The sequence below is a fragment of the Lissotriton vulgaris genome, chromosome 3_1, assembly GCF_964263255.1.
Source record: "Lissotriton vulgaris chromosome 3_1, aLisVul1.2, whole genome shotgun sequence".
NCBI classification, from domain to species: domain Eukaryota; kingdom Metazoa; phylum Chordata; class Amphibia; order Caudata; family Salamandridae; genus Lissotriton; species Lissotriton vulgaris.
The window spans coordinates 1,626,529,632-1,626,673,810 of record NC_141689.1 but is presented as its reverse complement, the minus strand read 5'-3'; positions in this window follow the sequence as shown (position 1 = coordinate 1,626,673,810).

The window sequence follows — 144,179 nt, the reverse complement described above, 5'->3', positions numbered from 1 at the left end:
GCCTCTGTTTTCTTTTCAAGGCTTCCGATTCTAGTGTAGTCATATCGGGTTCTGTCTTTTCTTCTCTCCCCTAATCTGTGGTCCAATTTTACTACTAGATCTATCAAATCAGTACAGTTCTCCGGGGGATCTACCACATGTGCTAAGGCGTCTTTGAGCTCATCACGCAGCCCTTTGTAAAAAAGGGCACTGCGTTTCTGAGCAGGCCATTCGGCTTCTGCTACAAGTCTATTGAATGTGAAAATGTAGGTAGTAATATCTTTAGAGCCTTGTTTAAGATTTAATAACTCTGTATCTGCAGCATGGGTACATGTGTGTTTGTCAAATAATTTAAGTAATTCTCTTTTGAATGCCTCATAGTTTAACAATAGGGGATCATCCTTTTCAATGAGAGCTATAGTCCAATTTGCCGCAAATCATCCAAAATATAAAACAACAAATGCCACTTTTGCCTGGTCCGTCGGAAAACATGAGGCTTTACATAGAAAATGTAACTGACATTGAGTGAGAAAGGCAGCGCACTTAGCAGGATCTCCATAAAAGCGTTCAGGTGGAGCTAAAGGAATAGTTTGAGGAGTCACTACTTGTACTATGGCATTTGAAATACTAGCACCTGCCCTGTTGTGTTTCTATCTAGGACCCTAATTCGATATTCCCGATTCATGCCCTTATGTGGTTATAACAAATAATATCCTTATAAAGGCATAGGAATCATATCCATATTTAGTAATAGCCCATGCAGTCCAAACACGGCAAGGCTACTCCCATAGACTCCTAGAAAGCACAACACGTTCTTTAAACAAACCAAGCTTCCAGCAGCCCGGGAATACCCCCTGCTTTTGTTTTGATTTGCACAAGAACTCCTGGAGTCCAGAAAGAACTGTTAGTTCTTAGTGACGTCTTATGTCCAACCTTACGTCAAACCCGGCACCTTTCAGGTATAAATATACCAACGTTGCCTTAAGCAAACACACGGTGGTGGGAGCAGAGCGACATTCTACTTGCCTGGGAGCCCAGCTGTTGCTAGAGCTGAAGGAAACCGCCCCTCCCTTTGACGCACTGAGAGAGACGCTGTCTTTTTCTCCAGCCGAGAAAATCCAGCTCCGGTGTTCCCAAGTCACCCTCGCGGGTTGCAGGGAGATCGAGTCCTGAGAAACGAGATACAAGACCTCCTTCATTCTATAACCAAGGTACTGAGCTGATTAAAACCTTAGAGAGAATTCTTGATTCAGATTCTTGGCTAAAACTTAACTTAACTTAAAACTGCAACTTACTTACTCCTTCCCATGTATTAGGCTTAGGTCAGGTACACCGGGGTAGGCGTATCTTAGAAGCACCAGTTGAGTTTGTTAGTCAATGTTTTTATGTATGTATATATTTTATCCATTTTAAAGTATCATATGGCTAAGAAAGCATATCAATGCTTTTACAGTATTATTTCATAATACTACTTTTACTGTACGCACTTTACTTTATAATAAGTATTGTGATGGTGGCAATTCATTTCTCTTGCATGACAAAGAAGACTGCTCAATAAACACCTTTTATTGAAAACGCCCGTCTCTCTATTTCTCTGCACTCTGGTGAACTTAAGCATGCACGATTGACTGAGTGAAATAGTTGTCTATTGTTTTCACACGACTCTAGAGATATACTCTTTATTCTGAGGGAGCAAAGTTGTCATGTTTATGCGTTGTCAGAAACGAATCCCTTCTTGTCTAAATCAGGACGGTTAACCCTTTCCTGACCATTCGAGAAAGTTTCTAGTGACCTCTGAGCTAGCTGGTAAAACTAATTAAGTCTAACATAGTCAGTAGAGACCTAGATGACCTCAGTCCTACGTTTACACTGCTGTTTATCTTATTCCAATGCGCAGAGCCTATTGGGAATATAGGAACTACACTACATGGCGCCCAACGTTTGGTAAGGCGATAATCTAACGCAAGACACTAGAGTAACTCAGTCGTGCTTTTCACACAGACCCCTTTCTCCCTTGAAAACTCCAATAGACGTCTGGAGTGGGGAAAGGTTAATATCCGCCGAAACTTAGTAGGATGAGACTCCTATGTATTAGTTTTTGGTATAGTCAACGTTGAAGGATACAGTGTTCCAAAATATTGTGCACCTAATCTTTGTTTCCTTGAAATTTGCTCTGCAACAAAAACATTTATAGTCAATAAAATGACGGAAAGTGAAGAAGAAAGAGATAGAGAAGCATTAGCAACTCAACTCTTAACGGAAGACACAACTCTCCAGCAAGATGACCCGAATGCTATAATCATTCCGGTCAATATAAGAAAAACTATAACTCTTAAACTTATAGGAAATGGACTATCACCAAGAGGTGTTACGGTCATATTAGTGATAGAGGCACATGAGTATCGGCAGACAGAGGTGTTCTATTCATGGATTCATTTACCAGCAGCACACGCTGTGACTAAATATTTCCACTATTACAAAATAGAGGAACCTCTGGATGTATACACTCCTTTTGAGGACGTTGAAATCCCACTAACTTACCAAGAGCACCTGCTCTGGTTTAATGGCGCCCTAAAACATCAAAATCACATCACCAGGCACGGTCCACTAGATAGACCAGGAGCCATGTGGCCGGTTCTACCCAGCTACACACCACATCCCGACATTAAAAAAAGTCAAGCGAAGAACTCCTAGTTAAACTAAAAGAGTTAACAAAGGCACATAGCGAATTAGTTCAATTGGCGAGGGACGATATAACGTATCTGAAAAAATTGAAGGAAACAGATATAACAGACCAACCTTTTGAACTTGCCAGAATCATAGAAAAATCCTATGAAGAACTAGGAAGAGATAGTTTGGGTGGGAAACCAATAAAACCCCAACTAACTGAAAATCCTGAAAAACATTTATTAAAAATAATCTAAACACTCCAAAAAAGAGTTGGGATGGCAATAAACAATCCACTCTCAAGGAAAAAAGATTCCAGTCCAGAGGAAGGTCTCCTCAACGGAGAGAAAGATCTCCTGGCCGAGGAGGCAAGTCTCCCAAAAGGGAACCCTCTGAGAAAAGATACAACCTTAGAGATAGGGATAAATTGAGAAAACCTGACAGATATCAAGATATTGATACACGTCCCTCTCGATCTTTTCAGACTTCCTCACAGAAATCGGAAAGAAGAGGACCGTCAGAACACAAAGAAGAGCACGTCAAGTCCAAAGACCAGGAACCTGCTCAGCAAAGTAAAAAATGACATTATCCAAAGAAGAAGGTAGCCAGTATTAAAATTAAACATGCAAAGGATTCTGAGGACACAACTGAAAAACGGAGAGTGGGCCCAGACAATGCTAGACAGCGCAGCAGAAGTGACCATAGCTCGCAAGATCCTGATGAATCTTCTGGAGACAGTGGACACGAATGAATACATTCAAGTGGAAACTGCAGACACCAGAGTTAGCAAACCCCATAAATTATACGAAATAACATTACGCATAGAGTTGGACAAGACTAGGAAAGTGAGGGGTCTCTTTTGGGATAACCTTTCGAAAGGCTATGACATCTTGTTAGCTGAAAAAGACTGGCCACCAGAATTTATCAGGGAGTGCCCTCATGGCGAAGAAATGATTATGCCTGCCTTCTCAAATCATATTCCAATTCATAAAAAATACACATTTGCAAGAAAATGGGCAGTGGGCCAAGCTCCTGCTTTATATAAAAATCATGTAGGATGGGATGAGGACTCTCCTCACCACAAAATCCAGTTAAAAAATCAACCCACTGCACAATGGCAGTACCCAGTAAAACAAGAAGCTAAAAAGCAAGTCATGGAGATTTTAGATCAACTTGAATATCAGGGGGTGATTGAAACATGCACCTCACAAATGAACAATCCATTGTTTCCTGTCTCCAAGCCAGACGATTCATATTGTCTAGTTTTGGACTACAGACACCTAAACTCCTGCTGTAAAACATTTGCAGTACAAAACTCACACAGTGCAGCACTAATGAACAACATCGTGCGCAAAAAATATAAAACGACATTAGATATCTCTAATGGATTCTTCTGTCAAAACATTGCACCTGAAAGCAGGTATTTGACCGCTTTCTCAATAATGGGGTCACAAAAACAATTTTGTCGACTCCCACAGGGATTCAAGAATAGCCAAGGATTGTTCTCAGCAAGGGTAACAGAGTTACTACAAATATATGATGATGAGGCGTTATCCTATGTCGATGACATCTATCTTACAGACGATGACCTGGAGACTCACTTAAAAAGAGTGAACACCATAATACTTGGGTTCGCATCAGAGGGTTACAAATTCAACTTTAAAAAGTCAAGAATTGCCCATCTAACTGTCCTATTTCTAGGATATGAATTATCAAGTGAAGGCAAAAGCCTGGCAGACAACCTCTTAGAGAAGTGTGCAGTACTCCAAGCACCAGAAACGCTGAAAAATTTACAATCAATACTAGGCTTCCTGAATTTTGGAAGAACATACATTCTAAATTATGCAGAGAGGGTTAAACCTCTCTATGAATTAATAAAACCTGATTTCAAACCAATAAATTGGACTCAGAAACACACAGAAATTTTAAGATCATTACAAACAGACATGTTAGCTAAAACAAAATTGCAAACTCGCGAAAACGTACGCAATCTGGTAATCCGAGTCATCCCAGGAAGATGCGGATTCACATACCTGACCTCTAATGAGGGAGAAACGGTACCTATAGCTTACAAATCACATTTGTACACACAAGCTGAAATGAAATTCAGTTCTACTGAAAAAATTCTGACAGCGGTTCAAACTGCTGTAGCAAAAGAAAGAGCCCTCGCACAAGGTAAACGTATAATAATAGTTACACATGTACCTGCTTTAGAAGCAGTAACAAGAGCAAGCATCCCAAATGCTAAGGCACCACATCCAAGATGGATACAGTGGGTTAATTCTCTTGCTGCACCAGACGTAGTATACAAATTTGATCCTAATTGAAAAACACAAGAATTTCTACAATATGAATATGAATGTCCTCTGCCGACCGAAATCCTGCCTCTAGAACATTACGGCTGTATAATATATACAGACGGATCAGCACAACCCGCAGTTGGGGGTAAACAAGCATATAGTGCTGCGTGCGCGATTGTTAAAGGTCGTGGGCACGAAGGAAAATTTAGACCACTGGTCACTAAAACTCAATCTCTAGGAGATTGTACAGCTCAGCGAGGTGAACTACTGGCTTTTAATTTGGTGCTTGAAAATATGGATCGCGAATTCCCCACACCTATAGTGTGCAATTCATATTACTGCGTCCAGTTTTACAATGAATACTTTCAGAACTGGGTTCAAAATGGTTTCAAAGATGCAAAAGGTGGCACAATCAAGCATAAAACGCTTTGGGAACAAATAGTTCTTTTACAGAAAGAACTACAAAAGACTCACGTGATACATACACTGAGCCATCAACGTGATGGCGTTCACGTTGCGGGGAATTCATTGGCTGATGAAGCAGCGGAGGCAGCTGTGCAAACGGCTTCCGTAGCTGCTATCACCCGGTCAAAAACAAAAATAGACAGCGATATAATGCAAGCTGTCAGTGCTTCAGTAAAAGATGATAGAAAAACACTCCCAAAAGACTTTCCAGTAAAGTACTCATACATAACTGATGCGAATAATGTTCCATTTGCTCGAATCCCTTGAGTGGGGGATAGGGCAATTCCAAACATGGAACACAGGTTAGGACTAATTTGAGCGGCACATGAAGGACTCGCTTCTGCACACGCTAGTGTTTCCGCCACAGCATCATTATTAAAACAGAGATATTGGTGGCCACGCATGAGAAAACAAACTAGGAATTACGTTCTACAATGTGAAATATGCCAAAGAATGAAGGTATCAACAGTAAAACGACCAGCACAGACGCCCCTTCTAATCTCAGATAAACCATTAGCATGTGTTTACCTGGACCACTGTGGTCCCTTACAAAGGGATAGCAACTATAAATATATCATGGTCGCAGTGGATTCCTGTACGAGATTCATTTGGATGTGGCCCCAGCGCTCGGCTGACGCCAGAACTGTTATAAAAGATTTGCGAGGGGGCGTGGCCAAGATGGCGGGGTGAGCGGACGCTTCCTCCCGTAGCTCCTCCGGCCCGGCTCAGCTCGAGCCCCTTTTTCTACGCTTCTCTCCCCCCGCTGCTGCTCAGCGAGCGAGAGGAGTGTGCCGGAGTGCCTGGTGCGCACATTGATACCACTTTGGCTCTTATCGCCTCGGAGGAAGCACTTCGAAAGTTTGGTCAAAGATCGACGCACGGAGGAGAGCCTGGGAGGCGGAGCGAACTGCAGTGCTGTCCAGGCGCCTCGGCTGGGCCTGGTGCTGAAAGCTGATGATCCGGAGGGGATCGGACCCGCCGCGCACCGAAGGATAACGGAGCCCTACGGACGGTGTCTTGGTGACACGGGGGACTTTGGATTTGAGTTTGCGCCTTGGCCCTCCGACTAGCGACGGCGACACACTGCGCTGAGCGGGTCCCGGCCCCGTGAACGACGACCGGAGGCCTCAACACAGGGATCACCCCATATGGGCCCTTCGGTGGAACTGTGTGACATTGGCTGCGGACTTTCTTTGATCGCTGAATCCCGGGGGTCGCCAGCGGTGTTGCCAGCCCGGGCCGATCTACCTGGCCCCGCCCTGCCGCCATCTTGTCCCTGAAGAGCTGGTGTTGGTGGCCTCCGTCTGTGCCTTCGGCTGGCGGGCGCTTGCTGACGCCTCCGCTACTGGACTAACTTCCCGGGGACCGTGCTGACGAGAGACCCTTGCTTGGCTCCCGGTTGCCGCCCTGGCCGGGCGCCGCGACTGGTAGTGCCCAGGCCGGACCGCCATTTTGTCGCTTGTGATGCAGCACCCTGGCTGGCAGAGCGGTCTCCACATCTGGCGCCCGCGGGCAACTGGGCAACTCTGAAGCGGCCGGACTTGGGCCTCGTCCACTGCAGCGACCACGATGACTGGGAGAGGCGGCTCGAGGAAGGGGGACCGCACCCTGCCGGATATGCTTGGCAGGGCCCAGCAGCTGCAGGACAGAACACAGCCGTCGCCGGGATCCTCCCGGGCCTCGGCGGATGCGGCTGGGGGCGAGCCACCGGTCACGAGGTCCTTTATAGAGGAATTATTTAGTTCACTTAAGGACGACTTTCAAACGTTGAAGAGAGAGGTGGCCAGTGAAGTCCGTGAAGTACGCAGGGAGGTGGAGAGCCTTGGCGAGCGAGTTGAAACAGTAGAGACGGCGGGCCAGTGCCGAGACGAAGAGATAGTCCATCTTCAACAGGACGTTCTCCGCCTCCGGGAGCAATGTGTCGAGCTCCAGGCCCACTCTGAAGACCTTGAGAACAGGTCAAGGCGGAACAACATCCGGGTGTGGGGTGTCCCATCCGCGGACGAGGGGGCCCATTTGGTGGCTTATCTACAGGACCTGTTTCGTGAGATCTTAGGGGAAGATGCAGATTTCCCTGTCCGCATTGACAGAGCGCATAGAGTGGGTCGACAGCGCCAGCCATCGGCGCCCCCTCCGGACATTTTGGCATTCTTGCCCGACTTTCCGCTGAAAGAACGCATCATGGCGGAGGCCCGAAAGAAGCAGCCTTTAACTTTCAGGGAGCGGCCTGTAGCGCTCTACCAAGACCTGTCCGCCATCACGCTGCAGAAGCGCAGGTCCTTCAGGATTGCCACTGACTTTCTGCGCGAACACGAGACGCCCTACTCCTGGGGACACCCTTTCCGTCTGATCTTTAGTTGGAATGGGGTGCTACACCAACTGCGCTCCCTACAAGACATCTGCGGAGTACTGGGACTCACGGCCACAGAGGAGGACGGAGCTACACCGTCGTGGAGGCGCCCAGAGAGACGGAGCCGACGGAGATCGACGAGGAGACAGTCGCCGGCGACTGCAAGTCGCCCTGATTCCCCTACTATCAGGGCGGACATGGAAGATGCTTTGAGGGCGGCGGCCAGGGACTTGGCCGACTCCAATGGCGTGGCCATGACGGCCTAAATTCACTCCGGGGGGAGAGATTCTTAGCCTCTACGATGCTGGGTTTGGGGCCGGGAGTCGGAGAGGGGTGGTTGGAGGTGAGTGGCTGAACGTCCAATTTGCTGTTTTCTACGGACTTGCCCGTTTTTGGGCTTGACTGAGACAATGGGGTGTTTACATTTGTTTTTGTTTTTGGCTAGTTGCCTTGAGTGTGTTTTGGGAGGGTGTGAGGGTTGTTTTGTTGTTGAGGGGGTCCCGTCCGATGTTGTCCATGCCTACGCTTGGCCTGTCCAGGCCTTTCCCGCGCGCCTGCCCCATGCGCCCCGCCCGCTGTTCCCTTGCCTGCTGCATAGCGCTTCTTTTCCCCGGGAGGAATGCCGTCCTTGAAGGTAGTGACCCTTAATGTTAAGGGTCTGAATAACCCTGTGAAGCGTAGGGCGATCCTATCATTGCTGGAGGGGACGCAAGCGGATATATGCCTCCTGCAGGAGACCCATTTGTTGCCCAGGCATTGCCATAGGCTGCGCTCTGCCAAGTTTCCCACTCAGTTCTTCTCCTCAGCAGCGACCAAGACTGCAGGTGTAGCCATTCTTTTAGCTAGCTCCTTTAGAGGTGAGGTTCTGTATAAATATGCCGAACAAAAAGGGAGGCTCCTTGCATACCGCATGCGACTAGGGGGAATAGCTTTTACGGTTGGCTCCGTTTATAGCCCGAATGATCACAAGGATCGTTTCTTAGATTCAGTGTTGGTGGACGTCACTGCCTCGCCCGATCGCCATGTTATCCTGGGGGGAGACCTTAACATCGTTTTCGACTCCGCTATGGACAGGTCGGCGCAACGCTCCCCACAGACGGGGGAGCTTTCCCGCGCGGTGAAGGATCGGATTGTGGAGATGGATTTGCACGACCTCTGGCGCTCTATGCACCCCACTGATAGGGACTACTCCTACTTCTCCCATGCGCACCGCACTTACTCGCGGCTGGATTACCTCCTGGTGAGTGGACCGCTGCACACTGCCGCCACGGCGGCGGACATCGGGGTCCTGTCCCTATCCGACCATGCGCCAGTTTCCGGCGTTTTCAAGTGGCCGGGGGCCTCTCCCTCTCGAGGGACGTGGCGTCTTCGCGATACTCTTTTACATAAGAAGTCTGTTGTGAAACGTATAAGGGAGGTCATTCAGGATTATTTGATTCACAACGGCAACTCCGACACGTCTCAAGCAACGCAGTGGGCAGCTTTGAAAGCAGTCCTCCGAGGGGAATTTATTTCCATCTCCTCAGCCGAAAATAAGGAACGGCAGCGTAAGAGGGACGAACTGACTGCGCAGGTCAGGGAGCTTGAGCAGGTTCACCGTCGCACAGGGGCCCCGAGAGTTTGGAGGCAATTGAAAGCGGCGAGGAAGCTCCTATCAGCACTGGATCTTGATAGGGCGGAGTATGCCGCTTTGCGCCTGAAGCACGCCTTTTACTCAGGGAGGGACAAGTGTGGTAAGCTCCTGGCCCATCGGCTCCGGGTTGCACAGCAGCGTAATGTCGTGAAGGAACTGGTAGGCACGGACGGGGTCATTGTTTCCGGTGACGCGGAGGTGGCGGAATCCTTTCGCAGCTTCTACGAAGCACTGTATGCTGGGGAGCCCTCATCGCCGCGAGAAGCCGTGGACTATTTGGAGTCAGTGGCCCTCCCGGTGCTGGATCCCGCCCAAGTGGACCATCTAGAGAGGGACATCCATGTTGAGGAAGTCATCTCCGCTATAGCGCGACTGAAGCACGGTAAGGCCCCGGGCCCGGATGGCTACACAGCCTTGTTTTATAAGACCTTCTGCACCGCTGTGGCCCCAATCCTGACTCGATTGTTTAACTCCTTCTCCGAACCTGGCGCTATCCCACCGGAACTCCTCAACGCCACGGTGTCAGTCATTCCGAAACCCGGGAAGGACCGGACCTTATGTGGTTCGTACAGGCCCATCTCACTCTTAAATGTTGACCTCAAGCTATATACAGGGATTCTAGCATCCAGGCTTGGTCTACACCTACCGGGACTTGTGGAGGCGGACCAGGCTGGCTTTGTACCCGGTCGGCAGACGGTGGACAACACCAAGAGAGTAACGCATGTACTAGAAAAGGCCTCGCGTATCCCGGGGGAGCGGATGCTGCTATCAGTTGATGCGGAGAAGGCCTTTGATAGAGTTCATTGGCCGTACCTTGAACTGGTTCACGGGAAACTGGGTATCGGCGAGAAGTTCCGCACCATGGTCTTCAACTGTTATAAAAGTCCATCGGCGTCGGTGCGGGTCAATGGGTGTAGCTCCGGTAGTTTTGCCATCGAACGCGGTACGAGACAAGGTTGTCCCCTCTCGCCGCTTTTGTTCGCCCTCTACATGGAGCCGTTTGCTCAGAGGATTCGCAATAACCCGGACGCCGTTGGGGTTAAGATGGGCCAATATGTCCACACAGTCAGCCTTTATGCAGACGATGTCCTGCTGACCCTAGACGACCCCAAGAGGTCACTCCCTGCTTGCGTCCAGGAATTGGACGCCTTTGCGCGTGTGGCCGGCTTTAAAATGAATATGAGCAAGTCGGTGGCATTGGATGTGTCACTGGCCGCGGATACCAGGAGGGACCTTCAGCGTCTTTTTCCCATGCAGTGGTCCTCGTCTGCGGTGCCATACCTGGGGATCCTGCTGGCGCCCACACTGCCTGAGATGGTGACAGCCAATTACACTTCCCTCGGCAGGAAGATCAAGGAGGAACTTGGCCGGTGGAGCAAGGGCCTGCTGTCGTGGCTGGGTCGTATCGCGGCGGTTAAGATGACGGTGCTGCCCCAGATTCTGTACCTCTTCCGCGCTCTACCTTTCCAACCCCCTGTGGGTTGGATACAGCAAATGCAAGCTGACATCTCCTGCTTCGTTTGGCAAGGCCGCAAGCCGCGGATGAAGAGGGTCCTCTCCACGCTTGCTCCGGAGGCGAGGGGTCTTGGTATCCCGGACCTCCGGAAATACTTTCAGGCGGCGCAATTGCGATACTTGGTGGAGTGGAGCAGGTGGGAATCCGACAAACACTGGCTTTTTCAAGACCAGGCAGTGGCGGGCCTCACCCTCCAGGAGGTTCCGTTCCTGCGCCGCGCGCATCGCCCTGCTAATCTCTATGCCTCCTTTGTTACACGGGTCCCCCTGCGGGTGTGGGATGCGGTTTGCGAGGCTCGTGAACTGACCACCTTCCCCTCGCCGTTCACGCCCATAGTGGGTAACCCGGACTTTGCCCCAGGCCTGGAGCCGGGAGCCTTTTCCCATTGGGTGAGCGCGGGCTGTAGGGCGCTTTTCCAGATCTACGGGCCGGAAGGCGTGATTCCTTTCCAACAACTTCGACAGGAGTTCGGCCTGACGGAGATGGACAGACTGCGCTATATGCAGGTCCGACACTGGGCTCTCCAACCCCAGGTACGCGACACCGCAGCTCGCCAAATCACACCATATGAGCGGTGGTTGGTGACCCGGACCTCGGACGCCAAGCTAATTACCGATTTGTATAAATTCCTTCAACCCCCGACGTTCCACTATCATAACCCCGGGAGGGAGCGCTGGCACAGAGAATTGGGTAGGACACTTAGCCATAGGGAGTGGGACAAAATTGCATATCGGGCGAGGCACTCTGCTTACCACACTGGGCTTACGGAGACCTTCACTAAGGTGTCTACTTATTGGTATTACACCCCGGAGAGGCTATATGAAATGCATAAACACACTGACAAGGGGTGCTGGTGGGGTTGCGGACAAGAGGGTACCCTCTCACACATTCTTTGGGCTTGCCCGGTGCTGACTGCTTACTGGCAGGAGGTCTTAGATGAGGTAGATAGGCACTTTGAGATTGAGCTGCCGCGCTTCCCAGCATATGTTTTGTTAGGCCTTCCCAATGATCTAATGTACCCGTTGAAGTCCCGCAGGGGTAGACAGATTGCTATTGCGTTAGGCTCAGCGGTCCAGAATATTCTCGTCCACTGGCGCACCGCCACTGTCCCCTCTGTTACTGGTTGGTTGCATAGACTCTGGCAGGTGTTGAGTATGGAGAAGATGTCGCTTACAGTGGCTGGGGATGTAGATCAATTTGAGGAGCTATGGCAACCCTTCCTAGCACTACTGTCCACGGAATTCCGGGAACTCACCTTCCCGCGGTACCTTCGACTTCTTAGACTGACGCCCCCGGCGGCACCGGTGGATTAGAATGCACAGGGGATACGATCTTAGGGGATGGGGTGTGGGCTGTTTGGGGCGGGTTATCCTATTGCGGGGCCATTGGACGGGGGAGTTGGGGTGTTGTTTCCTTTATTTTTCCTTTATTGGGGTGGGGGGCTCGGAGGGACCGGGTTGTGCCTTGATGGATGGATGATGGTTGCTCGCGCTCGGCTTTGGGTGGGGTGTTGGGGTACACGAGAGGGTTACACAAACTGCCTAATTGCCTTACATTTGTTGTATTTTCCTTCTGGACCACCGAACTACTTTTGACCAACGCTCCTGAGATACGCTTCTTCTCGCTGTAATGTATGTAACCTTAACCTCCTATTCCCCTACCCCATGTTTCTTTTGTCTTAATAAAAAATGCTTTAAACCTAAAAGATTTGCGAGTCTTTATCGGCACATACGCAATTGGCATGCTACATTCTGACCAGGGTCCTGCGTTTAGCTCTCGAGCTTACAAAGAGGCCATGACCAGCATGGGCATTGCATCGCGGTACTCTTCTCCCTTCCATCCTGAGGGAAATGCGGTATTGGAAAGAAAAAAACGTGACATAAAGCAATCTATAACAGCGAGGATATTAGGTTCGGGTGACGGGTGGGTCAAACATCTAATAAGTGTCCAACGTAGTCTTAATAACATGCCAAGAAATTCTCTAGGAGGTATCAGTCCGTATGAACTTTTGTTTGGTACTAGAATGATTATCCAGGATTTGGATGTTTTACAGGACTTGAAATGAAACAAGAAAGAGTCTAAGTAACATAAAGTTTAAGCCAACAACCACTGAAGAACCACCTGTCCCAGCAAGACCTGTCTGGATTCCAAAGATTGGGGATCTGGTCAGACAAAAGATCGCAGTGAAGAAGGAATTTGGGCCTTCTTACAGAAAAGCAGTACCTGTCTTAGCTGTCAGCGGAACAAGATCAGTAGTACTACCGCCACTTGCTGGTAAAAAGGAAAACAGAATTGTTTCCATCGACCTGGTGAAACCACAAACATGTGGCCGATAATAAATAGCAGGCCCAGTGGACTACCAAGAAATAGCAGAAGACTGAATTTTGCTACAATCCAAGAGGTTCAAACTGAGAGACTAATCACATTTGATAAACCTGCAGTAAATAAAAAAGGACTATGCAACAAAGCCATGGAACTTGTGCCTCTTGAAACCCAAATTGCAACAGTTCGTGAAGATACACCAATCTACAACGATGTAGCCTTGGACTATACAAATGTAACAAAAGAAAATGCAAAGATCAATGGAAATCCGGAAGCAATCCCGCCAATTGACAGAACAGCATCTGGCTATTTTATCAACTTTGATGACTTTTCCGATGATCCAGGTGAACATGGAGACAAGCCAGCAACAAAAACTTTCCAAGAAAAAATGACCAAACTTATTCACCAACTAAAAGAAACATATCTGATTTAACCATGGATTGAATATTGGACTGTGTTAGGTGTACTTTCCTCCTGCTTTGGCTCATCAAGATTTTAATTTTGGGTAAATTCATTGATGGAAAATATAGTACAATGGACACAGCAAGCCAGAACATCAACTTGGTCCTAAAGTCTCACAGATCCTCTCACATCGAGAAAAGAAAACTATCATCAGTGAACATCACAGCCAATCAAATACCCGGTGGGATAGCATGGGACAGAACTGAATATGAAATCTTTGGCCCGATTGAGCTCTTGAAGTATCCACACCAGTTTAAGGTTTCCTTAAGTGACTTTGTGATACCAAGTTCTTTTTCTGATGATTGGGATTTCGAAAATATTAATAATAATAGATTTAGTAATATCAGCTAAATTCACAGAACATGATTATTTGCAGGGTTCATCAAATTATGCAGAATTATACTGTTACAACCACTATGGTCATCACTATTTGCATAAATCTGCTCAACCTAGAAATGTTTTTACTTATAATCAATGGGAACATTGTCCAACTCCACCAAAAGGAAGTTCGAAGACATTTTATGAGAAATGTCCATACTTCTCAGGGTTCAACAACAGTGATCCAGAAACGTTTTATTTTAAAATGTTAAATAAGACAGGAATGAAAACTATGCTGACAAATACTAAATTGATTTATTCTGAAACATTTTATGACAAAATGTCTACATTTGGTTTTGAATTTTTGAAAAATACCATTGAGACAAAAACCGTCTGTGGTACAAAAGAGTGGCAGGTACAAGGTTTAGAATCATTATTTAGAGCCTGCATGATCCCAGAACAAATAATGTTCCTAAATGACACCATTCAACAGACAACCTGTCTTGGCCTAGCCAAGATAAAAGATTTAAACAACCAGTCTATACCAAAGCCTATGCCTGATAAAAATACAGATGAGGGGTTAGACGTGTCCAATATTTTACAACAAAACAGAACAATTCCTGATTGGAACAAATGGTTGATCTGGCCCACAGACACAAATAACTGTCAAGATAGATTCCTGAACAAAACACAGGGGTTCGAATTGACCAGGCCAGACCCAAGATATTCCCAGAGACAACATCCAGGGATAGTTACAACATACAGTGTAGGGAAACTATGCCTTGAGTGGCTACAGAAATCCACACTGGCTGAAATTAGGCAACACTTGACTTTACTTAAAGAAGGTGCTGACTTGCGAGATTTCATAATGGGACCTCGCAAACAGCGTAAAAAACGTTTCATAGTGGCCGGTATATACGCTGCATACAACAAAGCTTGGAAAGTGATGCAAATTGAAACAGCAGAAAAGATACGAGAAATTGATCGTATAAATTTGGAAAAATCACTTTCTGTAGTGGACAATGGGTTAAGGACTCTGTCCTCCAGAATATATTCACTGGACAGAATTGTATCATCTGCCTTTGATATAATAGAGCTAGACTTGCTAATGTTACAACATGGTCAGTCCCAATTGCGTTCTATTGTACAGCTTGGCTGGACGTTGCAAAACCTAGGTTCAGGCTACGTGCCATGGCGTCTGATCAACATAACGTCATTATTTTCTATCTTTAACCTTACTGATAAACAAATCAGTTTGACACAAAAAGGAGCAGACTATACGATTCTGAGCATTGAAAAACTTGAGAGATTACCATTGACAATGTCAGAGAGACCTGCCATTGAATGGATAATACACGGAACAATTACAATTCCGATAACAACTTTCCAGTTTAAATATTGCCAAGAATATATACCAGCAGGCCATTATGAAAAGTTGGGTAAAGGATACATCAAATCAACCTGGGATTTACCTTACACACACAAATGTTATAGTGAAGGGAAAAAGGAGGTATTCCTTGGTGGTAATAATTGTAAAAAATCACTAAGCGGTACACTTCTGTGTCAAGGTATTAACTTGCATGGAGCCTGCGAAGGGTCTTCAAATAGCCTTTCATGTCACCTGCAAGGCACTCCTGCAACACAGATAGAGCCATTTTTCAGACAGCTATCCAACGGCAGCTACGTTGTAATAAATGACCACAGCTGTTGTGGAATGGTGCCAGGAGAATCCTATCTCGTAACCGTTACTACCAGGGTCATTTGCTGTATGCAAGTATTGTATCCAAACAGCAATCCAGACATGGAGGCGGCAATATGGCCTTATGTGAATATCTCTTCAATTCGAATTGATACTTTAAGCAGAATGAAGTCTATTCTTTTACAGACTACTGTGCCTTTGACCTCGTCCAAAGAAACGTATGATCTACAAGTTGCAAGGACAACGGCAGAGATACATACCCTTTTATCGACAAATTGCCCCGTGCATTTCGCAGAAATGTTAAGTCAAATTTTAAACATGTCTGATACCAGTGGCATCGCACATGTATTTAAGACAATTTTTTCGGGACTGTCAACACCATTTGAAACAGTTCTGGGCATCTTCCCGAATTTTGTCCATTCTGTCTTTGGCGGCCTACCTTTAATTTTGGGACTCGTAGCAGGAATTTTATTTTTGTTCCTTCTGCTCCGATATGGCAAGCCAAGCCACAGACAAGACTCCAGCAATGATGGAAGAAACGATCCTAGCAATTCGCTACCGAGAAAAAATCACTAAAGTCCTCGGATTAGCCCGGCTAAGAGATTTGAGTGCAACTTGGTTTCTTTCATTCAGACCAATCTGGCAAGATTGCATCTTACCTGTGCTACAATGTCTGCTATGCAGAGAAGAATGTGTGTTGGACGTCTGTCTTACACTACCATCAGCAGTACCAATGGATATCGATACTTTGCTAGGTCGGTAACGACTCATGCAACGTGTTGTCCCCAGCGGCTACCTATTCTGATGACGGCATTCGTTGAGACTTCACCATTACGAGTAGGTGGCGGTGAAGTACGAGAGGAAAGCAGCACCAAACAGGTACAACCTTCTGTGAGCATTGCTGATACAAACATCGAAGATAGCAATCACGCTCACAACTGCACAGTTACAGCATTTTCAAACTTGGTTGAACTTTCACCTGATGTTGTAGACCAAGTTTTTTGCAAGCCTGTCTGATATGATGTTCTCCCCTGAACAAGGAGAATAACTTTTAAAAACAACAAGCACACAGCGTTCCCTGAACTCTGAATTCGGCCTTCGGTTTTGATAAAACAAAGCTACTGAAAACATTTGGAACTATTTTTCCCCTGAAAGCGAAATTATTTTCTTTCACACCAAAAATATTTACCCTTTTTCTGGCACATGGTACTCTGCTTAAAGTAGAACTATTGTTAGAGAACAGAGCTTCTATTTTTAGAGACAATAGAGACAAATATTTTACCTCAGCCTCTAGCACATGTACAGTATTGTATAAATATGTGATGAAATGGTCTTGACCTTCTTTTCTGTATACAGAGCCATTTCATGTGTAATTTTCGCAATTCATTCAGCTGATATATATATATGCACCAAACTGAATGATAACCCTGCTTAAAAAGCGTACAGTACCAATACTCATTTTCGTGTATAAACCATACACCATTTCAAATGCAACTTATGTATTTTGGGGTGGGTTGGAAAACACACATGCATCGTTATATGTTTAATATTGCTTAAGTAGTAATGATGGACATTAATACATGGAGTGGGTGTTGTGTTTCTATCTAGGACCCTAATTCGATATTCCAGATTCATGCCCTTATGTGGTTATAACAAATAATATCCTTATAAAGGTATAGGAATCATATCCATATTTAGTAATAGCCCATGCAGTCCAAACACGGCAAGGCTACTCCCATAGACTCCTAGAAAGCACAACGCGTTCTTTAATCAAACCAAGCCTCCAGCAGCCTGGGAATACCCCCTGCTTTTGTTTTGATTTGCACAAGAACTCCTGGAGTCCAGAAAGAACTGTTAGTTCTTAGTGACGTCTTATGTCCAACCTTACGTCAAACCCGGCACCTTTCAGGTATAAATATACCAACGTTGCCTTAAGCAAGCCCACGGTGGTGGGAGCAGAGCGACATTCTGCTTGCCCAGGAGCCCAGCTGTTGCTAGAGCCGAAGGAAACCGCCCCTGCCTTTGACGCACTGAGAGAGACACTGTCTTTTTCTCCAGCCAAGAAAATCCAGCTACGGTGTTCCCAAGTCACCCTCGTGGGTTGCAGGGAGATCGAGTCCTGAGAAACGAGATACAAGACCACCTTCATTCTATAACCAAGGTACAGAGCTGATTAAAACCTTAGAGAGAATTCTTGATTCAGATTCTTGGCTAAAACTTAATTTAACTTAAAACTGCAACTTACTTACTCCTTCCCACGTATTAGGCTTAGGTCAGGTACACCGGGGTAGGCGTATCTTAGAAGCACCAGTTGAGTTTGTTAGTCAATGTTTTTATGTATGTATATATTTTATCCATTTTAAAGTATCATATGACTAAGAAACCATATCAATGCTTTTACAGTATTATTTCATAATACTACTTTTACTGTACGCACTTTACTTTATAATAAGTATTGCAATTGTGGCAATTCATTTCTCTTGCATGAGAAAGAAGACTGCTCAATAAAATAACACCTTTTATTGAAAACGCCGTCTCTCTATTTCTCTGCACTCTGGTGAACTTAAGCATGCACGATTGACTGAGAGAAATAGTTGTCTATTGTTTTCACACGACTCTAGAGATATACTCTTTATTCTGAGGGAGCAAAGTTGTCATGTTTATGCGGATGTCAGAAACTAATCCCTTCTTGTCTAAATCAGGACGGTTAACCCTTTCCTGACCATTCGAGAAAGTTTCTAGTGACCTCTGAGCTAGCTGGAAAAACTAATTAAGTCTAACATAGTCAGTAGAGACCTAGATGACCTCAGTCCTACGTCTACACTGCTGTTTATGTTATTCCAATGCGCAGAGACTAATGGGAATATAGGAACTACACTACAGCCCCTCCATCTCTGTCTCTCTCTCTATTTAATGCATCTACTCTATTTGAAAGAGCCTGGGGTTCTCTTTGGAGATTCCCTATCATAGCGGCTAAGTCTGTGAGCGTGAGGTCCATGACACTCAGGAGACAATATATACAAAGGGCTTTGCGTTCTGTCGTGCTCTCACCTTGTTGCCTCAGGAGTGTCACAGAGTTCGTAGTTATGTCCACAACTTCACCCAATCACCACCACATGCCAGAGTAGAAACTGATACATCTACTGGTGAATAGGGGGAAGGAGGGAAAACATAACAAGGATAGAAGGGGAAAACAAGGATTCTTTGCTCTTCACTAAGGTCAGGATACCTGCAAATCTTCGGGGGAAGGATATTGCATAAAGAGAAAACAAATAAATAATATCAGTCCCTACCTATAGCTAGTCTACAATGTGTGTTTCGCCTATTTCATATATACCTTAGTGTACTGTGTTGGTTTTCATCTTTGTCTTTCTTTAGTACTAATGTGCATACACAGTATCTTCTGGATGTGAGAGATCTCTGACTCTATAATAAATCACTTGGAATTAGTTGTTTCTTTGCAGTAAAGCATTATAAATATATCTATTGCAGATCTCGATTTCTAGCTCACCTTGTGAAAAAGGAATAATGAATACAAAAGGAATCCAAATATCAATGAGCATGAGCCAGGAATGCTTATCATCAACATTCACAAAAACGCTCTATGAGTAATTCAAGGTCGTGGTCTATTCGAAATCAAAAAGACCATAAAACAAACGCCCGTCAAAAGCACACTGAGTCCCTAACATCGGAATCACAATAAAGTACAAAGCAGCAATCCCTGCCTTGCGAATACAAACATAAGTCCAATCACGGACGTGCCAATAAACAAGAAAGCAATGCCCCAAACTAGAAGCATCTGCACAACGGAACAAACTAATGCAAAAAATAGGTGTATCAAGCAGACACCAGACAAGTTATTCACAATAACTCTGCCCGCCGAGTATCCTCGAACGCTTCACAAAACGCAGCCGCCGTATCTCCTCGGACACCACCACCGTGACCCGGATGAAGACGCAAAGCATTTCTGTGGATAAAAGGCGGGTTTAAATCTCGCTCTCTATTCCCGACGCATGCGCTGACACTTGCGCATGCGCTACAGAGGCACTGTCGGGATTTTGCCAACCCTTTCCACGGCTTTCTTGCCAACCGCGTTTGCAGGCATGACAGAACCTGCACATACAATGCTCCTTTAAAAAACAACTTATTTACAATTTTAATATATAAATTTATCAGCAAACTCATTATAATTAGTTTGAAATTAATTATTAATTCATTACAATTAATGTACTTCCCACAATATACCCCCAAAACACACCCATTTTACAGACAAGTATTTACACAATTATCAGAATTAATTATCAAATTAATAATTAATATGAATTAAACATGTATTATTCATTATTTAACATTTATTTAATACTCACCCTCACCCCTATAAACCCTACAACCCCACCTAAAAAATATAAATTAAAACAATTAACATTATCAATTATTTAATTAATATTAATTAACAAGTACAAATAATTTAAAATAAATGACTTTCCATCCTTTACCTCATAAACCCCACAACCCGTACCTAAAAAAATTAATTAGACAATTCACATAATTAATAATTAATTAATTCATTTTAATTAAAAACTAATTATAAAATAATTAAAAATAAATTACTTCCCATCCTTTACCCCAATAACCCCACAACCAGTACCTAATACTTTTTTACAAAATGATCATAAAGAATTAGTAATTAATTAATTATTGTTAACATATAGTTATTAAATAATTAAAAAGAAATTACTTCCCACCCTTTACCCCATAACCCCACAACCCATTTAAAATAATGAATTATTAATTAATTAATGTTAATTACCTAATTATTAATTAAATATCATGACATTATTATAATCAAATTACTTCTAACCCTATACCTCTATAAACCCACAACCCGCTACGGAACTAAAAATCACAAAATGTAATTCAATTAAATGTATTAACTACTGAAACATTACCAAATATATCAAATATAATAAACAATAGTTATAAAAAGAATAATATCAAATTCATTTAAAGAATATACTAAATTGTTAAACAATAATTAAAAAACAATATTTTAAACAACAATATTTATACAAATGATATTATACATATTACTTACCTCCAAATCTATATTCTTGACATTGATATTCTTGCGGACTATATTTTCATATCAGGATATCTTAAACTCGATACTTCTATAGGATGATATTTTTAACTCAATATTTTGTCTGAATACCAAAATAAACATATATTTATGACATTTTAAAAAGTTTCAAGTGTTAACAATCCAATACCACACACCCTTATGTGCAACCCTTAATATATCTACTTACATTTCAAAATTTTTCAATTACATTTAGTATCTCATTGCACTTCATTCTATTTTTATTTATGCTCCACCTGGGTTTACAGTTTGGGGTTTAAGACCACCTTCCTCAGTTCAGCTTGTGACCATTTGAGACACACCTGCAGGTAAAATGAACACTGTTTACTCCTCCTCTCAATCACCCCTTAACCCAGCTGTTACTGCTTGCAAAATATCACATAGTGTAATGCCAGTTGCTTTGTTATTTCTAGTACCATTCACTTGTCCATTTGGAGTGCTCTTGTTAGGTCTGCACTCTTTTGTTGCTCAAAGAAAACCTGTTTTGCTTGCTGAAATCTGTAAGAACACTTTACTTTCCCTCTGTGCAGCCTGTGTTTTTCAGTGTCTTCTACTCTGCACTCAGTTTCTCCTCTCACTCTGCTCATCCCTTAAGTGAGCCTGCACTTCCCCTACCCCTTACAGACTCTGCTCCCCTTGTTTTTCTGTTTTCTACTCTGCGTTTTCTGCCTCCTTGCCTCCCTTCTCACAGACAGTGTTGACTACCTGAATGTGCTCATCAGCTCAATAGCTGTGTACTCCTCTGACAACAATCAAAGGGCCTCTAAGGCATCTGCTGAGTCATAGCAGAACAGTTTTAGATCAGCTTTCTTGTGGCAAATGTTGCTTCTTTTAAGTGGTAACGTTTGTGAATTGTGTGCAATTCTGCCTGACATTTACCAAATATTGCTGCTGCAATACTCCTTTCCTCCATTCCACTCTCCCTGCTTGATCTCCCAAGCACAAGTTGTGGATGAGAAATCTGAACACAACTCTTCTCCAGAAGCCATCATTGAGTGGTTGCTGGGCAACCACTAGGCTGGGCTTTCTGGTGAGCCTAGGAGTCTGAGAGAGCATCACATGACCTCCCCACCAGACTATAGGAGCCCTCTAATTTAGGGAGCCTCAACCTGAGCACTGAGTCAAAGAGCAAAGAGGACAAGGACAATGTCCCTGCTTGGGCTGGATAGGGTCTATTCCCAGAAATGTTGCCAAGTTTTCTACCTATACACATTAATCAGTAGACATCCAGAACAACTACAATGCACACACCTACCAATCCCAGGAAACAAGGTTATTCCAAACAACCCTCTATCACAGAAAATATCCCAATTCTGCAAAACACTGCTAAATACCCTTCTACTTCTGCATCCACACTAGGGCCTCTTAATTTCCACACACACCACAACCCTGTGCTAAAACCTAATCCAAAACACCAATCGCCACTATGCCAGTACCCAAGACAGTGCATATTCATAATTCCCTGAATCTCACAAACGCACATTCCCCTTTCTCATTAAATCCTACTACTATCCTCTATCAACTTCAAATCATGTCCATGCCAGGCCTCTCAAACTTCTATTATATCTACACCTTCTATTATACCTTCTAGGAACTGGAAGGCTCTTGCCCGTGCAAGAAGTCTTGGCTCGGTGTTCAAGGTGGGAGACAGTTTTTCTGTAAACAGACAAGTCGAGGAGAATTATGACTCTATTTGTTCTGTAATTACCTCGACCTTGGATCTCCAGGCCCCACTAGAAAAACATAGTTGCAAGGGTAAGTCCTCTGCTCCTTGGTTTACTGACCTCCTAAAAACCTGAAATTAGCAATTTAACAGGCAGAGAGGAAATGGAGGCGAGGATATAAGGAGGCACATAGATTTTTGTAGAAACAAAAAATTGCGGAATATAAAACCGAGATCAGAAGCTCTAAGGCACAATACTTTTCTCAGTTAAAATGTAAAAGCTCCAATAGCACTAGAAGTATTTTTACCATTCTGAACAGCATTACTAAACTAGTGTTCTAGGAAGGTGATAACTCCCTCTCAGGTACTCTGTGAGAACCTGGCGGGATTCTTTCTAGAGAAGATCCAGCGGATCATTTAAGACCTTAAAGATGGGCAATCAGATGCTGGGAATTTCTTAGTGGAGGATGCCAGCACAGCTGGCTGCTTGTTGGGTGAGGCAAAGAATAAGAGGAAGGGATCTATGTATCAGGATGAAAACTGTCTATTGGAGTTTTAGCCTTTATCCTCAGAGGAGTTTAGTAAACTGGCACAGGGTATCTCCTCTGGATCACCTTTAGATCCCCTCCCACATAGGATCTGGAAAGAATATGGGGAGGAATTGTTTCCCACTCTCCGCCTCATTTGCAATCAGTCTTTAACTACCGGTGTGGTTCCCACCAAATGGGAACAAGCCTTGGTGTCTCCTCTGCTGAAAAAACCATCCTTAGACCCGGAATGTGAAAAGAACTATAGGCATATTTCTTTGCTACCTTTCCCCTCAAAAATTGTAGGACGCACTGTTAGCACTGCTCTCTCTGCATATTTGGAACAAGCTAATGTACTGGAGGTGGCAAAATTCGGCTTTCGACCGGCGCATGGGGCAGAGTCAGCATTGGAGATGGTCATTGACTGGCTTCGGAGGCGGACAGACAGGGTTCAGGCAGTGGCATTGGTCCTGCTTGACCTGTCCGCCGCCTTCGATACTGTAGATCATAAGCTCCTGCTGGACAGACTGAGCGGGGTTGGAGTGAGGGGTCGCGCCCTACAGTGTTTCCGCTTCTTTCTGCAAGACAGACAGCAGGCGGTGTCTCTTCCCCCATTTCAGTCTGTTTTTTCTGAGATACAGTATGGTGGGCCTCAGGGCTCAGCGATCAGCCCCACTTTGTTTAATGTTTATTTAAGATCTTTAATTGACGTTATTAAAGCACACAACATAGCATAGTAAATTATGCAGATGATACCGAGTTGATCCTTTCTATAGAGGGTGAGAATGCGACCTCTGGGGAGGTATTTCATGAGTGCCTTCGGGATACAGTTTCCTGGTTAAGAAAAAACTCATTGCAATTTAATGCCGGTAAGACAGAGGTGATTTACTGTGCATCATCTAAGATTCCATCTCCCTTTCCCGAGAATTTCTGGCCTCCGAAAACGCCAATACCAATACAGCCATTGCAAACAGCTTGGAACCTGGGTTTTATATTTGACAGTAGACTTATGTTAGAAGCTCAGGTAATTAAGACAACGGCTTCTTGTTTTGCAATTATCATGTCTCTTCGAAAAAAAATTCCTTTACTCCCTTTTCAGGCTCAGGCTCAAGTTGCACGATGTACAATACTTAGCAGGCTTGATTACTGCAATGCCCTTCTGTTAAACTCTCCGGAATTTGTACTGGATAGACTGCAGAGAATCCAGTCAGCAGCTGCCAAACTAGTACTGGGTCTTCCTGAAAGAGCCTAGGCATCTGCAGCCTTAGCAACACTCCATTGGCTTCCCTTGAGACAGAGAGTACAATTTAAATCTCTCTGTCTGGTTTTTAAAGCCCTTCAGGAGATTGGTCCCCTATCCCTGCGTAAAAAATTTGACTGCTACACTCCTTCTAGAAGTCTTTGCTCCTCCTTGGCAAGACTGGTGAGGATACCTAAATTTAGAAGAGTCATAATGGGAGGTAGACTGTTTGAAGTGGCTGCGGCCAAGCTCTGGAATAGTTTGCCCTGTGAAATCAGACAAATTCAGGAGCTACTCCCTTTCAGAAAAGCCATTAAGAGCTGGCTATTTCCTACATTCTAGTTGCCGCCACACTGTACACACTCCCATTCCTTGAGCTGTTCAGCGCCAGGATGCCTGTCAGGCGATAGTGCGCTTTATAAGTTCCATAAAATAAATAAATAAATATTATACCCCTACACAACCCCCTCCTCGTGCCACTGAAGACCTGGAATATACTCCTCTCCACCAGTAAACCTACCTCTTCCACCTACTCAAGCTGCAGCTAACTCTTGGAACTCCTATATATCCCCTCCCCCACAACTATTCTTTAGCACCCAACCTTACACCCCCTCTCCTTCAACCAGCACACAGACCAAATAATTCACATTCAAACCCTATATCTCAAGTCACAATGCCAATATAAGGCAATATTAACCAACAAAAACAAACACCCACAGTACATTTCTCTGTAAATAGCCCACATTTCCAACTCCCATCTATCCCAGAATAACAAGCACCCACTGTGGACCTAATGGCAATTGAAATAACACACATTCTCACCCATGTCTGCCAGTTTTGAAGATACTGAGACATCAACTTCTGAGTCCAAAAATGCTAAACAATGCTATTATCCATTGCAGAATTCAGAGTCATAAAACCAGACCTTCATGCTCCACCACCACATCTCACCCATACCCCTTCCACCTTCAACATGTGAAAAAGAAAACTACTCCGCACCAGTCTTCATAACTTCTCTTCCCCCTGTCTACCACACAAAAATGCTGCTTTTCAAAGACAACATCATAGCCCAAAGCCTCAATTTCAAGCAGTCTCCACACTACCAACACACACAGACCCTAGAAAATGGCATTTAAGCCTGTTGAATCTGGATAAGAACAATCAGCAACGACTCAGTTTCAGAGTCCTGCAACAATAAACACAATCACCAATAGCATACCACTTATATTCTCCAGGATAAGGCTCAAAACCACCATCTCCAAAACAGCACCTTTATACTGCCTACTAATAAATGCGTGTTCTATGCCCAAAAAGAAGTACCACGCCCTCAACCTTTTGACAAGGCTCCAATATAGCATGAAGCTGTTCCTCCAGACCATCAAGCTGTTACACAAAGTCCCATAGGATTCTATTGGCAAAAGAGGAGGCAGTTTAGCTGCCATTCAAGAAAACAACAACTCCCACTAAAGCTGGCTATGTTCCATACAGGCTTATGAGGCCCTTCTTGTCAGATGCAACCCTATCCAAACCTTTTCCTACAACTTTCTCCTTGTTTACAGACAACCACGTAGCAAAAGAACCTTCCCAGACACCTTTATAGACAGTATCAAACTTACTTTAGTTATGTTGTGTTATGTTAGCAGTTTTTTAAAGCACTCAGATTACACCAGCTGGAGTGTTTCCATGCTAGGATTTCTACACTATAGGAACACGAAAAAACAGTGCAAGAAGCTAGCAGAGACCCTAAAAGGAATAAGGCGTCCAAGGCAGAGACCACTGCCAAACCTCTATGAGGACTACGGGGAATTATCTCTGTCTAAGCAGTCAGGTTTTTTATTTGTTCCTGAAGGTTGCCTCAGTAGGCTTTAATCTCAAGGAAGGGGGAAAATATCAAATGCTAAAACCTTTGCATTCTTTGTGGCTTCAACATATTGTTGGACAAACCTAACATTCCCCACTCCAGAGCAATTCTCACCGGGCCTAGAAATGTTCAACTTACTACAGATCAGTCCCACTCCCACACACATTACAGAAATAATCTCAGATGTCAGTTTTGGCAACCCAGACCTAGTCACATTCCAAAGGGTTACTCCGTGACATGGTTAGACCACCACCTGGTTGCCTTCCAACAGAAAACAAAACAACTCATCCCAGCAAAACTCAGTGTACCTGCAACTACATATCAATCTTGGAACACGCTGAATTTGAAGGACCTAGAAAACAATCTTACTTTCAACATAGATGTGAACACAAACTCATTTAAAAACATTATGGATGGCTCCTTAAAGCTTTTGATATATTAATCCCACAGAACACATCAAAACATAACAAACGAAAACAAGTCTCTTGGCAGAATGCACATTTAAAAAGATAAAACAACAAATGACTAAAACCAAACAACTCTTAAATCAAAATACGCTCACATAAACATAATAGAATGTACAAATCAACAATGCTTGTGACCTCATATATTACATCACTCATGACATGTTAAATGACATCAATGATGATATTTCCAATGGCGTCATTAATAACATTATTGATGAGATCGTACACTGATTGTGACAACATCCAATAAGGTTTTCGGCCATCTGCAGGGTTGGCAAATGGGCCTGGCATGTGACCAGGCGCTACACCCAACTCTCACTGGAGGGCAATTTTCTGGAATGTATTTCCTTAGGCCATGCAGTGTGTGTAGTTGACCGTAAGGCCTGACCTGTTGCTAGTTCCTACACCGAACCCCTCATAGGCGCCAAAAGCTCCACTGCTGGTCAACTCTCAAAGTCTTGTAACCTCCCACTTTTTCTTTCCCGTTTTCCTGCAGGACTGCATGGGAGGGTCATGCTGGGTCCAGTGGCATCTCATGAGGTCCTTGCTGGAACTGCAAGGAGTATTGTAGGACACATTTTTTATTTTATTTAGCCTGGGGGGAAGAGTTTAGTTGAGGACCCCCTCACAAGGACCAGGGGGTTAGGGTAGTCCTACCCTGGCCCCTTACAGCTTTTCTTCTTAACTGCAGAACACAGGGACCAAGTCCCTGTGTCCTGTGACGGCATCTGTAACGTTGATGTTGCAGCCAGACAATCAGATTCCTTGGTACATAATTGCCTGTCGGGGAAAAAAAGCACTCCCAACCAATCACCTCGCTCTATTATTTTCCTTTTTATTTGTCTGCACTGTGGTATTCCTGCATGACCAACCATCCAGATATCACTAACATTTGAACTTTAATTTCACAAAAATGGCTTAATAGATGTATACTAGATCACACTTTCTGAGTAACAATCTAGCTTTCTGCTAATTTGGTGTAATTCTGTTTAGTCCTTACATATATATATATATATATATTACCTACTGGCGGTCGCCAGTAGGTAGTTATAGTTAGGATTTTTTTCAATGTTAAATCTCAAAATTCTATTTGGAATAACTTTGGCGCCGGTTGACGAATCTGCCTGAATATTTCCTCAAAATGGCCCCGCGGCGTCCCGGTCCTTCCCTGAAAGTTTGGGGGGGATTCGTCAAGCGGGGGCCGAGATAAAAGGGGGGTCCCAAAACGCGTTTTCCCCATGTTAATTTCCATAGGGCGGTCGATTTCACTTTTAGCCCGAACGGCTGAATGGATTTACACCAAACTTGGCAAAATTGTAGGGACTGGTAGCCCGACGTGCCTTTGCTATGTCTCAAGATATGTGCTCCAGTGGATTTTGAGTAATTTAGGTTAAAAAAAATATGTATATATATAGGCGCGCTCCGGTGCGCGCACCGGGGAGCGCACCGGGCGCGCCACGCGACTTACGCACGGAAAGCTGATTGGCTCTCGGGTGTCTGTAAACATTCTAAACAGTCCGGAGCGGCTGCCATCTTGTGTCTCGGTAGGATCGAGACATGAGAGGTGGCCAAAACAAAGGGGGAAATGACCATAAGGGGGCAGAGTAGACATCCCCTGTCCCCCTAGGTTTGATGTGGGGGCCATTAAAGGGCCCTGCAGGGTCTCAAATTTATTTTTATTGTTTTTCGATTTTCGCGGGGGAAGCGCCCGGTACGCGCACCGGGGAGCGTACTATGGGGAAAAAAATCACTTTAAAAAATTGTATGTTTATTTATTGTTTTTTTTGTTGTTTTTTTTTTATTTTATTTAAGTACCTACATGTAGGTACCAATGCAGAGACTTAAATTTAATGTACACCATCTCCTCTGAAGATATCTTGCATGTTGTTATCGAAGTTATTGTGGTATATGGAATCCATAACATAGTCTGTCAGGAAAGCAGAAACAGATCTTTTAAGCACTCCCTGAGAAGTCCTAGGGGATCATGGGTAGTCTATCCTGATCCCTTATGATGAAAAAGAGGTGAAAAATACACATAGGAGATAATATAGTGGGAGAAAGGTAGTAACTATGAGTAAACTTACTATGTAACAGAAAAAAAGTTGCACATTATACTATAAGTCTCATTTTATAATATAATTATTTTGGTAATACTTCATGAATTACATATAAAAATGAATATTGTCTCAAACAATTTAAAATTATTAAATATACAATTATTCCTCTGATACTTTTTCATAATTTAATAAAACTTGTAACATAATATTGTCCGGTATTTCCTCATAATTATAAGTACGTGATTCCATTTGTTCCAAACATTCTATTAACTGTTGGTCCAAAGAGTCATCCATGAAATCAACTTTATCTTTTTGCTCTTCTGGATTTTCCACCTTTACTTCGATAGAAGTAACATTTGCTTGTTTTTCTCCTTCAATTTTCTTTCGAAAATTGCATAAAAATTAACTATATTAGTAGAGTTAGGGTACTGTTGGGTTTAAGTTTAGACAGGTACTTTTGAGTTTTTAACAGTGAAGTAATTTTTGGGCACTGTATGGTTTCAGGCAGGAAGTAGAACTATTAAAAAGTGCATGTGATGAAGCCTAAGTAAATTCATAATTATACCAGAGAAGCCTAACTCAATCCATAACTATTACAGAGAAGTCTATCTCAATCTATAACTATTACAGAGGGATAGTATATAACTAACAGAATATTTTTTCTCAAATTAATTGCACAACATACTTCACTTTCCAAAATAACAACTTACCTTTGAGAAAGCAGTTGAAGTTGTCAGTGTTATTTCTTTTCAAATGTACTTCAGGAAGCAGTAGTCAAAATGGCTGTGTTTCCTTCTCTTTTTTTTATTTATTCATGTACATAACCAATCAAATGTCAGGAAATAATCGTAGAAAATGAAAGAAACTTTTTAATTGGTTGTAAATTCTCATACTTCATATGTGTTTTGGTCATGTAATTTACCTCAGGATATTTATTCAGGCCTATAGCCTAAATGTCTCAATGGAATTCCACCAAATGTGGGCAAATGGTAGGGACTGCTATGTAGTAGGGCCTATTCTACATTTGATGAAAGTGTCTCCAGTGGTTTTTCTGTAAATTACTTTCCCACCTTTTTTTATGGAGCGCTTACCGGTGCGCGCACCGGTGCGCGCCCCGGTACGCGTACCGGCAGCGTTACGGGAGTCCTCCATTTTGTGTTTCGGTACAATCGAGACACAAGATGGAGGGCAAACAATGTCCGGAATGGGTAGAAGGGGGCACCGTAGACATTTCTTGATCCTCTAGGTTTTCTGAGGGGGGCTTAGGAGGCACATAAAGGCCCCCCAAAAAAAAATCTGAATTTTTCGCGGGGGGAGTGCCCGGTACGCGCACCGGTGCGCATACCGGGAAGCGTACTTTGGTGAAAAATAGTGAAAAAAGTTAGAAAAAGATAAACGTTTTGAATGATCACAGGTAGGGTAGCTCTGAAAAGAGCTTTTGGGTTCTGTGGCTGATTTAGGTACCTACAAGTAGGTTCCAATGCACAGTCTTAAATTCAGGAGGAACATTCTATTTCCCTCATCTGAGAAGTGCACACCATCTCCTCTGTAGATGTCTTGCATGATGTAACGCAAGTTGTTGTTGTATATTGAACCCATTCCACAGTCTCTCATGTAAGCAGAAACAGATTTATTCACATGTTTCCGTGCTTTCTCAAATTGTGGACAAAATTGGTTGGACCAGTTCCATTTCTGTCTTTGGCATATATTGGAATATACCAAGGCAGTTTGTGGTAAAAGTGTCATCAATTGATCAAAGGTGTCCTTTAAAAGCATTTCCAGACTAACCCCAGTCATAGTGCCCAAATCATTTCCACCAAAGTGCACTATTAAGAGGTCAGGGCTTGGCAGATGCAAAAAGCTTTTCACCAATGGTATCAATTGATGACATCTCAATCCTCTCTGGCCAATCCACTTGATTTCCAAATTTGATAAATCAAGGTTGTGATAATTTCTGCTTGCTGCATACCTTTGAGCCCAGTGGATGTAGCTATGTGCAATAATCCATACAGAATACATGATTTGAGAAGGTTCTGGTGCAGTCAGATGAAGTGTGGGAATGAAATGGCAGTTGGAACAGTAGGAGTTTACAAAAAAATAATTGTGGAGTTTCACTGCTCTTGAATCACAAGCAATGATTGGTGGATTCATGTAGTTGAAAACTGAAAGTTAGGGTGCATGGTTGTGTTGTGTGAAAGAAGCAATTTGAATGGTTAAAAAAAGTCACTAAAAGCAATAATACCCTGGATAAGCTGGTGTATTGAGAGGTCAAACATCCTTGCTGAGTTAATTTGCAACATTGTACAATAAACATTTGAACCTGAGAGTTCAGTTAGGAGGGAGTTGCTATGGTAACAGATAGAAAGATCTGAGAGGGGGAAGGGTGTTGGTTTGAAAATAGTGAGGGAAGACTATTGATTGGTTGAATTAAGGCATATGTGTACAAAGTTAGAGATTTTCTATGCCAGTCTTGGTTTCAGTGTATTGAGTGCACATCTTTTGCTTTGCTAAAGAAAAATTGGTGTGTGTGTCTGACACTGTTTTCAATCTCCCAAAGCATTTGTAAAGGTAAGAAATGATTTATTTAATTAAGATAGAGACTTGTTTGCTCTATGGAGAATATTTGGAAGCAGATAGTTATGTTTCAGAAGTTAAATTGTATGCTTGTATATAGGTCCTGTGTTGTGTTTCTAAAATGTTATACAAAAAACGATTATGGGTGTAAATGAATGGTATTTTCATTTGGCCCTTATTTATGATTGTCTTGTGCAGCCATGGCATCATTTTAAACATGGGAAATAAGTGACGCTCTTGTGGCGCAAGGCCTTCATAAATAAGACCCTGAGTTTGTTGGCTGTTGGTTTGTGTTCTGCTTTTTGATAATGCTTGATATCAACATTTGCAAGATAAAGGATTTGTATTTTGGGAAACAGTGATGTTTAAAAACTGGAATTCTGTGCTTGTACATATGTTCTGCGCCGTGTATTTTAAATGTTAATCAAAAAACGATTTTGGGGGCAAATCAATGGAATTTATATTTGGCTGTTATTTATGATTGTCTTGTGGCGTCAGTATGTCACTTTTAACATGGGAAATAAATGACGTTCTTCTGGCGCAAGGCCTTTATAAATAAGGCCTTGAGTTTCTTTGCTCTTGGTTTGTGTTCTGCTTTTTGATAATGCTTGCTAACAACATTTGCAAGGTAGAGGATTTGTATTTTGGGAAATAGTGAGATTTCAAAAGTGAAATTCTGTGCTTGTACATAGGTTCTGGGCAGTGTTTTTTAAATGTTATTTAAAAAACGATTTTGGGTGCAAATGAATGGTACTTTCATGTGGCCCTTATTTATGATTGCCTTGTGCAACCGGTGCATCACTTTATACATGGGAAATAAGTGATGCTCTTTTGGCACAAGGTCTTCATAAATAAGGCCCTTAGTTTCTTTGCTCTTGGTTTGTGTTCTGCTTTTTAATAATGATTGATATCAACATTTGCAAGGTAGAAGATTTGTATTTTGGGAAACAGTGATGTTTCAAAAGTGAAATTCTGTGCTTGTATATAGGTTCTGCCCTGTGTTTTTTAAATGTTAACCAAAAAATGATTTTGGGGGCAAATCAATGGAATTTATATTTGGCTGTTATTTATGATTGTCTTGTGGCGCCAGTATGTCACTTTTAACATGGGAAGAAAGTGACGCACTGGTGGAGCAAGGCCTTCATAAATAAGGCCCTGAGTTTCTTTGCTCTTGGTTTGTGCTCTGCTATTTGATAATGCTTGATATCAACATTTGCAAGGTAGAGGATTTGTATTTTGGGAAAAAGTGATGATTCAAAAGTGATATTGAGTGCTTATACATAGGTTCTGGGCAGTGTTTTTTAAATGTTAACCAAGAAACGATTTTGGGGGCAAATCAATGGAATTTATATTTGGCTGTTATTTATGATTGTCTTGTGGCGCCAGTATGTCACTTTTAACATGAGAAGAAAGTGACGCACTGGTGGCGCAAGGCCTTCATAAATTAGGCCCTGAGTTTTTTTGCTTTTGGTTTGTTTTTGGCTTTTTGATAATGCTTGATATCAACATTTGCAAGATAGAGGATTTGTATTTTGGGAAACAGTGATGTTTCAAAAGTGAAATTCTGTGCTTGTACATAGGTTTTGCGCAGTGTTTGTAAAATGTTATTCAAAAAACGATTTTGGGTGCAAATGAATGGTATTTTCAAGTGGTCCTTATTTATGATTGCCTTGTGCAACCGGTGCATCACTTTATACATAGTAAATAAGTGATGCTCTTTTGGCGCAAGGTCTTCATAAATAAGGCCCTGAGTTTCTTTGCTCTTGGTTTGTGCTCTGCTATTTGATAATGCTTGTTATCAACATTTGCATGGTAGAAGATTTGTATTTTGGGAAACAGTGATGTTTCAAAAATTCTGTGTTTGTATATAGGTTCTGCCCTGTGTTCTTTAAATGTTATTCAAAAAACGATTTTTGGTGGAAATCAATGGAATTTATATTTGGGTCTTATTTATGATTGTCTTGTGGCGTAGGTATGTCACTTTTAACATGGGAAGAAAGTGATGCACTGTTGGCACAAGTCTTTCATAAATAAGGCCCTCAGTTTTTTGCTCTTGCTTTGTATTCTGCTTTTTGATAATGTTTGCTATCAACATTTCCAAGGTAGAGGATTTGTATTTTGGGAAACAGTGAGGTTTTAAAAGTGGAATTCAGTGCTTGTATAGGTTCTGCCCTGTGTTTTTTAAATGTTATTCAAAAAACGATTTTTGGTGCCAATCAATGGTATTTATATTTGGGTCTTATTTATGATTGTCTTGTGGCACCGGTATGTCACTTTTAATATGGGTTGCACTGGTGATGCAAGGCCTTCATAAATAAGGCCCTGAGTTGCTGTTGTATAAACTTAAATATGTTGCAATTTATTGTTTATATTGTTTGCTTTTTGTCATTACTTTGTTGTTTGCTAATAGTGGTCTTTCATGTGGTTTTTTTTCAGAACAACAGATTCAAATCAACTTCTGAAAAGCAAGCAAAAATGCCTTCAAGGCAAAGAATTATCAAAAATACCATACGTAAAAGGAGAACATCAACAACAGAATTTATGGAATTCTCTACAACAACTACTTCAAAAAACACCAGAAAAGCTTCTGGTTAGCCAATTAAGTCTTTTCTTCGCAACATATGTCGTACAAAAAGAAATGATATTGCTAATGTGAATATTCAGAAAGAGACAGCAAATTTAAAAAGGAAGGAGAGGCCCACAAAAAATGTCTCGATTGGAGCAGGAGAGAAGAGAATGGATAGCAATAGAAGGGTAAATCAATTTAGGGACATCCGTAGGCGAATGTTTCGCAATAGGGTAGTTTTAAATTTGCTAAAAAATGATAAGAAAGGTAAACTTAGAACTGCTTTTTACAAGAAAAAGAAAAGTGTAGAGAAGATTGTTGATCAGGCTTTTGAAGTTAAGAAAAAATTATTTATTTTAGTAATCAATAGAATTAGGATACTTAATAAGGCAATTGATGTTTTCAAATCGAACAGTCGATGGAAAAGAATTATTAATCGGAGTAATTTTTGTGAAGTATTTTCTGGTGAATGGATGCATAGTTCAAGTTCTGAGCCATTTTTCAATGAGGAGAGTTACTTTCAGGAAAATGATTTGATGCATGCAGTTGACACCAGTGGTCGAGCATATGAGGTGAAAGATGGTTGTGTGATGGAAAAAGAGAAACTTGTGTCTAGAGATGCAGAAGAGGTGTTAGCTGATGAAGTTTTAGGGAGACGTACTAAGGGTCCAGTGTACACATGGAAGTGCAATAGTATTTGTAGTGTGTGACAGGATTCAATCGATTTGCTTCGAAATTTCTTACGTACATATAGTAAGAAAAGTCTCAAACAAAAAAAGAAGATCTTGCAAGAGTTAGATCCTTGCAGAGTGAGAGAAAGCACAGGTTTGCATGGGCATTCACTAGCTTGTCTTTCTAGAAAAGTATGTCAGAGTGTTTTTCATCATTTTAGGATGTTAGCAGTGCATCATAATAAGGTGAGGAAATTAGTGAGAAAGTTGTATTATGCAAAAAGTCCAGCACTTAAGCTTAAACAGTTAAACAGTGCTCTTTTGCATGGATCTGAAGTGGATGTGAAGACTATTTGTGAAGAAATTGAGTTTTGTTATTTTGGGAACAAAGAGGACAGTGTAGAAATGGATATAGTAATGGATGGTAATGTGGAAGATAATGGACAGATTTCAAGTACAGAAAAGTTTGACGAGGAAATTACCAAGTTTAAGGTGAAATCAAGTGAAAGGCCTAATTTAACTTGTGTGTGTTGTCGACGGACTCATTATAAGATTCAGACTAGGTTAGTTGATTTATATGCAAAAAGTGAATTGGAAAATAATAGTGAATGGAAGGATTTTGTAAGTTATTTGTTGGTGGAGAATTCTTTTGATTTGAGTTTTGATCAGCGTATTTGTAATTATTGTTTAAAAAAATTAAATGAAAATAGAATGCCTGCTAGAGCAGTTCATAATAATCTTCAGTTGATAGATATTCCTTCTGAATTGATGGATTTAAATACTTATGAATCTATTTTGATTCAATGTGTCCATCCTTTTCAGGCTATTGTTCGCATGGAGCCTAAGACAGGGAAATTGCCTCCATCAGATTTACAGAGAGGATTAAAGGGAAGAGTTGTTTATTTGCCTCTAGATGTAAAGAAAAATATTGATACAATTGGTGTAGAAAGAGTAGAAGAGGATCCTCTAGTTATTCTAGTTAATGGGGTTCCGACAAAGAGTAAGAAAATCTGGCAAGATTTAGTGGTTGTTAGGAAAGTCAAAAAGGCAACGTTGTATTTGATCAAAAACAATGAGTACTACAAAGATGTAAGTGTTGGAGCAGAGGAAACAGCTACAGAAGAAGACAGTGATTGTTCAGTTGGTCAAATTGAAAACGTTGATGTGTCTAGAAGTGAAGAAATATATGAACATTATACTGTTCATCCTTTGCATTCCAAAGAAGTAATGGGAAATGCAATTGACTTGTTTCAAATGAAAGCAGTAAAAGGAAGTCCTATTAGTGTATGGGAAGAAAGTTTGGAAGCTCGTTGTTTTCCACAATTATTTCCAACAGGTCGTGGTGGACGATATGATGATCGACCAGTTCAAATTCCTGCAGCTGAATACCGGACTCTAAGATTATATGCTGAAGATCCAAGGTTTCGTCAATGCATTCCATATTTGTTTCATCTACTGTTTGAAAGTGATTTGTCTGGGCTTTTTTATGCAGTTAATCATATACTGAAAAGTGGAGCTCATCTGCAAAATGTTTCTGCAAGGGACTTTATGGAGAAAGTTAATCTGCAAGATAGTATTTTGGAATCTCAGCTAATCAATCTCATGGCATGTCAACGTGGAACCAATGAGTATTGGTTCCGTCGTCATGGAGAATTGAAATGTATGCTAAGAAACTTAGGAACTCCTACATGGTTCCTCACTCTTAGCTGTGCTGAGTATGCATGGGACGACTTACTTGAATTTCTACGAGAGGCAAATGGAAACATACCAAATATAGAATTGAAAACACCTGGAGAACTGTGTTCTTTGGATCCAGTAAATTTTTGCAGATATTTTAATCATAGATTTGAAGCTATGATGTCTTTTATTACCAACAAAAAAAATCCTCCCCTTGGAGAGGTTTTGGATTTCTTTTGGAGGAAGGATTATCAAGCGAGAGGTGCTCCTCATATACATATGTTGTTATGGATCAAAGATGCACCCAAATTTGGATCAGATTCGGATGAAACAGTGATGAGTTTCATTGAAGAGTATTCAACATGTGCTGTTCCAAAATCTACTGAAGAAAACAGTTTAAGGCAATAAGTTTTACGTTTTCAATCTCATCGTTGTGGAAAGTACTGTCGTCGAAAATTTAAAAACAAGGAAAAGTACTACATGAAATGTCGTTTTGCATTTCCACGACCAGTGATTTCTAAAGGAAGAGTAAATAATTTGATGTCATCTCTACGACATACTGTGACGAGGAAATCTCCCAAAAATACATACAATTTGAAAAGAAATGAAGAATCTAAGTACATCGACGATTACAACCCAGTGATTTTGTCCATGTGGAATGCTAACATGGATATTCAGTTCGTTGCTGACAATTCTATTGCTGTGGCTTGATATGTGACATCTTACATCACAAAAAAAGAAAAGACAGAACTGAAGGAAATGTGGGAGGACATTTCACATGAAAAGAGTCTAAGCAAGAAATTATACAGTTTCAGTCTGAAGATGTTGTCGCATCGAGAAATTGGAGCATATGAATGTTCTGATCGGTTATCATCAGCAAGTCTCTATGCCAAATCAAGAACACTCATTTGGGTGAGTCTAGGTCTTGCTGCAACACGAAACCGAGTTTTGAAATCTGTACAAAAAATTGAATATTTGGCGGAGAAAGAACCAAACAGTACAGATATTTTGAAGACAAATATGTTGGATACATACTATCCAAATAGAAGTACGCACCTTGAGAACACTTGTTTGTATGAAGTTCTGAAAAACTACAGTTATAAGAGGAACATCACAGAAGATATCAATAATGGAAAATATGCAGTCATTGGCTATGAAGGATGTCTAGTAAAGCAGAAAAAAGGCCATTTGATTAATCATCGAAAATTGAGTTGTGAAGCTCCAGACAAAAGAGAATTTTACTATTTAGCTCTTTTGCAACTCTTTAAGCCATGGCGTACAGAAGAAGAACTACTTGGAGATTTTCTCTGTTATGAAGACTCTTTTAATGCAACTAAGGATACCATAGAATGTCCTATTTTTCTAAATTATCTGCAAATGTTGAATGAAGAAATAGAGCAAGAAACCACAAATGCTGAAGAGATAGCTAGAGACAGTTCTCAAGATAGTCAGAGTTCTACTTCATTGAGTCAGGATCCACTAGGAGGACCTATTATCCAAAATGAAGCTGCCACTGCCATGGATGAGGTGGAAAGAGCTATGGAACAAGCTCAAGAGGATGGAGTTAACTTCGAAGATTTGGTAAAGCAACTAAACGTTGAGCAGAAAAAGATATATGATGAAGTCACAGAGCAGATTGAACATGGATTCAGACATGAGAAAAAAGAGTGCTCATGTACATCATTTGACCCTGTCCGACTGTACGTAAGTGGAGAAGCGGGGACAGGAAGTTTTCTAATTAAAGCCATTGCAAGTTATCTGCAGGAAAGGACTGATTCACCACTGTCTTGTGTTGTAACTGCTCCAACTGGTCTGGCAGCACATAATATTAAAGGAATTACTCTACATCGTTTACTGATGCTGCCAGTTGAGCATGATAATAAATTGGATTACAACAATTTATCTGGAGATGCGTGTTCTGAAGTTTCAAGAGTCTTGAAGAAAATTAAACTTCTTATTATTGATGAAGTAAGCATGGTCTCAAATCTAATGCTTGCTTTTGTGCATTTGAGAATGCAAGAAATTCTTAGAGCAGAGTATGATGTGTTATTTGGAGGAAAACACATTATTGTTTTTGGAGATCTATTGCAGTTGACTCCAGTAAAAGGACAACCAGTGTTTAAAATGCTCATGCATGAAGATACCAGATAATATATGGTTAAATTTTAAATATGCTGAACTGCTTCAAAATATGCGACAGGCAAAGGATGAAGTATATAAAAATATTCTACAAGATGTAAGAATTGGAAAAGTAAGCGAGCTTGGGAAAGAAGCTTTACATGCTCGATTAATTTCAAATTTGTATCCAAATGAAAACATTCTTCCAGAGAATATTTTTTAAAAAATGACTGAGAAGAAATCTGGGATATGTTTGATGCCAACTCTGCAAGAATGTTCCATCTTCAACAACAAAATGTTAGAGTTAGAAAATAAAGAGATTGTGAAACTAGAAGCAATAGATAAAATAGAGCATATGGGTGCAACAATTGTTTTGTCTGAAAATTTGAAAACTAAATTGGATTCATTAGAGAAAAGTATTTCTAAAACAGCTGGTTTTGAAAAGACTCTGAATGTGTGTTTAAATTGTCGTATCATTTTGAGAAGGAATTAAAATGTTGAAAGAGGTCTGGAAAATGGAGCAATGGGTTATGTTGTTGATTTTGTGAATTATAGAAATAGAGATGGAATTGAATTTTTAAAAATAAAATTTGATGGCATTGAGCAAGTACAACAAATCAGTCGTTGTTCTGCTAGATTTTTGCTTGTAAAAGACTTATATGTTCGCCGAAAACAGTTTCCTGTTTGTTTGGCATATGCAGTAACAATTCATAAATCTCAAGGTTTAAGTGTAGATAATGCTTTAGTGAACATTGGAAGATCTGTGTTTAAAGAGGGTATGGCATATGTGGCATTATCCCGAGTCAGAACTTTATCAGGATTGTACTTGATTGAGTGTGATGAGACAAAAATTTGTGCAGATCTAGATTGTGTTAAAGAATACAATAGATTAAGAAGAGAATATGCTCCACATTTGCCTCAATATCCTCTGTTTGAAAAACGTATGGTAGGCCGAAAAAGAAGAAATGAGAGTAATTGCAGTGAGGTAGTAGCAAAAAGACAAAAAGTAGATGAAACTGTAATTGAAAACAGGAAGAAAAAGAATTGTGAAGAAAATGTTGTTGGATTTCAGTTTGAAAATAGTTCTGGTGTCAACTGCTATGCTAATGTAGTGGTTAATGTTGTTTTTTTTCTTAAAACTTTACAAGAACAGATTGTTGAAAATCGGGATCAAAGATTGTGTGGTTTATTGAATTCTGTGTTTGAGAAATGTAGCAGTGATAGAGCAAAAATAGAAAGTGTAACAGAAATTCGAAATATTTTAGATATGTGTTCTGGTCAAGATAAATTTTCACAGAACATTCAGCAGGATTGTCAGGAATTTTTAATGTATATGTTTGGTGTTTTGGAAGATGAAGGTGTAGATGTAGATAATATTTTCAGCCTTTCTTATCAATGGCAGCATGACTGCCACAATTGTAGTTCATCAAGTACTACTAGAATAGACACTGAAAGATTTATATATTTGACTTTACCTGACTGTAAATCAGTGTCATTTAAAAATCTAGTTAAAGCAGCAGATCATAATATGGTGTGTACCCAATGTAACTGTACAATACTGTCCACATTATTTATACAAAGTTATGGGCAGTATATCATTTTAGTTTTCCAACGATGTAGACCTGATGGAACTAAATTGACAACTTCTATCAAAAATTTTGTGGCTTCTCAGTTATCAATTTCAAGAAGAACCTTTACAACTGAAGCTATTATTTATCATGACGGTTCTTCAACAACCTCAGGACATTATACATGCTACTTAAAATGTGAAAAAGGATGGAGTTACTGCAATGATTCTCATTTAACTTATAAACACCGTTTGCCTTATGACTCTACAAATTCTTATCTAGTGTTTTTAAAACTAAAGTTTTAGTAAAGGGAATTGGCCTTTGAAGACGGGAATAGATACTAAAAGTTAGTTAGTTAGTTAGTTAATCTAATGTTTTAAATTATTTATCTCATGTAGATACTTTAAGTGGATCTCAAAGTAAAAAATACTGATATATCTGACACAAATTGGCCGTGAGGAAAGTGTAAGGTATGATGTTCTTAGATCTTTTTTCATAGGAAGTCAATGAAATGGAAGTTATAGAGCACAGCGGACTTTTTTTCCACCAAAAGGACCTTCACTATCTTCTATTTGGCCTCACGGAAAAGTAAGTGAATCAAAGATTAGTGTACATATATGAGATGTATGTTTGAATGATTGTGTTTTTTTTCCCGCTGTTATATGATGAAGACTTTGAACTCACTAATTTAAGTGAAATGCAATATATTCTGAGAACAGCAAAAATAAATAATGTAATATATTGTAGAAGTTATTGTGTAGTTTGCATTGTGTAATTTATATTGTGTTCACATTGTCTCACACTCATTTTCCTTTTTCACCCTTATTTACCTCTCTTTACTCATTTACATTCTCTTTTTTGTAACTTTATTTCATCGCTGTTCCTTTACTGCACTTCATTCACAACTTCTCAATCTAATTTGAACTGTCTGCATTTCCTCTCTTCCTTCCACCACTTTTTATCTTTTTCACATTCTCTCAGTACCACTGCTTTAGTTTTCTTACCCTCTCTTTCTTTTTCTCCTTTTTATTTTCTTTCGCACTCATTGTACTGTAGTTCACTTAGTTCTTCCCTTTGTTTTTCTGTGTACTTACTCTCTCACTCCTGTTTTATCCATCGTTCTATATTAACATCATTTCCTTCATCCCTTCACTCTGTGACTCCCCTTCACTCACTCTCAGTCATCTTCTATTCTTCTTTTTTATTAATAGTTCCTCATTCAGACTCCTCTCCTTTTCACTCATTTTCCTTTTACTTTCTTATCTTTCCTGATTTCGTTTTGGTATCTCACATTCTTTTAGTATCTTACTTACCTTTAGTAATTTGTTCTCTTTCTATTTCTTTTTCCTTCTTTTTTCTCTTTCTACATTACTTTATTTCTGTTTTTGTATCCTTCACTATTGCTTCATTTCTTAGTAAAGTTTTTTAGATTTTTAAACCTCTTGAACTGTTTCTTGTATTTTAATATATATTTTAAAGTAATTATAACGTGTTTTTTCTTTTGTCTTTCACAGATACAAGTTTTCATTAATTATATGGTAAGTGTGTTTACAAAATGTAGTTTGTTATCACCTTTTGTTTTATTTTCACTACTTTTCTCTCACCCTACCTCACCCCTGTTTCCTTACTTTGCTTCCCTCACTTATTCTTATCCTCCATGTTTACTTCCTACCACATTCAACTTCTTTCAGTACCTCTGCTTATCCACACTCCTTCACTTACCTTTTTTACTGGTTCACTTAGTTCCTTTTTGACACTCCTTCCATTACTCTCTCTCTTCTTTCTCTCTGTCACTCCCCATGTCTTACCCTTATTCACTTATATCCACCCTCTTTCACTCCTCTTTACTTACACTCACTGCTATTTTCTTTCCCTCCGTCACTACTGTTTTTTTTCTTTGGTTCCGTCACTATCTGTCATTCCCCATACTTAACTCTCCTTCCTTTTACTTTCATCATCCATTCACATTCTCCCAGAACCTCTGCTTTAGTCTTCTTCCTCTTTCTTCTCTTCTTTTGCTCCCTTATTCATTTTCTTTTTCTCAGTTACTTCCTCTTACACTTTTTCTCTTTCTTACTATCTATTACACAGTCCCTCTGTGTTCCTCTCTCTAGCTCTCTTTCTCTTAACACCACTCTCTCTGTCCCCATTCCTCATGGTCACTCCTTCATTATTTTTTTCTCTATTTTTTTTTTGTTGGTGCGCTGACGGTACACGCACCAGGGCATTCACCGGTACGCGCACCGGGAGCGCTCCAGAGTCAAATATAAAAAAAAAGTAAAATACTATTTTAAAACAAAAAAATTATCTTAATATACATTATAGTGTTGATTTTTTAGAAAAACGGACCTTTCTCAGCTATAGACATTTGGGAAAAAATAAGCTTAGAAATTCACTAAAAAGTACATAGGTATGAAGCCCTATAAAAAGTTAAAAATTAGCAGTTAAAAAACCTATGAAATTCATAGAAAAAAACAAAGGTTTCACACCAGTTATAGTTAGAAATTAGCATGAAAAAAACCTTTGAAATTCACTGAAAAAACCAGAGGTTTCACACCAGTTATAGTTAGGAATTAGCATTTAAAAAACCTAAGAAATTCACTGAAAAAACCATAGGTTTCATACCAGTTATAGTTAGCTGGAAATTTTACTGACATAAAACCAATGAAATTCCACGTTATAGTTAGTTGGACTCACTATAACTTGCGCGTGTAATGCACTGCTGATGACATCACATATTACATCACTCATGACATGGTCAGTTACATCACTCATTGAAAGACATTGCAAAAATATTGGCATATTGTGCAAAAAGATCCAGACATCGGCACGGAACTTGGAAAATACCCACAAGTAACTTTTAGAAAAGCACCATCTTTGTCTGATAAATTGGTAAACAGTCACTTTGAAAACAAAAAGAAATCAAAAGACTGGCTGCAAAGGAGACAGAATGGCTTTACAAAATGCAGCCAATGTAAGGCTTGCCAAGTGGGGAAAAATCTATCAAAGCTAAAAGATCCAAAGGGAAAAATCTTCAATGTGGAAAGCACAATCACATGTAAAACAACGCATGTGGTTTATCTGTTGCAATGCTTCTGTGGCAAGAGATACATTGGAAGCACTATTTGCTCATTAAATAAGAGGATATTGGAACACATCCGAGCAATAGAAAACCGTGATCTAAAATATGCCATGGCGAAACACATGCTGACCCATGAGAAAAAGACATGGAAAAACATAACCTACAGTGGGTTGGCAACAGTACCACTAAAAGAGAGAGGTGGAAACAGATTAATGACATTACGACGTCTAGAATCCAGACTAATCATTCGATTTAAAACAAAGATCCCTTATGGATTAAACGGGGATGAAGAATTATATGTGCACCTTTGAATTGAACTTTCCTCTTGTACACTGGCTGAGAATGATGAACATTGAAATCTTTTGGATACGCATAATTGTCAGAGAAATAAGGCACTAAGTCCTAAAACAGTGCAATGTGTAATCACACAAACTAAAATTGTAGCAAGATAATTGTGACATGCAAGGGTTGTATGCGAAAATGGTTATCAAAAAGCATACCAAACTTTGATCTGAATGTATGTATAAGACATATTATGGGCACTGAGTCCCGCAAGGAGCCTGCGAATATTTAATATATATTACTAAAATAATGTACACGCAAGGCAACAAAATATGTAACTATGCATATACTGATCAGTGAAACGCCAAAAAAGTCTTGCTTAAAGTGATAACAGTACTGCAATTGTAAATAAGAGGTGTATTAATGAACTGTGACTAATATGCGTTATAACATCTAGCCAGATAAATGAAAATGTAAATAAGCACTATATAAGGCCACACAAAAAGTGAAAGAAAAAAATAACATAAAAAAATCGTAATGTGGAAAATAGTAACTACCAGAACCATAATGCATCATAAACATGCTAATATGAATAGCTGGTATAAAAGTCTGAAAGAGAAGTAGGACAAATGTTTGTAACCGTGACCAAGATCTAGTGATCGAAACGCGTAGGTTGTTATGCTGTGTGCTGTGATGGCACCATGATAAAATAAACCCTGCTAATGTAAACGTTCCTGAACGTGTGCGAGTATAATTATTTTGAGGCAAATTACTTCAGGGAAAGCCCGTCCCTGTGAACTCGCACCGGCTGTGCAAGAGTGTGCCCTTGGTAACGGGATTACTTTGGTGTGACAAATATATATATATATATATATATATATATATGATTTTTTTTAATATAAAATATATATTTGCAAAAAAACACCAAAAGCACCTTTATGTTTAGAAGAATCAATTCATGTTTATGAATTAGATGGACAGGCAATATTGTCTATGTAAATATGTAAACACGGATGTTTGCATGTAGATGTATATATTGTATAAGAAAATAAGAATTATATATACACATACCGAAGCAAAAATGATTAAATAAACATCTGTTATATATGTATATATGACAATCAGCGTATGTTTATGCAATACATATATATGTATGCCATAGCACGTCGCATCTACACCCTCTGTTGGATCCTTAGAACTAGGGAACCATCTTTGATACCAACCTTTTTTGGCAAGTACATATCTTGAACACAGTCTATGTCAGTTTAATTCCTTAGAAAGTGCTCTCTTTCACCCCTATGTAATATTGGAAAACGACTCTCGAGGCCACCTTCGTAGCCATGCAGGAGTAATGGAACTCGGTTTTCCTTGTTCTTCGCAATAGGCAGATCCAACGTGTTCATATTATCCAGAATGCACCCGCATGTCATCTATTATATTTTGCCCTGTACTGCCACACCTTTGTGACCTTCACTGGCTTAAAAATGAAAAAAAAAATGCCTGTTCAATTCCTTTAGTTTCCAATGCCTTACTGCAGAAGTACTGTGCCCCTCTAATATCGAGGGTCTTTTCAAGCATCATGCACCCACTCTCTACGCTCAGCCTCCACTAATCTTCTTTGCATTCACCATCTGAAGAAATGAGATTTAAAGATCTTTCTTTCAGTAACCCTACAGCTAAGGCCAGTAACCAACAGTCATCCAGCATTCATATGACCACCTCTCACTTTCCCTTTCAGAAACAACTTGGAACACATCTGTTTGCGCTGTTTTTTACCGCTTATTTTCTTTGATCGCAACATTTTTAGGCTGCTTGATCTTATTGCCAGGACAACCTTTTCCGGGTGACAGTGTGCTTTATAAATGATCAATCAATTAATGTCCCTGTCATGTCATCCTCGGAATGAAGAGGCCGACGCTGGTTATAATTTTACAGAGCTTTATTATAAACAACCCTTCTACTCCCTGTCCCTACTCTAACTGCCCTTTCCTGTGTCCCCTCAGCTCCTCCCGTTCCGGTACCTCCCACGACTCCACCCTCCAGACACTAGACTGCTGCTTGCTCCATAACAGTCCCTTCCTTGTGCTCAGAGAGAAAACTCCTCATACACTAGATCCATTGCTTTGCTTGATTCTGAAAAGCAAAAATGTTCGGAGTGGTCTGCATCAGCATGGCTGCCCAATCAGCATTCTCCTGCGATGAAAGCGTGTATGCCACAAAGGAGGGTGCACATTCATCACAAAAATCCCCACCACTCAGACAGGGAGATCCACCGTGGGGGTAGGCGAAGGCTTCCATCAAGGAAGCTGGCTGGTACACCCCCCAACAAGATGTGTCTCTAAGGTTTTCAGTCTACCTTCAAAATAAATGAGAGTACGTTTGGCCTTACTAGCTTCCAGGATGAGTGCTTTTATGTGCCATTCTTCCAAAAGTCAGTTTAATTGAGAAAAATTGATTTTTTGGGGGTATATATCGTAAATTTGGTTCATCAATTTTGTAGCACAAACATACACTCTACTTTAGTACTTAAACAATTAACAGTCAAAACGCCTAAACGGAAATCTGACCAATAGCCATGTTTGCTACAGCTTCCTGAAATTAGTGCAAATAAACCTGAAGAGATGGCTGTTCCTCACAGGGTACACCAAAATTGAAACAGCGCGGCTAGTCTGTCATCCTCTGCAAAAGCAAGGAATCATCAGCAACATCCATTGGTGGAGCATGCAGGTCTAATGCAACCCTGTGTCCTTACATTTTTGTGCAACTTTGGAGCGGAAATAAACAAGATTTGATTAATAAAACATATAATCGTAAATGCCGCTATGGGTCAGATAGACAGCCAACCAAGCAGACTCAAAGGAAGGTAGATTCCTTCAAATCTGTTTTCTCGCAAAACCAATCATGCCGCAGAATTTTGTAATGTCTAAATATTATTCAAAACAATCAATCCCGAACCCCAATAAGACAGATGCAGCCGTAGGTTGTGGAGTGAAACAAGGCACAATTTTCTTCAGGAGTCTTGTCTAAGCTAAAACAATCAAACATGTAGGACAACTGTGTAATATTGTGTGCTAGGTATTTTTCCCAATTGAAACCTGACACAATCTCAAGTAAAAATCCTCATTTATTCAACTGCCCAAGGATAAATAACGCTACTTTATGAGATAGTAACACACAAAAAATCATTCGACAGCCACCTCAAATTTTCCCCCATCTTTGTGCCTGATTTAATCTGCCACTAGAATTAAATAGAATGCTAAGTCATGCTATTTGTTTGACTGCAAAAGGATGGGTTTATGTGGATCTCTAGAGGCGTTTGGTCAGTTCTTATCACATAACGCACACATTATAAATCAGTTTGCTCCTCTACTCAAAGCAATGTTATTTAGTATTCCATTAGTGGTACAGAAACCTTTTGCACACTTACATTTATCAACGCTATTGGTTGTTTCACTCTGAGTCAGAATAATGCCCACACACATTTTTGATGCATTTGTGACATCATGTAACTAGTTGCCTCACTCACAAGACCTACAGTGTCCTGTAGTTTTCTGGACTCAGAAACAGGGGAGGAGTATTGCGCAAAAACAGACTGCAAGTGTGGTAGGGGTATATGCTACATCGACCTAACATTTTAAAACCCTCTCTCTATTTCAAAAACTTTGAGTTAAAAATAAATGCTGTGCTACTGGCAAAACAGAACTGATATTAATGCTACACTCTTAATGCGGAATGCTAAACCATTCCATGTTGTGCAGTGCTCCCCCAGGAGTTTTGGGATTATTGGAAGTTGGCTGATTAGGTCCATGTTGCCAAAGGCTCTTGGAGGTTTAGGATGTCTTTCCAGCATGGGTCAGACGTTGCTAGGTGTTGAGCTGTGGATGGTCAGGCTATTTTTGCCCATGTGAAAACGCTCCTTGGGGCAGATTTATGAGGCCCTTGCGCCTCTTTGCGCTGCAATTGCGTCACTTTATTTGACGCAACGGCGGCGCAAACAATGCGCCCTATTTACAACGTGACGCATCTAGGAGATGCATCACGTTGTAAAGCCCTGCGCCATAAGGAGGCGTTCCTGCGCAGGGGGGGCGTTCCTTGCGCAGGAACGCCTCCTAAAAGTGGCTGAGTGAAATCTATAAGATTTCACTCAGTTACTTTCAGGCCAATGCTGCGTCAAAACCCTGCGCCTGCTTGAAGCAGGCGTAGGTCTTGACGCAGCATTGTGAAGATGGGGCACCCCCGAGCCTTGCTGGAGCTGCGTCGCGCTTGCGACGCTACTCCAGCAATGCGCCACCTTTCCGGCACAGATGCGTCACGCATCTGTGCCATTTTTGCCCCATGGTGCGCCGCATTGTAAATACGGCGCACCATGGGTGGCGGAGCTGTGGCGCACTGTGGCGCACATTAACTGGCGCATCCCTGGGGATGCACCAGTTAACATAAATCTGCCCCCTTGTTTTTGCCTCAGATGTAATCGCTGTTCTCTCTCCATGCACTGTGTTTATGCCGTATATCTGTACAGTATCAGTTGAGTCATCGGTTCAATGGGATATGTATTATGTTTCTTCCATGGTAGCCATTGAATTGCTATTTGGGGTTCTCCTGGGGTTAAACTAGAAGCATACCGAGGGGTAGCTTGGATGCAACTTTATTCTCTCCCTTCATACCCTTGTCAACAAGGTATACCGCTATGCCATGTCTCCTGTGGTGTGTTCCTGCCCCTTAGATCTTACCCTCTGGCCTCACCGACTATTTAGGTCTGGAGGTTGTTGTCTGATCTAAACCGCAATCCTGCCTAATGTCTTACTGGAGGGAAAGCCCTCAGATGTGCCCTCTCTGTTCCTATCCTTCCTCCCACTTAATGTGGCTATTGGGAATTAGTTCTTTGAGTATGTCTTTTGCATTCTACTTCTACCCCTTCCATGTTACACTTTTACCCCCATTCTGCCTCAACATTGACCACAGCAGTCCATTTTATCCCTCGCAATCTCCGTCAGAAGACTGCTATTATGCCCTGACTTATGCTGTGCTTGTGAGGTCAGAGGATCCACAATGACCTATTGTCAAAAGGGGAGAATTCGCCAGGTACCAGCTCCCGCTCCACTGCAGCCTGTCACTGGCATTACAAAAATTGCTCCAGGAGGACACATGCTCTTCCATTCGAGCCAAGAGCAAGAGTGCAGCAGACATCCTTTGACCTCTATTAAATCCACTTAACTCAAGCAAAAGGGCGGGTAACAAACTATTTAAAGATAATTTAAATAGTACTTATTTTAACTATATGACAACTATTGAATCAAGCCAACTACCATTTTAATGATTGTGTTTCTTCTTTGTATGCTCTCCCAAAAACAAAAGTCCAACACATACTTGCCAACATTTTAGAAGAGGAAAACGGGAGATTTGAAAAAATAATAATAGGGACTGTATTTCTGCCATTGACTTCTATTGCGGCCTGCAGAGGGTCTATCAGCGTGTATGGGACCGGCAACGGTGTTGCTGCACGATCGGATATCAGAAATTAAAACATGCTTTTTCCAAACCTGTCTGGCGCACAGAGAAATCGCTATGGCAGGCAGAGAAAGCATGACAAAAATGGTGTGCCCCTACAAGCAGGTTACTGGCAGTGCATATCCGAGTCACACGAGACTAGCCCTGCCAGTGCCTTCTGAAAGGACAGTAGCTAAGCACCGATGATTCTATACTGTTCTGTTCAGCTTGCTTTACCTTGTTTCTCTCCTCTGGGATAACGTGTACCTCACTTCTAAATCACAGGGCAGAACACGACATTTTTTCTCTTAACTATCCACTATTCATAATTTAAATTGAGCGAAATTGTGCAGTTTCTTCTTGTAAAATTGCACAAAATGATATGAAAATTTGGTGAAATTATATAAATTGTGAAACTATGGTTTTGCAGGTGTCTCAACAATTTTTCACGAAAGACATACCTCACATAGCAGAGTCATGCAAGATACTCAAACACACATAGAGGAGTAGAGAGTGGTGAATAATTTGTTGTGGCACGTGTTTGGTGTGAAAATTTACAGTACACCCCAGCGAACACCTACACCCCTCCTTACTGCCAATTTAACATATTTACATTAAGGAGGGGTGTAGGAGTTCATTACTTTCTTCCTGCCACCACCATCCTTCACGTTTTTAATCCCGGTTGGAGGGTCCAGGAATAAAGGTACGCACAGAGACACCACGGAGCTTGTTTTCATCATCAATGCACATTTTCCTCGGTGATTCCAATATATTTTGACTTATTATTTCTGTATATTTTGTATGTTATGTCTTGTCTTCCCCACCCTATTGTTCCACCCCAGCGTTGGTCAGCGCAGGGATGTAATGAAGCAGCACAACAACGAAGCATGTCACAATTTTGTCAGTGAGGGTAATATTTTCACACCAAGCACGTGCCACCACAGATTTCTCACCACTCTCTACTCCTTTATGAGTGTTTGAGTTTGTGGACAGGGGGGTCGGAGTAGAGGGGTTAGCCGCTCACCCCTTCTCTTTGTGTAATACACAATGAAAGATACTGACAGCAGAATGGCTGTAGCAGAACTATTTCTCACCATTGAGTGAGCCAATTTAAGCTCTAATCACATTACCACGGCAAAAAAAGAATGCTACGTGATACAACATTTTGCACAATCTGCGTAATGCAAGATTTGGAAATTGTATAGCTGACAATGCACTCCCAAATCAACAGGACTCTCAGATGCTGCACAAACGTACAGCTCACACATGTTGGTGTAAAACGAGCATAAACAAACTGCACCATCAACAAACACACACCATTGTATCACAGAAGCCTACACCTACCTGGACTGTGAGGAAAAATAGAGAAACACTGTGCTCTGGTCTAACAAATGGACAACAAACCACCCAATCCGAAGAAAACAAACTTTGGCAAAGCCAACAGGTCTCGCCTTTGCAAGAGATATTGGCTTTGTCAATGTGTTTTATCCAAGCAGAATATGCCACGTTACATTGCATGCTTTTCTAACGCATGCCATTATAATGCGGTGATTACAACGAACGCGTTGTAACAATGCATGCCATTACAACACAAGTCAGAACAACGACTTACTCTAAGGGTGGCGCTGGATGTTAGAATACTATAATTTACTATTCCAACTCCAGTCTGTGCAACAGTAGGGAAGGAGTTGTATTTTAAATCCAGCACCTTCTGACCCCTTGAGCAAGTCGTTGTTCCGACTTGCTTTGTAATGGCATGCGTTGTGTTACATGGGTGTAAATGATGGTTCCCTGTAAAACAGCGCAGGTGTTGTGTAGCATGGATAAAGTAAAGGGAAAAAAGCACTAAACAAAACATTGACTAAGCCAACGGCTCTTGGGTAGTCAAGACCTATTGGCTTTGCCAATACTTGTTTTTAATGTACTGATGAGAATGCATTAGCAATTTCAGTGAGGGCAATATGAAATGTTCTTCTGGAAAGCTTTATGCAATTCTGTTTTTAATTGATTGGTGAGCCCAGTTAATGAGCATAAACATTGCTGCAAAATGCATGGTGCACTGTTCACAATAGTTTGGGTCCAATGCAGTGTATGCACAGCGCGCCAAGAGTCCACAACCTGCCATTCTGTGAGCAACAGCAACAGCTAAAGAAAACATTAGCTGGAAAAAGTGAAGATAGGTGCGAGGTTCGGAATAAAAGTTCATAAAGATGAGTTGAGCCCCAATCTGAATAGTGAATAATATCAATGTACTACGCAAACAGATGTTTTGTTAGATTAATACAAACATTCTGATAAATACTGCCTTTTGGATAAAATATGTACAGGCCTTTGACGGACACAGAGAGTGATACCTCTTATGCTATGCTGCTGTGCATGTAAAAGGCAGCACTACACAAAATCAGGCAAGGCGATAACAATGCAAGCGCCACCCGATGCAGAAGCTTTAGGGTCTGTCCCACCGATCCACAGAGCCACCACCGGAGGAAGATCGTTCTCCTACCTGGCCGCCAAGACATGGAACTCCCTTCCCGCACACCTACGACTGACCCAGGACCATCTCACCTTCAAGAAACTCCTCAAGACCTGGCTATTCGAGCAGTAGCGCCCCCCCTCCACCCCCATCCCTTCAGCGCCTTGAGACCCTCGCGGGTGAGTAGTGCACCCTATAAATGGACTGAAAACAACAGTGGTTTCAACAGTGGAAACAAATTCATCAGGGAAACAAAAATTTGCCACAGGATCATGAAGGTTCACATTTACAAGATGTTTTGTACAGAGGCGTAACTTGGTCAGTAAGACTGGGAAGGGGGGGAGGTAATGAGCCTCAGATTTTCCTAACCCTCAGGCTAGCATATCATGTTAATCATTATACCAGAAGCTGATCATGAAGCTGGGCCAAGGTCCAGTGGAATGGGAAAGGAATGTGGATTGTGAGGAGTACTTAAAACACAGCATTATGTAACATCACCATGTTTTAAGACCTTCAAGACAAAGACAAGTGTGTGAATGTTTTTGTCAAAGTGAGTATTTAAAAATCCTAGGTGGCAGACATCGTACCATACCTGACAGAAAGCTCCCATACCCAACTATTTATTAAATAACACATTTATTAGGGGGGTGTTATACCCCAAATACCCCCCGAAGCAATGCCCCTGCTTTTGTAAATAATCCTGATTCAGAATTTGAAGGAGTTTAGTAGTGAAGTTATGCAATTTGGAGGAAAACCTGAAGCATTTAAGGAGCAATAACACAATGTGGTCCTGCAAGTGCCTGCTTTTGTTTAACATACTGGAGTAATGCTGGCAAACTAGTGGTCACTTACTGCTTCTTAAAGTATGCTATGACATCAACAGCTCCAGTGTCAGGGGATGGGAAGTGGGGGATGTCAGTGGGGGAGGGAGAGGTCTGGAAGGTTTACTCACTCTCTCAATCCTCGCACAAGCTTCCCTCATGAACTTCAGAATGGTTTGAAGCTGGAGCTTAGGTCTGTGTCCAGTATAACTGCTACACAACAGCCCACAACTTTTAAAGAGTTTGGTTGTGCTCCAGAATTGCGGACACAGCAGCCTCACAGTGCTGGAACTGCAGTGCATTCAGAAGGGGGGAGGATACGGCCAGAGCTGTTGATTTTGGAACTGATGAACCAGGTTCGAGTCCCGGCTTCAGCTCAACATCCTGTGATAACACACAAATAAAATAACACAACCTTTTGTAAGGTAATTGGTGCTTTTGTAAAGCACTTCAGTACCTTCAGGTCGAGTTCACACTATGGGGCATATTACCAACAACTAGTGATAATTATCGCTATGTTGGTTTGGCGGGGATATTTTTATCGCTGAGCTGCGGCGATTTTTATCGCTTAGGAACCTTGCTATTATCAAGGTTTATCTCCTGAGCGATAAAAATCGGCCGAAATGCATGAATATCGCTGAAAAGTCAGCGATATTCATGCATTACCGAGCTAATGCTCTTAGCCATGTTATCCACCTCCCATTGGATAACATGGCTAAGAACTGCTCAGGGGCAGGTGTTAGCTTTTGGAGATATTCGAGCTTAGCGCGAATATCTCCAAAAGTTGGTAATAGGAGATAGCGATGTTAGCGACTGTTTCCAGTCGCTAACATCTTGGCATGCCCACTTTGCATGTCATTAGAGATAAATATCACTGACATGCAAAGCGGGGCCCAAGATGGTCGCTATCTCCTACTAGCAGTCGCTAACTGGTGTTAGCGACAGCTTGGTAATAGGGAGATAATTTTATCTCCGCTTTCTTGGCTTTTAAAGCCAAAAAAGCGGAGATAAACCCCCTTGATAATATGCCCCTATATTACATAGCTAAAATAAACGAATGCAAGCTGATTGACTGGCAGCTGTAACGTCCCAAGCCAAGCTCAACAGAAGCAAATAAAAAACAAGCTGAGGAGCACATTAAACGTCCTCAACCCTGCAAAAGAAAAGAGGGTAGTGATGGGGAGAAAAGGAGATGAGTGGAAAACAGATGCATTCTCATGAAGTGACTGTTAAAAAGAAACAAATAAAGCATGCAAAGCAGACTCTAGCAAAAGCACGGGAGCAGCCAGAGAGATGACAAAAAAGCGTTTCTCCATGGGATGGACAAACACAAGTCAGATGAGCTAAAACATATAAGGTTTGTGAACAGAAAGTAAGCAAAAGTGATTGACAAAAGAAAAAGCCAGTGGTAAGCAACAGACAGAATGCATTACCAGGTCAGCTTTCAACTTGTCCCAATATGTCTTTGCCACCTAAAAACAAGTGAGTGCTTTGGCTTCCATACCCATAAGACACTATAATAAATGTTCAAAGATCAGACTATTTGTGTTTTCACTTTGATTGCTAAAAACAACTTCTGAGCCATACACTTAAGAAAATCTATTAAAAAAAGTAACCAAACACCAACAAATAACATACTCAACCAGCCAATGGCATTACTTTTTCAGAAAGAAATGGGGTCCAAACTAAGAATGAACTAGTAAGCTATAAAAGTGGTTGAAAGAGTTCTACAAATGTCAATAACATACGTTAAAATGCCTTGGCCCAGATTTATGTACTGATCACACAATGCAGCGCATTGCCCAAAGTTGTTGCACTGCATTGTGTGATGAAGAGAGCAAGAGAGTGTCGTATCTACAGAGATAAGGTACTATCCTCCCCTCTCCCTAGAACCAGCTTCCAGTCGAAAGCTGTGTGCCACACACACAAACATGGTCAGCGACTGGCTGCCGCCCCCCGCCCAAATGACCACACCAACTCCCGGACATGTGCACACAAAACATGGTTATCTTTGGAAGGCGGGGGGTCGCGGGACCCCTCGGCCGTATTTATTAAGTTATAAAATTGAACATTTTAATAGCATGATAAATACTTTATACAAAAATCAGCAGGACATTAGATACAATGTTGTCAACAAGTATGAGAGACTAACCTTAACAGAGACTCTAATACAGGTTGTTTCCTAACCGAACTAACATCCTAAGCTAGATTTTTGTATACTACATTTCTGGCCATATGGCAAGGTCGCTAACCGGTGTCAGGTCCTAGTAGCTGCGCCTCACCTAAAGATGTGCGCATGCGTAGCCGGGCCTAGTAATTACCCGGTCCACGCCGTGAAACAATTACTAGCTGCGCCTTACCCAGAGATATGCGCATGCGTAGCCGGGCCTGGTACTTACCCGGTCCACGCCGTGAACTCCTTTTACCCACTAAAGGAGGGCCCTTACTCTGCGCCATCCGGTGACGTCATGAGTATGCGCGCGCGGGGTGGCTACCAGCCTAAGGAAAGCGTGACTACTCCAACCCGCGCCCCTTTGAAAAGCAATTACCTTGCCCCTGAAGTTCTATGAGGTGCCAAGGGCACCTCCCCTTGGGCGGGAACCTCCATGGGATGATGCCCGCCCCCTCAGACCTTAAAATAGCTGCTCACCGGTCATGACCTTACCGCATGCCCCAAACCTAATAAATACGACGACATATGGAAGAAAAGAGCTAAAGGGCAACTACTCTAACTAATATCACATCAAAATCAACATATCGCTACAAAGGAAAAAAGGCCTAACACAAACATCACAATGCAGCAAAATAAAGCATATTTCACAAAACGGGAAAAAAGGCCTACAAGATCATTTATCAAATATCACATCAAAATCAACATATCGCTACAAAGGAAAAAAGGCCTAACAGAAACATCACAATGCGGCAAAATGAAACATATTTCACTAAAACGGGGAAAAAAGGCCTACCAGATCACTTATCAAACAAATACTTTAGTCACATAAAAGCTCGTTAAACCAGGCCTTGTACTAACAATAATCCAGCAAAGTATATATACATTGGACTGATACAGTTTCAACCAACTAGTTCCAGGGATGGTGGGTGGGAAAACAAGAAGCCCCGAGCGCGGGGCACGACACTCTGTGGGGGAGCGTCCAGGGAACAAGAGGGTCTCCTGGGCGCTCCCCGCTTCTTTATCCCCAAGGGGCCAGATGAGGGCGGACCCGCCCCCACCCAGCCCCTCCTGCATCCCGCCCCCCCCAGACCGGGAAGCCCAGCAATGACATCCGGGTCAAGGGGGGGCGCCAACCAATCGGTGAGGAGGCGCGCCCGGCCGGGCACGCCCCCTCACCGAGAAGCTCTGAGGAGGGGGACGGTCGCCGCGCCGCCATGCGGGCGAGGGGGCCAAGGGCCCCCCCTTTTCATTTGCACCTTGGTGCAAGGGTGGGTGCGTAAGTCTAGCATAGGTTTTGTACTGGAAGCATATTCTTTCTAGTACAAAAAACTATGCATATAGAAAAGCTGTAAACCTTTCCACACTGTGTATGTGTGATGTAAAAAAGCAGCACACATGCAAAGTTGGGAAAAAAAGGACAAATACAAGTATTTCTCCTTTTAAGGCCTGCTTTCAAGTGGCGTTATTTTTTGGTGCAAAACCCCTTATACTATTGTTAGTAGGTAGGGTTTTGCATCAAAAACTATGGGTAGTCGCACAGGAACACCCATGTATCACCCATTGGATGCCCCCTTGAAGCAGAGTTACGTAAAGCAGTGCGTTGTGCTGGTTTGCAGTAATTTTTCTGACAAACCAACGCAAATACCAATTTATTTTGGTTTGTAAATCCCGAAAATGATTTTTTGTCAGGTTTCTGTTAAAAACAAAACACAAATCCGATGCAAAACCTTGTAAATCTGGACCTACAGTTCTTAAATAGAAATGTAACATTTTTAATAATAGAAATGTCATAGTTTCAGATGATTCGCCTTTGTTATTACAAGTTTATTTTAATGCTTAAGTTTAGATTGACGACATCCTGATGATTATTCTTTTAATTTTAAGTAGCGCACCTCAAAGATTCATATTTGAAATGGTAATGTCTACTACCCAGATGATCTATGAATTTCAACAGTGTTACCTTAGTGACCCAGAAGAGGCATTATCTCTGCCTTCTTGGATTGATAAAACTTTGTGTCTGCTGCAAGGGCCAAAGTTCTGAATAAAAGGCCATTCCTTCAATGTTATCTCTAAAACGACCTTGTAGCTCTGTGATTCGCAGTCATCTTAAATTTTAATTTCCAATCTTTTTTTAAAGGGTAAATGGTGTTCATCCTTTCCAAGAGGAAAATGTGAAATGTCACAGACATTGATCAAAGTGCTTTGATTAGTTGCGGGAAATGTTTTGCTTTAAATTCAATTTTTAAGCAATATATATTATCTACAACGTGTAGATACATTCCATACTTGTGCCAGTTCTTCTTCATTTATGTTACTAAGGGTATTTATATTTTATATAATACATGAGATTGTTGTGAGACACCCAGTCACTGATTATAAAGAAAATATGTCAGAACTGAACTGTAATAAGTTATTGCAGTCGAGTTCTGGCATCATGATGCCTGCTGCCAGAGCCAGCTGTTGAGGGGAAAAGCAGGTCGGGTCACGGAGCAGCTGTTTAAACCTGTGAAAATGAAATTGTGCTTTTTTTGCTCTATTTTTCTAGTTTACAATGATAAACAGAAAGAATGTGTTTATTTTTTCCGCTCCTTAGATGATTATGGAAAAGTTAGAATGTTTCTACATGTTTGTGCACATTCTGAGCTACTGGAACTTGAAAAAAAAAACTGATGCATTGAACAATTTATAATATTTTTTCGCAAAAAATATGTAACTGGTTTTTGATGTGTTTAATTTTGCACTAGATTCTATTTTTATTCTTTATATTCGCAAACATGTTCCCTCTTTCATATGAAAGAGCTACGTACCAAGGTTTTAGGTGACTTGTGAGGAAGGCGATGTTGTGACCATGCATTATATGGGATAAAGTACCACCTGCTGTACATGATAAGGATATTGCAAGTCATCTCAGAGCTTCATAATCCTTATAAAGAAACTTGGTCTTTGTCCTCTTTCCTCCATATGACTATGAAACTTCTTGGTGACTTGCAATATTCTTCTAATGTATAGCAGAGGGTACTTTATTCCTTATATGATAGGATAGCTTTATGCTTGGGAATTGTGAGACAGTGGCTAAATTATATATGTATGACGTTTGGCAGAGGTATTTGCATGCACTGGCCCTTAAAAACTAAATTGTTTTACCAGCTGCTCGGTGCAAATGTCATTTATGCACTGTTTTTGGTGCACTTGACAGTGCAAAATTGGATAAATGCAAAGTAATGCAATCTGACAAGCAATATAGATATCCCCATACAAACACACTAAGAGAGTGGTATAAGATCGGTTGGAGCGCAAAGTGGGTGATGTGCAAAAACAGCTGCGGTGTAGACGCCCGGCCTTCATTTTGTGCTGCGAAAGATGTACAAATCCTTAACAGATCAAAATGCCCATAATGTAGGAGCTGTATACGCCTGTTCCATTAATATTAAAGAGATGAGATTCTGGCTGTGAATGTTACTGAATACATTGGAAATGCAGTAATGAATGACTGCAAGGGACAGCTGACTTCTATCCAGGCAGTTTTGTTGCAGTCCCATTCTCAAGGGGACAGAGGCTGCAATAATCGAAACTTAAAATAAGCATTCGTTGAGTGCCATTGGTAGGAGCTTGCAGCAGTCTTCTAGATCATTGTCTGACCTAATGTTGACAGGTCACTTCCAAAAGTTAAAGCTTTCCCTGATTGGAAGTCAACACTTAAGCCAGTACAAGGAAATAGATCAGCAAAGCTTTTTAACAGTTCTATTAACATTGTATGCAGGGCTGCCTCTAGTGCTGGTGGCACCTGGTGCAACTGTCTTTTTTGACCACCCACCCAATGACCTCCTTCTCCATGAATTCCCTCACTACCACTCTCCAACAGTGCACCTCATGTATCCTTAGACTCTCTCTGACATAAATTTTATTTTTTTCATAATGCTACTCATAGTTCACCAACAATCAGTTCTGTGATCTGCATGTTACACGTTCTTTGCAGCAGGCATACTTACCCTCCACGTACTCTATGGCGAGTCAATACTGCCGCTAGACACAATTCGATCTCTCACTAGTAAAAGCATTAACCAGCAGAGGTATCTTGGCATTTCTGTTGTTGCCTGAAAACCCCTGGACGCACAAGAAAGTTCAGGTGCTTTTAAACCAACAGTTCTTTTTAAACACAGAACCCCCACCACAGTCAACGCCAGGTGTTGCTGCACTGGTTCACTTCCCTAAATCCGTCCCTAATTTGTATGGATGGGGCCAGAGCTTGCGCCACAGGTAGGATGGCTCCCCTGTCATTCATGCAACCAGGGACTTCTCGTCTACTCATACTTTTATCGCGCATGGAGACAGCAGATACTACCAAAGAGGCCCAGATGGCCATGAGACTGGACCCAACCGAGGCATGATGACCCCTGGCCGAATAAGACATACCTACTGATCAGGTCACAGAGGAGAAACCCTTCGGCTAGAGCATGGCAGTTCAAGGTGAAGCCTGGATGAAAGGCACTACCACTGTGCTCTGCAGTGGGCTGGATTTCACAGAGAATGATGGGAGGTGCTGGTGCAGCTGCCCTGGCTAACCGTGGCAAGCTGTCACATGCTGTTTTCACAGCCCAGCGGTTTCTACCAGACCTGGACTGCCTCTTGTGCGGCACTAGCAGAAATGGAGTGACTCTCCTGTCTCTCCCACCACTCCCATTCAGGGGGGCCTCTGATGGCAAGGAGAGTGAAGGCTGTTGTTCCGGGGGTGCTGGGGTTGTTGCTTTAGTTTTACATGACAAATGAGGGATAAGGACTGAGGATTCTCTATTTGTCTACCTTTGTCCATCATCATGGATATATAGAGGTGCCAGGAAAATGGCTAAACAATGAGGGGGAGTGCTGGTGCTGCTGCATTGTTCTTACTGTGAGCAACCACACTCACACTATATTCCTGTGCATCCACCTGGGCTATTTTGCAGATCCAGTCACTCTTCATACTGCATGCACTGGAGGTAGGTGCCAGCCCTGTTGATAGCTCTTCCTGTTGGTCTTCTTGGGGCATTTTGAAAGCACTGCAGGCACCCTCCCCCTATGGGTATCAAGTACTGGGCTGAAAGACTGAACCAAATTATACCTGGCTTAGACAGTGACCACTGAGGTATGGGCTTTGGCTCATTGACCTCTTTGGGTGATATAAATGATTAAGGGGACAATATAGATGCATGAGGTGCAAGTCCTTGATTCACATGACGGGCTGGAAGCTCCGCCCCCAAGCCGGATGCTCCGCCTCCGGACCGGAATTTCCGGCCCGAGTGCGGACGTAAAGTTAGTAGTCTTAAATCTATTCTGTGAATGCAGAAAGTTGTAAGTTCATTCTGTGAATCCCAAAAGTAGTAAGTTCACTCTGTGAATCTCGAAAGTAGTAAGTGCATTCTGTGAATATCAAATAGTAGTAAGTTTAGGATTCAGTCTTAAGTTCATTCTGTGAATCGGACCCTAAGAGGGGCAGAAGAGGGTTGTTTGGGACCCCAGATGATGACACTGGGCACATGGTTGTGTATTGATGGGATACCAGCTATCCTGAGGTGATTCTGAGTACTATCTCTCTGCTTCTCCTTTGCTCTCTTTGTCCTATTGTACACTCAACATCATAGTGGGTTGTGATAACCTCTATATTTGACTCTAGAGGTATATGTGTAGCACCCTTGTTTAGTTCCTTGCATTCCATTTTGTTTTGTCATTATAAATACATGTCAGACCTCTGCACTGTGCCAAGTTGAATTCAATTCTGTGACTTTGGTGTCACAAAAATACATCTGTAGTGACTGCATTAACCAATTAATGTGTCATAACTGAAAGAGTGCATTTCACACCAATTAATTTTATTTGCATTTATTTTTTATTTAACACGTTATTTAAGAGCTTGTGCAATATTTTATAAGTAGTTGCCATGATTGTGAATTAGTAATAAAATACTTATAGAATATTTGTTGTGTTTTACCATGTTCTTTACGTTGCAACCACAGGACTCGGGAACACAGTTGCTGACATGACCAGTAAGTTAATGTTGATGCAAATATTAGAAAATCTTAACACATGAACCAATGGCAGCCATTTTTCACCCTGAAAGGTGGCACTCCTAACCTCAACCGCTTCATGTAACTGTAGACGGCATGGAAAAAAGAAAAACAAACAATGTTGCACTTTCAGGCCATCATTGTTTACATTTACTTAGTGAAGCATTTGCGCCTCCCCTGGGAATGCATCCATGGACCCCTAGTGGGGCGCGCCACACAGTTTGAAGACCTCTGCTCTAGACTATACGTGACTACCACTTCTGGAGGACTCCATCTTACAATCTATAGCGATATGATTCACTCATTTTGCCTACTACTCCCATCCATCACTGGAAACTCCAGACTGGTTGCGACTTGAGAAACAGATACAGAGGGGTGACGGATAATATTTCTGTGATGTACAGCAAATCCTCAACACCCACAGCACATGCCAATCCGATAATACAAGGCACCCTGAAGAGGTATGTTCATTCTGCAGCTCCACTTTGATATAACACGGAAATCACAGTGGACAGAGAGCCATTTTGTATGGCCCCTTTGGTTCTGAAAGGGAATTGGCCCATTAGATATTCTGATCTGCAATGGTCGCCTAGTTACCTTTGCTGACCTACAACAGGAATATAATCTGAAAAGCTTGCAAAACCTACACTACCTTCAACTAAAAGGTGTACTTATTTGGAAGTTAGGAGGCAACCCACAGGCTCAGGGAGACTTTACTCTTCATTGGTATCTGTCCAAATGGGAGCGCAAGAAACTAACTATGGGGCTAAATGATACTCTCATCAACCATGTATTCTCGAAACCCACCTGAATTTATCTCTATAATCTCTGGTGACTTAATTTCACGGCCTACAATCTGAAACAGAATAGAAGGAGCTACTTTTTCAACATGAGAAAATCTTACAAGAAGTACAGCTGAAATGTAGCCATTTCAAGATCCTTCATGACTGGCACTGGTCACCATTCAAACTCTACAGGGCGAAGGTGACTGACTTCCCATTCTGCTGAGGATGCGGACACGTTCGAGGAGACACAATCCACATACTATGGGGATATCCAGTGCTTCAACCTTACTGATCAGTGGTATGGGATACTCTTCAAACTGCCACAGATCTGCAAATCTGACCCTCCCAGGACCTACTGCAATTGTTGGCCCCCTTTGATATGTGTTTAGACCAGGATTCTCCGACGAGGAGCTCTTGAGCTACTGGTTTCTCTCCAGCTACCTGTAAGTAGCTATCCAGAGTGCTGTCCAGCCTACTAAATTTGACGCTTTGCATGGTTAAATTAATTTATGTACACCAAAACTGAAAAGCGTATATTCGTGATAAAAATGTGTCTATTTTCAAAACTCATAAGCTGATGTTTTGAGAAAAGTTATAGACTTTGTGCATAAGTGTTTAAAGCAATATTTGAGTGATGAATCATTGAGCATCATGGAGGCTTCTTACTGACATTACCTTGGTACCCTGGGGTATAACAGTTATAGCTGTTATGACCTACCCATGTAGAGGTATTCTAAATTGATGAAGACTTTTTTACATTACTGGTGGCAACACTGTGTGAGGCATTTAGGTGATCACTGCTGGTAATCTTACATGGATGGTACTAATTTAATCTTGTCTGATATGCTCACTAATGCAACAATAATAAAGCTAGCTCTGAATGATCTTCATTGACGATAAATAGTTCATAATACAGAAAAGGTTGGAGGCCCTGGCTTAGATCCATGGCCATTCCTGACCACACCAATAGTTATATCTTGAAACTTGGACTATGATTCTGAACTGTGAGACTCACCCCCAGGTTTTGCACACAAGTAAACAGCTATTTTTCTGTAATTTCTGGTTGGTTCAATTGTACTATGTAACTACAGCTGCTGCATTCTTTCACTGTATTCCTTCATGGTATCCTATATGGCCAAATGTATAAACTGAATTAATTAATTAATTAATTAATTAGATAAATAGATGTATGGATGTTTCATGAAAATGCTCTGATTAACTGGAATTTGCCCTTCCTTGTGACACCTCAAGAGTACTTCTTTGTTACAGAAGGGGACACAAATGCTTGTAAGGCCACTTCGAGAATGCCTATTGTATAGGTTCATCTTGTGAACCAGTGCAATGTCAAGGACTGCTGTACTCGTGGTGGCAGTCTGACCACTCTCACCACTGTGGGTCCGCCCACAGCATTTTAAGTGTTCACGGTTGGACCGCCACAGGGATGCTGCCTCCTCCTGCATCCAGGATTCCAGTGGTGGTGGCACAGATGAAATGGGCTGGAATATGCTGGCGGGGCCACTGCTGCACCACTAAGTATATTCTGACTTTGATTTCCACAACCCAATTCATGGCGATGAGCCCTGCATGAAAAGGGTGGCAGAGATGCAACTAAGGGGACCCTCACAGAATCCCCTGCCTCTTCTGGGCCTGGGGGTGCATGCGGGGAGTGCATGTTGTGCCCCCCTGGAATTTCACCCCTGTTTCTGCACAGTGTGGCATGCACAACATGTTGCATGCCACACCGTTCAGGATCATACAGCAGGTGCTTTCATAACAGTGGTCTGCTTTTAAGGCTCTCCTATGAACCTAACACTGCCGCCTCCAAGAGACTGCCACAGCACCACCCGCCCACCCTGGATTCACCTCACAATTCTGTGGGTGGGCGCACCATGGTTTTGGCGGTACTTCTGGCAACGCAGCGGTGGTGGTGCTGCAGGAGGACCGCCAAGCTCATAATAAAACCCTTAATGTCTTTGCTTGGCACCTATGACAAGTGAGGGGACCAGGAACAAGAGGGAGTTACAACTGGTGATTCCAGCATTAGGGAAGACTAGCTCCTTCACTCTGACTCCTAAAAGAAAAGGAACAGACCCATTAGAAACAGGGAAAGGAAAAATGGAGATACATAGGAAAACACAGAGATAGAAAAATAGCTCACATTCTTCCTACAGGGGGAAACACAGGAAGAGAAATGACGTAAGACAGGCAGCTGGAGTAAGATAGAAGAAGGACAGGAGCAAGAGGAGGAGATGCAGAGAAACAGTAGAAGAAGAGAAAAGACCCTGCAGGACAGAGAGCGTAAGGAAAGGCTGCAGGACAGCCTCTGGACAATCGAGGAGAGGAAATGGCGCAAGCTAACGGGGAAGTGAAATGGATGCATGACAGCTGCCAACTACCTACTGAAAAACCAGAGGAACCAGAGGTGAGAGACTCATCGCAGAAGAACCCTGGGAGGCCTCTGCTTGAGCCACAGGCCTTCCCAAGGGTCAGAAGGAGAGGTGCTTGGCTCTGGAATGGAGGGGACACTCATGGGTTAAGGTAGAGGTATTCCAAATTGTAGGAAATCATAAAAGTTAGAATGCCAGAAAAACATTTGAGGTCTGAGGAAGGGGGTGACTACTATGGGTTTTAGTCCTTTGTCTTTAGTTGCTAAACACTTGTTTAATCCAGAAAGGAAAGTTTATGTTGGGAATCGTTTTTTTGTGTGTGTCATTTTGTTCATTTATTATAAGCTAATGAAAGCAGAATACGCTTGATTTGACATGAAATACATGGAAAGAATATAAAAGATTACAGAAACAATATAGAGGAAGGAAAACCCAAAAGACAAAAGGGAAGTTAACAGGAAATGGAGAAGAGAGAAGAAGAATCAATAAACTGGGCAGAAACAGGGAAAATTACGAATACTTTCCTGCTACTTCTGTCTGTTCTTTCCTAGCAGTTTGGTCGGCCAGAGGAAAGTCCCCAGAACAAGAAAAGCAGATCTGTCAAGAGAAATCTAGAGAGGAACACAATAGAAAGAAACCAACTTAAGAAAAAGAAAAAACTTTAAGTTCAAGAAGTTGAAAGTTTAAATAAAGGGTTTTTCTTAACCCTTAAGCCCAAGGGTATATGAACTGATGTCTTCTGTCGGTCCCTGTTCCATCCCAGAACCCATGCTCTATTAATTAAACACCTGGATTCACTTGCGGATGATCGTGATTGCGCCAGATCCTTATCTCTACTCTATCAGATCTTATCATTTATAAGGATCTCTGGTCGACTAGATCTTTTTATCTGCTAAAAAGTGTAAAAGGGAAAAACCAATAAAGTCACCTTCATCAATGAGACTAATCAATACCTAATCGGAAAAATCACTGACACTATTTCAATTTTAAGGGTCTTATTACAAAGTCAAAAACAACTGGACATACTTGCACCTCATTACAAGGTTGAAAACTAAATAGACACTACTACTAAATTCATTCTTCTAATTAACCTAATACGATGCAGGAAAAAAGAATAAGCAATTCCAAAAAGGTTAAACAAGCAACAATTGAGCCAATATCTAGGTTGGTCTTCATCAGAATATAAAAAGAAAATTTGGTTCATTCTATCCCTAAACTAACACTAAGATGACATCCCTACATAACATCCCTCTAAAACCCAGAAAAGGTGTAAGCTTGTGAAGACTTCCTCAGAAGTGCATTCACATTTGAAAAAAAATTCTGTCTAACTCCTCATTCCTTCAATCCAACCCTTCTCTTACCCCTCTAATGGCTCTCTACTCTCCTCGACCCTCTCTACCTCTTTCACTTCTCCTGCCTCATCTGCCTCATCTGCCTCTCCTCCTTCGGGGCAGTGTCCCTAATACAAAATGCACAACTCATAAAACACGCCCGACACACCTCCTTTGGACTCACATCTTCGGCAGGTAATTTTCCAAAACTGGCTCTTCATCTAAAAACAGTCGAGTTGTCCTTGGGTCCCAGGCTTCTCCAGCGCGAGTATTCATTATCAGATTCCAACGCAACTATGTGACAGGTCTCCTCCATCCTAAAACAATGAGCATCAGTCTAGCTAACAAGAAAAATGTCCTTGCACCTGCAGCAAAAAGCATGTGAACAGAATAAAGTTGCACATAGAAATTTCGCTGACTACATTCTTTTGCGAGCCTTCCCCCAAAAAATACATTTCATGCCTTCTCGACTCTGTTAACATAAGTAATCATGAACAGGCCTTTCATGGCAAAACGTGAACCTCCATTTAATACAGGCCTTTACACAATTCAAACGTACACCATGTTAATAATATTACATTTTCTAAGCATTGCATTTGTCAATTTTTAAGGCACTATGATCATCCCTACACGTGCAGACTTTATAATGCATGTTTAAATCTAAAACATTACATTACACACAAATAATTCATGAAGCATAAACAATAAACAGTCGCAATTTAAATGTCAATTACATTTTCGATTAAACAAGCTAGTTTTCTAACAATACACATACACAATTCATTATTACGTTTACATTTTCTAACAATAAAGTGTTACATTCACTCTGGATTACATATGGGTGCGGACTAATGGTGATTATGATGCACCCCTACAAATCTCAGAATAGCATGGTGCTCTATCAATTGTGCACTTTACAAATACAATTACACATAATATAACCCAGGCTCTATGCGTGTGCAGCAAATTTTCGCGATGTGCGGGAGTTTTTATTATTGGGCGGGATTCGGAAGGCTGGGGGCCACGCTCCGCACATGCCCACCGTGACGCTTGACGGCTCCCGGCCGTCACGAGCTTGCAAGGGTTAAGCAGCTGGATTCACTTGCTGATGAACCTGCACTTTACAAATACACATAATATAACCCATGCTCTATTAATGACACTGGCAGAGGGAGGAACATCCTTTCAGTAGGAACACAATTAGGATAGCGCAATATTTAAAGATGGACCAGTGTTCCATCTTACACTGCAGGGGGACCCATCTGATTCCTTTGAGTACACAAGGACCGCCCCCCCCCCCCTTCCAGGTGGATGTAGACCACCACAACATCAGGCTACACAGTGGTTTGCCAATGAGCCAGCCAAAAGGCACCATAATGGAAGAGCACACTGACTGTGCACTGCTTTTTATGTGGCTCCCTCTTTATGAAACATGGAAGTGTCACCAAGATGTAAGAACATGAGCGCAAATGCCAAATGCACTGGAGACAAGAGTGTGAAACCTGCCAAGTAGGTTTAAGGTCTAGTATTGGGGATTTTGCTTACATGCCATCTGTCTACTGGTATCCAGCATGTTTCCTTCCATCCTGAATCATATGTATCTGTACATGCCATTACATAAGAAATAAGTTCCATCTGAGGAATGATCCAACCAAAGTGATGCAGTGAAAGCAGCAGTGAGCCTTCCATCCTGAATCATATGTATCTGTACATGCCATTACATAAGAAATAAGTTCCATCTGAGGAATGATCCAACCAAAGTGATGCAGTGAAAGCAGCAGTGAGTAGCGTTAAATAACTATGCATAAAAGTTAGACCGTTTATTGTACAGTTATTAAAAACCAATACAGAGAGAAGTTCAAAACAATCATGTTTATAAAATGGCTACCCTAATCAAATCATTCAATAGGTAAACTGCAATTTTTCCATTAACCTAAGTCATACATATATAAAACAAAATTGCATCACAGGGCATAGAAAAAACGCACAAAGTGACAATGTATCACAAAAATGCAGCTCAATCCAGTCATACTTATAAAATATGTATACTCCTTAGATTTTCAGCTAGTGTGCTTTGCGAGAGATTAGATACTGGCGATTAATAACATGATCTCATATTTAGCATCACTTGAGATGGCACAATTGTTTTCTAAGTGCCACCCACTTTAATTCTGCATCTGTTAACTTTCGGAGGTCGCTAGAACTCTTTCCTCCAACAAATGGATGGAAAGAGACTACTTCAAAAGCGATCTGTTTTGGTCGGTAGTTTTACTTGCTCTTAATTGTTATCCCCGAGCTACTCAAAATGGTGCCTGGTGGAATTAGGATTGCTATGTTTTAATCTGGGGTCTCCTCCATCATCTTAACTAAATGTCGTATGAATTTCAAGAATCCTTCTGCAGGATGCAGTGATTGCAGGAATAGACAGGAAGTAATTGCTTCCTGACATGATTTTATATGTAGCTGTAAAAAAATCGGACGTAGCCAGCAATGTCTCTGCACCAATAAAGGCTCACAGATGCTGAGAATGTGCTATAGGGACTTCAATGCTGACCCACAGAGCCTGCAGACCCGCTCTGTCAGTCCCGTATTTCGAACAAAATGATACTCTTTAAGAAGAATTATGGCGCACCTTAACAGAAGTAATTTATTTTTCCTATGATGTTTCAGTAGTTCACAACTGACAAAGGCTGATTGCCGAAACGCGTCTTGTGTGCGAAGGGTTTCAATAATAAACTGAATTGAATTCCCCCAAACCCTTGCCCCCCCCCCCCCCCCCCCCCCCCTTGTGAGTGCTGCTTCGTTACCGGATGACTTGGGAGCTGTGATGTTTCAGTGGATAGTCCAGAAAACTTGCAATGCGTCCTACGTTATATAGAAGTGGAGTCATGCTTATAAAGACAAGACTGTTCTCAGCTTCAATGTTGAGATCTCTCTAAATTAATTTAGTCTGTTTCTATAATATTCAACCTAACGTTTTTGGTGGTAGGGAGCTTACCAAAAGATCCTTAGCCTTCAGGATTTCAATTGAGCTCTCAAATAGTTGTGCCCTCTTAATTTTTCATTAGTAAAGATTTGCAGATTTATGTGTTTCAAGGTACCATTATCTTCATTCTTCTCTTTTAAACCGTATGCCAAAAAGCGTGCTTTGAGATTCAAGATCTGCCTCGGTAGATTAAATTCCAATCACAAGCAAGACGCTGGTGCAGAGTTTGGAAGGGCAAATACTGAGTGATAGCATTTATTTTAATCCTGATCTAGCCATATCTCAAGGGGGCCTCCAAACATAAATACTCTGAGGCAGATTTACAATTACTGGTGCATCCCTACATATCGGCAGGGATGCGCCAATAATTGTGCGCTGCAGGTCCGCGGCCATTTACAATGCGGCGCACCATGGGGCAAAAACGGCACAGATGTGTCACGCATCTGTGCCGTAAAAGCGGCGCATTGCTAAAGTTGCGTCACAAGCGCGACGCAGCTCCAGCAATGATCAGGGGGGACCTATGTGCACAATGCTGCATCAATCCTTACACCTGCTTCAAGCAGGTGCAGGGTTTTGACGCAGCATGGGCCCAAAAGTGACTGTAAATTTCACTAAGCCACTTTTGGGAGGCGTTCCTGCGCCGGAACGCCTCCCCCTGCAATGGTACTCCTCTTCTGGCGCAGGGCTTTACAACTTGACGCATCTGGTAGATGCGTCACGTTGTAAATACCCCGCACCATGGTGCATCTTTTGCGCCGCTGCTGCGTCACAAAAGTGACGCAACAGCTGCGTAAAAGCGGTGCAGGGGGCTTGTAAATCTGCTCCTCCGTACATAAGAGTAGGGATTAGCTAGCTATTAACGACCTTACAGACTGCAGACAAGTTGGGGCCATTCATCTTTTGAAGCAGCTTGCAGAAAGTCGATATCCATGCTGAACGGGCTTTTTTCTGGGAGGATAGATGAGCAGAATAGCTGCCTCATTTGTTGAAGCAAATACCCAGGTATTTGATAGTGTTTACTCACTCAAGCTGCCTAATAAACAAATACCATGCTCCTTTGTTATGGACTTTCTGGTTCATTACTAAGATCTTACTTTTGTAGCTGTTGATTTGAATGTCATTTGACTTGCTCTAAACCTCCAGGACAGTCAGAGAATGATGGAGACCTATCTGCCTATGTTCAAAGATGATGGCACCATCAGCCTATTGAAGAAGTTGGCTTTTCAGGCCTGTCGCTTTTGCTATGTTGTCATGGTAAACAGTCAAAATATCGAGTAAAAAATATCGAATGAACATAATATCGAGTTTAAAATATAGAATGGACAAAATATCGAATGGACAGAATAAAGACATCAAAAATATCCTTTTTAAGGTAAGTAATGTAATATCGAATGTTAAAAATATAGAAAGTTAAAATATCGAAGTATATAATATACGTTATTAAAATTATCAAAATTTTAATAATATCGATTTTTTGTGTGTTTTTATGTTGTTATGTGTGTGAAAAGTGTGTATTTATGTTATAATTAATTTTAATTAATGAATTTAGTGTTTTTTAATTTTTGCGTAATTTAATTCTGTAGCGGGTTGTGGCTATATAGGGTAATTGGGTGGGAAGTAATTTACTTATAATTAATTAAATATGTAAATGTATTTATTGGTATTCATTTTTAATTAATAGTTAATTAATTTATATTTGGTAATTAATTAAACTTTTATGGCAATTAATTTTAATTAATTGATTATTTGCTAATTATGTAAATTTTACTAATTTATTTTCTATAGCGGGTTGTGGGTTTATAGGGGAATAGGGTGGGAAGTAATTTAATTATAATTAATTAAATATGTACATTTATTTATTGGTATTCATTTTTAATTAATAGTTAATTAATTTATATTTGGTAATTAATTAAACTTTTATGGCAATTAATTTAAATTAATTGATTAATTGCTAATTATGTAAATTTTACTAATTTATTTTCTGTAGCGGGTTGTGGGTTTATAGGGGAATTGGGTGGGAAGTAACTTATTTATAATTAATTAAATATGTAAAATTATTTATTAGTATTTATTTAGAATTAATTGGTAAATAATTTTGTATGGGTAATAAATTAAATTTTAATTGCCAATTAATTGTATTTAATTGATGAATTGCTAATTATGTAAATTTTACTAGATTATTTTGTTAGCGGGTTGTGGGTTTATAGGGAAATAGGGTGGGAAGTAATTTATTTATAATTAATTAAATAAATACATTTATTTAATTGTATTTAATTTGAATTAATTGTTAATTAATTTGTATGTGTTAATTAATTAATTGTTAATTTGTAATTAATTTGTATTAAGAGTTAACTAATTGTAATAATTATTTTAATTAGTAATTTTGATTGATTCATTATTATATTATATTAAATTGGTAATTACTTTTAATTCTGTTTTTATAGATATTAATTTTAATTTTTTTAAATAATATATGAAGTATTTACTTTCCCTACTTTTGCACTCTCTGGAGTGGGAATAGTAATTTTTACCCCTAAGCTATCCAATGCTTTCCCTACTGTTGCACTCTTTGGTGTGGGAATAGTCATTTTTACCCCTACGCTATCCAACGCTTTCCCTACTGTTGCACTCACTGGAGTGGGAATTGTAGTTTTTACCCCTACGCTATCCAACGCTTTCCCTACTGTTGCACCCACTGGAGTGGGAATAGTAATTTCTACCTCTACGCTATCCAACGCTTTCCCTAATTTTGCGCTCACTGGAGTGGGAATAGTAATTTTTACCCCTATGCTACCCAACGCTTTCAGTACTGTTGCACCCACTGGAGTGGGAATAGTAATTTTTACCCCTACGCCATCCAATGCTTTCCCTACTGTTGCACTCTTTTGAGTGGGAATAGTAATTTTTACCCCTACACTATCCAAGCTTTCCCTACTGTTGCACTCACTGGAGTGGGAATAGTAATTTTTACCCCTACGCTATCCAACGCTTTCCCTACTGTTTCACTCACTGGAGTGGGAATAGTAATTTTTACCCCTACGCTATCCAACACTTTCCCTACTGTTGCCATCACTGGAATGGGAATACTAATTTTTACCCCTACGCTATCCAACGCTTTCCCTACTGTTGCACTCTTTGGAGTGGGAATAGTATTTTTTACCCCTACGCCATCCAACGCTTTCCCTACTGTTGAACTCTTTGGAGTCGGAATAGTAATTTTTACCGCTACGCTATCCAACGCTTTTCCTACTGTTACACTCATTGGAGTGGGAATAGTAATTTTAACACTCTTGCTATGCTACGGTAATAATAGTGTATATTGATTAATAATATCATGTTAATATATATATATATATATATATATATATATATATATATATATATATATATATATATATATATATATATATATATATATATATATATGTTTTAACAAATAAAATGTTGTTATTTTTTATAACTTAAATTGATTATTTAATAATTTTAAGGTTATTTAAGTATTTATAAGTATATTTTAGTTATTTATTTGTAATTTTTTTAATTTTACATTAATTTTAATAAATTCAATATTTTTACAAAGTACATATTTTTAAACGATATTTTTGATTCGATATTTTTGTACTTATCTGTTTGTAGATAGGACTTTGAAATTTTGGTAGTCGATATTTTGGAGTCGATATTTTAAATGCCTATATTTTTGTAGTCGATATCATGTCAGTGATCCGTTGTCATTGAAGTCAGGACTATACATACAAATTATATTATATGATAAAAATGAGCAGAGCTCATCCATAACAGCGAGTTGAAGATGCTGAGGAGGAAGGACAGAAGATAAAGTGTGAAAACATTGCATAATGCAACACATTGACTGCACCCACAGGACGTCAGAATTACTGGTTATAAGCAAAGATTATTAATACCTGATCAGTCATTGCATCATGGTAAGGGTTGTTTGAAGTTAATAATCAAGCAGCGGAGGTAAGTCAGGCAGAGTTGGGAAGGAGGTTGGAAGGTGAAGAACCAATAAGAGGAAAGGTGAAGAGAGGAGGAAGAGTACATGGCAGAATTATAGATAGTAAATAAACAAAGAAGTCCAAAAAGATGACAGACTACAAATGAACAGATTGATTTGAGGCAATTAAAAATATCTGTGTTCCAAATTCTAGTAGAACTCCCAAAAAAAGATTGTCATTGTGTATTTCTTTTTAATCACTGGAGGCAGCGAATGAGTGCCGCTCGCGGCTCTGGGTCCACTACAGAGTTTCAACTTCACTGCCAAGTATTGCGGAGTGGAGATGTGTAGAGCCTTACAATCTTGTATAAATCTCTGGCTTCCATGGGAAGCTAGTGAGGGTCATAAGCACTGGTGTAAAGTCGTCATGTCTTTTGGTTTCAGAGATGAAGTGGGCTGCTCAATGTATCACTGTTTTTAATGAGGCAATATGCAGTCGAAAGAAAGTTTGCCATAGTCCATCTTTCCAACAGAAGATATTACACAAGAATCTTAACATTATGTTTACCCATAAACTGCTTTATTCCTAGAAGTTGCAGTTGAAATTGAAAATGATTGGATGCTGAGTTGGCTTGTGCCCGGATAAAAGGATGCTCTGAGGTTTGGCACACAGGGTTCTCTGTCGTAATGGCAAACCTTTAGACTGGCAGTCCAAGGTATAGGTGGGTACCCGGTTCACATTGATGGAATATGATTTATTCCATCTGCATAAAACTTCCTCTGAAAACCCAAGGCAGTAGCTGCTGTCGAAGCTAAGCTATGTGACCTTCTGCCCTCTTTAGAGTGGGCGGTCAGTTGGCATTCTTTTTTTCACTGTCGTTCAGCCAAAGCATATCCTGGCAGTGAGGGACAGTAAAAAAAAGTAAAATGAACGTTTCAACATGGGACAAAATTCCCATTGAGGGGGGGGTCATTATTTTCTTTTTCAAAAGCAAACCTCTGCTTTGGGAGTTTGCTATTGAAAAATAAAAAGCTTTGGAAAACTGTCACAGCTTGCCATCACGTTTGATGGAGCAATCAGTAAGATTTTTCCTGAACTGACAGGATGCATCATGATAAGAGTTCCTTCCAATGTATCGGGTTGTCCACAGGGCTAGAGTAAGGTGAGTAAAGACAGGGTGTCAGACAGAGTCCTACAACACCATGTATGCCTTTACTTCAACTGCCAAACCCTGAATCAGGCCCAAATCTTTTGTTGAGAGTGCCACAAGGTATTTGGGACAGACATTCATGGCTTGTTTGCTTCCAGTTGAATCAATCCATGATTGAACTGGTATTAGAACATTGGAATGTTGGGAGCTCCATTGCAGACAATGGAGTGCTCCCTGCTTCTACAGGACGGTAAAGGCCCGCAGAGCAACATTCCAATGTTCTAAAAGGCTTCTCGAAGCTCGAGGGGATTTATATCCCCATGAACTTCGAGAACCCTTTGTTTAATTTGGTAGAACATTCTGCCCTCTAGTGGCAGAATGTTCTAATAGCCTTATAGCCCTTCGTAGCAGGGCTATACCGGCTATTAAAGTCCGGCTGTCTCGTTAAAGTCCCTCGCCTTCGGCTCGGGCCTTTAACAATTCAGCGGGCCTTTAATAGCCGGTATAGCCCGCTACGGCGGGCTATAAGGCTATAGTAGAGACTGAGATGATGAGATAAGGAAAAATTCAGTTTTGTCAGGATTGTGTTTTAAATGGTGGGCAGTCATTCAATCGTGGACACATTTTAAAGTTTGAGCAAGATCACATCAAAACCAACCATCTTCAGCATGATTACAAGTTGGCTTCAGATTATGGGGGAGAATGGACAACCATCTTACACATCATAAATGAGACCCTCCTGATCACAGATGAAGATAACATCTGCCTCCTGATCATGCTGGATGTCTCAGCTACCTTTGACACTGCTGGCCACCCCACCCACATCCACATGCTGAATTCTTGAATGGTATTTACTTGCAATGCCTTTTAATGGTTCTCCTCCTACCTTTCTAACTGACATGAATTGGCTCTCATGGATACCTTTAGGTTGCAGAAGATCCCTATCCTCTGCAGACTCTCCCAGTGGTCAGTGCTGCCTCCCATCATCTTCTGACTCTACATGGAACCCTTAGGGGCTCTACTCATGGACAACAGCATCAAAGTTCCTCAATATGCCAATAGTACAGGATTGCATTTGAAACCTCCTTCTTCCCCGGAAATCCATAGCTCAAACACTGCTTCACCTCATCGAGATTTAATGCCCAACCCTACCTTAAGCTCAATCCCACCAAGCCAGAATTCCTGTTATTTGGAAAAAACAGCAAGCAAGAAACAATACAAACATGTCTCAATGTCATGAATGTAGAAGGCTTCAAATCTATCATGTAGCAAAAGCCAAGTGACTTGGATTCACTGTAGACATCTGTCTCACCCTGAATAGACACATTGCCAAAAGAACAAAGACAGCCTGATGCCAGCTCTCTCTTCTGAAGAAAGAGAAATCATTCCTCTGGACACTCTCACATCTGGTTGATGGAAACACCTGGTCTATGGCATTCAAGGTGCTGCAATGCATTTGCCCCTTAAGTGCATCATCCACCTTGCAAGCATGTCTCAGAGCAGTTTGTAGCCAAATAATGTTTAAGTCCTCACTTTTGGATTATGGCCTTCTCTATCTGGGCACCTTAAGCACCACTTTCAAGTGTCCAAGACTAGAAAGACAACACTTGGAGGGTCAAGCCTCACTCAGGCTGGGTCCAGGTGCATGTTCAGATGGAGGAAGCCTTTTGTACCCTTGAGGGTCTGAACTGGGTGCCAGCAAAATTGGCCTTGTGAGTCACTCCGGAAAGTTCTGGAACAATTCAAGATCCAGCCCTTGTAACCAGGCGGAAGGTAGAAGAGCAGCAAGACAACAAGGCTGCAATCCAGCAGGGCAACAGCTCTTTAGAGCAGCAGTCAGCAGAGTGTCAGTCCTTCCAACAACACATCCGTCCTTCTTCCTATCAGATTATCCACAGGTCCAGAAGTGTACTGACAAGTTGGTATCTGAGGTCTTACATTTATACCCTGGTGTCCTGGTTCTGGAAGGTAGGAGAGGTTTCTGTACAGTGGCTTTGAAGTGCATGAAATTTCTTGGCTCCCCTGCCCTGGCTCCAAGCTGGCTGCACTAACAATTTGAGGTTGTTAAGCCCTTTGTGTTAAGGCAGAGCACAAGCTTTTCAGCTGCAAGTGGGGCTGTGCCATTCGGGCACATTTGATCTCTCTATTGTGTGACTCTTTGGAAGGAATTAAACAAAGTCTAACTGTCAGTTACACCCAGTCATATTTCCCAGGCCAGGGTATAGGCACAAAAGGGCTAAGGGCAGAAAAATGACAACTTTCTAAAAGTTGCATTAATAAAATTGTAACCACAAACCTGACTTTACCATGAAAGAGGGTTTAACATTGCAATTTCATAGACAACAAACATGACACATCTACCTGATTCCATTTGGAAATTACAGCTTATTAAATGTAATAAGGAATCCTCAATGTTATCCCATGGGAGAGATAGGCTTCACAGTAGTGAAGCATGCCTATGGGAGATTTTCACTACCTGGACATGCAAAACTTCAAAGTGCATGGCCAACCTTTTAATTACACAGCACCCTGCTCATGTGCTCCCCATGGCCTACCTTAGTAGTGATCTAAAAAAAGGGAAGTTTAAGGCTTGACAAGGGGATTTTAATGCTAAGTTGACATGGCAGTTTAAAACTGGATTCATGCAGCAGAGGCAGACCTGGGACATGTTTTGAAGTGCTAATTAAGTGGGTGGCACAATAAGTGCTGCAGCCTCACTTGTAACATTTAATTTACAAGCTCTGGCTCTAAGGTATACTACTCTGCAAGGAACTTATAAATAAATTAAATATGCTAATTGGGCATAAACCAATCTAACCATGTTTTATGGGAGTGAACAGAAGCACTTTAGCGCAGGTTAGCTTTGGTAAAGTGCACAGAGTCCTAAGGCCAACAAAAACGAATTCAGCAAAAAGTGGAGGGCAAAAGGCAAAATGTTTTGGGGGGACCCTGCAGAGAAAGCCAGGTCCATCTCCTACACTGTTAAATCACGAAAGGCACTGGATGGGACCAATGTAAAGAGTACCTTTAAGACCAACATATCAGAATGAATAGTAGGGCAGAGATGCATATAGACAGCCTGAGGAGTGCAAAGGCTGATAGGCTGCACTAGCGCTTTACTGCTCACTTTTTAACAAATACTTGTTTTTAAATCTTCTTACTGCAATTATATTCGCACGCTGTGCTCACCATACACATTTTGCTCTGACTGTCTCCCCTGTCCACTGCAGCTCGTTCGTGCTGTTTGTGTGGAGGGAGCGTCATCATTCAAACCAGCAGGGGGATTCCTACCCACTTCCTGTCGGGGCACACTAGAGTGGCCATTGTGGCAGGGTGATGCTCTAGTGGTTGTGGAGCCCCCGACTATTTCTTGGCAGCATGGCCAAAGGCAAGCCCATCTGCGCCACTCCGCGGCTGGATGGCGGCCAGGGCCAGAGATGCTGCCCATTCCAGCACTGCTACTAGGTATACTTATAACCATTCAGAGCTGATCGCTCTTAGGTTCCCCCCATGCCCATGCTTGCCCATCTCGAATCTTGGAGACACCACAGTAGACTACACATGTCTGCACTGTGCGTTCTCCATTAATGGGGCTAGTCCGCATAGATGCACTTCACCCCGGTCTCTACAACTCCCCCCGGCCCTTCAGAAGGTGACACTTAATGCTGGGCTGATTAACTGCAGGTCTTTGGTCAAACATGCATTGGATATTTGCCAATCTATCACTGATAATAATTGGGATCTGTTATTTTTGACAGAGACGGGGCTTAGGGAGGACACCAATCCCGCTCTGTCTCTAGCCATTCCCGATAGCTATGGCATTGTTAGTGCTAACAGGTGAGGTAATAGAAATTTTCAGGTAGCTAATGTGTCCTCCACTTGCACCCCGTCCATGCACCCATGTTCCTTGTATTTCATGTAACTTCTTTCCCGTACATGCTAGAAAGACGCATATGCATTTGCATCCAACGTTAACATGTCAGTTATTCAGTTCTCCAAGAAAACCACGTAAATTAGGCTTCTAGGCCTATGGTGCCAACGTCTTTACATAGTGCACTTTTGAAATCTCACACACGTTTTCTCCATGTTTCCTGGCTCAGTCGAGCTAGGCCCTTAATCGAGGCTCCAAGTCTTTTCTGTCTCTAAAAGCTGTAGTTTAGGTATGCATCCCTGACCTCTGTCTTACTTCCTGCCCAGCGAAGCGGTGCCTGGCTCAGCCTGGCCTGCCTGCCAAAATAGTATTTTGCCTACAGTTATCAGCTCAGCCTCCTCGAAAACACATTCCAGTCTAGTGAAATAGGTAAACATGTTCCCGGCTGCAGAGCAAAGGGCCCGGCCTTCTTGTCCTCCTTGCAAGTGATTTACAGAACCCGTTACCATGGTAGGCCCATGGCCCCGCGCATTGCATCAAGACACGTATGCACACACTAGCATTCAGTATTGAACGGCCTCTGTCCGAGAGACCTTTTACTTCAGACACTACATCCTCCAAACATGAGATACCAGATATGTTATAGGTACAGGTCGTTCTGACATCCCAGACACCAGTCTCCTCTACTAGTGCTAAAGTCAAAGCCCCCAGTTCTCCCCAGTTACACGTCATACTCAGTTGCGCGCGCATCTAGGCCAAAAGTTTCCGCTGATCCTGCAAACTTTCTCTATGCATCCACCCACTTGTGACGTTATTTGTGACGTTTCTCTGACATATTAAGTGCACGCCCACGTGTACGCCTTCTTACACGCCTCCTGTTACGCACATGTGTTCTTATCTCTCTCTTTTCACCTGTTACGCCTACTGTATTCATTTCAATTATACTGTTTTACTATATATAATGTGTGATGTTAATAAAATGTTGAATATCCCTTCCTGAACCTTAGTGGTGATGGAACATGATGTCCTGTTCCTCGAGGATCATAATTAAAGCCTGTATGACTCAGATACCACGGACTCTGCCTCTCATTTGATTGAGCTATCCTTATTGATAATTAATGTATGGAAAATAGTACGGTAATTTTATTTACCGCATAATTCTGGCGCCCGAATAGGGACCCCCCCCTTCCCCACTCGCGGGCGATGTTACGCAGGCCTTGACCCCTTCTACAGCCGTGAAGGATCCAGTGCACACCTGCGGGTTTTCCTGCTATCTCCCTCAGGCCCACGGAGGAGACGGAGACTGCGGTCCGGCATCCAGACGAGGCGGTGAGGAATGCGGAGGATCCCGACCAGAGCCCCGACTCGAGAGAGCAAGGTCCGAGGTATCCGGAGGCCCACCTGTTCCGAAGCGCATGCGTAGGAGAAATCATAGCCCGACGCAGTCCAGTCCAGTCCAGTCCGGTTTCCGAGGCCTTCAGTTTCTGCTTCCCGGTGAGTACCGTTGTTGGGAACGCATCTAGACGGGTTCATTAATTTGTGCTCGGTCAAGACAGGTCTGGGTACACAGACCTGGTCCAGACGTGTTCACTTAGGTGAACGCGGTATGACGTGTCCCTTAAATGGGACCGGTATTGTCTGTACTGTTTAGCAGTGCATCTAGTAATCCAGTATTCTAGTATTGTTTCTCGAGATTTTCAGAATTCGTGTTTTCTATGTACCAGGTAATATCAGTCTGAAATGTTTCAATGTGCTTTAATGTCGTGGTATGAATGATTGTTTGCTATTCATTACTGTGTTTACTGTTTTCACGTTCTCAGTTCAAAAATGCCGCTGTTCTCGAAGTTACGTCAGATAGGAACTAGGAAAGGGATACTCGAAGAAGCAGTTCCCGTCCCGCCTAGGGACACTCCTGGACATTTTATGTACCACAAGCACGGCTTAGATGCCATACTGTACCTAGATTTGTGGGTGGATTATACTAAAGATCTGGAAGAGAAGTATAGATGGCCTGTCTCAGGGACATGGGATGCTGATTGCATCATGAAAGTAGAAGAAGCATTATGGAAGAAGAAAGCCAGACAATCCCAGAAAGATGCCATAGAACTATGGCGTAAAGAAGCGCATAGAAGAACAGAGAGAGAAATCCGGAAAGCAGAGAAAAGTAGAGAAGAATCTGAAAAAGCTAAAGAAAGGGAGTTACTAGAAGAAGGCGAACGAGTCAGAATAGAACAATTAGACCGACAAAGAAATGCCCTTATTACGGGCATGTATCCTGTTCTTGCCGAGGGCCTGCCCAAGGCGACCCCGGAAGTACCCCATAATTTGCCACCACCATTGGTCCCGACTAAACTCCGTCACAAACAGACCGCAGCGGACATTTTCCTTTCTTCCTATTTAGATGATGTAGCTCCAGCATATACCAATGTACGCGTACCACCTGCTAATAATCTACAGCAGCCTATTCAGCCTGTTCAAGACGCGTTACCTTCACTCCCTCAAGACTCGACTCCCCCACCCGTTGTCATTACCCATCCTGTCACAACTATCCCTGTCACAACTACTGTTACTACTACTGCTACTGTCCCTCCTGCTATCGGTCCTAACAATCCTTTTTCCACACTTACAACCCAAAGTCTGTCTACATTACCTGCACCTACTTTTCAAATCATGACACCAGTAGCAACAACACATCTAGTTGATGGTTATGCTTACGCTTCAGGAGGCGCCGTAGGAGGCCATCCTGTCACCCCGCCTCAAGTAAAACGAATGACGCTTAGAGAAGTAGCATTACAACGTACACCCAAAGCTGCGACATTCGCAACCCTCAGACAGTACATTACAGATTGTAGATATGACCCAGTACCAGGCGAAGAAGATATGATGTTATTTTCATTACGTTTACGACGTATTACAAACTATTTGATTCTTTTACCAGAAATGACTAACCATTTAGACAACATATACCATTTTGTTAGAACAGGGGAGAGACCAGAATGCATTCGCGAGGCCATGGCACACCACAAGGTTGAGACACAAAGAATGATCTTACAGTTTTTGATAAATTGTTTGATAAGGGAACGAGATCGGCCAGGTACAAGCAAAGAAGAGATGAACGTCCTGATAAATTGGAGTAACAATATAGCTGATGGCAAACATAATAAACAAAGTTGTATAGAATCCATGTTCAGAAAGATCCGTAAAGAAATTGTAATAATACACGAAAAAGAAAATACAGCTAGGGAAGCCGAGAAAGAGGAGAGTGAAACTACAGAGGAGGAAGATATAGATCATACACAAGAAGACCGAGATAGAATAGCGTACGTAGGCAGAGCAAGACCTTTTGACAGACCCATTCGCCTAGAAAACAAGAAACGTTTCCTTTCTCCCATACCAGAGCGATGTTCTCTTGAACATTTATTCCAAGCCACTGATAAAATACTGAAAGAAAGAATAGGTTACAGTGAACTTAGTACCATGCATGATCAGGAACTAGCTCGGTCAGCAGTACAATGGGCTGGAAATACTAGTATTTATAAAGATGATTCAGTAGCGCAAACATTTTTGAGTCTTACCCCAGACGAACAGCGACTAGCTGGTATGTACATGATCCAACATCTCATTACACTATATGAAAATCAGCATTCTGATCCAGGTCCCCTATATAATATACTGGAAGAATTACTCCTAAAAAGATGGAGAGGCCTAGGTACCGATTTAATTAATACCATTCTAGAACAGCGCCACAAATACAGAACTTTTCTGACTCCACATTTCGTTCCTGTTCCGCCCCCAGTAAGACAACCATTTTATATAGACAGACAGAATCCCTTACGAGAAGTTCATCCCGTCCAGACTGCAGGGGGTGCGCTGCAACGAGTATTTGTATACACTCCCCTGACCAAAATGGAATTATTGGAAGTGAAGAAATTAGTGCCCTGTCATGATAAAGATCCAGCAGGATTCCACCGTGAATTAAAAGATATGTTACTCATGGGTGATTATACGTATCCCGACATTCTTAAAATGTTAAAAGTATTGTTGCCTGCCGGCATTTACGAAAAACTTAAAGAAAAAGAATGGGAGGTGGGAGATAAAAAGAATATTTGGACTGAATTAGATGACGAAGAAAATAGGCGAATCCCAGGTACAGGTCTTGGGGACAAAGCCAAAGCATTACCAGGATTATTAGTACAAGTCTTGCCTAGGTTATTGACAGTTAAAAAGGAAGACTGGGATGCAATCTCAGCCTGCAAACAGAAACAAGACGAAGACACTAGTGATTTTTATTCTAGATTCGAGAAATGTTTTATTATCAACAGCGGTCTGAAAACAAGTAGTGAATCATATACACATCTTTTTGTGACCAAACTAGTTGAGAATTCCTTACCACAGGTTAAAAACAGAGTACTGAAAGTCGAGAGTACATGGCAAGCTAATACCCCTTCCCAAATGTTACAAATGTTACAGTATCACCAGAACAGAATTAGAGAGGAACACGAACATGAACAGAGACGTATGAAAGGTACGAAAATGAAAGTACTAGTTGCCCAGTCCGTCCCAGCAGATGGTCAGAAGAGGGGTACGACACAGACTAGTCATCCTGCAGCTCCTGTTAAAGGGAATTGCAACTACTGTAAACAGCCAGGTCACTATATAAACGAATGTCTGGTTCTGAAACACAACATAGCCACAGGCAAAACAATAGAAAGACCGCGTCCACCTAGACCAGAACATATTCCACAGAACATTCCACAGAACACGCAACCTCCCTAAAATGCACAACAACAGACAGTAGCTGTACCCCAGCCCCAACCCATTGCTGCCACGCAACATGTCACACAGCAAATGTACCAGTACGCACAGTCCGATTACCCCGATTATCAGCAGTATACATGAAACAGCCTAGAGAGGGAGGTTGGCTTGCCCCTTATCGAGGTTCCTGTAGATCAAGATGGTCCCTATGTACATAGTCATGTATTAGGGAAAGACAGAAATTTTTTGATTGACACAGGGGCGAGCAGAACTACTATCAGTCACGACGAGGTTCCAGGGGCACCCCTCTCAGGCTCACAGAATGTTTCCCTTGGATTTTCAGGAAAGCCTATTGTTAACGAAGTGTCAAAACCAGTTCCCCTTGCAGTTGATCCATTGTCCCGTACTACAGACTTGTTACTTACGAAATCATGTCCTGAAAACTTGCTTGGTATTAAAACGTTGAAAGCACTAGGAGCAGTGATATGTTGTTTTCCGGAAAGAGTGAGATTGTTTTTCCGTGACTTTAAAGGTCATTATGTGTTGAGAGATTTTGATCCAAGATTGCAGAATGTACCACAGCATTTATGGGCCCAAGGTCCAACTGATGTAGGTTGTATGCACATTACACCCTATCGTGTCACTCTCAAACAAGGAGTTGTACTGCCCCGAATCCGACAATACAAGTTGCCACCCGAGGCTGTAGCAGCCTTACTGAAAATTATTGACAAGCTTATTGCACAAGGAGTAGTTGTAGAAACTGACTCCAATGTATGTAATTCTCCAATCATTCCGATTCTTAAACGTACTGACCCAAATGCACCTCCAGTCTACAGACTGGTGATCGACCTTCGAGAACTTAATAAATGTATAATACCACAGTACCCAGTAGTCCCAGATATTTCTTCCCTATTGACTGCCATTGATTCCGAAGCTGCGTTTTTTACCGTAATAGATCTCAAAAACGCCTTCTTTAGTGTCCCCATTCATCCGGAAAGCCAGTTCCTTTTCGGATTCTCTTTAAATGGCCGAAGCTTCAAATTTGCACATGCACCTCAAGGGTTCACGGAAAGTCCTAGTATTTACAGCCAAGCCCTGAAACGACAACTAGACAGTATTCACATGCCTACTGACACTGCACTGCTGCAATACGTTGATGACTTGTTAATCACAGCACGGACCGAACGTGACTGCGAACGCGCATCACTGACAGTCTTGTATTTTCTGGCCGAAAAGGGGCATAAAGTGTCCCCTTCGAAGCTACAATTCTGTGGCCAGCAAGTGGTCTACCTTGGACACTTGCTGTCCAAGAGGGGTAGACAGTTGACACCTGATCGTATCCAGTTAATTGCACATCTGCCACCGCCCAAGACACAAAAGGAAGTACGGGCCTTTATTGGCCTCACTTCTTACTGCAGACAATGGATTCCTCAGTATGCATATCTAGCCAAACCACTCATACAGTTGACAACACAGGAGGCAGCAACTTCGACTGTCCTCCCTTGGACTCAGGAACATACACAAGCTTTTAATGACTTGAAGAAAGCTCTATGTCAAGCACCAGTTTTAGCGACACCATGTTACAGCAAACCTTTTACACTTTTTGTTACAGAACGCGATGGCACAGCATTGTCTGTTCTCACACAAGATCAAGCAGGACACCATAAGCCTTGTGCTTATTTTTCTAGTACATTGGATCCTGTAGCCCAGGCCTTGCCTGCGTGCCTAAAATCAGTTGCAGCAACAGCTCTAGCTATCAGACAAAGCGATTCAATAGTGTTAGGACATCCCCTGACAGTACAAGTTCCACACTCCGTGGAAGTTCTCCTGAACCGAACCCAGACTCAACACTTGACCATAGCACGACTGACCGGTTATGAACTGACACTGTTCCAGCCACACATAGAAATCAGACGCTGCAACATACTCAACCCTGCTACACTGTTACCCTCAATCACAGCAGACCCTGCACCACATGACTGTGTGGAAGTCATTAATACCGTGACGAAGCCCAGACAAGACTTGACAGACATTGCATTGCCCGACCCAGACCTAACACTTTACGTGGATGGTTCATGTATGAGAACAAGTACAGAAGAGTTAGGAGCCGCATATGCGGTGACCACTGAAACCGAAGTCATAGAAACACATCGTATTGACACATTATCTGCTCATGCAGCGGAGCTCATTGCTCTGACCCAAGCCTGTATACTAGCCAAGAACAAGAAAGTAAATATATATACAGATTCACAGTATGCATTCGGAGTCGTTCACGATTTCGGTGTTCTCTGGCAAGAAAGAGGTTTTTTAACTTCTCACGGTGCCAAGATACAACATGGTCCCCTCATTCAAGCCCTATTGGAAGCAATACATTTGCCTACAGCCATAGCCATCATGAAGTGCAAAGCACATACTAAAGTCACTGACACTATTTCCCAGGGTAACGACCTGGCAGATCGAACAGCCAAACTTACAGCTCAGACTCAGACAGACATACCGATTGACACGACAAAGACTGAAGTCACTTCACTGACACATTGTATGACAGTTAAGGATCCCACACTAGACGTACTCGACATACAGACACATGCAACCCCAGATGAAATCAAGAAATGGACAGAACAAGGAGGGATCCAGACAGATCAGGGATGGATGACGAAGGGAAGAGCCACATGGTCCTCCCTGACTCTATGGTTCAAGTTATCATTAACACAGCACATAGTCCAGCACACTTAGGAGAGAAAGCCATGTTAGACAGTTTACAGAATCTTTGGTTCAACAAGCACTTACGTGCAGCAGCGAAACAGAAAGTGCGTACCTGCATGATCTGTTGTCAGTTCAATCCAGGCAAAGGTATTCCCGTGGAACAAGGTGGATTCCATCCTCCTACCAATCCTTTTGAAGTCCTCCAGATGGATTATATCCAGATGGACAGATGCCGAGGATTCAAATATGTCCTCGTAGTTGTATGTGCCCTTTCCCGATGGACAGAAGCATATCCAGTCCCAGATTACACTGCTGTGACCACTGCCAAACAACTGGTCCGTGAATTTTTCCCGCGATATGGTTTGCCCCGTGTCGTGTACTCTGATAATGGTCAGCCATTCTCGTCCGAGCTTATGAAACAGGTATCACTCCTGTTAGGTTACCAGTGGAAATTCCACTGTGTACGACACCCTGAAGCCGATGGTCTCGTTGAGAGACATAATCAAACCCTGAAAACACGTTTAGCGAAGGTCTGTGCAGAAAAATGTGTAGATTGGATAGTAGCCCTGCCAGTTGCACTCTTTTACATGCGAATGGTAGCCCATTCTAGAACTGGATTGTCCCCGTATGATATGAATATGTGGGGTACGCCTATGCCCCGAAAAATTACAGATGTTGACAGTACTATGCTGACAGATTACCTAGCTTCCTTGATGTCTGCACTACTATCTTGTCGTTCACAGGTCGCGGCTGCCTTCCCGGACAACACCCAAGTAAAACCGCATGAAGTCGTTCCAGGGGATTACGTCTATGTCCGAAATTTTGACCGATCGAGCCCTCTGGAACCGAGGTGGAAGCAGCCAAAGTTGGTGTTGATGACCACGTGGACCGCAGTAAAACTGGAAGGGCGTAAAGGCTGGTTGCATTCCAGCCATATCAAGCGCTTTCATGGATTGTGTCCAGAGACTATAGTCAAGGACTGCCCCCTTTCGGACACTGACTCTAAACTCCCCCTGTTAGAGAAAACTCTGCAGCAGGAGTACCGAGCCAAGTTGAGGTCTAGTAAGGTAAGTCAGACAGCGTTTAATTGTTTAAGTCCCCCTCGGGTGAAGCGGTTAGACAGGTTTCTGACATGTATAAGATAGACCCAAGTAGTCAGAGAGATAGGCGAATCGAAAAGAGAGAAAAATATTGCAAAAATCTGCACAGCCGATGCGTTATCGCATTAATTTCCATGTTTCTTCTGAGTCTCACGATCATATGCATAAGTTTAATGCTACATGTTTTCTTTCCTCTTGATTCTCATGTACATACTTCCTCTAACGATACTGTAGAGCACACTTTCAGCGACCTGCCCCCCCCACGAACTGTCCTATCGATTAGCAATGCGCAACAATACATTCATCCGTATGTTACACCATTCTCACCAGACCAGCAATGCCACCAATTGCTGGGTATGTGGCCGACTGCCTCCCTATCAGAAATATAAGGGAGCTCTGCCCCTCTTTCCTTATCCGTTTACACATAATGGTTCGTGTGGTGCATGGTTTACTTTAATGTCCTCCCTAGATAGTAAGTCCACAGTTTCTCAAGGCGATTGGATATGGGGGAACCTAAATACCGTTATGAATAAAATATGTTTCCCAGACAAGGAAGGTCTTCCCCAAAGGACAGGGACCGATCTAGAAAATGAAGTGTATGGATTAGGTAATTTTACACTTAACCTCATGATTCTGAATGTGCAGTCTGAGACGAATTCGGACTTGCCGTTTATTACAGTTTTGCCAGTGAAAGGCGAATTATGCGTCAGAAAGAATGGTTCAGTACATCTAGGACACAGTGATTGTAATACTGTGGTCGAATTCAGTGATAAAGGAAAGTCTACTTTCAAAGCTTCCCGCCATTCTTATTTTATATGTGGTCAGACAGCCTATGTACGTCTGCCATTAGATTGGGATGGGACGTGTTATATCGCGTTCCTATTGCCACGTGTTTTCCTAGCCCCACATCTTGTGCATATAAGACATAGAAGGGAGATCAAGACCCCGATTGTCGATCAGACTGAAACAACATGGGAGCAATATACAGATTTCAATAAAGGATTCTTTTTCTTTGTAGGTCCTGTCCAGAACAGTAAATTGATACGCAAATTAACTAGAACTTTGGAAGCAGTAGTGAATGAGACTACTTCTGCTTTAGGTAACCTGACTGAGGAGCAATCTGCTATGAGACTTGTTGTTCTTCAAAATCGCCTTGTCCTTGACGTCATCCTGGCCGATAGGGGCGGGGCTTGTAGAGTCATCGGATCCAGTTGTTGCGTGTTTATTCCTAATAACGCGCCATCCGTGTATAAGGCCATAACACGGCTCCATGAAATTGCTCACCTGATACACCAGAATCCAGGCACCTGGACTTGGTCCGGTTGGCTCTGGAGTGTGATATCCGCTTGGGGATGGAAATTGTTATCATTCCTAGGAATAATATTGCTCATAGTATTCAGTTGTTGTCTCTGTCTGCAATGTGGGCCAGCGATTTGCGGCTTGTGCGCCACAGCTTGTATTCCCCGTCCAAGTTCACGTTCCCGTTCCCGAAAGAAAGAAGAACAAATGATGCTATATGAACAGATAGATGGTCTTATGAACATAGATATATCCTAAAGGATATAGTAGGGGCCAAGGAGGGAATGAGGTAATAGAAATTTTCAGGTAGCTAATGTGTCGCCCACATGCACCCATGTTCCTTGTATGTCATGTAACTTCTTTCCCATACATGCTAGAAAGACGCATATGCATTTGCGTCCAACGTTAACATGTCAGTTATTCAGTTCTCCAAGAAAACCACGTTAATTAGGCTTCTAGGCCTATGGTGCCAACGTCTTTACATAGTGCACTTTTGAAATCTCGCACACGTTTTCTCCATGTTTCCTGGCTCAGTCGAGCTAGGCCCTTAATCGAGGCTCCAAGTCTTTTCTGTCTCTAAAAGCTGTAGTTTAGGTATGCATCCCTGACCTCTGTCTTACTTCCTGCCCAGCGAAGCGGTGCCTGGCTCAGCCTGGCCTGCCTGCCAAAATAGTATTTTGCCTACAGTTATCAGCTCAGCCTCCTCGAAAACACATTCCAGTCTAGTGAAATAGGTAAACATGTTCCCGGCTGCAGAGCAAAGGGCCCGGCCTTCTTGTCCTCCTTGCAAGTGATTTACAGAACCCGTTACCATGGTAGGCCCATGGCCCGCGCATTGCATCAAGACACGTATGCACACACTAGCATTCAGTATTGAACGGCCTCTGTCCGAGAGACCTTTTACTTCAGACACTACATCCTCCAAACATGAGATACCAGATATGTTATAGTTACAGGTCGTTCTGACATCCCAGGCACCAGTCTCCTCTACTAGTGCTAAAGTCAAAGCCCCCAGTTCTCCCCAGTTACACGTCATACTCAGTTGCGCGCGCATCTAGGCCAAAAGTTTCCGCTGATCCTGCAAACTTTCTCAATGCATCCACCCACTTGTGAAGTTATTTGTGACGTTTCTCTGACATATTAAGTGCACGCCCACGTGTACGCCTTCTTACACGCCTCCTGTTACGCACATGTGTTCTTATCTCTCTCTTTTCACCTGTTACGCCTACTGTATTCATTTCAATTATACTGTTTTACTATATATAATGTGTGATGTTAATAAAATGTTGAATATCCCTTCCTGAACCTTAGTGGTGATGGAACATGATGTCCTGTTCCTCGAGGATCATAATTAAAGCCCGTATGACTCAGATACCACGGACTCTGCCTCTCATTTGATTGAGCTATCCTTATTGATAATTAATGTATGGAAAAAAGTACGGTAATTTTATTTACCACACAGGCAGAATGGGAAATTGGGAGGGGGGTGGCCATTATTTATAAAACTAAATGGGAGATCACAGCAGCTCCCTTTGAGCTAGAGGATTCTATGGAGGGGCTATGTTTCTGTCTGCTCTGGCCTCCTGCTCTTTAGACCGCTGAGCTCTAGCGTTAATGAAATTGCGAGGCTTGCTGACTATATTGTGTAAGCTAGTATACGCTACGCCATCTTTACTATCTTAGGGGACCTGACTCTACATGTGGACGATTTCTCATGCCCATACAGCTCTAATTTTATTGCCACTTTAACAGGATACAACATGACTCAACACGTCTCTTCCCCAACTCATAAAGCAGTCCATACCTTGGACCTGAATTGTTCTAATTTGCCTGCTATCACAGCACATGCTCCTATACCTGTGATATGGTCGGATCATTTTTAGATCCCTTTTCAACTTATGTTACCCAGCTATAAGAAAGCTACCTCTATTTCCAAAGAATTTAGAAGGAATTGGAATAATATCACCTTGGACTCAATAACACAATTCACTAAGGGCTCTAAACCCGTCCCCTCCAATGACCTTGATGTCAGCATTTTGCACTTGAATAAGTGGGTTGGTGGGGCACTTGAGGCCCTTGTACCGTTGAAAGTAAAATCACCTAGGTCCTCTCCCTTCGCACCATGGTTTTCAGAGGAGCTTAGACAAAAAAAAGTGGAAAGCAAAATACTAGAACGTAGTTGAAGGCTGACGTATTCTGCAGAAAGTAAGACAGGCTATCGGGCAGCTCTTAAAGAATACCGTAGAATACTTATAAAAAGCAAAAGAACGTTTCTAGCGGCGTGAATTGACAATTCCCACCGAACTCAAAAATTACCGCCCCATCTCGCTTCTTCCATTCCCGGCCAAAGTCATTGAGAAAGCCGTCAACAACCAGCTCGCCGCCTTCCTCGAAGCCAACAAATCCCTCGACCCCTCACAATCTGGCTTCCGAGCAAAACACAGCACTGAGACCGCCCTCATCGCAGCAACAGACGACATTCGAACTCTACTGGACAATGGAGACACAGTCGCCCTCATCCTCCTCGACCTCTCTGCAGCATTCGATACAGTCTGCCACAGCACCCTTCTACAACGCCTCAATAACATCGGAATCCAAGGAAAAGCACTTGAATGGATCACATCGTTCCTCACCGGAAGAACCCAGAGAGTCCGCCTTCCTCCATTCAAGTCCGAGGCCTCTGAAGTCATCTGCGGCGTACCACAAGGATCCTCACTCAGTCCCACCCTCTTCAACGTATACATGAGCCCCCTCGCGGCCATCGCACGCCAACACAACCTCAACATCATCTCTTACGCGGACGACACTCAACTGATCCTTTCTCTCACCAATGACCCCAACACCGCCAAAACTAACCTACACGAAGGAATGAAAGAAGTTGCCGAATGGATGAAACAAAGCCGTCTGAAACTGAACTCAGACAAAACAGAAGTCCTCATCTTAGGCACATCCCCCTCTGCTTGGGATGACTCCTGGTGGCCGGAAGCCCTCGGAAAAGCACCCATCCCGACAGACCACGCACGGAACCTTGGCGTCATCCTGGATTCTTCACTCTCAATGAGCAAACAAGTCAGCGCCGTATCCTCTTCCTGCTTCAACATTCTTCGCATGCTCAGAAAAACATTTCGCTAGATCCCCTCCGAAACAAGGAAAACAGTCACCCACGCCCTGGTCACGAGCCGACTGGACTACGGAAACACCCTCTATGCAGGTACCACCGCTAAACTCCAAAAGAAACTCCAACGAATCCAAAACGCCTCAGCCAGGCTCATATTAGACATCCCACGCAACGAACACATCTCTGGTCACCTTAAAGACCTCCACTGGCTACCCGTCAATAAGAGGATCACTTTCCGACTGCTCACCCACGCACACAAATCACTCTACGACATCGGACCAGATTGCCTCAACTCTCGACTGTCCTTCTACACCCCCTCCCGCCAACTACGTTCTTCCAACCAAGCCCTCGCCACTGTACCTCGCATCAACAAGACCACCATGGGAGGCAGATCCTTTTCATACCTGGCTGCTAAAACATGGAACTCACTCCCCGCTTACCTTCGCCTCACCCAGAACCACCTAGCGTTCAGAAAGCAGCTTAAAACGTGGATATTTGACAAATAATCCTCCTCCCCTTCCTAAGCTCCTTGATACCCTCTGGGTATGTAGTGGGCTATACAAATGTTATGACTTGACTTGACAATGCTAAAAGCGCTTCCATAGAGATTTTTTAAATTGTCAAGTCCTTTACCGATCCTTTAGCCCTTACCCTCACTCACCCTCACTCACCCCATCACCTAGTCTATGCAACAAACTCTCTGAGTTTTTTGAGGAAAACATCGCTGTGATATATGCTTCATTTCCTGAACCAGGAGATGAATCCCAGATCTTTATTCATTCTGTTCCAGGGAAGCCCCCCAGCTCAGTCCTCTCGGAGTTTGCAGAAGTATCAGAGGAATCCTCTCTTCTGGAATTGCAAAAATGCAAATCGGGCTCCCCGAGTGACCCCTGGCCAGCGAAACAATATAAAGCCCAGCGGGGTTCCTCGACCCGCACTTGAATCCCATCTGGAATTCATCACTTAGACTGGGAATCCGATGGCCTGGAAACATGCCTTTCTCCAGCCAATCTTAAAAGAAGTGAATGCAGATCCAGAAGTTCCTGGTAACTACAGACCCATCTCTCTACTGCCCTGGATGAGCTAGCTAATCAACAACTGGCCGCCTTCATTGAGTCTAATGATCTTCTTCATGATCTTTATCCGGCTTTCGGGCCATAGCATGGAATCTGCATTAATTGAAATGGCTGATTCGATACGCTGGGCGGTAGATGGAGGTTCAAAGGCGGTGTTAGTGCTGTTAGACTTCTCTGCAGCATTTGATACCGTTTCACACTCTATCCTCCTGGATCCACTCAAGGCCATTGGAATTCAGGGCACAGTACTGACTTGGATAACGTCCTTTCTCTCTGACCGCAAACAACAGGTCCGGACGCACCATTTTACATCACCGGTTAAACCTCTTAAATGGGCCAAGCCACAGGGCTCCGCCCTGAGCCCGCTTCTCTTTAATGTTTACTTAATCCCCCTTGCGGAGATGATCTCTAAAACTGTTTCCTATGCTGACGATACCCAGCTGCTATTCACTTTCAAGGCAGTATCTGTAACCACTTTTGCTCCCCTCAATATGTGTCTTAAGAATATTGCGGCCTGGGGGGCGTGGCTTGCGCCCGGCGAGGACGGCGGCTCTCATGTGAGCGCTCCAGGTCGACGAGGGACTTCGCTACCTTTCTCCAACTCCTGACGCCTGCAAACGCCACATTCCTCAACCGGACATCAAGGACAGTACCGGACTTCTAAATGCGGCAGCACCCGAGCGGCGGAATGTCCGCTATCTTCAACTTCTCGGCGGACGCGGATCCCTGACAGCCGCGACCGCCATTTTGAATCTCCACAGCACCCGCTACGGAGCATCCGCTCGCAGGACCGGCCTGTCAAACAAGGAGCCTCACTTCACGCCAACTGCTCCTGGTGAGCTATTATCTTCAGGTTAGCAACTCTGCTGCATGTCTTTGAGGAGCGCTGTTTTTTCGTGAGTTTTACTCGCATTTTGCTGCATCACCGCATCGGCGGCCATTTTGCGCAATTCAGCCTTCCTCACACAACCTACATGTAAGCGCAATTTCAGCATACTCTTCAGTATAAGCGCTGTAATCTATTCCGCTTTCCTGCACATATTCATTTTCAATTGGTGACGCTCCTCTACAACATGCTGCCGCATTCACCTTTATATGTGCAGTTTTATTACACAATGCATCTCGCCTGAGGGGCTTATTATGCTTCATACTGTGCCAATTATCAGCATTTCATCGTCATGTTGACTTTTTGCTCTACTCATTCACGGATCACCTCCTCCAGTTAAATGCATGAAGGCTGCTCTAAATATCTTTTAACTCTTTGACATTCCTGAACTCAAACAGACAGCCTCTCCTCCTTTCTCTTTTTATTTTCTGGAGCCTGTGTGTCTTACCTCACTCAAGAGTTCCTGATCAGACTCTCAGACATCCACGGGCACGCACTGATTACCACTGGACTTTCTTCCTTCCCAACAATATCTCTTTTGTATGGAAAGAAGGGCAACCCCTCGCACTCTCAAGACTCCACGTCGTGTTTTTATTAAAAACTCGAAAGTCTTTTCAGCGTTGGCGCACCTAGAGGCCTCACAAGCGCTCGCCACCCAAATGTCACAGTCTAACACAGAACGACCTACTCAACCTCCAGGGAAAGTGACCACGAAACGCCTCAAAAAAGACCCTCCATCACCGACTGGGTCCACATCGGCTGTCTCCATGGAGTTGTTATTAGAAGAGATCCGTGCCCTCAAGCCATTTATGGAAGAGACTAATTCTAAACTGCAGGTTCTTACTGATAATTGGTCTCAGATGGATGCTAGAGTGACCAATGTAGAACATTCTCTCACATCTCTTCAGGAGTCATCCTCCAAGGTGTCACACATGCAGTCTCAGATTTCCTCTCTCCAAAAACAAGTCGAAGAATTGGAGAACCGAAACAGACGCAATAACCTTCGACTCTACGGCCTGGCGGAGAATTGTGAAGGGACTGACCCCATTGCCTTTTTCAAATCATTTTTACCCAAGCTTCTTCATCTGCCTGAAGGTACAACGCTTAACATCCAGCGGGCACATAGGCTAGGTCGCCTCCCTTCTACTCCTTCCCCCTCTTCACGGCCAAGAGGTGTCATCATGTACTTTTTAGAATATACTGACCTGCTCAAAGTCATCTCAGCGGCCCGAGCCTCACCTCGTCTTCAATGGTCAGGTTCCAACCTCTTCTTCGCGCAGGACTACGCCAAGGCCACAGCCAGTCGCCGCAAGGCCTTCTTGGATATGCGACCAGACCTTCGTGCCATTGGAGCCAGATAAGGCCTCTTTCATCCATGTCTATTTAGAGTAACTTACAACAACAAGACAACAACTTACGAGGATCCTGTTCGTCTCCGAAGCTTCTTGAACGCAACACAAGCATCTGACATGGACTTCTCCAGTTCTTCGTCAGCTTTCCCTCCATGATTTCTGCATGATGCAGCTTCGATGCTTTAATTAACCTACATGTTTGATACTTGTTGTAGATTGCGTTGTTGTTTGCCTTTGCTAGGTTTCCTAGCGACTTCAATTTCTATGTTCCTTTCTTCGTTTTTCCCCATTTCTCATGCGTCCCGGTTGGATGATTACGTATGGATCACTGCTATCTTTTACACACCTTTTTGTCTTTTATTATTGTTCTGTTCTCTTCCTCCCCCGTTCGTATTACTCACTTTTGCCTTTTTTTTTCCCTTTCCTTGCAGGTCTTACAATATGTTTGGCGTTTTCCCCTCGACTTGTTGGTTCGCTTGCATTGGGCGCTTGCTTCCTCTGCCTGGCGCTCCCCTCCCATTCATCTTCTCCCGTCTCCTCTCCCTGGTGATCATTCCTCCCCGCCTCTACCCTTCGTAAGTATGTTCTCCCTTTCCTCCCGAGTGTTCGCTTTCCTTATTGCATTTTTCTCTCTTTCAAGTTCACTAGTTCCCCTTGTTCCACAGGTGTCTCCCTCTCTTATTTTTCGTCGACTCTTCTACTATCAACTCCTTCCTATCACTCTCGCTACTTCTTGGTCTACCCTCCTATACTTTTTAAATCAACCGATTCTACCTCTCTCTCCTTCACTCTTTTTCCTCCTCCGTTACCCTCCTGTTTACCACTATATTTCATTGCCTTCTGATGACTTTCTTACTCTTTTTGGTTTTCTTCCTCCTCTGGGTCCTTCTCGCAGCTTTCTTCTTATGATATGTCTCTGAAGGTAATCACATGGAATGTTAAGGGCGTCAACTCCCCTATCAAACGACAAAGAATTTTATCCCATCTTTCCCGTTTGAATCTGGACATTGCTTTTTTACAAGAAACCCATTTATCTGCTGAAGAATCTGTCAAATTGAAGAGAAGCTGGGTGGGTGATGTTTATTATTCTCCTGGGGATGGTAAACGTAATGGCGTTGCTATTTTATGTCACAAAGCTCTTTCTCATTCCCTGCTTGCTCAGGAATCGGATGCTGAGGGCCGATGGACATATGCCAAACTCTCTATCAAGAATGTTCCAATTTCTCTCCTAAATGTTTATGCCCCTACCACTGGTGATCCCACTTTCTGGCATTCATTTTCCCAGCACATCACCAGATTCATTGATGATAACTTTATACTGGCAGGAGATTGCAATCAGCCCCTAGATCCCTTTCTGGACAGGAATTCCAAAGCACACTTCATCCCTAACAAATCTCATAAATCCTTCTCTCAAGCTATTTCCCAACACAAACTCACTGATGCTTGGCGTCTATGTAATCCAGAACTTCAGGAATTTACTTTCTACTCTCCATGTCACCATTCCCAATCCCGAATTGATTATATTTTTGTTACCCACAACATTGCCCAAACTCTCACTCATGCGGAAATTGGTCCAATTTTACTTTCTGACCATGCCCCCACATTAGTTCAATTGGACATCTTACCCAAATCAACAGGCCCTAAACGCTGGCGTTTCAACAATTCTCTCCTCCTAGACCCTAAATTTACTACCTCCTTCACTTCCTTCTCCCATGAATTTTTCTCCCTAAATGATAACTCCCCTGTCCCCGAACACACCATTTGGGATGCCTTTAAAGATGATTTCATCATTGGCTTTGTTGCTAAAAAACGTAGAGCTGCCCGCGATTTTACTAAGGCTATCCTTCTGGATATTAAGAAATTGGAGCATTCTTACTTTACCTCCCGCTCTCAGCAAACTCTAACCACCCTGGTTAGCGCTAAGATGAAATTTAACAAAAAATCTACGGACGATGCATCCTTGTACTTATTAAAATCTAGTGCCAAGTTCTACGGAGGCAAAAATAAGGCTGGCAAGATTTTAGCTAATTATCTCAAGGTGAAACACTATAAATTAAACATTGAATCAATTTACGACGCCAATTCAAATCTCAAACATACAGACGCAGACATCCTCACTGAATTCTCTACCTTCTACAAGACCTTATACTCCTCTGAAACTCAGCCTTCTTCCCACTCTCTAGACACATTTTTCTCCTCCATTCAAAAACCATCTCACTTTCCACTTGACCTCTCTCACTTAGAACTTGACATATCCCAACAAGAACTACTCAAAGCACTTCAAACTCTCCAAAAAGACAAGGCCCCTGGGCTGGACGGCTTCACAGTAGAATTTTTTCTCCACTTTTCGAAGCTCCTTATCCCCAGACTCCATTCCCTTATTGGCACCTTCCTTTCCTTGGGTTCCTCCTCAGGTTCTTTTTCAGACGCCCATATTTGCCTCATACCCAAGGAGGGGAAGGATCCTCAACACTGCAAGAACTACAGGCCAATTTCTTTGGTCAATATTGACTATAAGATTTTTGCAAAGTCTCTTGCGGCACGTCTCGACCTTCTTCTTCCAGACCTCTTGGGTGAGGAACAGTCGGGCTTTGTCAAAGGTCGTTTTATCACTGATAATACCAGACTCCTCTTCAACATTCTTTCTAAATCTCGCCTTTTACCCCATCCCCTTGCGGCCATTGCCCTGGATGCCGAAAAGGCGTTTGATAGGGTCGAATGGACCTATCTATTTCACACCCTCCGTTGGTTTGGTTTCGGTCCTGTTTTTATATCCTTAATTTCACTACTTTATTCTAGCCCACGCGCAGCGGTTTGTGCCAACGGTCAAATATCTTCCTTTTTTGATTTAAAAAGAGGTGTTCGTCAAGGTTGCCCCTTATCTCCCTTTCTCTTTAATCTGGCCCTAGAACCCTTTCTCTCCAAGCTCCGTCAAAATCCCTCCATCCATGGTTTCCAATTGTCAGATTCCCACATCAAACTAGCCGCTTATGCGGATGACATTTTGCTATTTGTCTCCAATCCCTCCGTTTCCATTCCTGCCTTTCTCACTGAAGTCCATGCTTATTCCCAAATATCTGGCTATAAACTCAATAACGATAAATGTGAGATCCTCTCCTTGACTAAATTCACATTCAAACCCGATTTTGCCGCCTCTAATTTCACGTGGAAACCTTCCAATATCAAGTACCTTGGAATGCATATTACCCCTACCATCCCAGACACTGTTTCCTTGTGCATGTCCAAATGCATTCAAAAATTGACGGATCTCACATCCAAGTGGCATCCCCTTTACCTATCCTGGTGGGGTCGCCTTGACACTATTAAAATGATGTTGTCTCCCATTGTCCTTTACACCCTCTCCAATATTTCGGTCCCTGTCCCCTCCAAATTTTTCAAAAAGATCAACTCTATTCTAATGTCTTTTCTTTGGAATAAAAAGAAACCACGAATGTCTCTAGCACGTCTGATTCGTCCTAAGTCAGAAGGTGGGGCTAACTTTCCTGACTTCCCAGCCTACCACAAGGCGTTCCAATTGAGGCAAGCCTCTTTTTGGCTACAAGACCCTGACACCCCATGTCCTCTATGGGCCAAATTTGAACGCCTCCTTCTTTCTCCCTTCTCCTTTGCTGAATACCTCTCCTTCTCTCGTAAACCCACCTCTATCTCTACCCCGATTCATAAGTTTACCACTAAATTACTCCTCTCTTCCACTCACTCACCTCCTACCACCATTGCTGATTTTCTCTCCTCCCCCATATGGCATAACACGTCATTACTCATCCGTGACAGACCCTTCTTTTGGAAAACTTGGCATACTCGAGGTTTGCAGTGGATCTCCCAACTTTTTTCTCACTCCTCTTTCCTATCTTTTGACACCCTTCGCTCCCTCTATGACTTACCCACTTCCTTTGCATGCAAATACCAATTGCTTAAAAACACAGTCCTAACGAAATACAATGACCTTTCTCAGCCCTGCCCTCCTCCTGCTTCATCCACTCCCACTTCCACACTTCATTCCTTCTTACGTACTACACCAAAAGCCGCTGCTATTTACAAATACCTTCACGCTGGTGAGACTCCAAGGCCTAAATCTAAAGTAGAAGAGGCTTGGGAGCATGATTTGTCTGTTTCTTGGTCGGTTTCCTTCTGGGACAAAATTTGGACCAAACTTCGCAAATCTTCCAGAGCAGCAACCCTCACTCAGACTTTGTTTTTTATTTACAATAGACTCCTCTTCACACCCTCTGACCTTCACAAACGCTTTCCTGACACTCCCCACACATGCTGGTCTTGCTCGTCACCACAAGCTAATTTATTTCATATGTTATTTTTATGCACTCATGTTTGTAGTTTTTGGCTACAGGTTTGGGCTCAAATTAATTTAATTTTCCACACTTCTATCCCTTTTTTTCACACACATATTTTTATGGGTAGCCTCTCCCCTTGCTGGGATGACGTTGATCTAAAACCTCAGATTGCTGACCTATTACTTGCCGCTGCCTTCCAACAAATAACGGTCAACTGGAAAGACTTCTCCAAAATCTCCTTCAAGGCGTGGTGGTTTAATGTATGCCATAACCATAGACTCGATACTGCTCATGTTTTCCCGGCAAGTATGGCTACTAAACGCATGGACTTATGGACTCCCGTCACACTTTATCTGGACTCATGTAGTAAACGCTTGTTTCACCCTCCGCCTCCACAACAGCAAGTTCCTAAACCTCCTTAATCGCTCGATACATTCCACTTATCCTCCATTGTACCATTTTCTTTTTTATTTTAATTCTTTCCGATGTTCTCATGCTTTTCATATTTCATGCTTAACGTGTTTTCTCTTTGCCTTTTCCTTTTTTCTCATCTTGTACCCAGATTTCTTTTATTATAATGTTTGCATTTGTATGATTGTATTATTCTGCTCAGAGTCTTTAACTTGATATCACATTGTACTTTGTTTTGACACCTGGTTTTCTCTATTATTCTTATCAAATAAAATTTTCTTGAACTTAAAAAGAATATTGCGGCCTGGATGGACCGCAATTTTTTGAAACTTAACGCTGATAAGACCGAGATCTTATTTTTTAATCAACCCTCCTCTCTCTTCCCCAATCTATGGTGGCCTGAGGAACTGAGCACGGCCTCACTTCCCAAAGAATCGGTCAGGAATCTGGGTGTCATATGGGACAAAAAGCTATCCCTTGGAGTGCAGGTGCAAACAGTTGCAGCCGCCTGTTCTGGAAAAATTAAAACCATCAGAAAATGTATTAATTACCTGCCTAACGCTACACGCAAAACGGTAGTCCATGCCCTATTAAACTCTCATTTGTACTACGCTAATGGATTATATCTCGGCCTTTCCCTGGGATTGATCGGCAGACTACAGGCAGTACAAAACGCTGCTGCCCGCCTAGTCTGTGGTGTTCCTCTTAGACAACATATCTCCCCCTTTTTGCGTCAACTCCATTGGCTCCCCATTGCTAAGCGGATCAAATTCAAGGTTCTAACACTGGCATTTCAGGTGGGTAAAGGGCTAGGGCCTGTCTACCTTAGAAGGAGACTTTGCCCTTATGCTCAGACCAGAACTCTACAGTCCAACACCCAATGCCAGCTGATTACACCCAGATTAAAAAAGCCAGATCTGGTGGTAAATCATTTGAGGTGGTTGCCACTCAATGTTGGAACAAACTTCCGATGCACCTACGCAGCATTCAGTCGGAACCGCTGTTTCATAAAGCCCTTAAAACCTGGTTATTTAGCCGTCAGAACTAGTCTAGCTTGGCCACTTGCCCTCATCGCTGTCTGTGATAGCGCCCGGACACCCCATAGGGGTAGCTGTGTGCTTAACATGTGCCTAAAAAAAAAGTTAATTGCGGACTTGCATGCTGAACTCTGTCTTTCAGGTATCCTAGGGTATACCATGCCTGGCTCAACAGTCAGGTTTATATCACTGTTGGATTGACGTGGCACAGAAGAACATTCCTACTTGAAAACTTCAGGAGGCAAGAGCCTCAAGGTCCAAGGCTCTGATGAAAATGGAACGTTAGGGAGAGGGGTGAGAGCAGAGTAGATTTAGAGAAACAGGGGAACAGACTAAACAGGAATAGTCAGTGAGGGTAATGTGGATGAGGGTACAGCAGGGCTACAAAATGTGACAAGAGGAAATGATTGGGATGTTAAAAAGAAGGAGAGGAATTCTGGCAACATAAGACTGATGGAGGGTAAGAGGTTGAATACGAATTAGGCTTTGGGTTTCCAAGGGAGCGTGTGGTGTTTGAAGTTTCTGGGGAGACACAAAGAGTAGAGGAGTCAACATGTGCTACCTCACCCGGGAATGGAGAACAGGTGAACAGGAGATAACGAGAAGTGCTGAGTCTAGTGAGGAGCAGGAGGAAAGGTGCCAAACAAAGACAAGCATGGTTTGCAATTTTTGAGGCTAGCATGTAGGAGGTATCCACTTTCACATGGGAAGAAAAGGAAGTTAGCAGAATAATCCATGATTTAGTGAGAGTCTAGGTAACTAGGGGAGTAGGCAGAACGATTCTCATAGGAACCAAGCCAGCAGGGTAAAAGTTACAAGTTGCTAATGCTGAGACTGGTAAAGCAGAGAAGGTGCCAGCCATTTGCACAGAGCTAGGAATTTCCAGTGAAAGGATACCACAAGGACTAGTAGTAATATAAAGGCAAGCAAGGGAGAAGAATGACAAAGGTATCAAACATTACTACAGTCCATGACAGGAGGTGGAGATAAATGTTAAACATTAAGCAGTAGCTTCACATACTGAAGAAGAGTGAGGAATTGGTGACTGAATAGATTTATGTTAGCAACTGTGGATTGTATTGCAAGCTTCCATTTCTACTTAAAGGCAATCGCAAAAGATTCCTTGAATGAAGGTGTTGGAGAGATGTTAAGTTTGTGGCCAAACTCAATATTCAAAAAACAAGAAACATTGAATTCCCTGTTAACTATAGCTGGCCATGGTGCTGTGGTGTGTGTAGAGAGGGTCAGATCAGCTTTCAGTGTTCACTTATGAACTCAGTGTTATTTATCTGCACTAGGTGTTCCAGAGTACTATTTGCTGTGATTTAGACTTTGGAAGATGGAGAAAAAGCTGTGGGTATGGCAGAGTACTTTACTCCAGCTGCAGCAAATTTATAGTTGCTCACTGGCTTAGTGTTTAGTTTAGTTTAGTTTATTAATCAATTAAATCCATAAACAAAATCACACGGTTAAAAAGTAGGTAACGAATAAAAAATGAAATGGATGAAAAACAGGTATGTCATACAGCTAGTACAAACTCGACTCTTCACGCTACATACCGTTTGCTTTCTTCAACTTTCCTTCCTGGAAATTTTAGTCAGGATACCAACACTTACCTTTGTTAGATAAAAAGTGACTAAACAGGAATCATTTGTTAACCTAATGTATAAAAAAACAAGCTTTTTGCACAGATAACTAAAATGTCTCTTAAGTACAATAATATATATAATTAAAAAGCCTATAAGCGGTGCTAAAAAAGGTAATAATAGGGTGGCAGATGGACTGTGAAACCCACTATTAAAAACAATTACTCAAATATTCACTTCTTTATAAATACAGAAATAAATAAAGTAGTTATCTGAGTCTAATGAGATAGGAAACCATTAGTTTCAGCCCCTAGCAGCCCGTCCTTCACAGTTACTGTGCGTGCTTGGTTAACGTTAAGAGTTTCTGAGTTATCACAATTTCGGATTAAATTCAAGGACCACCCCCAGATTACACATCACATATCCTATTAGCTGATCATTTCCTTAAAACAGATCAATAAATGAGCCAGTCTATTGTTCAGCATGGTGTTGATTGGGTCCATGGACTCCACAAGTGCATGCCTGCAGGACCTAATTCCCCGTTCAAGGAACTCCTGTCTTAATTAGACTCATAGTTGAAGCGTCAATGTGGGACAAACACTGACGATGTGAAGCAGAGATTCAGGCCCTTGGTGGCATAGACAGCAAGACTGGTCTTCACTTTGACCGGATATCCTCCATTTTGGCATGAGGTCTAACGTGGGTATTTCTCCAAATCTTAGGGCCAAAAAAGAGTGTTTGATCTTCCGGTGGTAAGGCGCAGCTAGCAGGACTGATTCCCTTAAAGTGGATTATGATTTCAACACCAGCCACCCGTGGCGACGTTTTGACAAGGTATCTTTGTCTGCCATCCAACTTTGCAATTTTGTAGATTTATTTACGATCTTCTTAAAGATTTGCCCAGAGATATTAGAGTTCCAAAGGTCACCCAGATCAAGGGTCGTAATGCTGTTTTCTAAAAATGTCTTGTAAGCACAGTTGCCCCTTTGCAAGTTAATTTCAGTTCAGACTAGATTTGCCAGAGTGTTTTCTGCTGCTGCTCGCAAGTTATAGCATAGCTTTACGAACGCCGCCAGCCTAGCACGTGTCTGTTTTGTAAGCAGAAATTCTAGCCGGAATTGCACCGGAGAAGCCGACTGGGGAGCCTAAAAATGTCTTTATATGCTCTTATCATCAGTTTTTCTAACAAAAGAGCATTATCACCCAACTTAATCTTCTTTCCATATGCAAGGGTTGGCATTAGTTTGGCTTTCAGAACTGATCCCATGGGCTTTAGATCATGAAATTTAATAGATCTGGCCAGTGACAAGAAGCCGTAATTAAGGGCCTGCGCTTTTGCCCTAATCGCCTTCTTCTGGGAAACAAAGGAGGAATTTGAATCTATTTTCAATCCTAGGAATACATAGAGTTTGACCTCCTCAATTCTGTTTCCGTAAATAACCCATTTTCGATTTGTCTTGATGGGACGATTGCACACCATCACACTTGTTTTTGAAAATTGTATTTCAAGGCCGTTCTTTTCAGTGTAAGCTCTCAGAGTGTTGAGCAGTTTGAAGTCCTATTCCCGTGTTGCTGAACAACACCAGGTCATCTGCATAGAGGATATGCGACAATTGCTTACCTCCTACAGACGGACCGTGGGCAATCTGTTTGTCAAGCTCAGTGGAAAGATCTGCCAAAAATAAGTTAAAAAAGAAGGGGGCTAAGACACACCCCAGTTTTATGCCTAAAGTTGTTTGGGCCTTCCTTGATACGCAAGAGCCGTCTCCGATTTTGATTTTGACCCAGGTGTTGGAATATACAAGTCTAATTGCTTGTAGGATGCTCGATGGGATGCCCCATTGCTGAAGCTTAGCCCATAATTTGTCCCAAGGGATGCCATCAAAAGCTGCTTTAAAGTCAACAAAACACAAGTAAAGAGGTGTCCTGGTTGCTTTCGCTCTATTCCTGATTAGACTCAGGGCCATAAGATTGGTTAAAGTACCTTGGCCCCTTTGGAAGCCAGTTTGATTTAGGGGAATTCTTTCATTGCCTTGCGTCCAGAATTCCAGATCTTGGAGTATTAACGTTGAAAAATATTTTAACTCAACATCCATCAGTGCTATTAGCCTATAGGTGTTAGGCGAACACTCCAGGCCTTTTTTGAAAATGGGAAGAACGATGGAGCCCCTCCAGCTATAAGGAATAAAGTTGTTTTCCAAAATTAAATTGAACATTGATGCTAGAAAAACAGCCCATTTTTGTTAAAGATGTTTGAATAAAGCCTGTGGTAACCCATTTGGACCTGGGGCACAGTCGGCCTGGGACTTTTTGATGACCATCTCTACTTCAGCTGCTCAATGCATTAAGTTTGACACATGGTACCCCCAAAATTACAGTACCATCTGTCAAACGTTTAATTTGGTATTTCATTTTCAACAACAAAATCCCAAAAACTGGGGGCGTGGCTAGCAGCCGATGATGGCGGCAGCAACCTAGAGAGGCTCCCGTAGCGCGGCGGCTCCCCGCATCAATCCGCATGCCTATCCGCTCAATAATCTACCCAGAAGGGGTGTCCTGGGTCCGGTGACCGAACGACGGCAGCAAGAGAAATCTGGGAGCGTTTACGCCCCGGGAAGGGGAAGAAGGAACTACTTCGGCTAATCTCGGCAGTGCGGCCTGGTGGCACGAGTGCAGCCACGGTGGTCGAGTTGAGTTCTATCCGGGCGGAAGTGGACCTTTATCGGCGCGGCCGAACGGAGGTGCCCGCTGCGACCACAGATCGACACCAGCGGACCTTCGGACTGGCGGGTCCCTCTTGGTCACTCAACTTCTAGCATTAACTCTCCGGCGTCGAGGCGGAGCAGTGAATTACGGCGGCGGACTGCCACAACTGAAGTTCAAGAGTCACTGCGTAGTCGTCGCCATCTTGCATTTCGTCTGCCAGTGCTGATGCAGACCCACTGCTGAAGGGTCTAAGACACCATTAGTGACTTGCAATCTGTGCCTGGCGTGTCTGTTCGCCAAGACGCCTTGGCGCCATTGGTCAAAGGCGGCCTGCTTACCCTTCTACCGAAAGTGCCCCGACGTCGAGCCACGATGGCGGGGAAGGGACCCCGACAAACCGCCGCACAGGCGAAGCTCGACAAATTCGCCTACGATAAACAGACACTTTCCCAATCGGAGCAGCGCAAATCTCTGGGCAAAGGTGCGGACAGTGATGGGGCTAGAAGGCTACCCTGGATGATGTCCTCCACGCCCTGGCGCAGGTTCAGGCAACGGTGGGCGCGACTGCTACCGAGGTGACTCTGATACGAGCGGACCTCCAGAAGATGAGCGAAAGAGTAAAACAGGTGGAGGTGGTAGCCAAATCGCTGGTGGAAGATGTCTCGGACCTACAGGTAGCGATGGAAAAGTTGCAGGCTGACAATAAACTTCTGAAAGACAAACTGGATGATCACGAGGGGCGCTCCAGGCGGAACAACGTCCGCATTTTGGGGGTCCCGGAATCTGAAACTAAAGGGGCCATGGACTTGTACGTGGAGGACTTAATTAAAAACCAGCTAGCCCCCAAGGGGCTCTCCAACTTCTTCACAGTAGAACGAGCCCATAGGGTACCCGGTGGAACACCTAAGCCGGGGGCTCTCCCTCGTCCGATCCTGGCGAGACTTTTCAACTTCAGGGATCGGGACACGATCCTACAAGCGGCCAGGGTGGCACCACCTATCCAGATCCAGAACTCGGGCATTTCCTTTTTTCCGGATTACACAGCGGAGGTCACGAGAAGGAGGAGAACTTTTCTGAAGGTGAAGAAAACACTCCGCGAACAGGAATTGCCGTACTCCATGCTGTACCCGGCCCGGCTACGAGTGGTGGCCGATAAGAAGGTCTGGTTTTTTGACTCTCCTGAGGCGGCAAGAGACTGGCTGGAGGGATGGCGCACAGTGGATCGCACATCTGGCCGACAACGCAACAGGCCCCAGAACGACAGCCGGCCCGGCTCACAGACGTCGGCTAGAAGGAGCGCGAGTGCATCGCCAACGCAAGACTTATCCGGGGCTGCCGGGGGCAGCTGAGATTCACAGGCCACGATATGTCTAGACATTGACTTCCTCACGCACTGATTGCTCAATCACGTCGTTATTGGGCGCCGGCCTGGACATCCCGAGGGCAGCAAGGGGACCGCCTGCTTTGGGGGACATTCTCTCCCGACGCGCAAGTACTCTGTTTGTGGGATGGATTAAGCGCTCTGCTAAGTTGGGGTGGCGGGCAGTTGTAGGTCCGTTAAGCAGGGAGGCAGGGTGGGAAGGGGAGGGGAGGGGTTGGTTCTTTTTCTTTTTCATGGGAAATCTACTAAGTCGATCAAGAACTGAAAAGTGTGTTACTACTAGCATTGTGTTATTGCAGGTGCGATTGATTCCTTATGGACGTTTTGTGTGTTGTGTGATTGAAGATGGCGGATGAACAACTTAATGCCGCAGGGCTGGATGGGGCGCAGACTAGTGGCTCCGCCCTCCGAATGATTTCTTGGAACGTGCGGGGCCTAGGGGACAAGGTAAAACATGGCCTAGTTCTGTCTGAGCTGAACCAGACATAGCACTCTTGCAGGAAACTCATTTGATGGGAGGGGCTACCAAGGTCTTAGACAGGAGAGGGTATAAGATGATTATACATTCAGAATTTTCCTCTGGTTCACGGGGCACAGGTATCATGATTAAAAAATCCTCACGCTTCATCACACTGAGTACTAAAGCCGATAATCAGGGATGTTTTGCGGCGGTAGTGGGGCAGTGGGACGGTCGCCCGTTGACAGTGGTCTCGGTGTATGTTCCGCCGTCCCTGCATTCAGTGATGCTTCCAGCCCTGGGTGACTTCTTGTTATCTCTCCCGGACAATGATGTGATCTTGGGGGGGGACTTTAATGCAGCTGCGGACCCACAGCTTGACAGGTTTCCGGTGACTGCTTCGCCGGGGGGACCCTCCCGGTTTCAGCGGTTCCTAGAGGCACTGGGACTGATAGATATCTGGCGTCATGTTCACCCTCTGGTCAGACAATACACGTTCCACTCCACAGTCCACAACAGTCTCTCCCGCATTGATTATTTCTTGGCGTTGGGGGAGGGTATACAGCGCGTAGACACAGTAGACATACAACCCCGAGGCATTTCAGATCACTCTCCGTTAACTCTCACCATTTCCACCCAGACAAAGTCACGTTGCCGCATATACCCTATTCAGGCCTCTTACCTTAAAGTCCCGAAAATCAGGAGGGCTCTTCAAAAGGCCACGGAGCAATACTTTGTTGAGAACGAATCGACTGTGGCGTCCGCCGAGGTTCTCTGGGAGGCCTATAAAACAGTGTTGAGGGGACAGGCTATAAGCTCCATATCGGCGCATAGGAGGAAACAGGCGGCTGAGCAATCTACACTCGAGCTCCAACTGCGGGCAGCCACAACCGCGCACGAAGCGGAGGCACTGGCAGCCCACTTCGAAAAGGTGTATACTCCCGAAAGGGAGGTGACTGCGATTATGGCCCAGTGTGCGCTGAGCGGCATGGATGTCCCGACATTGCAACCGGAGGCTATGGCCGACCTAGATGCGGCATTAACCACCGACGAACTACGGATAGCCATAGGGGCGCTCAAACCCGGAAAAGCACTCGGCCCGAACGGCATTCCGGTCGAATGGTACCAGGCGCGCTCTGAGGACCTTTGTCCTTATTTACTTAAAATGTATGAAGAATGCCGTGAGAGGGGGCAGCTCCCACTGGACCAGCGAACGACCACGATCGTGGCTATACCGAAGCCCGGCAAGCCTCAGGAGGAATGCTCATCCTACCGCCCCATCTCCCTGCTGAATGCAGAAAGTAAAATCTTGGCAAAGCTCCTGGCCAACCGACTGCTGGCTCACCTGCCTGATCTTATCCACCCAGATCAATCGGGGTTCATGCCCCACAGAAACACTGCGCTCAATCTTCGTAGGGTTCATGGGGTGTTGGCGAGGGCAGACCAGCTTAGTGATTGTGCAGTAATATTGGCCCTGGACGCGAAGATGGCTTTCGACTTGGTGGAGTGGGTCTACCTTTTCGAAGTGCTGTCTCACATGGGCTTTGGCCCGAACTTCATATCCAGGATAAAACTACTCTACGCGGCGCCAGTGGCACACGTAGTCGCAAATGGCCACATTTCACGCACGTTTCCACTTGGGAGAGGCACCCGGCAGGGTTGCCCTCTGTCTCCCCTGCTCTTCGCACTTACCCTGGAACCTCTGGCTAATTGCATAAGGCAGACTCCCTTGCTCAAGGGAATTCAGTGGAAGGAGGGATGGGAAGACCGCTTGTCCCTCTATGCGGACGACATGCTTGTGTACCTGACGGATTCCGAGCGTGGAGTTCCGGCCCTTCTGCACCTGTGCAACGAGCATGGCAAGGTTTCTGGCTACACCATAAATTGGGGCAAGTCGGAGATGTACGTGTTGGCGGGTCGGACCCCGACACTTGGGCCAGACTGCCCTCTGAGGCTGGCTGGCTCCTCCTTTAAATATTTGGGCATCCATGTCACGGGGGACCCACTTGAATACAAGAGATTGAACTTGATGCCACCGCTGGAGCGCCTCAAGCAGGACGCCACCTTCTGGGCAGTGTTGCCACTAACAATGCTGGGGAAAGCAGCGCTGTACAAAATGAAATCGCTGCCCCGCTTTCTGTACATCCTAGATAACACACCATTCCCGGTGGCAGCGGGATATTTCAGGAAGGTCGCGGCGGTGGTTTCCGGGCTGATGTGGGGCAATCGACCGGCGCGCATAGCTCAAGCCAAACTCTGCAGAGGCTGGTACGATGGGGGCATTGCACTTCCGAACTTGCATTTGTACTACTGGGCAGCACAACTTAGGCCTATCAATCAGTGGCTACACGCCCCACAGTCTGACCCGGCATTCCAAGCAGACAGGGCGCAGTTGGGCATCAATAACATACTTGCCCCACTTTATGATCGGAGAAAGTTGAGACTGCTCATAGGTCCCACCAAACTCACTGTGGAAACCTGGCACACGGCGACAGCTGCGCTAGGATGGAAGGGGAAGATCACCAAACTCACCCCGCTCTGGGACGCACGCGCCTTGGGCAACTTAAGAACTAGCAAGGGGTTTTCCCTCTGGGACTCCATCGGCATCTCCACGGTGGGGGACATGTGGGAGCGGGGCGATGTTATTTCATTCACCCGCCTGAGAGAAATATATGATCTGGGGCCGCACGAATCATACCGATACGTGCAGATCCGCCATGCACTGCTCTCGGCCATCCCCTCCGGATCGACTCTCCCTGAGTCTTCCCCGCTGGAGGATCGCCTCCTGACCGACTTCATGATGGAGAGGGCAACTTCCTTGACGTACCGTAAGCTCCTCAACAATTCGCCAGATCCTCTGGCTCCCCTCAAGGAAAGGTGGGAACAGGAGGTAGGCGCCCTGGATGAGTACGAGTGGAATGAGGCTCTGGCTTCTCCGAAAGAGGTGGGCATATCGGCTAGGATGAGGCTAGTCCAACTAAAGGTCCTTCACAGGGTGTACTATACGAGGACACTGCTACACCGCATCCACAGAACACCACACCCATTTTGCTTGCGTGGCTGCGGGGAAGAGGGCACCTTCTTTCACACGTTTTGGGACTGCCCTCGCATACAAAATTATTGGCGACAAATACTGTGTACTGTATCCCAGGTGCTAGAGACCTCGGTTCTCCCGGAGCCAAGGCGGTGTCTCCTCAATGTATGGGAACCGACAGATCTGTCCCGGCATGGTCGACTCTGGGTGACACTGGGAATGATGGTAGCGAAGCGGGACATTGCACAGCGTTGGGGGGCGGTGGACCTTCCAACAACGTCACAATGGTGCATGAATATGGACAGAACAATGATAACTGAAAGGGCGGTATACTTGAGTCGGGCTTGTCCAGGCAAGTGGAATAAGGTGTGGTCCCCATGGAATGCGTACCGAGGTGACATTTGCGATCCACTGTCAGAAGACGATCCGCTAGACTCAGATGACGAGGGGGGGGGGAATGAGGGGGAGCGGCTGAGGTAAAGGGTCCTTTCGGGAGGGACGTGGGGGGTGGCAGTTTCTATACATTCCACATTAGATCCTAGACAACACATGACACCATATCCTGTCCTGGGGGCTCTTCATACAGCTATCCTGCAAGGTTATTTAACAATGATCGCACTGTGATTTCCCGCTGTTCTTTTGTTTTCTTTTTTATTTTTCATCAAAAAACAAAAAACGAAAACCTCATTTAATTTGTATGCAACGTGCACTAGAGACCTTCCTTTATCTCTGTGGCGAGCCTTTCTATACAATGGCTTCCTTATCACATGGACCCTAATTCTGCAAGGCTGTCATTGCTATCTCTTTTTATTTAGCGGCCGGCCCCTCGGGGTTGTAGGCGACTTGCTGTGTAACTGTAAGAAGGTACAATAAAGGTTTTAAAAAAAAAAAAAATCCCCAAAACTGGATTTTGTTTTTGAAAATACAAAAAAGAATTACCCCCACACCACAGGGGATTTCTTCCATGGTAAGGGGGTCATTTTGCTGACCTTGGTGGTGAGGGCTAGTCAAAACTGCCCATTTCATTATCCATGCTAATTCGAATTGGCAGTCGAATAGACAAACGTTTGACAGCTCTTACTCCATCAGGCTGTCAGAGTAGTAAGTCAGCAATGGAGACAGATGGTCTCCATTGCTGACACACTGAAGGTCTGCCAGTTAATCGGGCAGCCAGACCTGCAGTTTAGTGGAGAGGGTCCACCACTTCTGTTGCAAGTATCCTGCCCACTAAACTCTAAATCAAGCCCTGTGTGATTATCTTTCTTGTAAAGGTTTTCAAGGAGGATTTGAGAGATTTGGTGAGTAATGTATTTTGGAGGATTTGGGACCTGCCGTAACCAAATGCTATAACAAAGCTGTAAGTTGGGGAACAGCCTTGGTGCGAGGAAGGAAAATACCAAGCAGGTAATATGATTAAAGAATGAGTATGGTGTGCGGTGCCTGAAAGGTCAGCATCAAGCAATGGGCATAAATGTCAGCAAGGAAGAATAAGTAGAGTCAAAGCAGATGCTACAAAATAATCAGCATAGGGACATGAGAGCTCAAGTGTAAGAAAATAGCAAAAGAAGACAAGCACCACACATAGAGCACTGAGACATTATTCATACCAAGACAGGTAAATGAAATCTGCAAAATCCTTAAAATCCAGCATATTTCACCTTCAGAGTATAAACTGAAAGACACAAATAATGGTAGCAGGCACAAGAAACATTTCCAGTTTAGACCATTCAAAATCCCTTAAGTGGTTTCAAAAGAAAAAAAGGCATAAAAGCTGTGCTAAAAAAGAAAAAGCAGAAAAAGAATACAGAGCATTCCACACAGACATTTTTCGAGTAACAGGTTCTAGTACCGGAACCCTAAATCAGACAAAAGTGGAGAAGTGGCAGGTAAATATCTCTGACAGAGATGGTAGAATATTAAATGGAAGCAGGCATTAGAAGAGTAGGAGCTTTCACACTTGTTCATCTATGTCTTTGTTAGACCTGTCAGATTTAGGGGGGCCTCCCCAAAACATATTGCCTTCCCCCTCCTATTTTTCGGAATTTGTTTTGTTGACTTTAGGACTCTGTGCACTTTGCAACTGCTAACCAGTGCAAAAGTGCTTGTGCATATTCCCTAAATCATGGTGAAACTGGTTTACACCCAATTGGCATATTTAGTTTACATATAAGTCCCTAGTAAAATGCTATAACATATACCCAGGGCACTTAAATTAAATGTGGCAGTTGCAGGGATTCTGCTCAACAGAACTATGCTTGGGACCATAGAACATCAACATGTAGGGACAGAGTCACCATACCACCTCAGTAACTAAGAGCCTGAGTTCAACAAGCTATAGTGCCTCACTTGCCCTCCTAACCTTAACAGAGAAGCAAGTGAATTGGCACCCTAGAACACAACACCCTCGATCATATCACCGTAACAGGACACACCCTTTCGCTCTCTCACTCGTACACATTCACAATAAGATAGCCAAGAGACACAAAGGAAGTTTAGAATACTTATTTAAACTATTGTGCTATTAATTACAGTATTCGTGACACAATTAGAAAACAAATGCATGCCAAAAATACTGTTAGCATCGTCAATAAACCATATTGCATAAAAAGCCCTGTCATATTATAAGACAGAGTAGCCTAAAACTCCCTCGCCTTCTACCGAAACTACGAGGACGATTCACAGAACTAACTCACGACAAAATCCTATACTTACTATTTTTGATATTCACAGAAGGCCTTTAGTAGTCTTAAGTTAGGATTTTGATTTAAGTTAGGAGTTTGTTTGAAGATAGATTTTGTCTTAAGTTAGTATTTTGTCCTAAGTTAGGATTTTGTATTAAATTAGGATTTTGTCCTAAATTAGGATTTTGTCTTAAGTTAGGATTTTGTCCAAAGTTAGAATTTTGTTTTAAGTTGTATTACTGCCCTCTCCTAGGAGCTCTAGAGAATTTGCAGGGGGGTCCTAGATATCTGCATTGAAGGACTGTCACAGGCCTGTCTGCCCCTGTGGCCTGCTCTTTACTTCAGGAAACTGCTTTGCTGTACCTGGGAGGACTGTTTTGCTTCCTGAAGCCTGCCTTGAACCCTCAGAGCACTGTCTTGCTGTTTGAGCCCGGTTCCACGTCCACCCAAGACTACCAGTGTGACTTTAAGGGCTAGTTGGATGCCCTCCTGATCAGAACCATCATGAACCTGCACCTAAACCCAGCTGACTCCTAACCCCCAAGTTATTCCCCTCCTGTCCTGGACCCTTGGTAGTGGTGTTAAAGGTGCCCGGATAGCCAAAATCCAAAACTTGGGACGTGTAGATTTTTGGCTTAAAACTGCTCTGAGAACCGAGAAAAGACTGGGGTCAACCAGCTCCCCTGTCTGCCAAAATTATATCACCAGTCGACTTGACTTCACCGAAGCTACCTCCGTGTTGTGATTTGCCGAAGGTGTTTCCGGCTTCCTGGAACTCTCATTGGCTACATCCTTCAGCCTCATTCCGCTGCAGAGTTTTGACTAATTTCAAACAAAAGGTTTTTTACCACAACTTTGTCTAGCAGCTCCACCTCCACCTCGGACACAGTCTGCAGCCTTGCCTCGCTGAACTTCTACTTTCTCAGAGATTTTGCTTCAAATTTCTTCTAAGTCAAAGGGTAGGTGCCAACCAGGCACAATCCACTGTTTGTATCTGATTCACACCATCACGGTCAAACATGTTTTTTTACTTTGACCCGGACTTGTGCAACTAGATGGCTGCAGTTTGAGCTTTGATCATTAAAGTACTAGCTTTTACCTTAAATTTTTCAAATTCATAACTTTGGTTGTACTGATTGGAGTTTCATCATTTTTGTGTCAATAATTTATTAAAATTTACTATATTGTTCTAAATTGATGTGGGAGTTTTTAAGTGTTGTGTTTTCACTTTATTACTGTTCGTGTGCTGCATAAATAATTTTCACATTGCCTCTAAGCTAAGCTTGACTGCTTTTGTGCCAAGCTACCTGAGGCTTGGGCACAGGTTAATTTAGTGACACCGACAGTAATTGTGGCTGTTGCTTGTTCGGGGTTAACAGACCACTCACCAACAACCCATTTTCAAACAGTCTTCACCTGTTTTCGTCCATAATCTGTCTCAATTAATCATTTGTATCAAGTTTATTGTCCTTTGATTGGATCAAGGCAAAATCTTTATGTTGTATTCTTTGGGATTGGAAGTCCCTCTTCAGTTTTTAGGTCTTTTTAGAATTGAGTCCCTTGTTCCAAGATGTTTCAAAATGACAGCCGAGGACTGAATACTCACCTCAGTAGAGGTTATATCCTTGGGGCATCAGCAGCAGAAAACGGTGTGGGGTTCAAGTGGTTTGGGAAGCTGTGGATCAGGCTGCCAGGAACAGGAGTCTCTGTAAATCTTGACCATTGTTTGCAGTTAGCATCCCTGCCTTTAATGCCTGACTAGCCTGGTCATTTACTCTACATTTGAAAATATAAATCAGGAATTTCTTTGCTTGGGACAGAGAAGCCATGTAATTAGGGCTCTTCATCATAATTCTATTACAAGTTTGCTGCATCTCTGCTCAAGACCCGGAGTGGTGCTTTCTGGGAGCACAAAGTGGAATGCCTGCTTCAATGAGGTCTAGGCGTCCTGATGGCGATGAGGGAAGACAGTAAATCCGTCACCCAACTCTCAAATTGGCTACAGCAGGTAGCACTTCATATAGTATATTTTTACTCACTGATACATACTAATCATGTGACCGACAATGGACATACATGGCATATTTTAGAAACATTACACAGTTAAAGCCAAGCGTCCCACCCTCCTACATTTATTGGTGCAATCATCTGACTATGTGTTATTTGTGCCATCTGACTACATATTATTTGATTTGCGCAATCTGACTACGTGTTATTTTATATGTGCAATCTGACTATGTGTCCTATTTCTAAAACTTTAGCAGAAGCAGAACGCGTGCTCCTGTTGCAACATATTTTTTTGATCATCCCTGTGTCTTATATCTCCCTACCAAATTGACCTCAAAACTGATTGGTTGCATGCATCCCTCCCCTGTGTTCCTCCCATAACTCAGTCATTTTCCAGAGGAACTGTCAATACGGATTTGTTTGTTGTGCTAGAGACTTCTTGATTTGTTTGTTTTATTGATTACTGGTTACTGTCAGTATGTATCAAAGGTTGAAGCAGTGCTCTCTCTGAGCTCATCTACTGCAATTCATTAACTTGAAGCATTGGGCACATACGGCTGTCTGATGACGTACATTTCTGCGTGGGTGGAGGTGAGGTTTTCCAGTGGTATTTTCTTGGGCCCCCCTCCTCACTTTCTATACTAATGCTTTCCATACTAACATTCCCCCCTTTAGTTAATTCTTCAACCATCTCAGATGTTGCCTTATCTTCTTTCATCTTGGACCAAGGGGTTGATATTTGTCTGTTAATATACATTCCCTTTCCCAATTTTGTGACTGTGTTTTTACAGCAATGTAATATTAATTGGAACATACAACACATAGCATGTAGCACAACAGTTATTGAAACTAAGGATTTAAATAGTCCGGATACCAATTCGGGAGCCAACTAAACCACTTTTAGAACCACTCATCTGGGGCACCTCCTTCTTCATGCATAGTCTGTTGTAAGTCATGTAACTTCTGTATGGCTTTAGTTAGAGAGCCATTTCCAGCATTGTTCTTTCTACACTAAGAGAGAGAGAACACAGAGAGAAGGGGATGTTTCCTCTGGCCATAGATGTGGTATGTGAAGTAATTCACAAAGGTAGATGCTCTGGTTGAAGATGGTTTATTCATAGGAGACAGCTTAAACAACCACAACCACCAACAGATCCTTGGTCATAACTGTACACACACACCATACAGAACGTTGGGGCAAGCATGAACCATAACAATTCTATTGGAACATAGAGAAAGGAATGCAACAACATGGAAATAGGAATGCTACACACCTTCCCCCCTAAAAAAAACAAAAAAAAACATTAAAAAAAACTCAATAAACATAATCACGCAGCTTTACAGGAGTATGTTCAACCCGTACACTTTTCATTAAAGCAAGATCATCAGACACATCAGAATTCTGTACAACAATATTGTCAACGTTTTCGTTGTTAACAACACTTGTGACATTATCTGGAGAGAAATTATCAAGAACAGGAACAGGACAATCCAAATTCTGATTCTCACACCCAAAAGTATCTATCATGGGCGAGTAAGTCACATCATCCTTCTTGACAAGGTTATTTAATTTACTATTAGAATGATTCACCAAAGAACCATTGTTGGACGTAAGTGAATCAGGGTGTGAATCTAACATTTGAATTCAAGCTTTTGCATAAATAAACCCTTCTAAAATTCCATATTTTACCCCCCTCAACTCTAACAGCTTTGGGGAAGACTTCTGTAACTTTACACGGATCAGACCACTTGCTCCATCTATTGCCAAAAACCCTAACAAACTTGACACGCACAAAATCACCAACTTTGACCTTCCTACCATGATTGTTCTGTGACAAGTAGCTGTTCTTCATTTTATCTTGATATTTCAAAACCCTGTCTCTTACCTTGGAAGGATCAAAAGTGGCCTCACAAGGAAACTTAACTTTCAACCACCAGGGAAGAAGCTTAGAACCGGGTTTCCTACCTCTAAGCATCTCAAACGGAGACAAACCCGTAACAGAATTGGGAGAGGTACGATAAGATAATAGCGTGGCACGCAAAGTCTTCTTCCAATCCAAACCACTTTTAATAGCCAACTGAATAGATTCTTTAATGACCCTATTGAAGCGTTCCGTTTGACCATTGGCCTGGGGATTATAATTCGACACCCTTTTGTGCACAATACCACACCTTTCAAGAAACGACACAAACTCTTTGCTAATGAACTGCGGACCGTTGTCCGACACAATTTCTGCTGGAATGCCTTCCCTGCAAAAAACTTCGTCCAAGATTTGAATCACCTGAGCAGAACAAACCTTGTCAACAATCTTCAGCTCTGGCCATTTCGAAAAGTAATCAATCAATACTAGAGCAAACACATCCTTGTGAGTTGATAAGTCAAGAGGGCCAATAATGTCAATCCCTAGCTTTTTCCAGGGACATGTGACAAACTCAATAGGGGAAACATCCACAGCCAAAGGTTTAACAGTTTTGTCACTTTTAGCACAAGGAGAACAAGAACGGACCCATTTATCAACCATTTTGTCAATACCAGGCCACCAGTAGAACTCACGAATACGTCTCTTTGTGCTAGACATCCCCATATGGCCTTCATGGGCCATGGAAATAATTTTTTCTCTCAATGCAACAGGAGGAACAATTGTGTGGCACCTAATTATGAAACCCTGGTCTGACATAAGTTTGTCTTTCACTTTATAGAAGGATAATAAGTCACCAGACAAATTTCTTTCTTGGGGCCAGCCATGTTGTAAATAACCTACTACAAAGGATAAACTGGTATCATTGCCCATTGCTTCTCTCAAATGGTCTCAGAAATACCATCAGACAAACCTGCAATACTGCAACCATTAACATCATCAATGTTAAAAACAACATCAGAATCACTACCAAAACTGTCAATGCTAATAGAATTGACTAAGGGTAACCTGGACATGCAGTCAGCATGTACATTCAAGCGACCAGGAACATACTCGACTATGCACTGAAATTCCTGCAATTTTGCAGCCAAACGTGCAGTTAAAGTCCTACCACCGCCAGCTGCCAACATATTAATCAAAGGTTTGTGGTCAGTTCTTAGCCGAAACCTTGTTCCCCAAAGAAATTGTCTGAAGTGCTCAGCAGCCCAAGTACACACCAATAATTCTTTCTCAATGGTAGAATAGTTGTACTCGGCGCCCCGCAAGGTTCATATTAAACCACATATTCTTCACCTTTGTCTTTCTGCATTAATACAGAACCCAAACCTACGTTGCTTGCATCAACACAAACTATGCATTCTTTACCAAGTTCAAATGGTCTTAGAAAAGGAGCATTGATGATTTCTTGTTTCAATAAAACAAATGCAGATTGTTGATCATTGTTCCATACAAATTTAACGTCTTTTTTTAACAACAATATCAGAGCATGTACTTTTGAGGCATAATCTTGCACAAATTTACTATAAAATTCAGTGAGACCCAAAAATTATACTAATTGTTCCTTATTAGATGGTGCTGGTGCTTTAGAAATGCTTTGAATATGATTAAGTTTGGGTTTAATACCCTGAGAGGAGATCTCATGGCCAAGATATTCAACTTTGCTTTGTCTAAATTTGCATTTGGATAATTTTAATGTCAAGCCCTTTTCCTGAACACAATTTAAAACTCTTTCAAGATTCCTGTCATGGTCCTCAAATTTTTTTCCATAAATCAGGATGTCATCTTGAAAGGCAATGGCACCCTCACATCCTTCTAATACAGCTTTCATGAGTCGTTGGAAGACAGATGCTGCACTAGCTAAGCCGAAAGGCATTCGGCAATATTGGAACATACCTTCCGGTGTAATGAATGTGGTTAAAAATTTTGACTCCTCATGTAAAACTACTTGGTGATAAGCACTAGCAAGGTCTAGTGTTGAAAATACACAAGCACCTGACAAAGTAGAAATGAGCTCATGAATATGGGGTAAGGGATGTCTATCAATCCAGATCTCCTTGTTTAAACTACGAAGGTCTACACATAGACGAAGTTCGCCATTGCTCTTAAGAGATAAAACCACTGGAGAAACCCATGGTGATGATTCAACAGGTTCAATTATTTTCCTGGCAACAAGATCAGATAAAATGACTTTTAACTTGTCACGATAAGCAAGAGGTACATTTCTGACCTTGTGTTGAATAGGGATGGCTGAATCTTTAAGAATAATGCGATGTTTGAAGTTAACAAAAACTCCCAATTCATCAGTGAAAATAGATGAAAATTTGTTCTTCATCTGGACGACAAAATCATTATCAGGTGGCACTTCATATACTGGTGGAGAAGCATTAGGATCAAGTTTAATGCCGAAGTCGTGTTGATGAGGCCAGCATAAGATAGATGCGCCTTTAGTGGCAACATACACTTTCCCTCTGGTTGCTCTGTCTTTAAATTTAATATCAGCCCACATGTACCCCTCAAGATCAATTTTTTTTCCTGAATACCCACCAGAACGTACATCAGGTGGTAATAATTTCGTTGTGCTCCAATATTTGTTGAAAACATTTTTGCCTATGATAGTGTACCAGGCACAAGAATCGATAAGCATTGAAATTTCTTCCCCATTGATAATAATGATATCAGAAGGAAAACCCTTGCATTCAGTGTCGCCAACACACAATAGAGTATTGATTTCAGAAGGCTGCTCAAGGTCTTCGCATTCCTCATATGACAATAAATTTACTCTCTGTGATGACTTACACATTTTGTTGAAATGACCTGGCAAGCCCAGAATCTAATGTGCATGATGTGTGAAGTGAAGTTTAGATGTGTGTAACATTCAAACTGAATGTTGAAACTGCAGCATCATTTGCTGTAGTTGAAGTGAAATGGATGCCTCTTGGGCTTCTGATAGTAAGGAGTCTGCAATCAATACCCCCCATCTCAAGAATGGTGTGTGACCATGTCTGACATGTAGTATCATATTGAAATTCATGAAAATGGTTTTCTATCTAATATACCTATAGCACTGCTGAGCATGTAACTCTTAAAACTGAAAAATATGTTTGTTTCATTTGTGTGAGATAGTGGTTTATTGGTTGACTGAGGTATGAGTTCTGGTCAAGCACCAACAACAATCCTTGTCAGAGTGAGGCACAACCCAACTCTAAATTAACTTGCGCTCAACCCTCTGATAGGTTGGCACAGAGTGGTCAGGTTTAACTTAGAGGCAATGTGTCAAGTAGTTGTGCAACACTTCAAACAGTAATAAAATGAATACACAACACAAAAAGGATCTCACACTTTGTTAGAAAAAAATAACTTTCATTAAAAATAAAACAAGACATGAATGATAAAAAACAATTAATAGTTCCAGAGATGTGCAATTTTAAGATTTTAGAGAAAATAGCACAAAAAAGCTCAAAGAGCCAACTGTGGATATCATGTCACACCAGTGGAGGCCAGATACAGGCACTGAATTAGGCCCGCTAAACAGAGTACTTTAGATCCTGGTTTGCGGAGATATGCGAGGAACCACGTTGAAGATGCGTCACACAGCCGAAGCGATGCATCGGTCCTGAGATGAGTTGAGGCTGCGATGTGAGTGTCTGCTTCGTCATCGAGGGTCCTCTCAATGGGACTTGCAATACGAAGTCCAACGTTGAGGATGAGGTGAGCAGTCAGGGTGATTCCTCCACTCCGAAGAGCTGCAAGGCTATAATGCAAAGAGTCTGGTGTTGTCGCTGGGGCTGCCGTCAATGAGGGATGCGATGGCCGTCGGGTGATGTAGCGGTTCCAAAGGGCTGCGATGCTCAGGTTTGTGCTGATGAACAGAGAGAATGCATCAGTTCAACTGGATCCACAGAGGCTGGCAGAGCATCTTAAGCTCGCCTCCAAGGGTCCAGGACTCGGGCGGCACTACTTGGTATCGCAAACGGTGCGAATCGAAAATTTGGCCGTTTGCAATTCCAAAATCGCTTTTTGGGATGCATCAATCATTTCCCTTCGGACATGTGTGTGAGTAAAATGTACTTACATGACATTCCAGGGGTGCAGGGGGGGGGTCCTTTGGACCCCCCCGCTCCCTTGAAATTGCATTCTCATTTTGCGATTCCTTAATTGCGAATTCGCAAAATGAGAATGCCTTCCCATTGATTCCTATGGGCCTCTAGGCCCATAGGAATCAATGTAAAGCATTTACTTATTTGCGAATCGCAATTAAGGAATCGCAAATAAGGAAAATCAGCGATTCGCAAAAAAAATTGCGATTTTTTGATGCATAGGAATTTGGGATTCCTAAATTGCGATTCCTTAATTTTCGCAATTTAGGAATCGCAAATTCCTACAATGATGCATGTAGCTGTATGTGTTTAATGTGAGACTAATATTACAATACAGAGTAGTTTGACGGATGGGTGCATATTTTACGTGCCCATGTGTTTGATATTCACTAATATTTCCCTGACTTTTGGGACAGGTTACGTTCTGTTCTCATGCAATCATTTAGTTGTATAACATCAACACGTTAAGTTATTCAATAAAGGAGTGCATTCTTTTCATTTCTCTTGCTCTAACTTTGTGAAAGTGGCATTTTTGAAATTGCAATTTAAAATCCAACTTTACCATAAATTTGGATTTGAAATTACAATTCCAGATACAGCAAATATGAATGGGTACCCATTCCAATTTGAAAATTACACTTATTAAATATAATAAGGTAACTCCAATGTTATTCTTGGGAGAATAGGGCTTACAGTAGTGCAAAATCAATTTAAGAGTTTTTCACTACCAGGACATGGAAAACTTAAAAGTAAAGGCCCACCTTTTTAAACATATTGCACCCTCCAGCTGGGCTCTTCATGGCCTATCCTAGGGGTGACATTTGTCTTCTAAAGGAATGTTAGGACCTTACAGAGGGTTTATTTTGCCGGGTCGAAATGGCATTTTAAAACTACACATACAGGCTCTACAATGGCATGTTTAGACTGTTACTGAAATGGTTGGCACAACCAGTGCTGCAGGCCCACTAGTAGCATTTCATTTCCATGACCTGGGCACAGGTAGTGTCACTTTACTAGGGAAGTGCAAGTAAATTAAATATGTCAATTGGCTACAAGCCACTGTTACCATATTTTAGGGAAAGAGCACAAGCACTTTAGCATGGGTTAACTTTGAAAAAGTGTGCAAAGTCCTAAATCCAGCTAAAACGAAGTAAACAACCACAGGAGACCTGAAGAGAAACAGCTTGGGGGTGACCTTGCAGAAATAATTAACAACTGGTAAAACAACAAGGAACATACTCAACTCTTCCTTGGGCAAGGTAGTTCCACCTATGCCCAATATTTTCTCTTTTGCTTGAACAGGTAGAGGTGTCTGTCTCTTTGGACTTCAATCAATCAATCAATCAATCATATCATTTGAAAAGCGCACTACTCACCCGTGCGGGTCTCAAGGCGCTGGGGTGGGGAAAGATGCTACTGCTCGAAAAGCAGGTCTTGAGGAGTTTTCTGAAGCTCAGCAGGTCTTGGGTCTGCCGTAGGTGGATGGGGTTCCTGGTCTTGGCGGTGAGGTGGGAGAATGATCTGCCACCGAAGGTTGCTCATCGGAAGCGGAGGACTGTGGCGAGGGTGAGGTCGGCGGAGCGGAGCTGCCGGGTGGGGGTGAAGTAGCTAAGTCATCTGTTGAGGTACGTTGATCGGGTGTTGTGGAGTGCCTTGTGTGCGTGAGTGAGGAGCTTGAAGGTTATCCTCTTGTTGACCGGGAGCCAGTGCAAGTCTCTCAGGTGGAGTGTGATGAGGCTGCGGCAAAGGATTTCGCGGATCAGGTGTGCAGAGGCGTACTGGATACGTTGGAACCATCTCAAAGGTTTTGCCGAGGCTCCTGCGTTGAGTGCGTTTCTGTAGTACAACCTGCTGCTGATGAGGGCCTGTGTGACTGTTCTTCTCGTTTCAGTGGGCATCCACTTGTAGATCCTGTGGAGCATGTGGAGGGTATTGAAGCAGGAGAAGGAGACGGCGTTGACCTGTTTAGACATGGAGAGGGTGGAGTCGGCCCCTAGGTTGTGTGAGCGGTCGGTGGGTGTTGGGGCGGTTCCCAGAGTGGTCGGCCACCAGGAGTCATCCCAGGCCGAAGGGGTGGATCCGAGGATGAGGACCTCCATCTTGTCCGAGTTTAGCTTCAGTCGGCTGTTCCTCATCCATTCAGCGACGGCCTTCATTCCTTTGTGAAGGTTGGTTTTGGCGATGTTGGGGTCCTTGGTGAGGGAGAGGATCAGCTGGGTGTCTTCGGCATAGGAGATGATGTTGAGGTCGTGCCGATGGGCGACGTGGGCGAGCGGTGCCATGTAGATGTTAAACAGAGATGGGCTGAGGGATGAGCCCTGGGGTACACCGCAGATGATCTCGGTGGGTTTGAAGCTGAAGGGGGAAGGCGGACATTCTGTGTTCTGCCAGAGAGGAAGGAGGTGGTCCAGTCCAGGGCCTTCTCTTGGATCCTGGTATTGTGGAGGCGTGTTCGTAGTGTGTGGTGGCAGATCATGTCGAAGGCGGCTGACAGGTCCAGGAGGATGAGGGCCGCCGTTACTCCATTGTCCAGCAGGGACTTGATGTCATCGTTGGCGGCGATGAGGGCAGTCTCGGTGCTGTGGTTGCTGCGGAACCCAGACTGGGAAGGGTTCAGGATGTTGTTCTCCTCGAGGTAGCGGTTCAGTTGTTCGTTGACGGTATTCTCGATGACTTTTGCCGGGTACAGGAGCAGGGAGATGGGCAGGAAGTTCTTGAGGTCCTTGGGGTCAGCCTTGGGTTTCTTGAGTAAGACGTTGATCTCTGCGTGCTTCCAGCTCTCTGGGAAGGTTGCTGTGTCGAAGGAGGTGTTGATGACTTTCCGTATATGGGGTGCGTTGGCTGTGCTGGCTTTGTTGAAGATGTGGTGTGGGCATGGGTCTGACGGAGATCCAGAGTGGATGGTGTTCATGATCTTGATGGTGTCGTCATCGTTGATGTTAGTCCAGGAGAGCAGGCGATTGGTGCAGATGGTGGTCATGGGGCAGAGGTCTCAGTGGTTGTCGGAGCAGTCATGGCATTGAAGCTGTAATGTATATGAGCGATCTTGCGGTGGAAGAATGTGGCCAGCAAGTCGCACAGGTCTTGCGAGGATGTGACGTTGTTGGTGTTGGAGCTGGGATTGAAGAGTTCCTTCACGATGTTGAAGAGCTCTTTGCTGTTGTGCGCGTAGTTGTCTAGGCGGTGTTTGAAGGAGGCCCTTATGGCAGATCTGATGAGGTGACGGTGTCTGCGGGTGGCGTTCTTGTGGGTTGCATGGCTGTCCGGTGTTCGTTCATGGAGCCAGATCTTCTCCTGCTTTCGGCAGGTTTGCTTGGAGGCCCGGAGGTCTTCAGTGAACCAGCTGGCTTTCTTGTTGGTGTGACTGTTGGAGGGTTTCTTGATCGGGGCGAGGGTGTTGGCGCGGTCGTTGATCCACTGTCTGAGGTTGCGGGCGGCGGTGTCGGGGCCGGTGGGGTCGGCAGGTGGGCTCTGGGCGAGGGTAATGGTTAGCTGGTCTTCTGTGACTTTGCTCCAGCAGCGGCGAGGCATCTGTTGGGTGTGGTGGTGCGTGGTGGGTTCTTGAAGGTGAAGTGGATGCAGCGATGGTCGGTCCAGTGGAGTTCGGTGGTGTAGTCGAAGGAGATGTGAGGGCTTGCAGAGAAGATGGGGTCAAGCGTGTGACCGGCGGAGTGGGTGGATGTTGTGACGAGTTGTCTGAGTCTGAGGTTGGCTAGGTTGTCAATCAGGGTGGTGGAGTTGGTGTCGTTGTTGTTCTCAAAGTGGAAGTTCAGGTCTCCGAGGAGGATGTAGTGCTGACGAAGTCAGCGATGGAGTCGCTGAACTGTGGTCGGGGTCCGGGGGTCTGTAGATGAGTGTTCCTCTGAGGGTAGTGTTGGGGTCGGAGTGGATCTGGAAGTGCAGGTGTTAGACAGTGCTGAGGGTGTCGTTGGTGTTGGTCGAGACTCTGAGAGTGTTCCCGTGAACGATGGTGATTCCTCTTCCTGCTCCGTTGGTGCGGTCCCTGTGGGTGATCTTGTAGCCTTCCGGGACAGCTATGGCTATGTCGGATGCCGAGGCGGGGTTCAGCCAGGTCTCCGTCAGGAAGGCGATGTCTGGGGAGGTTGAGCCGAGTAGGTCCCAGAGTTCAAAAGCATGTTTGCAGGCCGAGCGGGTGTTGAGAAGGATGCATCTGAGGTGGTTGGATTCTTTCCTGGTCGGCACCATGATAGGGCGGATGCTTGTGAAGCTGCAGTTCTGGCAGGTGAAAGCTCCGTGGGTGCGCTTCGGGCGGTCAGGAAGCAGGTGTGTGATCGTCCGGTGTTGAGTGCATGGAGGGTTCTGGCATCATAGCGGTGTCGGGTGTTGTGGCATTCGCGGGGTCCAGGGGTCCTGGTGCTGGGCGCGGTCCAGGCGTTAACGGGTGCAGACGGGCTTGACTTAGGTGTGCCTTCGGAGCACCAGCGGCACGCCCGCTGCGTGGCCTCCATATGAGGGGATGTGGGAGGGAGGAGCAGCTGGGAGGCGGGAGTGGTGCGGCGAATGGGATTGCAGGGGGGAGGGGCTGCTGGGACGCAGCGGCGGGAAAAATGGGCGGGCCACCGGAGAACTGGGCACAGGAAGGAAAAACAAGTTTAGGCAAGAAAACAAGTACAGGCACAGCGGAATAAAAACAAATCTGGGCAAGATAGCAAGTACAGGCACGGAGGAATAAAAACAAGTCTGGGCAAGAAAGCAAGTACAGGCCCAGAGGAATAAAAACAAGTCTGGGCAAGAAAGCAAGTACAGGCACAGACGAATAAAAACAAGTCTGGGCAAGAAAGCAGGTTAGGCACAGGGGAAAAATACAAGATTAGGCAAAAACAATGCAGGCAGAGCCGTGCAGAAGCGTGGGGAGTGACCTGCCTGCGAGCAGTGTCATATCATTACCCTGCAGCAGGAGCCACCACCACATTTAGGGCATCTCAATAGCGGTGGAGGTTCTATGTCAGATTAGCAATCCAACAAATATCATCTGACAGCTATATTGTGTGCTAAATATTTTTTACCAATATATCGGCCTACTGGGTATATATTTTCTAATATTAACTCCCATGGGGTGATTTTTGCAAAATATATTCAGGACAAAATTTTCCAGTCAGACGATAGTTTGGTTACAATATGATGGTGCCATTCTGTGGTGTCATGACAGCTCTGATGTGGTGTTATAACAACTGCAACCCTTGCCACTCAGTGTTCAGGAGCTGTGATTTAAGCCTATATTCCACAAGAAGTGCACACCAGCCTGGGAGTTGAACTCAGCCCCAGGTTCTGGAGTCAGAGGAGTTGACACTGCAGTATTGCTCATAAAAGTCAGATCTTAACCACAAGGCCTCATTTGGGACATATAGTCTAAACGAGTCAGAGAGAGGTCAATTATATTGATCTATCTTGATCCATCAGTTGGGATGGTTTATTAAACTGGAGGAAGCTTTAAGTATTTAAATGAAAATATGCAGGCAAAAGTTTTGAGAAATCTCGGTAGGACAGGACTGCTGTTTTTAATGGCACTTTGTAGACACTTGATTATATCTATTGACAGGACCAGGTATACTACATCGTAATATGACAGGAGGTAATTTATGAAATGTGCTTGATGTATTCTTTATGACGCTAATGGAAGTAAATGCCAATTAAAACACTTAATGTGAGCACCACAAAAGTAATGTGAAGGGAGAGGATGTTGTTTTCCTTAAAAAGGTTTTTTGTAAGGTAAAAGCACCATTTTAGTTATTTTATTATTTTTCCTTCAAAAATTATGGATAGAACACACCGTGTTCGAGAGCAGCGAAGCACTTAATAGTCAAATTGCCAAAAATATGAAGTCAATCAGCGCAAAATGAATACCATACACAACCTCTTTAAAGAACAACACATTAATCAATGTTAAAAGTTAATTGGAACATTTTACTTTTAAATTAACAAATCCATGTCAGATGGAGATGACAAATAGATTAAAGTAGCAAGATTTTAACTCCTTTCGGACCCACAGCAAAGCAGAGCAATATCAATAAGTAATGCCATTTAAGGGGGCATGGAGCTCACAGCAACAGAAGATGTCTGTTTTTTTTTTTTTTACAATTATATTAAATATTGAGTTATGCCACACCTTCACCTACGGTAGTTTAGGAGCTACCAGGAATGTTGTTTAGTTTCTGAGAATAAGACGTTTTCAAAGTAAAGTAACCAGGTTTAAATAGGTAAGTGGGCATTAAAGGATAGCTAATTCGAGGTGAGCGAAGTAGGGCAATAATCATCATTTTAGTTTTCACAAAATACAGGCTATCGCGGGAAAATCATGCCGTGATAACGAAGCATTCTCAACACAGTGGCAGCATGCGAAACACTTCAGATAACGTGCCAACTGACCGCGATAAAATAAATGCCACGCCACAAAAATGCGAAACACAAATGCAAAAAAAGCTGTGATGAGGCCAATCACGAAACAAAAATCAGTGAAAACCACAAAAGCAGAAAAAAACAGACAAACAAATGCCAGAGAACAGCGAAGCACAATGGATGTTGCCAGTGCAAGTACGGAGGAGAACCCGGAACCCCAAAAGCCCTCCAGAGGACTTGCCTGGAACCTCGGGGTCAGGGAAGGCCAAGGAGAAGAAGAGTAGGAAGAAGCGCTTCAGTCCCAAGGAAAACAGAATCCTGATAACGGAGGTGGTCGAACTCCATCAACAACTGTTCGTCACCTCCACTGTGTCATTGGCAACCAAAAAATGTATGAATGCAGTTGGAGTGCTGAAGAGGACAATGGAAGAGGTCAAGAGGCACTGGAATGACGTCAAGCGGAAACCCAAGCTGAAACTCGCCAACAACCGGAAGGCAGCAGTGCAGACTGGAGGTGGGAGTCCTGCGCCACAAGAGGAGCTGGACGATATGGAGGAAATGGTGTCCGCAGTCATCAGTGGGGAGATGGTGGCTGGAGTCAGGGGACCGGACACTGCTCAACATGACCGGACACAATATCAGCAGGGTTAGTAACAACCAGGGACTTGGGGGACGGGGTAAGATGGGCACAATGGCACACATGCACAATTGAGCTGAGCACATCTGCAGACAAACCATGCCCCAGTCCCAAACTCCCACCAAGAGATCAATGTACCATCTCAGCACAGACGTCAAAGGCACATCACAGGAAAGGGATCAGGGGCAGCAAAATCAGAGCAGCAGGAGCCACTCCCCCAAAATGCAGAGCACACACATTACATGCAGAGCATATCAACACTGACAACAATGAGGCACAAATGGCAACTCGTCCACAACAGAACACAGGACACAACTGGAGCTGACTGTGTGTAGACACTGGCCAATCACAAGTGGCCTTGCAGGGAAATGTGAGTTGTGAATGTACAAGTACAAACACACACACGTCTGTTGTCAAAATGTCCACTATCCCCCATCAAATAGGCAGCTCTTCCCAAACAGCCACAATGTACACAGTAATGCAGTCTGTATGTAAACATGTACAATGCAACAACATACATGTGAACACATTGTGAAACTGCATCTCCCCTTCACATTGCAGAGGGACAATCAACACCTCCTGCAGAGCAGCCCGAACCTCTCTTCTCTGATGACGAAGAGGACCACTACAGATTTGAATCTGACGCCCTCCAAGAGTTAGTTGACAGCCTCTGCAACCCACCTCCAGGAACAGAGCAGACCAGCTGCAATGAGGACCCCTGCCCAGACCACACAGCTGGCAGCACCCACCACCATGGCTGCCTCCCAGGACCCCTACGAAAAACAAATGGCCTTCCAACGCTGTGTGTTGGGGTGCCAGGAGCAGCTGGCTGAACAGGTGCGGGTGGGCTTCGACTGCATGGCAGAGAAACTAGATGCCATACATGGGTTTCTAAGTCTCATCAGGGACCACTCACACTCCCTACCGCACACCCACAGTCGACTCCATGCTCTCCACCAGACCATGGCTGACATTGTTGAAGCCCTGACTCAGAGAATCGAACAACTGTCCAGTCAGAGTGGCTCTACCGATGTCACAGGGGAGTTGTGAAACATGCGGAGGTTAATGGAGACCATGGAGCCGGCCAATGCGGAAAGAGTAACTGCCACAACTGCACACCAGCGAGTGGTGGCTGAGTTCCTCAATGACCTCAAGACCATTCTCATAGCATTGCTGCCACAATGTGAGTTGTGAATGTACAAGTACAAACACACACACGTCTGTTGTCAAAATGTCCACTATCCCCCATCAAATAGGCAGCTCTTCCCAAACAGCCACAATGTACACAGTAATGCAGTCTGTATGTAAACATGTACAATGCGACAACATACATGTGAACACATTGTGAAAATGCATCTCCCCTTCAGATTGCAGAGGGACAATCAACACCTCCTGCAGAGCAGCCCGAACCTCTCTTCTCTGATGACGAAGAGGACCACTACAGATTTGAATCTGACGCCCTCCAAGAGTTAGTTGACAGCCTCTGCAACCCACCTCCAGGAACAGAGCAGACCAGCTGCAATGAGGACCCCTGCCCAGACCACACAGCTGGCAGCACCCACCACTATGGCTGCCTCCCAGGACCCCTACGAAAAACAAATGGCCTTCCAACGCTGTGTGTTGGGGTGCCAGGAGCAGCTGGCTGAACAGGTGCGGGTGGGCTTCGACTGCATGGCAGAGAAACTAGATGTCATACATGGGTTTCTAAGTCTCATCAGGGACTACTCACAGTCCCTACCACACACCCACAGTCGACTCCATGCTCTCCACCAGACCATGGCTGACATTGTTGAAGCCCTGACTCAGAGAATCGAACAACTGTCCAGTCAGAGTGGCTCTACCGATGTCACAGGGGAGTTGTGAAACATGCGGAGGTTAATGGAGACCATGGAGCCGGCCAATGCGGAAAGAGTAACTGCCACAACTGCACACCAGCGAGTGGTGGCTGAGTTCCTCAATGACCTCAAGACCATTCTCATAGCATTGCTGCCACAATGTCTGGCGTTGATGCACGCTGCTGCTACCACTACATCCACATCTCCGCACCCTGAAGTGTCAGTGCCACACAGTGCGGCAGACATTCCACCTCCAGCCCCTGAGGTGTCACTGCCACACAGTGCTGGAAAAAGGTCAGCACCACCCACACGTGAGGCACATGGAATAGCAGAGGACAAAGATGCAAAGGAAACCACCGTTGGGGTAAGAAGGATGCAGTAGCATGCATCTCTGCCATATGGCTGGTTTCAGCTTGGTTCTGCCCTCTGCATCATCACCTTCCACTGTCCCCCGATGCACTCTGCGACACTCACCTTGGAGCTCAACATGGACTGCCATATTCTGTTTGGTTACCAATGTCACAGCAATCAGACTGCGGACTGAATTCCTCCTCTTCCTTTGGACTTGTCATTACCTGAAGGACTCTGGCTGGCCCTCGACTGGCCAACATCATCATGTGGGGTTTGCATGGCCCTGTAGTGCTCCAGATGCAACACTCCACTGAATGTGCATTAAGCATTCTGAATCATACAGATGTGTCATCTATGGTCATTCAAGTGTGGTTGTATGGATGAATGTAGGGTCAGTGAATTCCTCTTACGTCCATGTTGCTCATGTCTTTGGACTTGGGTCACAGGGTGACACACTGCCGAATGTGGTCAGGGTGGCGCCGATACAACAACAGCGACACCCGCATTTGTTACTTCCTTGTCCAGTCCCATGAAAAACAATGCCCAGTGCCCCGGGGTCATCCTTCACACCCTTACACTGGTCTGGCATATGCCAGGCCAGCCCATTACTCTTATGCACACAAGGGGGGACAACAACGCTACATGTGCCAGGACTTCCATGTAGTGATCTGCTGACCATAGGTCTAGTTGTCAGCATGCCACAGCCACTCCCTCACGGCTGGTTTACACCCACACCACACCCATTTAGCACATGCATCACAGGACATGTGACCCTGCCAAAAAAAGGGCCGGGCGCCCGTGTTCGATGCCATTTCTAACTTCTTTTTGGGAGTATCTGTGTGGTGTGCATGTAGGCATGGGGGCACAAGGGCCTGCAACATCACATTCTGCCGGCCCTGAGGTGACATGATGTCTGCACCACAATACTCAATAATAGAGGGTTCATGGCTTGCGGGGCACAGATTTGGTGGCACCGGATGCACTGCGGCCAGCACAGGCACACCGCGACGGTACAGTGACTTTCGGTGCACTGAGGTAGAGGCACCTTACGTGCTGAGCGGGTGTACAGCCTGCGATGATGCCCCGTCCCGGCAGTCCAGACTGCTCAGGTTTGAGTGTAGGCCTGAGCTAGTGGACAGCGGTGGCCTACCGCCACATGGAATTGCCTCCCACATCACAGAGTTAATGGCACCTCAAGGGCTGACCAGGTGTGCAGCCGGTGATGAGGCCCTTTGCACTGTTATGTCCTCTGCCATGGTGAAATTGTTGTGTGTCGATCTAGATGCCTGTACATGGGTTTACTGAATCATTCCTTATATAGGCACAATTCACATTGCCCTTATTTAGGCATAGATTCCCAATTCTGGCACGCGCCCAAATCTTCAATTCACGGACTTTACCCGCTACACTCCACCACCTAACTGTGGCCAAACGCACTGCCTCCAGCCCCGCTCTTGCCCTGATGATGATCCTAAATCTTACGGATCGAAACGCCGTCGACTCTCCAGCGAGACTCTAGGCGCTTTTCGCACAGTGGTTTATGCAAAAAATTGAAAATTAATAACAATCCTCTGGAATTAATGTGTAACCACTTTGTTGTTGTTTTTATTCACTGTACATAATAGTGCACCATACACCTTGCGCCGTCCACGCTGCTCTCACTGTCACTTGTGTCGCCGTAGTGTCACTCACCTTGCACTCGTGCACCTTGTACAACCTTGGGCTGTCACGTACTATTTATTAATTGCAGTGTTGAAATTAACTGTAAATTATGTTTATCCTCTAAACTTTTGAAATGTTTATAAAAGATGCCTTGAGCACATAGATAATCCAAATGAGTCTCCTTTTCTGATCTGGATAATACTGTACAGATATCCTTAATAACTGTCTACAAATAAATACCGGTTAGGATATTGTTCCTTAAATCTAATTTAGATTTGGGTATAGCTCACCCCTTTGATTAGTGCTACCAGGCAAGGGCACAGGGAGTATTCATCAAGCTTTGTAGGTTTTACCAGTTTTAGGATAAATGAGTTATCAACAAAACTGAAGAATAAGAGAAAGAAAATCTTAAAACGTAAACGGCCGAAATCTCATTCGATTAGGTCTCTCAAAGATAAACAGACTTCTGGATACTGAATAATTTGGTGCACAGTATTTCAGATATACCTCACAGAGTTAGAGATGAAGGTTCTGATTAATTTCATTTGCGATCATAGAAAATGTATATATTTGAAACTTAAAAATTGAATTATTCAGAAACATACAAAAATCAAAAAACATTGTTTGCTATCAACACTTCACAACAGAAATGAGACACGCCAAAATGTAAATCTTTTAATGTAGGGGTATAATAAGGACTGAAACATCCTCAAAATACTTTAAGCTTGGAAGATGACACTGTTGTACTTAGCTATATATATATCCACTTCCTCTTTCTCCTTTTTCAAGTGTTTTGTTCCCAAACCCTCAGGTCTCCTTGTTATAAGTGTAGCCCAGCAGGAGAACGTTCATTGTTAGAATGTTCACTCCTCTGAGATGGTACTTGAGGAAAAGATTTTCAGAAGAAAGCCTCCTCGGTTGCGTCTTGTTACTGGTTGGAATAAAGCATGCTTGAAATAACTTTAATAAATCTCTACTCTCCCCGATTTCCTTCGAACTTTGACCTCACGACTAGCCTTTTAGCCTCAAATATTTTCACTGATAGGCCTGAAACTCCTTTTCCTCCTTTTCTACTCTAAGCAGAAAGGTCTCGAGATGAACTTTGGTGAATGCTCGCTCTGTTGTTAAGAATTCTGCTTCAGGTAGAGACATAATAACAAAACTAAATTTACATTTCTTGACCATAACTGAAACTTAGCTTTCTAATGCCACTTCGGATGTTTTAAATGTTCTTCCTCCAGCTGGTTTTTCAGTTTTTGAGGTTTAAACTCCTTATTAAGAAAGGCGTGGGGCTAGTAGTGACTATTAGGAGTATCTTCTTCTGGCTGTGGTCTTGCAGATATGAGGGAGAGTAGTCAGGGCCAGTTGGGCAGAGCGGAGGTCTCTGGTGGGCATGTGGAATGTGAGTTATGCCGGTCCAGTGTCGTGTAGTGTTTTGTAGGCGTGTGTGAGGAGCTTGAAGGTGATTCTTTTGTTTGCTGGGAGCAAGCCGAGGTCTCCTAGGTGGCTGGACATTTGGCTGCTGCGGGGGATGTTGAGGATGAGTCTGGTGGAGGCATTCTGGATTTTCTGTAGTTTCTTGACAAGTTTCTGTGTGATGCCGGCATAGAGGGCATTGCCATAGTCGATTCTGCTGCTGATGACTGCGTGGGCTACCGTCTTTCTGGACTTTGTGGGGATCCATTTGAAGATCTTTCAGAGCAGGCATAGCATGTGGAAGCAGGATGATTAGAAGGCATTGATCTGCGAGTTCATGGTGAGTGAGAAGTCCAGAATGATGCAGAGATTCAGCACGTGGTCTGTGGGTGTGGGGGAGTTTCAAGTGCTGCCGGTTACCAGGAGTCATCCCAGGTGCAAGGTATGGAGCCCATGATGAGGACTTCTGTCTTCTCTGAGTTGAGCTTGAGGCAACTGTTCTTCATCCAGGTGGTGACAGCCTTCATCCCTTCATGAAAGTTGTTCTTAGCAACTTTAGGTTCGTTGGTGAGGGAGAGAATCAGCTGGGTGTCATCAACACAGGTGACAATGTTAAGTCCATGGTTCCTGACGATGGCTGCAAGTGTTGCCATGTAGATGTTAAAAAGCATGGGGCTCAGGGAGGAGCCTTAGGTACTCCACAGCTGATCTATGCGGGTTCTGAAAGGAACGCAGGTAGTCTGACTCTGTGTTCGGCTGGTGAGGAAGGAGCAGATCCATTCCATTTTGTTGCAGATGCCAGTGTCATGTAGTGTTGTGGATAGGGTGCAATGGGAGATAGTATCGAAGGCGGCTGAGAGGTCTAATAGGATGAGGGCTGCAGTTTCCCCCGGTCACGTGAGGAAATATTAATTTTATGGTCAAGAAATGTTCCCTAACGTGTACCCCACCGTCTCCATGTACGAGCTTAAAGTGCATGTAACTTCCCTCCTGTGCCAGCTATGAAGACGCAAATACATTTGCGTCCAACGTTAATATGTCCTCTTTCAGACCCACCCTGAATGGGTTGAATATTCCGTTCCTAAGTATGCCATGCCAACGTCTTTTTGTGGTGTACTTTACACGTTTTTCAGCTCTGGCGAAGTAGGCCCTGAATTCTGCCATCGAGCCTTTTCCTGCCTTCTGACTCTGAACGCCTCAGCCTGGGCTGCCTCTGTACCCGTGACCTCTGCCTTACTCCCTGCGCGGCTAACGGCGCTTAGCTCAGCATGCTGCCTGCCAAGACTGTATTCAACCTTCGAATTATCTGCTCCGCTCCTCAAACATACATTCCTGCCTACTAGTTCAAGTAAACATCCTTCCAGCTGCAGAGCAAAGGGCCCGGCTTCACTGTCTCCGTGCAAGTAATTCATAGCTTCTGTTACCATGGTAGGCCCATGCCCCCTCGCATCTCATGCAGACACGTAGACGCTTATACACGCACTCACAGTCAGTATAGAATAGCCTCTGCCCAAGAGACCTTTCCCTCTAGATAATATGGTTCCCAAACATCAGATATTAGATATGATATAGGTACGCGTTGATCTGACATGCCAGACTTCTGTCTCTTTCCGCTAGTGTAAATGTCAAGTCCCCTTCACCCTCCAGCTCCACGTCAATCACACGTCATGCAGCTGCGCGTGCACCCAGGCCTCAGATTTCTGCTGACATTACAAAATTCTGCTTTGTACCCACCTACTTGTGACACTTACATGTGACGTTTCTAGCACACACCTCTATGTTCACGCCTAGTTCTCGCCTTTTTGATTACGTATTGCTAACACGTGTGTGTTCTTATCTTGTTTCTCTCAGCTGTTACGCCTACTGTATTGGTATTCATTATATGGTTTAAGTATAAAAGTTATGTCTTGTCAATAAAGTATGCTCTATCCCTTCCTGCACCCCAGTGGTGTCAGGAACCCGATATCCGGTACCAGAACCATTCCTTTTTAAGGAATAAAACCCCTAAGAACTCTAACACCACGGACTCTGCGTCTTTCTTTCCGATTGAGTTATTTTGTTTAAGTACTTACCTGCATAGAAATTAGGACGGTAAATCAAATATTTACCACATTATTTTGGCGCCCGAATAGGGACCCCTCCCCCACCTTACGCGCCGGTTGGTGCGTTGCAACCTTTGCCCCCTGCCATAAGTCAAGACGGACAATTACGCGTACCCGCAGGATTTCCTGTATCTCCCTCTGGCCCACGGAGGTGACGGAGACTGCGATCAGCACCCAGACGAGGCGGTGAGGAGTGCGGAGGATCCCGACCAGAGCCTAGTCGAAAGAAGCAAGGTCCGAGGTGTCAAGAGGCCCACCAGTTTCCGAAGTATCCACGTGTCGAGTCGAGTCGAGTCCAGTCCGGTCCAGTCCAGTCGAGTTTTCCGAGGCCTTCTGTTCCGTGCTTCCCGGTGAGTACCATTGCTGGGACGTATCTAGACGGGTGCATTATTATGTATCCGGTAAAGACGTGTTTGGGTACACAAACGCGGTCTGCACTGTTTTAGACAGTGTATCTGTACTGTTTAGCAGTATATCAAGCATACAAGTTCTTGCACTGTCCTCGACAGTGTATCTGTGCTGTTTAGCAGTACATCTAGTATCAAGGGTAGTGATATATGTTCAAAATGTTTTCATGTGATTAATGTCGTGGTATGAGTGACTGTTTGATGTACATTATTGTGTTTTTGTGTAACTAGCTGTGTTCAGAGTAAGTAACAAGTATCGAGTATCCAGTACTCAGTAACAAGATGCCGTTCTTCAATAAACTAAGACAGATAGGAACTAGGAAAGGGATGCTAGAGGAAGAAATTCCTATCCCCCCTAGGGACACTCCTGGAAATTTTATGTACCATAAGCATGGCTTAGATGCCATACTGTATCTAGATTTATGGGCCGATTATACCAAGCACCTAGACGAGAGACACAGATGGCCCGTTACAGGAACATGGGATGCCGAGTGCATCGTGAAGGTAGAAGAAGCGCTATGGAAAAAGAAAGCCAGACAATCTCAGAAAGACGCCATAGAATTTTGGCGTAAAGAATCACATAAACGTGCTGAAAGAGCACTCCGTAGAGAAGACAGACATAGAGAAGAGTCGGATAGAGTCCGAGAAAACGAATTAGTTAATGAAGGGATCCGAGTAAAAGCAGAACAAGTAGACCGTATGCGAAATAATCTTGTAAATGGCATGTACTTAGTGGCCGAGGGTTCGCCTGAAGCCACTTCAGAAATACCAAAAGATCTACCGCCACCATTGGTTCCGACTAAAGTAAATCACAGGACCACCAAAGACATATTCCTTGCTTCCTATCTAGACGATGTAGCACCCGCTTACACCAATCCACGTGCCCGCGTCCCGCCTACTGACGGTGACGGGGACGGAGGTGGCAACCCGCCTCAAGACCATATCCCGCCATTGCCACAACAAGGCTCCCCCGTTCGACAGCCTGCTCCACTTATTCCTCCACCTCCACCACTTCCCGCACCTAAGATTAATATACCGAATCCGATTGCGCCTGATCCCAGTAAGAGACAAGTTCAGGTACACATACAGACTCCACAGACAAATAATGCTCAAGCCTCTGCCTCAGGAGGTGCGACAGGGGGTCTCCAGACCCCGCCAGCAACACACAGATTCAACTTAAGGGACTTGCTGAAGCAACATACACCCCAATCACCCCGTCTCGACATACTCAAAGAACCCCTTCCAATTTGCAGATATGATCCAGTACCCGGTAAAGAGGATAGAATGTTGATAGCATCACTACGCTTGCGACAAGCTACAGATTACCTAGTGTTATTCCCAGGGATGGCTGATCACCTAGATAGAATATATCATTTTGTCCAGACTGGGGAAAATCCCGAAAGTTTTAAGGAGGCCCTGGCACACCAGAAAGTTGACACTCAAGCCTATGTATTACGTTTTTTCATAAATTGCTTAATAAGAGACCGAGACAGGCCTGGGGTAGACCAGGAAGAGATGGAAGCACTAAACAAGTGGGGTCAAAATATAGCCGACGGAAAGCATGATAAAGTGAATTGTATATCGAGCATGTACAAGAGAATCAGAAAGGCAGTAATAGAAATACACGAAAAAGAAAGTGACAGGAATGACTCCTCCGAGGAGGAAGGACCTGAAGAACCAGAAACGACTACAGAAAGGATAGCGTATGTAGGTAAGGGAAGTTACCTTAGGAAAGGCATTCGTCCGGAAAGCAAGAGAGTTTTTCTCTCTGGCATATCAAAACAAAGTTCTCCTGAACATCTGTTTCAAGTTACCGATAAAATGCTTCAAGAACAAATGGGGTACCATGTACTCAATTCTATGGATGAACAAGAACTAGCCCGGTCAGCAGTGCTATGGGCTGACAATGCTAACACATACAATGATGATACAGTAGCACAGACATTTCTGAACCTTTCCCCAGACGAGCAGAAATTAGCTGGTATATACATGATTCAGCATCTCATCACGTTATACAGACAACAACATTCTGATCCAGGTCCCTTACCTGATACATTAGAAGCACTACTTATGAATAGATGGAGAGGCCTAAGTACCAGATTAATTCAAATAATTCTAGAACAACGACGGAAATATAACGCTTTCTTAGGCCCACAATATGTTTCTGCTCCGCCACCAGAAAGAAAAATGTGTCACTTTGAGCATTTCGACAGACAGAATCCCTTACGAGAAGTACACCCAGTTATGGGTACTAATAACACCTTGGAACGTGTGTTTGTGTACACACCTTTAACAAAGTTAGAATTGTTAGAAATGAAGAAACTAGTACCCTGTCATGATAAAGACCCTGCAGGTTTTCACTGAGAACTTAAAGACATGTTACTCATGGGAGATTACACGTATACAGACATTATGAAATTGTTAAAAGTGCTGCTGCCCACCGGCATCTACGAGAAACTCAAGGAAAAAGAATGGGAGGTGGGAGATAAAAAGATTATATGGACTGAAATAGAAGACGAGGAAAAAGGTCGTACCCCAGGGGTAGGCCTTGGGGACAAAGCAAAAGCCTTACCAGGTCTAATAGTACAGGTCTTGCCAAGATTATTGACAACTAAAAAGGAAGACTGGGACGCAATCTCAGCCTGCAAACAGAAACACGATGAAGATACCAGTGACTTCTATTCAAGATTCGAGAAATGTTTCATTATTAATAGTGGCCTAAAACCAGGTAGCGAGTCGTACCCGCATCTTTTTGTAACAAAGTTAGTCGAGAATTCCCTGACATCAGTTAAGAACCGTGTATATAAAGTTGAAAGTACATGGCAAGCAAATACGCCATCCCAGATGTTACAAATGTTACAATACCACCAGAACAGAATTAGAGAAGAACAGGATCACGAACAGAGACGTATGAAAGACACAAAAATGAAAATGTTAGTGGCCCAGTCGGTTCCAGCCGACGGCCAGAGAAAGGGTACGACCCAGACAGGTAATTCAGCAGCTCCCGTCAAAGGGACATGCAACTATTGCAAGCAGCCAGGTCACTACGTACATGAATGTCCAGTCCTGAAACACAATATAGCAACAGGTAAAACTAAAGAAAGACCGCATCCGCCTAGACAAGACCAGGTCCAGCAACAGACTTCACAGAATTCACAACCTATGCATGCTTCACCACATACAGCACAGACCGCAGCTGCGTCACAGCCACAGCCACAGCCCATTGCCGCGACGCAGCAAGTTTCACGACAGATGAACCAGTATGCCCAATCTGATTATCCCGATTATCAGCGATACACATGAAACAGCCTAGAGAGGGAGGTTGGCTTGCCTCTTATTGAGATTCCTGTAGATCAAGAGGGTCCTTATATACACAGTCAAGTATTGGGAAAAGACAGAAAGTTCTTAATTGACACAGGGGCAAGCCGCACAACAATCAGCCATAATGAAGTCCCAGGGGCACCCCTCTCAGGCTCACAGAATGTTTCCCTTGGTTTTTCAGGACAGCCTATTGTAAATGAGGTATCGAAACCAGTCCCCCTAGCTGTGGGTCCATTATCCCGCGTTACAGACTTGTTACTCACGAAGTCATGTCCAGAAAACTTGTTAGGTATCAAAACATTGAAGGCTCTAGGAGCTGTGATATGTTGTTCTCCGGAAGGAGTTAGACTTTTCCTGCGTGACTTTAAGGGTCACTATGTATTACGAGAGTTTGATGTCAGATTGAAAAATGTACCGAAGCACCTGTGGGCACAAGGCCCAACTGATGTAGGTTGCATGCACATCACACCATACCGTGTTACACTCAGACCAGGAGTTGTTTTGCCGCGAATCAGACAATACAAGTTACCACCCGATGCTGTAGTGGCTTTACTGGAAATCATTGAAGAGCTCATTGCACAAGGAGTGGTCGTAGAAACCGACTCCAATATCTGTAATTCCCCTATCATTCCGATTCTTAAACGTACTGACCCCAATGCACCGCCAGTGTATCGGCTGGTGATTGATTTACGAGAACTGAATAAATGCATTGTTCCACAGTACCCTGTGGTTCCCGACATCTCATCCCTATTGACTGCTATTGATTCAGAAGCAACGTTCTTTACTGTAATTGACCTCAAGAACGCCTTCTTCAGTGTACCAATTGATCCAGAGAGCCAATACCTCTTCGGATTCAGTTTAAATGGACGAAGTTTCAAATTTTCACGCGCACCTCAAGGATTCACAGAAAGCCCCAGCATCTATAGTCAAGCACTGAAAAGACAACTTGATTGTATCCAAATGCCAGTTAACACCGCCTTACTACAATACGTCGATGATCTGCTGATCACCGCACGAAGTGAACCCGAATGTGAACAAGCATCACTGACAGTTTTACATTTTCTGGCCGACAAGGGACACAAGGTGTCTCCTTCGAAGCTACAATTCTGTGTTCAGCAAGTTGTGTACTTGGGTCACTTGCTGTCCAAAGTGGGGAGACAGCTCACACCTGACCGCATCCAGTTAATTATAAATATGCCACAACCCCAGACACAAAAGGAAGTGCGGGCCTTTATAGGCCTCACCTTATACTGCAGACAATGGATTCCTCAATATGCATTTCTAGCTAAACCACTCATTCAGTTGACAACACAGGAGGCAGCAACTTCGACTGTCCTTCCTTGGACTCAGGAACATACACAGGCCTTTGAGGAATTAAAGAAAGCTTTATGGCAAGCACCAGTTTTAGCGACACCATGTTACAGCAAACCTTTTACACTTTTTGTTACAGAACGTGATGGTACAGCGTTGTCTGTCCTCACTCAATATCAAGCAGGTTCACATAAGCCTTGTGCTTATTTTTCAAGTACATTGGATTCAGTAGCCCAGGCTCTCCCTGCGTGCTTAAAGTCAGTTGCAGCGACAGCCTTAGCAATCAGACAGAGCGATTCAATCGTATTAGGACATCCATTAACAGTACAAGTTCCACATTCTGTAGAGGTTCTTTTAAACCGAACCCAGACTCAACACTTGACTATAGCACGACTGACAGGTTATGAATTGACGCTATTCCAGCCACACATAGAAATCAGACGCTGTAACATTCTGAACCCTGCAACATTGTTACCTTCGATTATGACAAATTCAGCCCCGCATGATTGTATAGAGATCATTAATGCAGTAACAAAGCCCCGACGAGACTTAACAGATGTTCCACTGACAAATCCAGACCTGACACTTTACGTGGATGGTTCATGTATGAGAACAAGCACAGGAGAATTAGTGGCCGCGTATGCAGTGACCACTGAAACTGAAGTCAAAGAAACATATCGTATTGATACACTGTCCGCTCAAGCAGCAGAGCTCATCGCTCTGACCCGAGCCTGTATACTAGCCAAGGACAGAAATGTTAACATATACACAGATTCACGTTACGCTTTCGGAGTCGTACACGACTTCGGAGTGTTATGGCAAGAACGAGGCTTCTTGACCTCTCACGGTGCCAAGATCCAACACGGTCCCCTCATTCAAGCACTATTAGAAGCAATACATCTGCCTTCAGGCATATCCATCATGAAGTGTAAAGCACATACTAAAGTTACAGATTCCATTTCCCAGGGTAACGACCTGGCAGACCAAACAGCAAAACATACAGCATTGACTCACACCCAGACAACTGATGTGACAAAGACAATAGTGCCGACACATTGTATGACAGTAAGGGATCCCACACTAGATGTAATCGATATTCAGACACATGCTACTCCAGATGAAATCAAGAAATGGACTGAACTAGGAGGGATCCAGACAGATCAGGGATGGATGACGAAGGGAAAATCTACATGGTTTCTCCCCGACTCTATGGTTCAAGTCATAATAAATACAGCACATAGTCCAGCACACCTAGGAGAAAAAGCTATGTTAGACAGTTTACAGAATCTCTGGTACAACAAACATTTACGAGCAGCAGCAAAACAGAAAGTGCGTACTTGCATGATCTGTTGTCAGTTCAATCCAGGTAAAAGCGTCCCTGTAGAGCAAGGTGGATTTCATCCTCCCGATCACCCTTTTGAAGTCCTCCAGATGGATTATATCCAGATGGACCGTTGTCGAGGATTCAAGTATGTCCTCGTAGTTGTTTGTGCACTTTCCCGTTGGACCGAAGCATATCCAGTCCCAGATTACACTGCCCCGACCACTGCCAGGCAGCTGGTTCGAGAATTCTTCCCACGGTACGGCTTGCCTCGTATCGCGTACTCAGATAACGGACAGCCATTCTCATCCGAGCTCATGAAGCAGGTTTCACTTCTGCTAGGATATCAGTGGAAATTCCATTGTGTCCGACATCCCGAGGCAGCTGGCCTTGTAGAAAGGCATAACCAGACACTGAAAACGCGCCTCGCCAAAATCTGTAAAGAGAAAGGGGTCGACTGGATAGTCGCCCTGCCAGTTGCATTGTTCTATGTGAGAATGGTCCCCCATTCGAGATCAGGACTATCCCCGTATGAGGTGGTCTTTGGCCGACCACCAAATATGTCGGGGACGCCCATGCCTAAGAAAATAACCGATGTTGATTGTAATATGCTGACAGACTACCTTGCCTCCTTGATGTCTGCACTCCAATCATGTCGTTCACAGGTTGCCGCAGCCTTTCCCGACAACACTGATGTAAAGCCACACGACGTCCGTCCAGGGGACACTGTGTTGATTCGCAACTTCGACAGGAAAAGCCCACTGGAGCCCCGCTGGAAGGAGCCGAAGATCGTCCTTCTGACCACGAGGACGGCGATTAAAGTGGAAGGCCGAAAGGGGTGGATCCACACGAGTCATATTAAAAAATGTAATGAACTGTTGCCAGAGACTGACTCGTCCACCCCCTCAAAGGACTGCCTCGATACTAGTGACTTTAAAGTTCCCAAGAGAGAGAAAACTCCCCAAGAGGAGTATAAAAAGAAACTACGGTCTAGCAAGTCAGACAGTTTAATTGTTTAAGTCCTCCCCTAGGTGAATCGGTTAAATTAGTTTCTGACATGTATCCCCTAGACCGAGATAGAGAGAGAGAGAGAAAATTCAAGAAACATGCATATTGTAAATCACTCCGTAGTCACTGTATAGTGACATTATTGGTTGTTTTTTCTAAGTCTTTTGATTATTGTTGCCAGTATATTGCTGTCTATATACTACCCTATCTTCAAGCGTGAACAATCTGCTTACAATGTCACTGCCGAGCATTCTTTTAGCGAATTACCCCCTCATGAATTATCTTACAGACTTGCGCTGCGCAACAACACATTCATTAGTATGTTACATCACTCCCATCAGACTAATAATGCTACAAACTGTTGGATATGTGGCCGACTCCCTTCCTATCAGAAATACAAGGGAGTTCTGCCCCTCTTTCCGTACCCGTTCACTCACAATGGCTCATGTGGAGCATGGTTTAGAATAATTAATTCCTTAGATCCTGATATTGCTGTTTTCGAAGGAAATTGGGTTTGGGGAAACCTGAACTTAGTTCTGCTTAACGCCTGTTATCCTGACAAGAAGGGACTTCCCACTAGAATAGGAACTGATCTAGAAAATGAAGTATATGGATTAGGTAATTATACAATTAACCTTATGATTCTTACTGTTGAATCCGAAGCTGCACCAGTTCTCCCTGCTATGTCAGTATTACCAGTCACAGGTGACTTATGTGTCAGAAAGAAGGGTTCAGTACACTTAGGCCATAGTAAATATACTACTGTGGTCGAATTCAGTGATCAAGGCAAGTCTTCATTTAGAGCTACTCGTCATTACTACTTTGTTTGTGGCCATACCGCATACATACGCTTACCTCCAGATTGGGATGGTACCTGTTACATTGCATTCCTTCTGCCACCTGTTTTTCTAGCCCCTCCTGATTATCACAGAAATACAAATCTAGTAAAGAATAGACTCCGAAGAGATCTCCCGATTGTCGACTATACTGAAACGGCATAGGAGCAATACACAGACTTCAATAAAGGTTTCTTCCCCTACTTAGGTACCGTCTTTAATAGTAAACTGATACGAAGATTAACTAGAACACTCGAAGCAGTAGTGAATGAAACTACCTCCGCTCTAGGCAATTTAACAGAGGAACAATCTGCCATGCGGGTTGTTGTTCTCCAAAATCGTCTTGTTATTGACGTCATCCTAGCAGATAGGGGCGGAGCTTGTAAGGTCATCGGGTCAAGTTGCTGTGTTTTCATTCCAGAAAACGCGCCAACAGTATATAAAGCTATCACACGTCTTCATAAAATTGCAAGTTTGATACATCAGAATCCAGGCACCTGGACTTGGTCCGGTTGGTTCTGGACAACATTGACCGCTTGGGGATGGAAGGTCCTATCCTTCCTAGGCATTGCCCTTGTCATAGTATTCAGTTGTTGCCTGTGCCTACAGTGTGGGCCAGCGATTTGTGGTCTGTGCGCCACATCATGTATTCCACATACCAGTTTTCACTCAAAACGCGAAAAGAAGAAAGAAGAGCAAATGATGTTACAAGAACAGACTGATCGATTTATGAGGATCGATATATCATGAAGGGTCCGTAGGGAACAAGGAGGGAGTGAGGAAATATAAATTTTATGGTCAAGAAATGTTCCCTAACGTGTACCCCACCGTCTCCATGTACGAGCTTAAAGTGCATGTAACTTCCCTCCTGTGCCAGCTATGAAGACGCAAATACATTTGCGTCCAACGTTAATATGTCCTCTTTCAGACCCACCCTGAATGGGTTGAATATTCCGTTCCTAAGTATGCCATGCCAACGTCTTTTTGTGGTGTACTTTACACGTTTTTCAGCTCTGGCGAAGTAGGCCCTGAATTCTGCCATCGAGCCTTTTCCTGCCTTCTGACTCTGAACGCCTCAGCCTGGGCTGCCTCTGTACCCGTGACCTCTGCCTTACTCCCTGCGCGGCTAACGGCGCTTAGCTCAGCCTGCTGCCTGCCAAGACTGTATTCAACCTTCGAATTATCTGCTCCGCTCCTCAAACATACATTCCTGCCTACTAGTTCAAGTAAACATCCTTCCAGCTGCAGAGCAAAGGGCCCGGCCTCACTGTCTCCGTGCAAGTAATTCATAGCTTCTGTTACCATGGTAGGCCCATGCCCCCTCGCATCTCATGCAGAAACGTAGACACTTATACACGCACTCACAGTCAGTATAGAATAGCCTCTGCCCAAGAGACCTTTCCCTCTAGATAATATGGTTCCCAAACATCAGATATTAGATATGATATAGGTACGAGTTGATCTGACATGCCAGACTTCTGTCTCTTTCCGCTAGTGTAAATGTCAAGTCCCCTGCACCCTCCAGCTCCACGTCAATCACACGTCATGCAGCTGCGCGCGCATCCAGGCCTCAGATTTCTGCTGACATTACAAAATTCTGCTTTGTACCCACCTACTTGTGACACTTACATGTGACGTTTCTAGCACACACCTCTATGTTCACGCCTAGTTCTCGCCTTTTTGATTACGTATTGCTAACACGTGTGTGTTCTTATCTTGTTTCTCTCAGCTGTTACGCCTACTGTATTGGTATTCATTATATGGTTTAAGTATAAAAGTTATGTCTTGTCAATAAAGTATGCTCTATCCCTTCCTGCACCCCAGTGGTGTCAGGAACCCGATATCCGGTACCAGAACCATTCCTTTTTAAGGAATAAAACCCCTAAGAACTCTAACACCACGGACTCTGCGTCTTTCTTTCCGATTGAGTTATTTTGTTTAAGTACTTACCTGCATAGAAATTAGGACGGTAAATCAAATATTTACCACACACGGAGGGTGCGGACGTCTACTGTGGCAGTGAGGATGGCGGTACCGATGCTGTGGTTGCTTTGAAAGCTGAATTGGGAATGTTCTCACATGTTGTTCACTTTGGTGAACTCAGAGAGTTGGGCGTTGATTGCCTTCTCGATTACCTCGGCTGGGATGGGGAGAAGAGAAATGGTTCTGAAGTTTTTGAGGTCCATCGGGTTGGCAGAGGGTTTCTTCAGCAGGGGGTTGATCTCTGCATGTTTCCAGTCTTCCGGGACGGTGGCAGAGTTGATAAAGCAGTTTATGGTGCAGCAGAGTTCGGGGGCGATGGCGGTGCCTGCTCTGTAGAAGATGTGGTACGGGCAGAGGTCAGAGAGGGCTCTGCTCTTCATGATCTTGAGAGTGTCGTCCACAGTGAGGGGGTCAACTGAGTAGGGTCTGTTGAGATCCGGAATCGTAGGGTGTGGTGGTTGCGGGTGTGAGGGTCCTGGGTATCTAGGCTGTTGAAGTTATCGTATATCTTCTTAATCTTGTGGTGGAAGTAGGTGCCAAGGTTATTGCAGAGGTCTTGGAAAGGGGGATGCCTGCTGCCTCTGTGCTGGGTATGACAAATTCTTTTACCACGGTGAACAGTTACTTGCTGTTGAGTGCATTTGTGTTGATCCTTTCTTGTAGGGTCACTTTCTTTGTTGTTCTGAATAGGTGGTGATGTGCAGGGATGGTAGTTTTGAAGGCGAGGTGGTCTCCTGAGGTCTTGCTACTCCTCCATCAGTTCTCATCCAATAGCATAGACTGATAGGGTCCCTTTCTTTGGAGGAAGTCAACATCACAGACTTTTCTTTGGTCACCTGTAGAAAATATTTCTTGCAGAAACTTAAAAAATATTCCACCAAAGGTGCTATGTAAAATTATCCCAACCCTGAACTCCTCAAACAATGAATGTTCTGTTAATCTGGTACAGGCATTTTGCAAGTTTGCATACAGCAAGAGATCAGCCAGCTCTCGCCAGATTAATTGGAAGGAGAAATAAACAATCTGATAAATGGCACTCCTCAGAATTAAAA